Source organism: Pezoporus occidentalis, unplaced genomic scaffold (assembly GCF_034315485.1).
Source record: "Pezoporus occidentalis ecotype Australia unplaced genomic scaffold, CSIRO_AGI_Poc_V1 ctg71, whole genome shotgun sequence".
NCBI lineage: Eukaryota > Metazoa > Chordata > Aves > Psittaciformes > Psittacidae > Pezoporus > Pezoporus occidentalis.
The window spans coordinates 1,514,946-1,657,150 of NW_026916062.1; the positions used below are offsets into that span (position 1 = coordinate 1,514,946).

A 142,205-nucleotide genomic window follows, 5' to 3' on the forward strand; every position below is an offset into this window, starting at 1 on the left:
ATAAATAATAGGTATTAGACACATGCATGTCTTAACACAGTATAGGTCATTCCAGCCAACCTGTTGTGAAGGGCCATCAAGATACGGCTTGTGTGTTAGCATAATGTGACAGAGAAATTAAGTGCTTGTGCAGCCTATAATTTTCCTTATTGCTTGCTTCAGTGAGTATTTTTCCAGTTCTGCTGTTCTCTTTGCTTCATGCTGCTACATATACAAAGAAGGTTCTTGATGTAAGTATGATATAATGTATGATACAATTCATACTGCTGATATTCTTGGGGTTTATAAGTGGGTTTGAGTTGCAGCTGTCGTTTCCTTCAGCTACACTAAGGGAGTTAGAGTGAGACTGTAGTATGGAATCTCAGCACAGAGAATCTGAGAAATCTTTTCTGTTGCCCTTCCTACCCCCTCCTTCTGTTACAACTCAGTGATATGTTGACACTAATTATTTTTTTCAAATGCTGTTCTTTGAAGGGAGCAGAAGCAGTTTAACAGTTAAGTTGAAACTTAAGACATGTCTTTTCGAGCTAAAACATAGTCTGTGAAATTTAATGTTCTATTTCAGTAGTAAAATAACAAACTGCAGGGTGAGGATAGCAAGCAAAGTACTTGCCAGTTGGCCTTTCTGCTGAATGAACTGCTTTGTGCAGTTAATGTAACTCCCAGCTTCTTGTGTTCCTAGCTAGGCTATCTTGCTACCATAGGTACTTCCTCCTGGTGGGCAGAGCAAGGCTTGTGGCCTTCTCTATGCAGTTAAATCTAAAATGGGTGGGTGAGGGAATTGCAACACCTCATGTTTTTAATTGAATTATAATTATGGGGTTCCAAGTTTATGGTAGTTTTCTTTGGGATACTAATCTCAATACCTTTAAAGGATCTAGTCTTAAACTGTTGAAATGAGTTGTAAATTATAATTGTTAGTATTTTGATTTCTTTGTGCTAGAGTAGATAGATGTAACTTGTGTGTTTTCTGGCATTATTTTTTTTTGTCTTTAAAGGCACGAAGTTCAAGCAGCCTGCCCTTTCTGAGAAATATTTTGGAGAAACTGAATGCTAATCAACAGAATATTCTGAAATTCATTGCTTGCAATGAAATTTTCCTAATGCCAGCTACAGTTTTTATGCTGTTCAGGTAAGAATGACCATAAATATTTTCAGGATTAGAAACTTTCTACACGTGATTACTTTTTGAAGTTGAGTTTTCTGTGGGTCACAGATCTCCATTTGTATGGTTCTGGCTGACCGAAGCTTGAATTTAAGTTGTTTGATTCCTAGACTTTTCAAGTTGGTGAATCATGAAATCAAAAGTGTTCACTCTGATATAACTCGGCACCAAAAAAAACATTCCCTTTCATAGCCTGGGTGACATTGTTGTGTCAAATCAGAGTTTTTCAGGCCTGTAACTTGTGTTCTTCTGCATTGTTTGGTAAGTTTAATTTTAGTCAGTGTAATGGAATATTAAGATCTTCAATAAAAGTGAAGTCTTAATTTTGACTATCAGATTCTAGAAATTTAAGTGGCATGGTATTTAATTCTGCTAAAAGTGTGCAAGCAAGAGTAGGTTATGTCCTTTCCTGTGTTACTTCTGACCAGTGAACCTTGTTTCTATTTTTGATTCCATTTGGTTTTACCCGCTCTGCAGCATGTTGAATTCATTTTGGGGATCTTGAGCATATGCGTGTTGGAATCCTTCTGAAGTCATATAGGCATAATGATCTGTCTTTTAATATTTGGAAGGGGAGTATGCTTCTTGGAAGTTGATAGAATGCGTAATTTGTCTTTATCTTTTGATAAGTCTGCTGAACACTTCAATGCTTCAGCCTGGAAGTACTCAATTTCATTTAAGGTCACTTAACTGACAGATACACTTTGTATCCATATCTGAAACTTTCAAGTGCTTTAAGCTTCTCTTTAGGAGCACATTTTTTTATTCCCTCCCTCGCTCTCTGGAGAATTTAGTATGTGAAGTATTACTACTTGATAGGTCATCTATTAGATACTGAAGCTTATAAAAGATCATATACCAAATTTGAAGATCATAAAATCGTTAAATGCAGCTATTGTGAGAATTTGTTCTTTAAACTGGTTTAACATAGTAAATTGCTTGTAGATACTCTACAGGTGCAGTATTTCCTTTCTCCCCTTGTGTAGCTGGCTTCTGTTACTTTTTTTTCCCCCTGGTTAAAGATACTGCTCATACTTGAAGGAGCTCTAGTTACTTGAACTGTCATGTTCAACTTCATAGCTTTTTATACTGTATTATGTAAAGAAACTTCGGTCATTAAAATTAAACTCACGGTACTTTAGTGCTTTGCTGTGTATGATTTGTATGCTACTATTTTACAGCACTGTCACATGAAACAGCAGCTTTGTGAAATACCAAAACCTAATTTCAGTGCAGCTGAAGTAGTCGGGTATCAGCTTGCCATTAATGTCTCAGTACATCTGTAATAGTCTCCTGCCTGTTCTGAGATGTTCTGCAAAAGATACTACAAATATGGTTCAGATATTCAAAGCACTATGAATAGAGCTGACAAAAGTTGCTGTAACTGTACTGTTTATGTCCACCAGTTTCTATCCTTGACCAGCAAGCTTTTCTTAATACTTAACAGTCACCACACTTCTGTAATCCTTTGCCCACTGCTAGAAATGAAACATATAAAAAACTTCTTAAATATAAAATCCATACAAGAACAGCACTTTTTTAAACTGCTTCTTTGAGCAGTTTTATTCTATAATGTAAGTTTCTGTCTTTGTAAGTGTATGGTTATGTGCTTTTTCTTGTCGGTTACATGTAACCTGAACCAATGTGACTCAATCTAGCTAAAGCCCTGTTTTGTTTGTTGTTGCGTTTTTTTTTTTTTTGGTTTTTTTTTTTTGGGTTGGTTTTGTTTATTTGTGTTTTTTTTTTTTGTCAGTATTAAGCTCTACTTCTGTATTCTCTTTCAGTGGGCAAGGGAGTCTGCTCCAGCCATTCATTTACTACAGATTTCTTACATTACGCTACTCTTCTCGGCGAAATCCATACTGTCGGTAAGCACTAAACTGATTTTGGAAGTTCATGTTTAACTGCATAGTGTTTAGGCATTCAGAAATTTTTAATTCTAAAATGAATGCATACTTCATAATACTAAGTCTCTATAATTACAGTGTGGAATACACCTGGATGCTGGTTCAGGGTTCCATTTATTTTGTGTAACTGAACATTTTTCCCATCCTTGAATGGGAGCTTACAGAACATGCTTGTGTAATTAAAACTATGCTTTGGAGAACAAAATCTTTCAGTTGTTCTGCAGCCATTTACCAGAAAGATATCCTTATTTTTAGATGGCAGGCCTATCTAAGGGTTAGTCTATACATTGACAGGAACTTAAGAACTTGTGTTACATTGACAGGAAAAAAACCACCAAACTGTGGATGATCTTAAACAGGTTCATTACCTCCTTCAGGTAATGAACATAATTCATTAGTAACCTTAATTGTAAGGTAATTCATGAGTCAGGTTTACTGTGCTTGAAATAGAGCCTTATTGATTTTGTTTGAAAGTTGGTCAGGCCAATACTATTGCTTTGAACTCTGAAACCATATATATTTCTATGAGGATTTACTCAAGTTAGTGCTTTCTTGGAATCTTTCTTATTACAAGTGTTGCATAGCATAAAGTTTTGTGAACATACTTTCCGGTCTGATCACTATTCTATTAGAAAATGGTTTGCTACAGTAACCAATAAAGTGTTTTCTGCTGCCATGGTATGCAAAGATGGGTCTGAGAATCATGAACTTCATCACCTCCTATTCCCTGCTGTTTTGTAAGAAACTATTTGTTCCATCTTGGTTCATGTATTCTTTTTAACAACAACAAAAAAATCTATAAGGGTGCTTTATTACTTCGGTATCTAAAAATAATTTAAATTGTACAATAATAGAACTAGCTTTCAATAGAGCTAGTTTACCCAAAATTCTGCTGGCATTTATGTAGTTTTAAGGGGAACTGGTGTTGTGGGTTGTATATCTCATGTCTGACTTCTAATGCTTTTAGAGTGCAGAGTTCTTGCATTTTGGCAACAAGCAGCACAAACATACAATCACCTCCCAGCTCCTTACACTCTTTTTGATAAAGCATTACCCTATTTTTTTTTTTTTTTAATAATATGAGGGGGTGGTGTGCTTTGTGTGCTTTTTGTTGGATTTTTTTTTTTTTTTTTGGTTGGTTGGCTGGGGTTTTTTTCCTTGAAGGTGGAACTTTTCTGTTTCTTTGTAAGCAGCTGGAAGCCAATGAACTAAAATTAATTAAAATGTTAGTGTTTAAAGGACAGTAATTCTGAAGCTCTTGCAAGATACAGTAACACTTGAGTTGATCTGAAGAACTTGCTAACTAGAGTGTGTGTTGGGGTTGAGAAAAGAAGTGAATTAAAGATTTAAATGACACTTACTTCTGATAAATTCTGTAGGATTTTAAAACTCTTTAAATCTGATTTTTCAGGACTCTCTTCACCGAGCTGAGGATTGTTGTTGAACACTTAATAATGAAGCCCTCGTGCCCTGTTTTTGTAAGAAGACTATGCCTCAGCAGCATTTCCTTCATAAGCAGATTGGCACCAACTGTTGCATAGCCAAATTTCAGGCACTTGTGTCTTGTGAACATTATGAGCAGCTAGCACTTCTGCTGATGATTAAAAATTCCTGGTTTTACACTGATCTCACTCCAGGCTGTATAAAAATGTGTATATGCTTTTCTGGACATAATATGAAATTTAGCATATCAAAAGCAAGTAATGGAAACTTAAAATTACTGTGCTGTATTGCTAATTGGTGAAAAAAGTAGCTGCATCCTATCTAAAACATGCCCAGTCATACAGAATTAGTTTTTTTTAGGAATCGACAGTTGTTTGAGGCTGATTAAATCTTTAAGGTCTGTACTCAGTAGGTTTATATTAGTTGGAACTATAGCTGCTATAGGATGTCTCCAGTGGATAGCAGTTGGTATACATAACTATGCAGTACATTTTGGACAGTATTCTTCTGCTTCCTAAATTTATCTGTAGAACCATTTCATCTAAATTACTGTACTCAGTGTAAATTTATGACCCACTTTGAATTTAACAAAAAGGATTAAAATCTATGAAGCTGACATAGTTAATACCTTTTCTGAAGGAGAGGTTATTTTTATTAATACTACTTAGAAAGAACTTTTCCAAGTTTCTACGTTGTGACATAGTCTTACATTATGTTGTTGGAAGAAGTCTCAAGACTGATCACAGAAAACTCTGCAGTTGTCTTGTCATAACAAAATGTTTTACCAAGCCAAATTGCTGACCTGTAGGCTTTTCAGACAAAGATGCAATGCTTAAACTTTTAGCCATCTCTTACATGTACTAATCAATGTAAACGAAGTAACTTTTGAAGAATCATTGCAGATTTGTCCTTGTGTCTACACAAATGTGAGACTGCAGTAATTCGAGCATGTCAGCTTTTTAGAAAATTAATCTGTAGCTAGCTCTATATAAATGGTTATTCCAGTTTCTGAGACTCTCATTGTGATGGGAAATTTGCATAAAGGATTGCACCTGTTTAGGCAGCTTCTGAAACAAATGAGTGTAGGATTTCTTGGCATAAATCCATCCGATGACTGATCTGAAGCCAGTGTCATGACTACAGACGTGAATATTAACTTGAGTGCTGATTATGCATTCATCCAGCAGCTGAAAGGTAGGTAGTGGGGTTGGGGGGAATAAAATCTGACCACAACTTCTTTCCATAAATTCAGGGCAAAGCATTTGCTGACTCTTGTGTAGTTAATGTAAGTATTCTAATTGCATAAAATTAAATGGGTTTCATTGGCCTTTTGTAAACTTCTAGAGCACTGTACTTAACTACTCTTCCTTGTTCAGAGAAGTTTTATGTAAAACAGTTTTGAAAACAGGCAAAGTATTTTTCTGTAACTATTGAATTATCTTGTTTTTGCTGTGGTTATTATTCAGACTTTCCAGTTGTATTAGTTTGTTAGATCAGAGCCATGCATTTATAGACTTCTTTGGTTTTTGCTCAACCTCTTGGTACTGACAAACCAATTGGTAATTGAATGTGATATTCTTTGACTACTTGTCTTGCTCTCTGAACATGATTAGCTATTTGTAGAACACTTGCACACTGCAGAAGCAACTGCATGCAGTAATGCTCTACGGCTGCTAAAGACTTGCAATGAGATTCACTATATGTATATCCTGTAATTTGAGAATTTTATAAAAACTAAAATTTCTACTGCAATAAAAGGAGTGTTAAATGTAATTTGTCAAGCTCTTCAAGCTTATTTTCTCTCTAACAGAATATACTGATGCTTGAACCTGGAAGTTGAGCAGAATGCTGTCCTGTGTGTATGTGTGCATGTTCTTATATTCCCACTGCTGCTTCTGTATTGGGACACAATGTCTTGTGCATTTTAAAATTATTTTATAGGGAATTTTGCCTTCTAAAGTGCAAAAATTTATGACCTTTTCCTTCAAAATTTAACTGGAGAATAAGCACAGCAACAATGGTGTCTAGTCAGAGCAGAAATCTAGACCTACTTAATACTGTTTCAATTCTTCAGCACTTTCTAGACCTTCTTTGTGTTACACAGTAGATTTTTTTGAGTAGTGATGTCAGGCTGTTCAGTTTTTTTGCACCACTGTGATTTAAAAATTAATTTGATCATCTAAATTGGTCCCCTCTACTGGGAGTGGAAGGCAAATAAATACTTCTGTAATGAAAGCAAATCATGTTATTTCTGAGCAAATTTTTGTGGTCTAAGACTGCTGTTAAGGATACAGTCAACTGTTTCTTTAATTGTATGCTGTTATTAAATGAGAGGAGTCTAAATTGGATCTGATGTATTGCAACTGTAACTGAAGGATGCTAAGTCTGAGATCCAACTCTATGAATTCACAAGGAGGATTAAAAGGAATATGTGAATGAGATTTCAGTAAGTAGAGAGTTGGAAGACAGTGCCATGAAGTAAAACTTGCATGTGGATACTGAATTTCTTGCTAACTCTTTCTATTAAGTCTTAAAAATGGGTCAAGTGGAGAAAGTGAGATTTGATTTGACTACTAGTGTATTTTTGGCTTTTCATGGAGTTCCTTGACAAATAAGGCCTGGATTTTACTTGTGGCCTCGTAAAACTTAACTCTCATGTGCCAAGAAAACATGGAACAAAGGGATAAGAGTAACTTCCAAGCAAAATAAATAGGGCAACTGACCTGCACTCTTCATCAGCTTTGATTTTTACTGCAGCCTTTAGGCTGCCTAAGTGATAACACCAAGTTTTATCAGTGCTGGCAAAAACATTCTGTCCTTGTGCCTGCTTCCTTACCACAGTTTGACTGTTTCTGTACTAACAAATCAAACACCTGAAATTCTGTTTGTGTCCTGATAACTTGAGATTTTTCTGGGGAAAAGAACTGTATATATGTTCATGCTGCTGTGCTGTCAACACCTAACAGTGATGCAGAGGCTGTAAGAGAAGTCTCTGGTAGTAGAGATACTTGGCAACTGACCAGAAAATGCCTCCCAACCCCAAATGTGAAGCAGAAGAGTTTTTGTCCTACTGAAAGATTACCTACCCAATGTGGCAACTGTTTCCAGTTGGTAATTGTTTTTTGTCTAAGTTTTCTTAGGTTAAAGTGCTTTTGCAGAGATCCTGTGGGTAGACCTACCCTTTGCTGTGCACAAGCTTGCCATAGGAGTGATGCTTCAGTGTAAGACTTGTCTGTTCTCTCTTGCAGATAAATAAAGTATCAGGACCCACTGGGGTTGTTGGAGCAGCTAATGCCAGTTGGGATTGCTTACACACAAAGCAATTCGCTAATGTATCCATCCTTTGTTGCCTTTTATTTAATTTTATACTTCTGTTGTCATTTTTATGCTGTCAGTTTTATGTTTTGCTCCCTTTGATGGGTGTTCAAGGGGAGCACTGTCCACTAATGTTTTAATTTGCATGTTTTAAGGATTTTTAATATATTATAATCATGAGCCACTATGTCTTCCAACAGTTTCTGAGCTGCTAACTATATATGTGATAGTATTATCCAAACAAATAATGCAGCTGTTTATTTTGTACAATCTGCATTGAACCTTTTTGTTGTTAGGCACCTGTGTTGCAACATTTGTTGTACAGACCCCTTGTTAACTAAGGAAGTACAGTTCTTGCCCATTTTACAGGCTGGAACTGAGACATGGAAGGGAAGAGCATAGCCGGAGGTGCTGCAAGAGCTCTGGCAGAGCAGGAAATCAAAAGGAGTTGGACAAGCATCTCGGGGAACTGTGATTTGTTTTTACACCATGTAGGACTTCCTGGTTCTGTTTCCAAAAATTATACTAACTGCTCCTTAAATAGTTTCATAAAGTACCGTACCTTATAGTGCTAAGATTAATGGTAGCAAAGACCATTAAGCTAGAATAGCATGTTCTGTTAAAGCTGTGTCAAAATTTGATTTCCATGTGCAAAAGCAGGTATGGCCCCTAGTGTCGTCATCTTCCTGGTGAGGAGAAATAACACCATAAAGCAAGATCGCAAGCCCTTACGTGCTTGATGTTAGTAGGTTACGCTGATCTGTGATAATTGTCTGTAACTTTTAACTGCTGAGGTGCAAGTATTGGTGGTTAAACTATATATTCTGAAATTGGTTAGTGTATCTTTGTAGTGTAACGTCTCTTGTGCTATATTTTTCTTAAAATCACAGGGAGAGTCAGGCCTTGCTGGTTTATATTGTCTTTTAAGGATAGAAACTTAAGAAGTCCATTATTTAAAAAATTAATTATCAATATGATAATAAAATGATTCTAATATTCTAATATGATTCTATGATTTTAATTGAGTAATAGAATTGAATTTAAATGTGGATTCAAAAATAATTTTTTCATAAAATGTCAGCATTACTTATTTTCTGCAGAAGCTGGCTCTGTGATAATAGCAGATACTGTGCAGGTAAGGAAGTTTGATTGCTTGGTTCTGTGCCATCCAGATGGTACAAACTTCTAAAATAAATTGAAAAATTCATCTTTTACTTGTATTCAAGGACTGAGGCACAAAATGCTAATGTAAGGGCTCAGAGGGGAAATATAGTTCTCCTACATATTTGAGAAAATGTGAAGCCCTTTCAGGAAAATCTAATAAACATAATCCCAGGCTGCTGACACTAAGGAAAAAGCACCTCATTCGCTCTTTCTTTTATGTAGCAATTTAGTGGTCCCTACTGATTTTTAAATTGGATCACTGCAGTAAATTATCCGTACCAGTACCTGTGAAAGAAAGCTCTGGGATCCATATTTGTTTAGTGCTGTGCTTAAATCAGCAAGAATGATAAATTTGATGCCATGAAATTGGGAATATCAAGGGCTTTTCTCGGTGAATGAGCCAAGTATCTCCATTTGTAATTTACTGTGACCCTTTTTCACTGTATGTGCTTTGTATGTCAGATATTTATTTTGAAACAAATTAAATTGTTTTCTGTATTGATACAGCTATGGTTTTGTTGGTGTTCTTGAAATCGAATTGCATAGTTACCAATGTTGTGTTGCAAAACAGCACTTGTTTAAGTTCTAATCTTTGAGTTACTGACTTCCTATGCTAACTGGTCTAAATGTGTGGTGTGGCTTTTTGTTTTGGTTTGTTTTGTGTGTTTAAGAATAGTGCAGGATGCAGTAAGCTGCTGTGGCTTCTCATTTGTTTTTTCTTGAGAAATAGGAAGATTAAGCTGTATATCAAACAGAAAAAAAAAAAGCTGTCTTTACTGGAGCTGTTCTGCTTGGTAACACAAAGTCCTTTGAAAAAAGTTACCTACCTGCTCAGTTTACTGGCATATTTTCAGTGCAGGTGTTAATGGAGGAAAGTTGACTGTACACCTGTGTTTTGGCAGGAGTCCTGTCCCTTTAATTTTAAAATAGGTTACTTTGTGACTATGATTACATCCTACTACCTAAGTACCACTGCTGAACTGAAAATGAGTCATAGTGCTTGGTCATTTGGAATTTCTATCAGTATAATAATGATTTGTTTTGCAAATAGTAAGCAAAATTGTGAAGCAGTGTTAGCAATGTGACCCTGTGTTACCCTCTTCTTGTGGGTTAAGCTTGGCTCATTTGTGACGGCATGTTAAATGGCTGACTTCTATTCAACCCCAGTGCTAACCAGATGGGCTTTATTCTACACAGCTGGCTACCACCATACAGCTGTGGCTTTGTAGAAGCAGTAGTATGGATTGTATTCTGAGGAACTATGACAGACTTTGCTCTTGAGTTGAGTTCATCTCTCTTTATCCTTGTTTCCATGTGCCTGACTGTGGTACCTTGCTTATGAGGGAAATGTCGTGTTGCAGCAGTCCAGACTACTGCCTGGGGTGAGGAAACCGGTTTCCTGAGATCAAGTGCAGATCATAGTATTCTCATTTGCTGTGTGTGTTCCTACAAATGTTCACTCGTGCGCCTCTGCCAATGTGAAGAGCAAGAATTTCTTGGATAAAGATGGTGCATCAGCTAATTAAGGCATTTCACAGAAAAATTAACCTGAAAATCAAACTGTAAAGGTGCAGGTCTAGATTTTCTGCAAGGGTTATAGCAATGTCAACTGCAGTTTTGACAAAGGTAGAAATGTAATAGAAGGAGAAGGAAGAAGAATGAGGGGAAAAACAGAATGCAGAATGCTCAGATAAAAAGAGGTCTGAAAATCCTATGGGGTACTGTGTTGCTTTCACAAACTCCTATTTCCCATTCATGGTTTTATACCATCGGCACCCTCTGGATAGTACTTCAGTTTTCTGGCTGTAAATTATTTCTAATTTAGCCTCTATTAAAATACTATTGGGATAGTGTGTTCAGATGCTGCCTCATTGTACAAGAGCGGACAGACTGATTTTGGTTTACTTAAAATGGAAAACTGCTGCAGTGGAATTATGTGTTCTTATCCATTATGTTTGAAGCTCCTGTAGTGGAAAAGTAGAAAAATAAACACTTACTATGGTCTATATTGCTAATAGGCTTCTTGGCTGCTTTTCATTACTATTTTTTAAGCATTTCTCTGTCCATATTGCTTTACTATAGTTTTATATTGGAAATCTAAGGGAAGATGCAGTATGTGCTGCTATGTGGTGTTTTGTCCTGATGTATGTTTGCTTCTGTGGGCAAAGACACGCAGAATGTGATCATTTTAGCATTTTTTTGATTTAATTTTTTTTTAATCTAGAAAATCTGGCCAAACTGTTTTGAGATGACACATATTTGCCTATTACAATTCCTTTCAACATACTTCCTGCTATAGTAACTTCAGTTAGGTTCTGACTAAAGCACAACAAAAAAATTGTGAATCCTTTCAGTTATATAAAGCCCTTTATTATCAAGTCTTTTTGTAATGGCAGATGGAAATCTGAAGTTGACTTTCTGAATTCGCATCAGCATGTGTTTATTGAGCATCCAGTGGTTCTATTCACATTTTTAATTCTCTCAATTTTTTTATCACTCTGGGGCAGAGGTAAGCAAGACATTTGGTAAGCAAGACATATGCATGAGTGCATATGTGCTGTGGATCAGTGGTGTGTATGTATACTTACAGCAGCAGATAAATGACTAAGAACAGATTATATTTTGAGGAGTTTTTGCCAGTTGGATATGTTAATACACTTTTTTCTTTATGATTAAAAAAGCCTCTTCCTGCACTCTGCCAGCCTTTTTTCTTTGCAGAGTTTTACATATTTGGAAGGGAAATAGTTTTTAAAAAAGATTCTTGTACTGCAGAGGTGCTTCTAATATCCTGCCTTTATACACTTCCAAAGTACAAGGCAAGCTTATTTCACATTCTTAAAAATCAAGCTGCTTTTAAGCTGGTCCTTGCTTTGTTTGTGTAAAAGATTGGTGGAGTAGCTGGAGACTGGATGATGTGGGAAGCTTCCTGCAGTCCTGTGTGCTGATGCATGCCTCCATATTACTCAAGAGTGTAAGAGCAGTTGTTTCAATATATCATGTATTATGTACCTAGTATTGTTTTTAAGTATTTTAAGCTAGATTTCTGCTACAGGAGGAAGAAAACTGCTGCTAACCTTAAGAATTCTTTCTCCTTACTCAAAAGCTAGAAATTATATTTGACAACATGATTTGGTCATTTGAAATGGAATTTTTGTTACATATGCTAATTTTATTCCAAACCACTGACCTCTAGTGGCTGGTTTGCAGCTATGAAGCAAAACATCTTAGTAATTCAGTCTGCTCCTCCTGTGTCTATTGGCTACAGGAGAGTAGGAGAATAATGTGGTTCCATGGTTTATTGTACTTTGGCTTCACAAGTACCTATGTGCCTTATGCATTAGAAAGGAGATAAAAGAAAACCAGATTTATAGTTAAGGTTTCTTCAAAGAAGTAACTACTCACAAGCCCAAATGTTTGTTGTGATTGTTGGGAAGATAAAAAATCCTATGATCTGCGAGAGCATCCCAGTAATAAAGGTCTTAAAACATACATTGTAAAATCCTTGTAGTATTAGCAGAATCCTGATTCTTTTTTGCTCAGGATGTTGCTGCTTTACAATTGTAGTCTTTCTTACATGGGTGGGTGTGGGATTATTGGTCCAGGAACTAATATTTTCATCTTTTGCCTGCATAACCGTGAAGTGCATATTTCTGGATATACGTTGTATAAATCTTTCCCTTTTCCCCAGTTTGACTGTAGCTGCATATGTCCCAGTATAACTCCCATTGATTTTTATTATGATGCTTTCTGTCCTCACAGCCTTTCCCTTCTTTACCTGTCCTATCTCATTCTGTTGTCTGCTCTTGTGAAACCCTTTCTCTCTTCTGGAATTACCTCTTCCCACTTCAACTGATTCTGCAGTAGTGATCTCAGCTCTGCCTCCCAGATCTAGTGTGAGTCACCAGGTTCCCAGGGAAAAGGATGTGGTTGCCAGTCTGTGCTGTGAGGACTGTGAGCTGCTGCAGCAGCAGGTCATTAGCTGCTGGGGTCAAAAGGGCTGGCCAAGCACTGCTGCACACAGTTCCAGAAACTGAAGATGACTTTGCTGGTGTTGGGGTGAATGAACTGCGTGTTAATAATTGAAAACACATATCCACATGTTGGAAATGAAAGGTATTTGCTTCTAGTTTATCTCTGACCCAGTGACCAGGATAGAACTTAACAGACCTATGTGACTCAGTGGTGTTACATGGACTTCTGAAGATACAACATTTTGTGTTTCGGAAGAGTCATACCCCTCATGTACCTGCTAGTTTTTCTGTTTAAATATTTTACCTGGAAAGCTTAAAGGCTGTTTGGGATCACTGAATACTTTATATGTATTCATACTTTTATTTTTTTAACTATCAGTATGAATTTTCTTGCTGTCAACAATATACCTGTAGAATCATAAAAGGTAGAAAATCAGAATGGTCTTTCCCTTTTAAAAACCTTGCTGTGCTGTATGAAAGACATAAGGCTGGATATTATGGGATTCTCAGAGTAACTTAAACGATATTAAGTCCTTACCTCAGCTCTTGCTGCTGATCTGGGGACATTGCAAGTCTCTGCTGTATGAATTTGAAATCTTTAATGAATTTCAGATTATAAAATATTTAAATTAGCTTTACATCACATAATTTTTTGTACAAGGAACACTAAAATCCTTCACCATATATTAGCCTTTATGTATCACAGATTTCTTGCAAGGCAGTAACATTAAAGAATTCCATCATGATGTACTGTTGTAGCTCAAGTAATCCAGTCAGTTACTTGTTTCTTTTAAAAAAACAGGAACGAGGAATAAAGTCTCCAAAGATCTATGTTTCAATCCAGCTGCCTGTCTTTCTTGATCTGTAAATAGTTTTAAGCAAACTTTCCAAGTGTCTCTGTAAAACAGGTTCTAAATCTTAAAAGGCTGCACCTACACAGTCCCTGTTTTTCCTGGAGACCTGGTAAAGCAACTGAATCTTCTAAGTTTTTACTGGCTAATATGCTTTTGTCTTGGTTTAAGGTTCTTGAGCTTTTGCAAAAGGCTGTCTGAGGAAATGACCCTGATATGGTAGACAGCCTCCCTCTTCTTGTGAGCAATATATGCAGATTTTCACATGATAGGTATACAAGCAACCTCCGTCCCCCAGCCAGAGGTACAAATAGCACAGAAGTCACTGTACAAGCATGGTGTATATAAATATTTTTTTTATTTGGCTAAGAGCTTGGCAACTTGATTGTGAATGAGGTTTTATTGTATTATTTTCTTTAAACTGTCTTGATTTTGTGCAATATGGCCTTAAAATAGCTGTTAAGTAACAGTTATTCACAATTAAACCTTAGGGTGCAACTCCCAACTATATTAAATGAAAATGTTGTCATTCAATGAGCACCACAATCTCCCCTATTCACTATGGCTATATAATACAGCAGTCTTTGCCATAGGCAAAAAGTTGTTTAATATAGTTTGGATATGCTGAAATACGTAAACAGGTCCCTACCATTTAGTGCATTTTCCATTCACTGCTAGTGATTGATAACTAATGGTTGTGATGCTTCATAAATAAGGTTTTGAGAATTTTGTCTTAAAATGCTACAGCTACATGCCATGAGGCATGGTAATTCACTATCAATTGCTTCACGTGCCTAGCTTTCCCACACTGAATAGGTTGTTACTGATGCTCTTTTGCTTGTTTCTTTGTCTTCAGAGTTTATCATTAAAAAGGTTTATGCAGAGCCCTTGGTCATGTAGATTCTGGTTGATCACCACAATGGTAGTATCTATTAAATCTGTTTATGTTATTCCAGCTTTATTATTTTACTTCCTGTTTCAGATTTACAGCAACAAAACCAGACAAGGCAAATTCAGTTACTCAGCTGGATAAAAGAATATGAAATAGTTTAGTAAATCCATTTGGTTTGGGTAGGAAATTATAAACCTAAGTATTTTTACAAGTACTGCAACCGTTAGCATCTCTTCTAGCATATAGCAGAGGTTCTTCAGGAATTACAAATGTTTCAAGAATTTATACATTCTTTCAAACCTCTTTATTTAGGGAAAAGAAAGGAAACTCCACTAACTTCATGTTTCTTTTTACTGTTAGGCTCTTGCCAGAATAACAAGCAGCCTACAAACCATGCATCAGCTGCATGCTAGACCCCAACTAAAACTGGTGAATTGACTTCACATTTGCCACTTTACAGCTTGCAGTGAATTTAGCGTTTAACTCCCTTGCTGTACATCTGGTACTAATGACACAGCATCTGCTGCAATACTCCCAATTCACTTGATATGGCTGCAATTGCACTGCTGGGAAGACGGGTGTTAATTATTTTATGCAAGTATTTTACTTCAATCTGCCTCCACCAGGCTTCTAGGAAAACTCCTATTGTCAATGCTAATCACTAGCTGGCTGGTAAAGAAGTTATGTGCCAGCAAGCCTTGCTCAAGATCTAATTGGGTACATTAAAAACAGTTACTGTACTAATTCTCCTTGCTGATCAAATGCTTTGTGGATCATCAGGTGCATTAATTATCCACATTCCCTGCCAAGCTAACTTCTGGTGAGCTCCCATGTTCCTCCCAGTACGCAGATGAAGACAAGGAAGCCAAAGACATTTTGTCGGTCATGTAAACTAGTATCAAAGCTATTCTGGAAAAGCTTTTTTTATAACAAAGGTCTGTAATCTGCTCCCAGTGGGGCTAATTACATGCACGGTCCTGAGCCAGACTGTGGGTGAGAAAGGCCAGGGTGAGTACAAGAAAAGATCACAACCCTCTGACTGCAGGATCAAGCGCAGGGCACTCGCTCGCTGGAGAAAGAAGTCTTCCCGTGTTGGATCTTCTGTCATGGTTTAAGCCCAGCCGGTAACTCAGAACCACGCCACCGCTCACTCACTTTCCCCTTTACTCCCTCACCTGCCTCCCGGAGGGATGGGGAGGAGAATCGAAAGAATGTCACTCCCACGGGTTGAGATAAGAACAGTCCAGTAACTAAGGTATAACACAAATCACTGCTGCTACCACCACTAATAATGGTAAGGGAAATAACAAGGGGAGAGAAACCCAGACATCCGGTTTTATCAGCACTGACCCGGGAAGCACGTTTTAGCGTATGGGAGCGCACGCATAAAAATCTTGCAAACAGATTTGGCATATGAGTCTTATTACTGCCCGTGCTAGCAAATCTAGCACACACACGCACACACGTTACCTGCTCTTTACGAGCAGCAACTGAGTGGTTCCCGACCAGGAGGCGCTCTCGATGCGCATTTCAGATGCAGACCCGCTGCAGGCGAGGCGGGGGCGCTCAGGACCGAGCCGATCTTAACCGCCAGCCCGATACCGTCTAGTCCGGGACGGGACTCAGGCTCAGACGAGCACCGCCCAGCACCACCGCGAGCACGACCCTGAGGTAAGGCCGACTGAAGCGAAGCGAGTGCTCCGCACATGCGCAGCGCGAAGAGCGGGTGAGTCAGCGGCGGCCCGGTGGCCGTCGCGTCAGCCCGGCGGCCCGAGGGCCCTTCGCACATCCGGGTGCCCTAGCACCGCCCACCGCTGGCCTCCCAGCTACCATCGCCGCTCGGGGTCTCCTGGAGCTCCGCTGCAGCCGCGCCGGGCTTCTCCGATGCGAATCGCCGCCCGCTCGCCGCCCGCTGGCATACGGCGGCGGCGGGCGGTCGGGCTCCGCGCGCGATCTCCACCATGATGCCGGCCCTGGCCGCTCAGCGGCGGGGCTGCCGCGGCCTCTACCGCCTGTACCTGCGCTGCCGGACGGTGCCGCTCCCGCGCGCTTGCCACGGTGAGTCCCTCAGGGCCCGGCCCGCTGCTCTGCGCCGGCTGGCTGCCGGGACGCTCCCCGGGGAGAGCAGGGCCGGCGGACCCTCGCCTTCCTCGGTGAAGTCTCGTAAAAAAGCTGTAATCAAGCTGGGTGCTTGTGCGGGGAACAACGAGTGCCCGGGCTTGTGGGCGGCTGGTGGCAGCCGGCTTCGGGCGCCGGCAGGGCCGCAAGGGATTCCTACGGGCATCTCCAAGCAGTCGGGAGCGCAGCCCGCGTGGTGGGTATCGGTGTTTAAAAGGGCGATGTTCAGATCGTAACTGCCTCGGTAGGCGAGGCGTGCCCTGACGAGGGTAACACCTCATCGCGGGTGTTTTTACGGCCGCTGTAGGCCGCTTGCCCTATCGGCTGCCGTCTGGAGTAAAACCCATACGTCAAGTCCGAGTTGGGGCTGAAGTTTGCTGTAATTGTATAAAATAAAGCGCAGCGTTACAGGGTTTGTGTTGGTCTGAGGAATGAGGCCAGGCTTTTTCTTTAGGCCGCAGGTCCTATGGAGTTTAAATTCCGACCTGTTTTGGCCCTCTCCGTATAATCACCTATGCTTAAATTACAACAGTACCCGTTTTCTTTAATGGTTCCTTGTGTGTCTGTGGGTTAGTAGGAAGAACGTCCTCTAAACATGCCGATTTAAGTTTCCCTTTTTCAATTGGCCTAGTATCACCAAAGCTTTGGAAACAACACTGCTCATCTCATGCCATGTATTTATTGTAGCGTTGTGTAAAGCGACAGTAAGTTCACTGGGCTGTATTGATTCTTCTGGGCTTTTGTCACATCAGCAGCATCTAATAATTGGAGTTTATCTGTCTTTTTTTTTAGTGAAATTGTTTTTCTATAAGGTTCAAATTAGTCTATGCACACGTGCAGATGCTTCAGTACCATAGAGGATTAAAATGAAATGAAAACTGTTGAGACTTTTTGATGGAATAAAGTTTTATAAAATATTTATAAAATATTGCCATTTTGTGGGAGGTGCATTGTTCATATATGATTAGTCATACTTTGCATGACTCGAGTTACTAGCACTGCTTACTTTTTTTTTTTACTCTATTCTTTTAATGAGTGCTTTCCAGAGCAGCCAGTTTGCCTGTTGCATTTCTTGTTGGAGGAGTCATTTGCTCTCTCAGTAGAAGTATTTGTGCTGCCTAAAAGAAACTCATTGCTAATACAGGTTGGCCTGTACTACATACAGTTCTCCTTCTGGCTAGTCTTTTGAAATCAAAGATTGCCTTCCCAGGGTGATTTCTCAGTAGGGATCTTGCATGTTTATCTTGTAATATGTCTGTTGCAACTGTTGGAGAACTTTAAATTCTTCTACGTAAATGTTTTCTGCAGTGCTGTGTGCTTTTCTACGTAATTTCTGTACCAAGTTGCTTTTAATGTGTAATGCACACAGTTCAATTTTTCTTAATTGTTAAGGTGTGGTTTATACACAGTGTACACAGGGTGAAATGAAATGGCAACACTAGCTGGTAGTTCTGAAGTGCTCTGTATTTGCTTTTGTATCAATATTTGTTTTTTAAAAAACTTGAGGCAGTAGGACTAGAACAGGGCTTAATTTATCAACCAGTCTTACCAAATAGCTTTGTATCTTTTAAAAAGCCTCTAATGCTAGAATGAAGTTTGAAAGTAGGTGCTTGAAGGGAGGCAGTGAAAACATGCTGTCTGCTGCTGTTTGATATTCCTAACCGTGGGTAAAAGAAGCGCAAATTTTAAAAGTTAAATTCCTGTAACTTAGGCAGGTATAGCTGTACCACCTTCCCTTCTTTTCCCTTACAGAATGGTTGCCTGAAATACCTTTTTTTCCCTCCTCCTGTTAGGATGGCAAGCTCCAGTGAAAAGTGGGAGTCTGTCTTGTTTTCTGCCATGCCATCGTCTGCCTGTGCAGTTGATGAGTCAAGTGAGAGTTTATACCTCCAATGGTCAAAAAAAAGATCTTGGATCAGAAGATACAAAAGGGTCAATCCCTGAAGAAACCCTGCATAAAGCTGGAACAGGTAGTACTAAGCTAAAATAAAGAGTATTTCTATAAATGTAAAAAACTGTAGGTATTTAATGATTAATTTTTTTTTCCCCAATTGTGTGATGTTAGGGTTGCAGAATTCTTAGTATTTTTTGCTTATGGGCATCTGTATATAAATTTCAAATGCATAAGCAGGGAGGAATGCTGAAATTTATGTCTTTGTCAGTCTGGTATTTAAAGGATTTAAGTTTAGAGTAATCAGATTTAAAAGTGGTGATGATAAAGCGTGGATGTCAGAAGGGATTAAGTAATCTAAGAGATAAGAAATGGGATGTATTGGTTACTTTTCACGATTTTGCTTGCTTACTTTAATTCTTTTTGTAGTATTTCAGGTTGTGTGAAATTTACTAGTGATAAAGATTGAATGAGTAAGAATACCAGCCACTATGACTTCTCCACATCAGGCCATAGGTGACTTGTAAAGAAGGTTGAGCTGTTTCATCTGCTGCAGCTTTCTAATCTGATGGTTGTCAGAACTGCAGCATTCATGTTTAAAGTGATAACATGAACATAACTTGACCCTCCTTCCCGTTCAGTTTGATTCTCAATCTTGTGCTAGTTAGGTGCTTGTAAAATTCAGATCTGTCCTGTCCTTGCTCCATCATAGCGTCCTCTATTTTTGCCTCTTGTTAAGTGGGAGACTGCTGTTTCCCAAAGAGATACAAATGCTTTTTAAAAAGAAAGCTCTCTTTGTGCTTTTATCTAAAACTAGGTGGTCTACTAAGGAAAATTTCCTTTCTTTATTGTCAGGTTACTAGGTATTCATTCTTTCTTTAGTAACTTGTAAATTCCTGAGGCTTGCAGCAGTCTTTAAAAATTAGTAGCTTGAGGCAGCTAAAGTATTAATTTTCTGATGCTTGGATAATGTAAGTGGCTCTTATATATTGTTCTAAGTGTAACAATTTGGTACTATTTCTTAAGTCTGTGATTGGATTTTAGAAGAGGATAATATTTAAGACCGTTTATGTTTCTTGGAAAGTCTTGAGTTGAAGGTGGTTGCTAGAGGGTGAGATCCTTGCAGAAGAATGCCTGAATACAATGAAAGATTGTAGAGCCAGTTATAGTTGTTGGTATTTTCTGGGTTCCTAATGTGAGGTTACCGGTGTTAAAAATCAGATGTGAAAATAGCCTAGCACTATTGCTTTCATATTGTTGACTATCATCAGAAGGGATGTTCCCACCATCTTCCACCGCTGTCTGATTAGTCCCTCTTTTGTGCTGGCATTAATTGACGTTTAGGCCTGTTTTGTGAAAAATTGCTTTCTTGTTTTGCAGAGCTAGGGTACAGGTAGGATCAGTAACCTGATCCTGTTCATTGTCTCTAAAACGGCTGTGGAGGTGCAGCCCTTTAGTGGCAGCACAGCCCTGAGCCGTGGAAGCGTCTAGTGTAACTGTGTCGCATGGGCACCGTGAGGCTTGCTTTTTGTTGAGAATGGGGGCTGACGTGTGCAAGTGTATATGAAACTGCAGTCTAGAGATATTGTGCACAGTCACTCTGGAGTTTATTCTGGAATGCATCTTGCTATCTGCATGCTTCATATAAGGGGTGTTTTCTGGGGTCTAGGGGATAGAACGTTTTAACGTTTTTTAATGGCATCACAGACATATTAGTACTGTTTATTTTAAAAATGCATGATATTTTGATAAAATTCTGAAAGGTAATATACTATTTGTAAAGATTGCTACACTTTTCCAGTAATTTATGTGTTTAGCAAATAATGGATCTCTTTTGCACCTCCATTCCTTTATCAGTAAACTTGGGAAATGCTTTTTCTGTTAATGTGATATTTAGAATATTAATGTAGTCATCTTGAAAGTTCTATGAACCTCTGCTTGTCTGAAAAATAGTAATTGCAAATTGAAGCAAAATCTTATAACCCAATCTTCTGTTAAGTAGTGGCAGTGATATTTCTTTTAGTGACATAAATGGTTGCACGCAATTTTAGAAAAGAAGCTACTACTCAGTTTTTGTTAAGCAATCTTAGCTGAAGTGTTTTATCATGAATACTGATAGATCAGCTGCCTGGTTTTTGAAATGAGGTAAGAAAAAAAAGCAACAGCAAAGGGTTTTTTGCTTTTGTTTTCAGGTTAAACAATAACTGATGGGGTGATTGTATTAGGAATGCTAGCTATATATGGTCCAGCCTTTTTTGTTGTGTAGTAAAATCAGTTTCATGAATTTACATTATTATTTTTCAAAGAAAGTGTACTATCATTAGCCTTAGTCCTCAGTTGCTGTTAGGGCAATAAGTAATTGCCTCATGGAAAGGTAGTTACGTAGTCCAAGCTTCAAGAAAATCTGACCTTTCAGTAATTTGAGTAGCATGTTAAGCTAGGATCATCTCATTAATTAACACAAACGTGCTTGAGAATTCTCTTTTTCTTTTTTTTTTTTTTTTTTTGGGTCTATCACTTTCAATAATGTAAGTTTTAATTTTGTTAATGACTGTGGATGTGTAGCAAACCTAGCAAACCTGCAGTGTTAGGGCACAAAAGAGTGGTTTGACGTGTTAGAATCATAAGGTTTTTGTTCTGAAAGTTATGTCAAGATGTATCAGACAAGGATGCAGTATTTGTATTGTCAAGTAGAACTTCTGATTTCTAAGTAGAAATCTCACTGATATTAATGGAATTTATTATTTTCCAAATATTAAGTTTCACTTTACTGTAAATTATATTTCACTGGCTTTTTATTGAGTCATATCCTCAAATTTCAAAGCCAGTAGAATACTTTGTCCAGTTTATGACCCAGGAGTTGGGGGTTTTAATTTAAAAGTTGTGTATTTTAAGGAGCGAGCTTTTTTTTAAGGGAAAAAGCTTCAGTTGCTTAAAACTGAATTGCAGCTTGGAAGCTTTGTGAGACTCCAGTAATCCGCTGCCATAAACTGTATCGAATTAATTATATCTACTGGTCTAAAACTCTGCATGAAACTTGTCCCAGTCTAAACGTATACTGTTAAAATGCTTTTCAGAATTTCAGGATGCTTTCTGAAGTATTGTTGCAACTTGGTGCTCTTCTGCAAGCTGCTGGGAGTTTATTGATCAATGTCTTATTTTGTTATTTATTTTTTCTACTGTTGCTGTGTTTTTATGTTGAGAGTTTTCAATCTTAGAAATCTAGCAAAAATGTTTTTTAGTTGTCAGGGTGGAAAGCAATATTAAGAGACATTCCTGTTTTATGTCAACTAAACTCTTTACTAAAAGGTAGGCACTTCCATGCTTACAGTGAGCTTTGTCTTTATTTCACAGGACAAGATAAGACCAATGCAGGCCAAAAGCAGTCTGTCCTTAAAGAGCCAATCCAAGTAAAAGGTAAAGAAGTACTTGTATTAAAACTTTGCTGCAGTCTGTGAGTAGTTAAGAAGAGTGTAAGGAAACCATGGTTCCTCTTCAATTGTGTAACAAGTTTATGTGAATAACATTTTAAAACACACTTGTATGTCAGCTTTGTTTGGTACCCAGTTGTTTGAAATTGACTCCTGGAAAACCAAATACAGCGGTATGCCTTCTAACTACTCACTGTTCTGTGCAGTTTTTAATGGTTTTATTTGAGCTGATGAGTTTGTCAGGAAAAGACTTAGTTGTTTTCTTACCTGTTATCACAGTCTCTCCTCCTTTCATGTTTTTAGGCATGTCCATTCACCATTGCAGACCTAATGTGGCTAAGCTGAATGCTTGATCTTCCTCTGTTCCTTCTTATTGCTAAGCTAATCTAATCAGTGTTGCTTCTAAATATATTTTGACCACATGAACTACCTAATCTGAGTCATGTAATGTTCCCAGTTGTGTCTGTAGTAATGTAGTGAGTTGACCTGGCTGGATACCTGGTGCCCACTGATTCTTCTCTATCACTCCCCTTCCTCATCTAAACACAGGAGAGAAAATCTAATGAAAGGCTTGTGGGTCAAGATCAGGACAGCAATTATTGTCACAGTCAAAACAGACTCGACTTGGGGAAAATTAGTTTTATTTATTACCAATCAAATCAGAATAGGGTAATGAGAAACAAAAAAATAAATCTTAAAACACCTTCCCTTCTTCCTGGATTTAAATTTGCACCCAGTTTTCTCAACCTCTTCCCCTTGCTGGAGAGCAGTAGTTGTGGTCAGTTCTCTTGTGCTCCTTCCTCCTCGGGGGACAACTTCTCACACTCTTCTGCTCCAGTGTTGGGAACAGGTGAAGGCGTGTCTCTCATGGCAGATAGTCCTTCATGAACTTCTCCAACATGGGCCCTTCCCATAGGATGCCATTTTTCACAAAGTTCTCCAGTGCGAGTCCCTTCCATGGAGTGCAGTCCTTCAGGAGCAGACTGCTTCAGCGTGGGTCCCCTGGGGGGTTGCAAGTCCTATAGCAAACCTGCTCCAGCATGGGCTTCTCTCTGTACAAGGCCACAGATCCTGCCAGGAGCCTGTTGCAGTGCAGGATTCCCGTGGGGTCACAGTCTCCTTTGGGCATCTCCTTGCTCTGGCATGGGGTCCTCCATGGGCTGCAGGTGTATTTCTGCTCCACTGTGGACATTCATGGGCTGCAGGGGCACCATGACTCACCATGGTCTGTACCACAAGGTTCAGGGGAATCTGTTCCAGTGCCTGGAACACATCCTCGCTTCCCTCTGCACTGACCTTGGTGACTGTAGAGCTGTTCCTCTCACACATTCTCACTCCTTTCTTTGGCTGAGGTTGCTCCTGAGCAGTAACCTTTTCCCCATCTTAAATACATTATCCCAGAGGTGCTACCACTGTGGCTGATGGGCTCAGCCTTGGCCGGTGGTGGGTCTGTCTTAGAGCTGGCTGACATTGGCTCTGTTTGACATGAGGAAAGCTTCTAGCAGCATCTCACAGAAGCCACCACTGTAGCCCCTCTGCTACCAAAACCTTGCCATGTAAACTCCATACAAGTAAATACATGCTTTTGTCGTTAGTTACATTATTTAAAAACGGAAGTAGATAAAATAAGTGCTTAACTTTCTCTTATGATTTCATGTTCTTAATTTATCATAAGCTGTTTTCACTCCATCTTCACTCTGATAGTTTCTGTGATGCTATTGTGAGAATTATGCTATTAAAAACTCCTGTGCTTTTGATCACTTCTGGCCTTCTCTGTATGGAAAGAACTTTATCAAAATAGAAATCGCCATTTCTCTTTAAACTCTCTAAAAAAAAAATATCTCTGGAGTGAAAGTGACTCAGCAGGCCATAAACTCTATGAAAATGTCTTCGTGTCTTTTCCCAAATTTAAAGAAACATGAAATTGTAATACTTGTTGGTAACAAGGTGAGATCAGGATCTCTGGATGTATGCTTTCTGCAAGCTTTTGTCTACATCTTTTATGTCAGTTTCTTCGGGTCTGTTGTCACTTAGTGTATGCCTGCATGGGGAGCATGCAAGGTAGATAGGAGAAATAAGAGAGACTGAGAAATAATTGTAAAAAGAGATGTATCTCTCAGTGGAAAGAGTTTTGCTTCTAGATTATAGGCAAGCAAGACCGTTAAAGATTTTGATAGTGTTTAGAAAGTGGAATTCTAGCCTTCAGATGCTACTGCAACTTAGAAACTTACTGATACAAGTGTTACTAAGACAATAACATTTTAAAAGGATCACTGATCTTAACAATTTTTGCAATTTAAAGTGTTTTATTTACATCATCTATTATTTGGCTTTGTCTTGGAAATATCGAATTGGTTTTTTCCCCCCTCTGTATTTATCGCCTATTTTATACAGTTAATTGAACTAGGGGTAGGCTCATTGAGATATTCTGCGGTGTACAATTGGTTATAGTATTTTCTTTTAGTGAAATTTATCTGTGCTTCTGGAAGATGGATTAGTAAGTATTTGATAAATCCATGACTCAGTTTTTACTAAGATTAATATGCCTTGAATATATATGTGGAGAAAAGATGGGAAGCATTCTTCTTGTTTAAAAATATTTGCCCTGTTCTAACCTTAGTAAAATGGTGGACTGTTTTTTGGAGTTTTTTTTTTTTTTTTTAAATTTGTCACCTTTGCTCAGGAGCACTGTGGGATGAATGTGAGTGCTCAAGTACTTAAAAAATTGTGTAAGATCAAACTGGATGACAGAAATCTGATTATGATGATAAATATTGTTACCTGTATTGTTAGTGCATTGCTGAGTGTCAAGCAGTGTATTTGCCTTCAGGATTTCAAAACTCAGAAATAAGACAGTGTAGAACTTTGGGAAGTAGTAGCTTTCTGCAAGTATCCTATGACTTAAGGAGTAGTTCTGGACTAACTTCAGTAATCTTATAATCAATCTTGTGACGCACAGGAAATTTATGTGTGCTCGTAAGTCTTCTCACCTGCAGAATTTGAGCTTTTTGTTTTCAGTTGTGTTCTTTAATGTTATATCCTTCAGCAATTGTTGACATTTCTTCCAGTAAATATAATGTTTGTAATGGAAATGAACATACAGTGACTTCCATTTGAAAGTAAGTTGAAGTTATGTATGTATATAGAAGCAGGAAATAATGGTATAAATTTAAAATTCCATTTATCCTTTTTCTGAATATTTTTCCTTGTGCATGAAAATCTGATGTGGTAAGAGTACATCTTCTAGACAGAAAGCATTATAAAATTATGTTTTTAATTGCTATTAATGCCTAATATTAAGTATGCTAATTTTGAAAATAATAGTTGAGAAAAATGACATACACAGTCTTAGTTCTCTGCAAGCTCCGCAGAAGCTCTTGTACTCTGTAAGCTCTTACCTGCAGAAGGTGGAATTGCTTGAATACTGGAAAAAATCAACTGGATCTCTGTGTGGCTGTTTCATTTGCTAAAGCAAGTGTTTCTGAATTGCCATATTTGAATGCTATCCTAGTAGTCAAATACCATCTCTGACATGAAAGTTGGAGAGGTAGCTGGCAGTGGCAGTTCAGTGGATGTTTGAGAGCCCTGAACTACAATTTAGCATGTAGGTAAATTGTAATTTTTGGAGGTAAATTATTCTACTGTATTCCACAATGAAGAATGTTCCTTTCTCTTCACTATAAGTTTTTGATCTTGCTGATAAAGCATTGTTTTCAGGTCTGTACTTAGAGGTATTGTGATATGACACTAGATTGAACTCTGAATTTTGAAATATCTGCTGTAGTCTCCATGAGTGACTTAACTTGCTTATCTGTTTCTGTTTTGAAGTGAAAGCAGTCCTTAAAAAAAGAGAGTATGGACCAAAATACACAAAGAATAACTTCATCACTGGAGTAAGAGCAATAAATGAATTTTGTCTTAAATCCAGGTATGATGGGGCTGAGTTGAGATTTAAATTGTAAATATTTGTTTGTTCATATGTGCTTCAAATATAATTACATTTTTAGGGTGATTTTTGTATAGCAACTTTCTAAATGCTGTTGTGGTTTATGTAATTATAAGTGTCTGAGGTTAGTTCTTGTTTACATAGTGTAGGAACTTGCACTTAGTTTGTATGTTTACGTAGCTGCTGCTTAAAGGAATTTATTTGTACTGATATGACCCTAAATCTACTTGGGGGGTGTTTTGGAGTGAGCAGCTAGTTATAAGGGGGAATGGCAAATAATTCTTCCGCGTTTTGGGTCATGATGGTTTGATGTTAACATCTGTGAAAGATGAGTGAAAACTTCATAATGTGAGTTCTATTATTTGGAATAAAATATAATCTGGTTAATTGCAATTTTAACTATTGTTACTTGATTCATATTTACTGCCTTTTACTGTGTGCTGTGCCAGCAGGTCTTACTAAGTATTGCTGTAGTTGAGGTGTCTGTTGGATTTTATGCATTATGTGTGTGCCCCATATTAAATCTAAAGGCTTAACAGCTTTGTTTATAACTTTTTATGCTGTCACTGTTGCTCCCTAGTTTTTTTCATATAGTATATGTCACCAGAATATAGAGAATCCAGTGGCAAATTATTTTTAGTCCTCAGCTTTACTTTTGTCATAACTACCTTGTTGTGCAGAGAAATACCTAGCTCAAGTTTTGCTGGATTGACCAAAAGGGGTAGCAGGGGAAATGAAAATAGGACTAGATAACTGATTGGACTAAAAATGAAATGTTCTGTTGTATTAAAAAAAAAATAAAAAAAAAAATAAATCCCTCATGCGTCTCAATGTAGATGCTCCAATATGTAGCTCAGCACAGTACATTTATCTGTTTCCCCAAGTAACTTTGTTATCTCCAACCTTTTGCAGCTTGTGCTGGGTGTGTAGGTTTTGAGGTTACATTTCTTAACTTTTCATGTCATTTCACTTACGATTTCCGTTTCAAGATGTTAAACCATGAACCCCCTTGTTTGACACTGGTACACATTATCAGTTACATGCAGATTCATTGGATGTCATAGTATCCAATGTTTTATTACTTTCTTTCATGTATAGTATTTCATAGTTTGAGGACATGATTTGAACTTTTGAGTGTGGAGGAAAACACAGTTGTTTTCAGTAGTATCCTAGAGATCGGTTGCTTCATGTTTTGTATCTGTTCTGTTTGGTGCAAGTAAACAGCTTCAGGTTTTTGGTCTGCAAAATAATAATATCAAAGTTGAGGAAGATCACCCAAGCATAAAAGTAAAAGTAGAATAATATGAACTTTTTCTTGTACTGAACTGTTTGTCCACTTTCCTTAGTGATTTAGACCAGCTGAGGAAAATTAAACGACGAAGCCCCCATGATGATACTGAGACTTTCACTGTGTATCTGAGATCGGATGTAGAGGCAAAGTAAGAACATTTGTATGAAAAAAATGTTTGCATCATTTAAAATGTATTATATGAGAGAGGACCCCTCCCCACCTTTTTTTAGAAGTCAGGTTTACAATGTGAAAGGGCAATAATATTTTCCATTTTCTATCGGAACACATTTTATACCCTTATTATTGCAATAATTACATGGGTATATACAGTTGGAGTGTCTGTTTCATGTGTCTAAAGATGAAGTGCTTGTCCTCAGCCCCTTCTTGTCCCTTACTGAGTAGTCTGCATGGCTTCCTATGAGAAAGAATGATATGATGATCTGCTTTTAGGAAAGGCATTTGTAATGTAGCCAAACAGAAAAGAAGTTGCATAATAGAACCATTGCTAAGTTACTTTCACTCTGTGCAGGTCTCTTGAAGTTTGGGGTAGTCCAGAGGCTCTTGCAAGAGAAAGAAAACGGCGTAAAGAGGCAGAGATCAAATACAGAGAAAGTGAGTACAGAGTGTTCAAATAACTTAAAATGAAAACAACAAAGTACGATTTTTTTTTAATTTTTTTTTTTTTTTTTAGAAATCATCTCACTGAGAACATACACATGTGGAATGAGCAATTGCTGATGCGATTTTATAGCATAATGTAGAGTAACACATTAGTATCTAAGCAGAAGTAGTCTGTTACTATCTTGCAATTTGCTTGTCATACACCAAGGAATGCATTCAGTTGATACCTATAGCTATGCTTCATCTTTTTGGGAGGGTCTTTCAATTTTTAGCTAGTATTACCAGACACTTTGACACACTTTGTCACGGATCTGAAATCACTGTGTCACAGATCTGAAATCAGTGAATGGAGTCATCACACCAAAGTGTTTGGAGCCACACGTACTTTATGTGGACATATGAACCCCTTATTAAAGGGGGATCCCCAGGAGTTGAGTGAACAATTATGGTAGTTTGCGACTAGTGACTACTGTGATTTTTCTTTTTTTTTAGATTAGAATATTCAAAGATTTTGTGTTTTTTTTTTGTGTTTTTTTTTTTTTTTAATTTTTAAAAGACTTAAACCCAGTCCAAATCTTTATACCGTACCGTTACTCATATATGTTTCTTCTGAAATGAATTCAGCTTACCTTTGTGCTTCAGAAGGTGGGGAAAACACCCCCGCATCATTGTTTAAAATAATCGTCATCCTTGCTGGTATTGTCAGTAACAGGTACAGTCAGATAAGTAGTTTGTAATGGATTTTGATTTATCTAGCCACTTAAAGTCACAGAAGAGGCAATATTGCTTCAAGGTACTTAATTATGCACCTTAAAGTTAGTGGTCTTGTAAATTACGATTATTAGTTTTTTTAAACGGTTTTGCCATTGGAACACCCTAGTAGTAAAAAGGCTAGAGCTGCAGGCACTTGTTAAGGCACCTGTAAGCGTTTGTACGGAGCGTGCAGCTTGTACTCTACTGGCTGTTTTAGGCTATTTAAGTTATTCTGTATAATGTACTTTGGATAACTCTTTAGGGAAGAATCTAGCACTACAGCTTCTAGACACTGTAGTATACTAATGTTTATTTTCAAGTTACATCATTAGTGGATGCAAAAATACTGATGTTAAAAGACTTAGCTTGTAACATCTTTTTCCTTCTCTTCCGTGGTTAAAGGGTGAGAAGGGGGTGCTAGAAGGTCTGGATGTGGTGCAGTGCATTTGGAGTTTTCTGCCTCTGTGTATCGTCCTTTGTTGGTAGAAATGGCAACAGTGTATAGGATAATAGGTTGTATTTGGCATTTTGCATGTGTATATAACAATAGGTTTCTGATTAGCAATACCAGGAGAGGAGTTTATCACAAGGAAAGATAGATCATGTAGCCCTTTCTAGGAGGAGATACCTGCAGCATAAAAAAATTCCAGAAAATACTGGTTCCTATTATGTATTTGTGGTGGTAATTTTGTATTGCAGAACTATTTCGAAACCAAAGGCTGTTGTGGGAATACAAGGAGTTCTTTGGCAATACTAAGGTAAGAGATGTTTTAAAGATTTTTTTTTTTTTTTTGGTCTGGAAAAGTGCTATGAGCTGTACTATGACACCTTTAGAAGAGAACAGTTGTTAAATGGTTGCATAAGCTTAACTAGCTGAATGTTATTGGAACATTTATTTGCACCATAATGTATAAGATGTGTCTCTGGTTGTAGTGCGGTGGTAAATATTATGATGCCGGTTTAAATGAGTTCCTACTGTGGCAGTGTAATCCACTTAATTAAACTTAAGTGTAATGTTATTGTGGCCGGTAAGGTGTTCTGTTTAGTCAGTTGTCTTCTTATTCACAAATACAGTTGCAATTTTATTTCATGTATAGAAGCAAAGTATGCTTCTTAATGAAAAAAACCCAAAACATTAACACTTTGCTCTATACCCTACTGACCCTTCCTCTCTGTTTAAGCAGACCCATTCCCTAGATCCAGGTGCTCTTCTATGGTAGAATGATGTCTTAATCTTTCTGCTGTGCAGCTGGCTCCTGTCCTTATGTTTGCAGTGTCTCCTGCTGGAGGCTTTGTTGGTGGTTCATCGTTTTTATAGCCATCCGTTTGTAGAAATACGTAAGGCTCAAATGCAGTTTGGGTGAGCATTAAGGCTTCAAGGCCTGTAGCTTCACTCTCGCAAAGCAGGGCAATGCAAAGTTTTTATTAAATAATCTGTATGGTAGGACCTTCATGACGTAAAGATTTGGTGATTTTATTTTAATAATCTCTTATTTCTTTATTTAGCCACGCTCCAGTGCAGCAGCTATGTTTTTCAAGGGACCAGGGAAGGTGGTAATGGTAGCTATTTGCATGTAAGTTAAAGAAGTTTTGTTTAAGCAAGAGAAAATTATTTATTTTTATTATCCTGGAAATGAGAACAGTCTGTATTCAAGTTAAAGATACCTGTGTCTCTGTAACTGATGTTAATAATTTGTTTATTTGTTGGTGGTGGTGGGACAGAGTTTCGGTAAATACATTCACCAATATATAGTGATCAGGGTTAAAATATATCTGTGATCAGAGAAGAGCAAATTTTTTGATCAGACTAAACGATTTATTAAAGCAAAACCTAAAATTTTGAAGGACATGGAGAGGCAGGCATTTAAAGTTGTCCTTTTTTCTTGCTTCCCCTTCATGAGAGGAGCTTCATATATTTTAAATAATCTTCCAACAGAAAAGAATTAACTTCTTTCTGCTGTTATTCAGGGATATTTTAGGTGGTTTTTGCCTTTCACATATAAGTTTGAATGAAACAAAACTAACTATACCAATTTAAAGCAAACAAATACAGATATTATCTGGCATGAAATACACAGAAGTATGTTACATTTCTGTTGGGAGAAAGCAACATTTTGAGCAGGAAATAGCTCTGAGTTTACTTACAAAACTATATGCTTTTTGCTGGGGAAAGGGGGAGAGCGTCAAAGCATGTTTGACTGAAAACCTCCCTCTTTAATGTTCTACTAGTAATTATTCAGGGCTTTCTAAATAAAAATGTGTAAGAACTGCTAGTATGGGTGTTCATAATGGAAAAAAAAAATAATGGGGAGGGGCCCAAATGATCACTTTTACCCGCTTCACTTTCTTGCAGTCTAGAGAAAACAGACCTTTCCTCCTCCTTTGTAAACAGGGCATTGCTATAAACATTGCACTCTGCACTTCATAAGTACCTTTTGAATGATTAGGTAATTTTATAGATGAATGCGTGGCAGCTAGGCCAGCAGAAGCTTGTAGAGCCTATTGTATTGCTCATTCATCTCGATGTGGAACTTTTTAGAAGTGGCACTCAAATACCTGATGGCTTTTCAGAGATATTAGTCAAGACTGCTATCAGTGCTTCCTTGTTTGTGGCCCTGATCTTCTTGACACCAGCATGATTTTTAGTGGCTTCTGGTTTGGGGTCAAGAAAGACCAATCTGTCTTAACTTCTCAGTTTTGATAATTTGATAGGCTTCTCACAAACTTCAGGCTTCCATAGTGAGGATAAAATGTGGTTCAGTCAAAGGCAGAGTTCTGACTAGCTTCAAAGGGAGACTAGCTGCATTGGCACCCTCTGTGTAGTTAATAGAATTGCTATGTGCAAGGAAAAGCTTTGAAGCTGTGGTAAGAAAACACAGGAAGGTAATGCTTTTAACAAAAAAGGAACAATATCTTTTTAGCAAAACATCCTTCAGAGTCTGGCATTGTTGCAGTGATTTCATTGTCATGCTAATGCTTTACCTTTTAAACAATACAAAGTTTGCATGGCATATAAGATTTATTAAAAACTACAAGTGGTCCAGGGTGTTAGTAATGTTACTGTTTCTCTAGAAATAGATGTGATGAAATGTGGTTAGTTCTCAAATGATACCTCAAGCCTAAATAGACTATTTTTCCCCATTGATTCATAATGGATCTAAATATTTAATATTTCCAGTTTGATTATTTTGACTTTTTAAAGTAAATAAGACCAGGTCCTTCTAGACCATTGCTTATGTGGTAAGGTAGAGTATGAAAAATGGGCCGTCCCATCGCAGTGCAATTTCCTGTATGTATTTTTCAGTTCCTCATAGTTTCTGTTCCCCGTATACATCTTGGGGTTTTGTTGTGGTTATCCTTGAAAACAAATTTGGAATGATAAATTTGTAAGAAGTGCCCTTTAATTTTTTTCAAGTTCAGTCAGCATAGATTTGAGTTTGTTTTAACTGTAATTTAAGTTAGGAAAACCTTGTTTTGAGTAATTGATGTTGATCTACTTTTGCGCTTGTGGTAGTGTTTTTTTTCTTTTGTCCAGAGAAAGGCTGATTCTCTTCATTAATCAGTACATTTTAAAGTTACCAATTAAGTTTAGACTTTACATTAAAATTGACAGGGTTTCTGACAGCAAGGAGGATGTGTATCTGTTTCAACACTTCTTCCTTCTTTCCCCCAGTTTTCTTGGTGAATGATTTGCCTCCTCCGTGGACTTTGGAATACCATTACAAACAGTTGTGTTGAATGAAATTGCTCGTTTTCTATGTGCAGAAGAGAGGCTTATTAGAAAATTCTGTATAGTAGTAGTTTTAGTAAGAACAGTAATAGAATTGTACCTAGTGAAACATGGTGGGCATTATTTCTTGGCATGATGTCCGAAACGTTACAATAAATCTTTTTCAGACTTTGCCTATCTTTGGTTTAAGTTCTGTTAAGATTTCCTACTGTTTCAGGTCCATGTGGATAAAAGTGAGATAGCTAAATCAGTTAGTCTGGTTCATTTCTGTAAAATAGAGAATACACTTTCTGATTTGGTGGTCACTTATGTAACAGATAATTTTGTTTCAAACTGATTGAGGTACTGAGTATCTGTTTTCTCAGAATCTGCTGTTTTTTTCTGCTGTTAGAAGTTGTATCTTCAATAGAATTTAGGCTTTCATAGGGATTAGTATTTTCAAATGTAGTGGTGAATTTGTTTTTTAAAGCAGAACATATTTTACTTGCAGTAAAAGCCTGACTTTGTTTTTTCTTTTCCTCCAAAATGACTTTTATCTTATTATCTTACATTGATGCAAACATCTAGTCAGAAAGGAAATGCTAAATAGCCTTGATGGCTCTATAGACGACTCATGGCTTTTGTAATCATAGAATAGTTAGGGTTGGAAAGGACCTCAAGATCATCTAGTTCCAACCCCCCTGCCATGGGCAGGGACACCTCACACTAAGCCATGTTATCCAAGGCTCTGTCCAGCCTGGCCTTGAACACTGCCAGGGATGGAGCCTTCACAACTTCCTTGGGCAACCCATTCCAGTGCTTCACCACCCTTACAGTAAAGAACTTCTTCCTTATATCCAATCTAAACTTCCCCTGTTTAAGTTTTAACCCATTACCCCTTGTCCTATCACTACTAATAATTTCCTGCATAGCACTCTTTCTATCCTGTGTCTCCAACTTCTTGGACATCATTAATAGATTAATAGATTGGGCCTCACATTTGGAAATCTTAGTATGGCTTCTTTTCAGATTTCTAGGATGCCAAGTTTCCCCACAAATTCATAATTGGTAGGGGTGAAATAGTATCATCGAAGTGCCTACTGTGTCATCTGAACAGGTGGGGGCCCCACAACTGAAATGTACGTTCAGATAAGCTGTCAACTCCATTAACACAACACAGAGAAAAATAAAAGAGACTGTGCGCATGAATCTCACTGTAATTTATTTCATTTCCTTTCTGTGCTGAAGATGCACTATGCTGTGAATTGGAGGAACTTACAGTTAACACAGGGAGTTTAAGTTATGGTTTAATGATACAACAGCCTTCTGTTCTTCTTGGGATATCCACTAACGTGTGCATTTTCTACTTTCCACCTATAAATTATGGTGATGATTCACCATATCATGAGGCAATGAGAATAACTTAAAAATTGTGAAGCACATTCAGGCCCTTGTATTGAAGCAGTTATAGAAAACACTGCTAAAGAAAAATGTATTTTCGCAGAAATTCTTTGAGGATGACCTTGGAAATGAATCTGATTTAATCAATTACATAATTTGGTGTATGGCAAGGGGCTGGACTTTGTGCTTCCTGTAACTTAAATATATTTTTTTTGGCATCTGGTTGTTCAAGAATGCCACTGTAATATGTCGTTAATATTTACTTATAACAATTTAATTGGAATACTTAAAAAAATTGCTAACAAGATAAACTGAAATATATGTAAAAAAGAGGAAAATGTTAGTAGCCCTCTAGTCTAATTTTCTTTGCAATATGATTGTAACAATTACTCTACTGATTCTGATAATGAATGTTTGAAGTGAGAATATAAACTTGGATTTTAGTGTTGACAGCTACCTTTCTCTGAACAGCATAACACGATGCTTACTCCAGGGAGCCTGTAACCTAAGAAGGCTTGACAGGTCACACTGGGCATCTTAATAGAAAAGTTCCATAGATAATTTTTACAGTGTAATCTGATGAGAGCCTTGCCTTCCTGTTTGCTGTCTTATGTTTCTATCTTACTTGGAATTGCCCATGCTGAGATTAAAGTTGGGAACCTTGGACTCCACTGTTAGGAGGGGGTAGCAAAGGACTGAAAAGCAAATATTAAAAACGACTGAAAAAAAAGGAAAGAAGGAGCTGAAAGAGAAAAGGAAATCATTAAGACTTATTTTCCCACTGGTAGGCCATTAATTGTTCTAAGTAGCGAATGTGATAGTAGTTTTCATGAAGTGTAACTGCTTAGAAGTTACTGATTTTTGAAAAATAAAAAAATCTTTGCATATGAAGTTAGCTGAAAGGGTATTTTAACAGTAACCATACAGAAAATCTGTATGCCTTACCTGCCTGTATAGGTCTGTAATGATTAAACTGATACGTGGTTTCGCCACTTGCTGGCAGGTAATGCATCGTTATAGGGCACTTGTGGTTTTGTTGAAAATATTAAAGACCAGATATTCTGTTGTTCTTTAGCTTATTTCTTCTCTTTGTTTTCAGAAATGGGTTGAATTTTTTCTTTAAGCTACTTGCTTGGGTTTACACGGGTTCTGCAAGTATGTTTTCAGAAGCCATACATTCTTTAGCAGACACATGTAACCAGGTGAGTATTTTTCCTATTCTGCTTAAGTTAGCACTTATAATAATTTTTCAGGAATAAAGGTAGATACTTACAGTAGTTGTATTATACTTGAAAGCAATAATTTAATCTACTAGTGCTCCTTAGTTGCCTATGCTGTCTAAACAGGAAGCATCAGAGAAATTGAAGCAGTATTTTATTTAGGAGGACTAGAATGCATAGCAGAATACCTTTTTCTTTATAAAGTTTGCTCATAGATAACACTGGCATTGTAGATAAGCCTAGAATTTCCAAGTGTGTTAGTCAGAACTTTAAAAATGACTCTCAGGTTTTGCTGTGGTGTGTCTTTACAGTGCTCTTGCTGTTCAATATCCATGATAATGTACTGTTTTGTATGATTTACATGCTCTCTAGAATTATTAGTAATATATTCTAGGAGGTAAAAAAGCTAATACTTAATCTAATGACCATTTAAATAATCTGGAGGCAAAACAGTCTTAAATATGTTTTTGAGTAAGCAGTTTCTTCTGGGAGAGGGTATTTTTGTGTTTTATTATTAAGTAATTTCTGGCTTCAGTCATGGTGATTACAAAGCCTGCCCAGAGTCTGACAAGCTCTCTATGCATGCAGTGGGAAGAAGATGCAGTTTTTTCTGTATGCCTGTAGTATACACATACTTCTTTTAGCTTCCCAGAGACACAAACCTATGTTATTGCTATATACAGTTTTTATCAAACTGTAGGCAGATGAAGGCATATTTTGTCAGAAATTCACATTACTTCAGAAAAGTTGCTAAGCTCAAAGCTCTTTCTTTTGTTTCCCGATCTGAGTGCAAAGCTGTTGTTACTCAGTTGCAGATTTACTTGCCAAAACTGGTAGTTTCAGAAGGTTTATTTAGCTACATTTTATTCCTCTTTTTAATTTGATGCCAGTGATCTCCTGGAAGGTTTATAAGCTAACAGTAAAATAACTGACCTAGTCTAGAAGCCTTAAATGCAGAAGGAAACTAGAAAGAGTTGCTGGTAATGATCAAGTTTGGACTAGTATTTCTGTTAATATAATACTGTTTATAATACATCTACATTATTTCAAACCACCTGCCCCAATTACTTCTGTTCTTTAGTAAAATACTGGTTTTGCATTGTTCTGTACTTCAGTTGCTATTTATTTTCCCTGTAAGTATCAAGATTTGAAAGTGCACCAGAAAAGGGTAAATGGGTTATAGTATTAGAAATATATATAAACATTAGCAGATAAGTCCCAGGATAGGCTTAATTTTGTTACAATGGTATGTGTAATGTGACCAGTCTTATCTTTAGGACATGGTGTTAGAACAAAATCTTGGTAATTTGGGTTGCATGCTTCTTCTACTCTGCCTTGTTCCTCCTGGACAACAGTGATGTATCTGTCAGTTATCTTGAAGTACTATTGAGTGCCTGTCCGGATGATAATAAAAGAAAAAAAAAAGGGTGTGTTTTAATTTGTATTAATGTAAAAATGAGACATGTCAATGTAGCTTCTGAAGTTTTTTCAGAAATCAGTTGAAATTTGAGGGGAGTTGTAGTAAGCAGAACTATACTGAGCTACTTTATGGATTGTAAGTAGGACTAGAAAGTAAGAGGAAGTACATAGTATGCTTCTTTCTTGTTCTGGTTAAATGTTAACTTGAAATACTTTTCCTGTCACTGTAATAGAATGACAGGCTTTGTTGCTTAGTCATCTTGTGGTAGAATAATGATGAGAATTTGTGCATCTCTCTTTCTATTTGTAGGCTGCCTTAGCAGCCTCTCACAGCCCAAGTAGCCATGTACTTGGCACATTTACATTGATAGTTGATGTGGCAAACTCGGAGCTGGGCACATAATATAGTATGCAGAGACAAAATTAATGTTGTGTCTCACTATTTTCTTTAGTATGCTTGAGGCATTCATTATGAGATGCTGAAATTTTCCCTTCTTCCACTGTTGAAGGAATTCTTCTTGCTGTTTTTGATACCAGTAAGGCTTTGGAAACAAAATAAGTACCTCAAGATGAGTGGTTGACACCCTCCTGCAGCTCAAGCAAGAGAAATCCTTGGATAGCTTTTGACACATACAAAATGCAACAGTGCTCCTCCACATTTGAGGAATGTATGAAATCTTGGAGCAGACTTAATATCCTAAAATGCATTTTAACAAAATTTTGGCTACCTTTTTGCTTTGGTTGAACCTAGTATGTTTCTGTGTCCAGAAAGACTGAGTTGAAGACTTGCATTTTGCTTGCTATTTTTCAATAAACGTTTTCACACAACCTTTCAGCTGTTCCAGCTCTGAAGTGAAGACAGGGGCACTACTAACCTAGCTCATAATACTTAAAAGGAAATTATGGGGAGGCAACCTTCAGGTGTGTGATTTTCAGTTGGCCAACTGTGTCAGTTTATAGGTGAACCAAGTTTGATAGTGGTATTATCTACCACTTTATATGTAGAAAAGCTGTTCTGTTAACTGTGAAAGTTAATACTTCATAGTGGTTTTGGGAAAAACACAGGAGAAAACTTGCTGCCTCAAAGCAGTTTGCTGCTGTGAATACTGAAGTGTCTAAATTTTAATACTGGTTATTATGCTTCAGTAATTCAGAGTTGTAAAACAAAGCACGTGCTTTGCAAAATCGAGATCTAGATTTATAACTTACTGTATCAAGTTTAACACATGCCTAAATAAATATATCCCAAGTGGGCCATTTAGATATCAAGAGGTTTTTATTTCTTCCTTCAAAATATTTTTCTTCAGTTTGGAATATTTCTGTAATGATGGAAGCTGCAGTATAAAATTATTGCTTTAAATGTAGTGTGCCATCACCACACTCTCTGTATAATTTCTCTTCAAGAGGGATTTATTTAAATAGCTTTGTTCCCTGAACAACTTCATTCCTTCACATTGAAGTAGAGCAACAACACTTGTGATTGTACATAATGTTCACTTTCAGTTGCAATTATAGAATTATAATTAATATTAATTATATATATACACACTATGTATATAGTTCTATATATTATATATATATGGGAGTAATTTTGGGGGGGGCAGTAGGTGTAGATGACAGATTTTGAAGATTGTATATCAGTTCTTGTACAATATCAGTAACAAAGTATGTGTGCAGATTGGCAAATTGCATCTGCCTTTATCATTCAAGTTCTGTTGATACAGAATGTTTCTAAATGTTTTCATATTTTAATAAAGTTTTGCTTCCTTTCATCCTGAATAGGCATTGCTAGCTTTGGGCATCAGTCAGTCTGCAAGGACGCCGGACCCTAGTCATCCGTAAGCTTTTTGAGTAAATAATGATTTTGTAATTTTATATAAGAGTGAGATCAGTTCTTGTTTTTGCAGCAACTTGTTCTTAATCTCTTGTTTCATATAATTTCTGAAATGCATTGTTTATGATTTTGAAAGAGAGAAAACTGCAGATTTTTTCAAACTGCAGAAGTTACAGCTTCAGTGGTTTGATACAAGCTATACTTTTTTTGTGGTATGCTTTTTGATATGTATTATTTTAATTGACATTACTTCTTTATGTTATTTTGGGCTCTTCTGCCTCTTCGAATGGATAGCTTTACTTTGTTTTTTAGTGATGTTCACATGAATAAGTTTTTTTTAAAAGTAAAAAATACTTATTTAAAACAAAGCTCTTTTCTGCAGGGCAGCTACTTGTATCATAGAGATGTGTTTGACTCAAACTGCTGTTTGTTTTTGTCTGAGTAATAGGGATGTTATTGGTTAGCTCTTACAGCTTCATGAAAGTCAGAGGCTATATGCTCTGTGATATTTTCTTGGTGTTGACCTGCTTTACACTTCACATTATTGGTCAGATCATTCATATTGTAAGCACTAGTTGAAAGTACATCTCATTTAAAGAATTGTTTCTTTCTTTCTTAAAATTCATTAAGAGCATCAGGTAATTTGAAAACTATTTCAATCTTAAATTTGTCTAAATATTTGTTTTATCTTCTTCCCCCATTTCACTTTTTCCTTTCTTTCTAAATATAGTCTTTGTACTATTGTTTTTTAGATGTTGCTAAAGAAATGTACCGTTTGTAGTAGCAGTCAATAGTAAAAAAACAAAGGTACACTTTCAATATTGGTTTAGTTGCTCTTAAAAGCTGAAAATGTTGAATGTCTGCAGTTAGTTGAACTACGAAAAGATGTCACAAATTTTATTTCCTTTAAATTAGCATTATAAAATAGGTAGACTGGCTGCCTATAAGGCTGAAGTTTTCATTTAGAAGTAGCATTTCTGTAAAATGTTAAAGTATGTTTTTTTTTTCTGTTAGTAAAATCCTCAGTATCTGCATAAAAATCAATATAGCTGCATAAATAACTTATTTAAAAAAGAATTAGAAAAATATCTATGCTTAATGTCATTGTGTGTACTAGCTATGTTTTTCCAGATGTCATCTTTTTCCTTGGATTAGGTTGAATTTAACAGCTTTATCTTAAATGGATGCCTAGTCATATGATGATGATTTAAGACATGTAAAACTTAATGGAAAAAACATGTAGATGTGCTTGCAGATATATAGAATCTTATTCTCCTAAATCACTTACTTTTTTTTCATGTAGGTATGGTTTCACAAACATGCGCTATATTGCCTCCCTGATTAGCGGAGTGGGCATTTTCATGATGGGTGCAGGACTGTCTTGGTATCATGGGATCATAGGTTTACTCAACCCTCACCCTATAGAATCTCTTCTCTGGGTAAGCTAATGTTGTTTGATATTGCATCTAATGTTGGTGACTTAATAGAAAGTAATGGCACGGTCTGAAATTCACTTCCTGAGTGTTTGAATCCCAACACAATTAGCTCAAACCATCCTGAATGAGAATGTGTTTTAAGAAAAAAATCATGTTAAACTAGCTGATCTTACAGCAAAATGAGCTATTCTTTAAACTTTGTGTTTTCCCTTCACACATCCCAAGAGGTCCTCCTTTTCTATTTTGCAATATATTGCATGATTCAAATATTGGCTACCTTGGGTTTAGGGAGAGCTACATAGCACAGTGGGTAATGAGGTTCTGAAATGCTGTGTTTGGATAGTTAGTGGTGAAAGGATCTGTACAAATACACATATAATAACACTTTTTTTTTTCATACAGGCATACTGCATTTTAGCAGGGTCATTGGTATCTGAAGGAGGTAATTTCAAGAATTATTTCTATTTAATTATTCATAATCTCTAAGAATACAATGTAATTGCAGTAATAATTGGTCTTTGCTTTCATAGTAAAGTTTTGAGCTCTGCTGCAAATATTTGTGTTATAAGCAAACAAAAAAATGTAAAACTTTTATTATCTCTCTACATAATAAGAAGCTGAATAACATAATTTGAGAAGTGTACATGGAATGTCTTTGAGGTATTAAACTATCAGTGAATGTAACAGTTCCAATTTCTATGGGAGACATGCATGTAGAGAAGAAGGTAATTCAGGTTTTTTTAGTGATTCAGTGTATCACTAATCAGAGCTTTTTTGATCTCTTGCTATTTATAAAGAAAAGTTCACTCTTTTCAAAACGCAAGCAAGTCTTTGCCTCTAACCATTTTAAGCAACTGCTTTGGTGTTGTTTCAGCTACCCTTCTTGTTGCTATAAATGAAATTCGCAGGAGTGCTCGAGCCAAGGGTCTGTCATTTTATCAATATGGTATGTGTCATTATAGCAGTAAGGTATGCCGTTATTTAAAACAGAATCTATTTACCACAATTTGCATAATGATAGAAACAATTTTCACTGTATTCCTTTTCCCTTGCTTTATTGATCTCTTTTCTATTCTAGTAACAAATACATTTTACAAATTGGGTGAAAACCTGTTGGTTAACACTACTTAAATACTTTTACTAAACTACTTGTGTTTTTCAGGATAAATACCCCTTTAAGTTTTTCAGACATTATGGAGAAGCTTCAGTAATTGGCACAGGGCTTTTTCTGTGCATTTATGAATGCTTTCAGGAGTGTATGCCTATGCAAAAATTCAGTTTACACCTATATACTTAAGGAAATTTTTCTTTTAAGTTGCTGATGTTAGCATAGTTCAAGTGCTATGCATAATGTAGTAAAGGTAAGCATTTCAAAGCAATGTGTGGTTTGTTGTTTTTTTTTTTGTTGTTGTATACGCAGTTGTACAGAGTCATGATCCTAGTACAAATGTGGTGTTACTGGAGGATGCTGCAGCAGTTCTAAGTGTGGCCATAGCTGCTACGTGTATGGGTCTGACTTCTTTAACAGGTAAAATTGTGCCTCAGGCTGAGGCAATCAGGATGTGAATTTACCCCTGTGCATGGTATGAATGCAGAGCATTTAGTTTATATTGGTTGACTTAAATGCATCTCTACTCTCTTTTTGATGCTTGTACTGTGAAAGGTTCTGGAGGTTTAGACTCTTCTCTGGTCAGAGTTCTAGTAGTCTGAGTTGGAAAATATTTAAGATTAAATTAAAGTTCAGCTTTTTTTTTTTAATATGTCAAAAGGGTTAAGCTTGAAAGAGTACATGTAGATGGGTCTAACTTCCTTCTGAGCTACTTTGCATACAAATGAAGTTATTTTTTACTAAAGGTATGTTTATTGTAATCAGTTATGTATATCACTGTGATGTGGTGGGATTACGTATCTTGATTTTCCTTATTCAGTGATGTGCATGGGTTTGTGGGGAGGACTTAAGGAAGCAGTTCCTTCCTCTGGTTTGTTACGTAGTGGTATTGGTGTTATCTTCAGATTACAATAGCTACTCCTAAACAATGTAGCAAACCTAAGTCATGCAGGTGGGATGATCTGTGTGGCAACTGATTCAAAGTATCTCTTTGCCTGCACAGTTAAGATTTATGAAGAGGGAAGTTTGTTTATTTGTTTATTTGTCCTGTTTTAAGTATTGGCTTTTCAATTTTTTTAAAAAATAAATATTTTCTTTGTGGCTGCTAATGAATTAATTGCAAGTTTCACTTTTTTATATAGAAGCCAGTTTTTTTTTATTCCATTTCTAGTTTCTTTGATTAAAAAAACCCATTATACATTACTGTTTCTATAAGTATGAATATGAAAACTTATAAAAGTACAGTATTCCAGCAATTGTTAATACGTGCAAGTTTTTGAGTTCCTGGTAAACGAACACAAACTTTTATGCTACTACCTGAGTTTAGGTGTATATAATTTTATATTAATATAAGGTAAATCTATACACAGAAGCCTAAGTAGCTTACAATAGTTTACTCTGTTTATTAGTCCTTCAGGAGACAGGAGTGGCTAAGGGACAGGAGGGACTCGAGACTTTATCTTAAAATAATTTTTTTTTTTTTTTTTTCCAGCTTCGCTTTGTTCCTTAGTAGGAAGGAATTGCCAGTGCACTAAAAACAAACAAGGGAACAAAAGCACACTACAAAATCTAAAACAAATCCCACCAAAAAGCAAAACCAACCAATCAAAAAAAACCCCTCAAACTATGTAGTCTCTTTCATGTGATATTTGAATTATCTGCTATGTTTTAGAAATGCTCTGTGAAATTAATTTGACATTATATTGTTTAGGAAACCCATATTATGACAGTGTGGGGTCTCTAGGTGTTGGAACCTTGTTAGGAAGTGTGTCAGCATTTCTGATCTACACTAACACTGAAGCCCTGCTAGGACGATCCATTCAACCTGAACGACTGCAGCGACTCACTGAGTTACTGGAAAGTGATGCTGTAGTAAGGTAAGAGTCTTTACAGCTGCATCAATACTAAGAACAACAAAAAGCAAGAAAATTACATTGGAAAAAGTAGTTCAAGCACTTTAAATGAATCTGGTGAGATTGATTATTTTAGGGTGGATTCTTCTGTACTGAGATTTTAGAATCTTAATTATTACTAGCTTCTGTTTCTGTGAAATTTCTTTCTAAAAATTTCACTAAGTAAATACTCATGCCCCTCAGATATTCCACAGCTAAAATAAAATTGCAGAAAATGTCCTAAGTTACATAAGTACAGGAGCTGACAGTGACTTAATGAGAAAGCCATCACAAACTTTAAACTGTTTTCAAATGCTGAAATGCAAGCAGATAAGTTATACTGTACTGTTGCTTTTATAGTTTATGAGAACTTAAATCTTTGAATTCTGTTAATGTTAATATTCAGTATCTGGAATTCCATAACACTTGGCAGTGGAGTACTGCAGTAGTATTACACTGTAATAGATGCTTTATGTTATATACTTGCAGAATTAACTCAATGTTAATTTTTCTTCTTTGGAAATCCAGAGTTTGTAGTGCAATAAACTTACAGCTCACTGTAATTCTGAAATCTTGTTTAAATGCTTTCTAGGGAGCTATTTTAGCTTTAATCCTCTTAACCTTGGTTTAGAAGCAAAACCCTTTTTGTTTTCTTCTTGATCATTATTCAGGAATGTATTTCTGTGTAAATCAGATGGAATATTTTAGGTTTTTTATTTTTATTCATAGTCATTACTGAGCTCTGGAGACAAAAATCCAAGCCCATTAGTTAACACAAGAATACTTGAAAGAAACTTAAGTGCTGCATCATCTCAGTTGCAAGCAACAGGTCTGAATGACATGTCTTTCGTTCCAGAAGCTAAACAAGATTCTTATTTTGGAATAGAATTGTGTTAGAATTTTCACATGTCAGTAACTAAACTCTGTGGTGGCCCTGGATTAGTCTGAATGGTGGAGCATGTGTCAACAGTGCTGTGTTAGAGTAGGTGAGTTAACATGTTTTTTTGTACGCGACTTCTGTAGTTCTTTTTTTCCCCAAAGTGCGCAGGTGGCTTTTGCTTGTCTCCAGCTGGAATCGTGAAATTGCTTCTATCCAAGCACCAGTTTATATTATATTCCATTTTGTTGATGGCTATAACTTCTCAAGAGAGCAATCGTAGTTTATCTCCTTCTTGCTGTAGACTTCTTTTAAACAAGAAGTAACAATTTTTAAAAGGAACACAGAATAAAAGAAATAAAGACTTGGTAAGAAACTGTGTTTCTCTGGAGGTTAGAAGCTGAAATGTGTAGGTACTCCTTACAATGCTGTTTGCAGGACCTTCTCTATGCACTTTGTCTTGACTGATCTCTTTCTTAGTTCCATTACATTATCTGCTTTGATTTCTTTTAGCACACACTTTGTCTTTGACCACAATCTTCTTGTAACAAACCTAATATTTTGAGCTTGGTTAACTTACACCTACTAAGAAGACACCTGGTCTTGATATCTCTGAGATGTTAAAGTGTATTACCCTTGCTTGTAATGAGGAATAATATGGGGAAAAATTTTCCTTTTTTTTTCTTTCCTTATTCCAGTCTTGGTTAGATAGCTTTTTTTGGTTTGTTTTCAGCTTTTTCTTGTGAAACTAAGGAGTCTTTTACCATTAAGTATGTCTTCAAACCGCTACTTGTAGTTTTTCATCCAACATAGCTTTGGGCTTGTAAGAGTTTCAGCATTTTCTTGAACATTCAAACTTTACTTAAATGGAGGTGTGTACTGGTCTGTCCTACTCTTAGATTTTTTCCTACCAATACCAAGTGTAAAAGTTCCCGAGTACTGGCCTGCTTCTAAAGCTGTGACTAATATTTGCTCTTTTTATTTCAGTGTTTCAGGGTTTTCAGCTGTCTCACTGTTTATGCAATCTTACTGCAATCCTTTTTTGCAGTTGCTGCTTCCCAAAACAGGTCTTCCTTGTTCATTCATGGAGAGTTTGCAGTCTTCACTTTTAGGTGTGTTTTCCAAACATGAAGGGAATATATTAGGGAATCATTCAGTATTCATCAGAAGATACTTAGTTCCAAATTGGCCAAAGGATACAGAGGCTCTGATTTCCGCCCTCTCCTGTCCCCATCAGCAACACCACCACTTAACTTGTTCAGGCAAGCCACTGTTGGGATACTGTCATGTTCCACTGCTAATTACAAAGTATTTAATAGGCTGTTGGTTTATGTAGTTGTTTGAAAATATCTGCATTTGCTAAAACCTTAGTGACTGGAATTAATGCTCATAATGTATAGTTTTTCCCCCACCCTTTTCACTGTTTTCCCTTGGGTTATGAGATGAAGTTGTCTTTAATTACATGGGTTGCCTCATTTATGGTTCTTAAATTTTGGCACAGTGTTTTTAATCTACACTTTCTTAAAAAAACTATCATTATTGCAGGATGAAAAGTTATTTGCCTTCACAGTTATTCTTGGTTCTTTTTACTCTTGAATAGGAGTTATGGAGCCTGCTGAATTATTAGCATTTTTTTCCTTTCAAATATGCAGTATGCTTCTGGGCCACTAATAGGGAAATGCTTTGCTGTACTAATACTTTGTTTTTCCTTTTTGGTCAAGGAAACAATGGTTATTGCATGTTTCTGTCTATTCAGTAATAGCTACCATTTCCATCTAGTAGCAGGCTTGTTTCCAGGTTAACCTTTAGTTTTGCTATACTTACAAACCAACTTTTTTTTTTATTTTTAATCACACACAATTCCTTTCTTTTATGCTTCTATAATTTTGCTGGATTTCTTCTTTAGGCTTTTGGCTTGGTAATTTCTACTTTTAGGCCTTATTTAATTTGTCATCCAGAATGGGCTTTTAGTTAGAGTTGTTCTCAGCTGGAAAATTTCTTGATTTTGGTTTTTGTTACACAAACATTCCATTCTTAACTCTCATTGAAACCTTTGTTACCTAAATCTTTCCTGTGTTCAGCTTAACTGAAGTGTAGGAGATGAGGCTTTCAGGACTGTGAAATAAAATACATGATGTGGTACAGACTGACCTCATTCTGTTCTTATGCAATGTAATGGTGGATCTCTAGGCGTAAACTGTTCTTAGTTTCATCTTTAACTTTTACTTCATTGTAACAGCTATTGGGTAATTGTGCTACTGTTGTGCTGGAAAATCTGTCATTCTGGTTTGGAGGAGTAAAAAAAAAAATAAAAAATAGTTACAACTGATGGCTCAAACCCAGTAACTTGGTGTCCTCTGACAAATTTTTCTTTCATTTGAAACTTTCTCTTTTCCCTAGTTTGAATTGATGGTGTCTGGTAGCCATCCAGAAGCTTCCAGAAGCAAGCTTTGTAGCACATGCATTTGTGTTCTTGAATTATTTGTGATTTTTTTTTTTTTTTTTTTCTCCTCCTGACTCACTGTCTTGTCTTTCCTGGATGGATTATATGCAGTAAGGTAGACTTTTTTCTTCACATTTACAGAACATGCGTCATTCCACTGAATTCTGTCAGGTTGCTGCTTAATGAGACTCTTGGATATCTTGTTGCTTAGCTCTGATAGGCCCTTGATATATCTTCAACATTTTTTGAATCACATGAATTCACATTCTCTTCATATAGCCCTCATTGAAGCACATCTGCTATCTTAAATACCCTCTTGTGTGAGGAGGTAGTTTGATTCCAGTTAGGTTATTCCAGTTAATACTGTTTTGATTTGGTAACTTCCCACAGGAATAGCTGTGTAAATTTGATTGGAGGTGGAAATTCTTTATTGCTATCAGTAAGCTGTAGCAGTTCTTTTAATCTGCTTAAATATTTGCCAAGATATATTTTTTTGTGTGTGTCTCTATATTTAGGTCATGTTCTATTTTTTTTCTAATGTGCTTACCCCTCCTCCAGCTTTAGTATTGCCAGAAATATTCCATAAATGTTTCCTCTGACTATTCATCTGAAATATCTGCCTCCTGTTCTTTGTCAGCAATTCATTCTAGCAGGCTACTTCCAAAATCTGTGCATTCCGCTTTCTTCCTGCACTGCCTGTGAACTTAGTTCTGATTTATAAACATTCAGATGAGTCGGTAAGAATAAGTTTGCTTAAGACAAAGGGCATACTAAATTTAAAAGGATGCTGTGGAATTGCGCAACTTAGTGAAATGAATGGGGGTGGGGTGGGGAGGGGAATCTTAGTACTTTCCATTAAGTGAGCTTTATTGCTGATTCTAAATTTTTTGTTAAAATTTTTAAAATTGCAATGATTGCATTTTTCTGGTAATAAACCCAAAGTCTTTGGGATATTTTATAGTTGACCCCACATACTTATTTTGCCATGGAAATGGCAGAAGGAAGAATTAAAAAAAATAGAAACTTCTTTGTGATTTATATTCCATGGTTTGGTGTCCACTTTTTTTCTGGCCTTGATGGAAAAAGGAAACTTATTCTGCAGTGGCAATTTTAAATTCTACTTGGCTTTAAAGATAAACTTAAGTTTGTGTTAATCTAATTAGAAAAAAAAAAGATGGTATTTTATGATTTTTATTTTATTTTTATTCCAGTGTTAAAGTTCATCATAATAATCTGTGTCCTGAGTTTGCTTCATGTCTTACTGAAAATTAGAGCATGCTTTGTTTATTACCTATATTCATACCTCATAGAGTTTATCTAACAAACTGGAACAAAACTGTGCTGTAGGGAAACAGAAGTTTTCAAAGGACCAAAATATAAACATGCTGCAACATCCATGTTCTAGTTATCTATTAGGAACCTTTAAATATACATTTTCAGCCTCTACTAACAGTTGTCTTGTGATTAGTCATGATCAGTAATTAAGTATGAACAAAAGTGATTTCCAATCACAATAACCATACCTTATATCAAATACAACTTTGCATAGAAAATTCTCCAAAAGGCCATGCCTTCACAAATTGTAGTTGTCCAAAAAAATGTACTTCCATAATTGCAGTGTGTGCTTTCAGTAGCTGACAGTATTGTCCCTTACCTCAAAAGTGAGGGTACTTGAGGATTGTTAAATATGTGTATGCACAAAAACTACTGTGCAGTAGTGAGTAAGTTGAGTAGGAAGGGTATCACTTTCTGTTGTGGGATATTTTTATAACACCATTAGTCTAGTTCTGAATCTGTGATGCATTTTTGTAGTATGTCTTTTATTGCAGCGAGCCATTTATACATGTGTTGGTATAGCAGACATCTGTGAAAGTTGTATAAGCAATTAAATATAAGTCAGTATTTAATATAAATGTGTGGTGGCAAAATGAGGATGTGTTAGTCACAGGCAGTGGCCTTTCAAAATTACAGAATCGTGCTGTGACAATGTTGTTAACATCAGAAGTCAAACTACTTAGCTGTTTGTTTTATGTTCTTCTACATTTTCTTCAAAATTTATGTGTTTCAGAGCAATTCATGATGTTAAAGCCACAGACCTGGGAATGAGCAAAGTGAGATTCAAGGCAGAAGTAGACTTTGATGGACGGGTTGTTACTCGTTCTTACTTGGAAAAACAAGACATTGAACAGCTGCTACAAGTATGTTTTAAATAATCTTTTTGTAACTTCTAGTATTTGATATTTATTTTATAATTTCAAATATGTCTAAACCCTAGATTTTCAAGTAGGTGAGAGATATTCCACTAATTCTTTTTGACGGATTGCAGGTGATTTTACTTGGTGTTAGCGTGCTAGATATCTCTGTGTGGAATTGTATTATGTGCTGCTGAAATAGAGCCATTTGTGGGCTGAGTAGGGCCTGGGTTGGAAGAGGACAGATATTTTTGTCCACCATAAGAATGTATTTATTCCAATAAATTTTTGTTGAATTACAAGATCTTTAGTTAAAACTGGAAGCATGACACCTGAGAATAAGCATCTGTTTTGGCAGAGCCATTTGTCTTGGGTGCTGAAGATGTAGTCTTAAGGTTTACAGATCCTGCCAGTCAGACTAGACTTGAATATGGATTACTTGCATCACATCGCTTAGCATTTTGACAGTGTTTAATAAGTAACCTGTCTTCAGCGTCTGTCTCTGATTTCAGTGTTGTTCAGAGTAGCTTTTCTTAATTCTTCTCTTCAATATAGAAATGAAAAACTATTCTCAGCTGGATTCTGCATGGCAAAGCGATGAAATATGAAGTAAAGAATAATTTATCTAAATTACAAGATTTTTAAGTGAGCAAAATGTTTTGCTTGCTTACCCATTTTCACCAGTAACATGCTTGCATACATTTGCTTGCATACCTACAAAATTTCTTTCTTTGCTACCCTTTCAAAATGAAAAGCAGGTATCTGCATTTTATGTCTGTCCATTAGATACAACTTAGAAGTTATCTGAGTTTACATTTAAATTAACAGTTTTTTTAAACCATTAGTCAGTGTCTGAGTTCTTAAAATGTACTACTCTTTAATGTCAAAATAAGAATGTATATATATTATATATACAGTGCAGGAAGTGATCTGTTCGTGTGTTGGATTTCAGTTTAATACATTTTGAGAGGAAGAGTGCTGTCAGCTTTGTACAGCTGAGGCACTGCAGGTTTGCTTGGTTTTATATTGCCAAACCTCAGATTCTTTGCTGTTGCAGCTGGTTAGTGCACTACTTTTCAAAGACTTTGTTAGCTCTTGTTCTTTACCTGCTGTTCCCTTTGGTGCTTGCATACAATGGTCGCTCGTTCTTCCAACTAGTATTGTTGGGAAAGTTCTTCCTGATTGTTTCTAGGTTGACAACTGTTTCTTACACAGGTCATCGTAGTTTCAAGTAGTAACCTTGTGTCAGCTATAAAATCATTGTTGAAGGTAGCTGTTTTCAGCAGGATTTTGCCCCTACCTGAAGGGTAGACATAATGCTTGCCTTTTGATCTGTAGTTTTTCAAATAACTAGCTCATTCAACTGGCATTGCTACCAACATTACTCTTTCTGAAGTTGTGAAATCATTGAAATGCTAGCATTCAAATTGCTCTCATTTCTTTTTCTTGTTAGAGTTGCTGTGATTTTAGTCACAGGGTATTGGAGATGGGGTATCTTTTAAGCTCACTCAGTTACATTATTCCTCTTCAGTTTCAGAGTAATAGGGAAGGTGAAAGACACTGATGTTGTGTTGTAGTTACAGACACATAAAAAAAAGAATTAGTTATTTAATAATTACTTTGCCCATTAGCAATAACCTATTTGTCCTAAACATACTGCAGTTGTATTGCCTAAACTGTGTCTGAGATACAAGTCAAATGGCTTCTGGCCAGCATCATGTGAGACCTCTAAGGAAAGCTCATGGCAGTGCTGTAATACCTGCTTTGGTGCTTATGATGTCTGTGGTTTTTTGGAGGGAAGAGCATAGCATCCTGTCTTCCTTAACCTTGTTCTTTCAGTCACATACAATATGGGCCTCCTGAGGAGGAATTTCGTAGGTATTTGCATGGATTTTCAGATGAGTTGGTAATGTGATAGCCAGAGTAAGTAGTGTAATAAAATAGCAAGAATGTATGAAAACGAGGAAAGAATGCACAGGGGTACCCTGCTCTGCCTTGCTGTGAATAAGGGATACCTCAAACTCCTAGAAAAATAATAAAATTCTCAAACTTATTTGGAAAATAAAGGAGGGAATCTGTTAAACATAGAAGGTTCTATATCAAGTACAGGTGTAATAGTAAGCCAGCTATTTTCATTGAATAGATACTACTCTTCTGTGTCTTTGAGACATAAGAACAGATGATGCTTTAAAAGGAAATGGGAAAAGCTGAAGTGTTTGGGGTTCTCTTTGTGTGTGTCATCCTCCTCCTCCCAAAATATGTCACAACGCTCTGTAGTGTTATTCCTTTTTTTTCCCTCATCTCAACCTTATAAATCGGATTTCTTCCTAGGAAATCCAACAAGTGAAAAACCTTGAAGAATTGGAAACCTTCATGCTTAAGCACGGTGAAAATATCATTGACACACTGGGAGCTGAAGTAGACAGACTTGAGAAGGACCTGAAGGTGAAACTTAGCTGCTTATTAGGGAGTGATTGTTCTGTGACTGTATTTTAGACAATATCATTGCATTGACTTTGGGGATTTTGTTTGTAAATATATGAGGGAAGAGGTTGATAATCCTAATGTAGGTTCTCTCGCTATAGTATCATTAACTAAGTTTGGACCAGCAGTAATCCCTTACTTTGCCGTTGATCCATTTGTTACATATTTTGTTCAGTTTTGTACCACTGTAGAATAGTATTTTTGTGATATAAGACCTGGTTGTTTCTTTGTTACTGTATTTGCAGAATACCAGGTTATTTACAGGCTGTTAAATTTTGCTTTGGTTGTAAAGAAGCAAATTTCAGTTTTATTTTTAAATTTTTTTTATCTGTTACTTAGCATTCTGTCAAGTGTATCAGTGTGTAATGAGGGCTTTATTGAACAGTTTTTGCTCCTTTTGAAGCAGTTTAAAACTTTCTTAAAGTGAGACTATATATATCTTTATTTGGATGGTGTTATATAAAATCTAACCGCCTTTTTTAAAATCAGGAGAGCCACTTCATACTTTATAAAGTGTGAGAACTAATTTATCTGTGATGTTGAACGGTATTTGTCACATGAAAAGCTGTCTTAACCTTCAAAAAGTTGCTTTATAGTATGGGCAGTTGCTTTATAGTATTTGTTGAAGCTGTTCTTCATTTTAAGATAGTCCCCATGTTGCCAGAAAAGGGAATTCGTTAACCAGTTGCCAGTGTCATACCAAGAGTACATTATTTGTATCCATGTGCAAAAATGTGTTTTAATATTCTCTATTTACTTCTTTTTTTAAAAATAATTTTCTTTCAGCAACGAAATCCTGATGTTCGTCATGTGGATTTGGAGATACTATAGGCATGGCAGAAGAAATCTTCATGTTGCTACCATTTTGGAAAGAAGTCGTGTAAAGGGCTGAAAAGCTTCCGAAACTGCAGTGACCTCAGCGCCATACCTCGCTTACTTTTGCTGTAGGCTTCCTGGACTGTTAGAACTGCTTCTGTTTCTGGAAGAGCACTAGACCCGCAGACAAAAATTTCCATGGCAAAATCAATTTAAAAAAAGCTATTTGACTTAAATTCCACGGGAGAGTCTGTCAGAGTATATTTACTGCAACTCAGAACTTAACAACTTGAGGTTTAGTTAGGCAAATATAGCTGCCTGAAGATACACAACACACTTAGTTTTTCCATTTGCGTCCCTTTGCAGTCAGTTTGCACTTCTTTAGTTTCTTTCAAGATACCACTAAAGGTTCTTGGGAGATATTAAGATTAGCTAGGAAGAGTTTGTTCCAGTGGAACCTGCCAACCTTAAACTAATTGTAATATTTCAACTGTGTGATTGTTTCACAGTTTTTCTTTTCTATGAGATCAATTCTTTCAAACAGGCACTGGCTTTTTCTCAAGTACCATGACCTGTAAACCTGCTTTTTTCCACTCTTGTGAGTACTAACTGCACTTCACAAAAATAAGATTTTTCTTCTCAGTGGAGTCAGCTGTATGTGGTTATCCAGAGTATGTTAAGTTACTGTGAAGAAATTAGAGATTTTGGTGAACTTGCTCTGTTTAAATTTTGTTATTTTCTCCCCCTGCTTTGACACTTGTTCTCTTATTTGTAAGTATCTTCAGATGTGATCTGGGAGATATATACATGGTAGTGCTTATTAAATGTTACCTGGCATTTTTTGCTTTCCTTATAGGCAGCATTGCCAGATATGGTCTTTGATAGAATGTGTGAGAGATGTAATTGGAAGTTACAGTAGTAAAAAATGTATTAGAATTATTTATAATTAAACAAATGAATACATTGTATTTTTAATTTATTTACCTCTAGACTTAATCTGAATTCTAAATTGATTGTGGGGTTTTGTTTTTGTTTTTTTTGTTTTTTTTTTTTGTTAAGAATTGGCCTTGCTTTTTTGGGAAAGTAAAGTAAATCTATCAGTAGTTCTCAACAATCCTGAGATAAATGCTTAGAGTTTATAACTTTGAAATGTGCAATTTTAGCATTGTATATATGAGCCCCAAGGCTTTCTGCAGTAGGCACCCAAGTTGTACCAGATGCTTTGATTTGAGACCCAGTCTTTATTAATAAGGGCATGAGTACTTATCATGCAAATTGAAATATAAGTGAAGTTACTGCATATAAATAACTCTGAAGAAAATCCTTTATGCACTTTAACATATTTCAGTAAAATGAAAATTGCTCATGGGTAAGAGGTGTTAATAAGAACCTCCTAGTGACTCATTTGCTAAGTAATGACTGACTTGCTGAAAGGAGAAATGTTGGTATGAAACACAAGTCTCAAAAATCAGTTAAGATTAAATTATAAACATTGCAGCAGATAATAATTGTGAAGACCAGTACATCTAGATTTGGCTAAAAGCTTTTGAAAATATTTTTTAGGTTTGTTTTTTTTTCATACTAAGTCTCACCAATGAACTGAGAATTTAAAATAGCGTACCTTTCGACAACTGCAAAACATTCCGGAGTTTAGTTACAGATGGGACTTCACATACAGTAATTGTGGGTCTCTTTAGTACCCTCATCCATAATCCCTGTTCACCAGTGGCTTTTGTATAGCTTATTAGCTATATTATTATGGGTAATCCAGAAGAATCATAGAATAGTTAGGGTTGGAAAGGACCTTAAGATCATCTAGTTCCAAACCCCCTGCCATGGGCAGGGACACCTCACTTTATCTGGTTTTCTCCTATTGTAAAACTACTTAGTATATTTCAGACTGATGATTGGAAATGCAGTTTAAAGGAAATTTGGAAGTGTGCTATGCCAAGTAAATAAGACATCCTTAGCACATTATAAATCGTCTACCTTTCTCCTCAACTTTCCACATAAACTTCATCTCATTATGCATTCTGCTGATGTTAGTCTTATTCATGAAGACCACTGGAATCTGATAACGCATAATCTCTTTCCTTGTTCCTAGAATATTTATATGGATTTTGAATTTGAATAAACAGTTTAAGATTTCTGGAATAATGGGTTTATTAAAAACTGGGAAAATGCTCTTACTGGGGCGTTAGTGGAGACAGCCAATGTGATCCAGGTGGTTTGTATGCTGGAGTTACTGATGAATGAGCAGTGTTAGTGTGCACTAACAGAAATTTCACTGAAAGGTTAGTAAATGTTACCCCACTACTGAAGCGTTCCCGTATCTCATTTAAGAGAGGGCATGAGTTTATATTCTTACACAACACCTGCTCCAGAAGCCCATAAAAATGTTTTCTTGTTCATCAGAGATGTAATTTATATGAATTCTGATTTTAATTTCCTTATTTGAGTCAGAAGTACACCCATCCACATACCACTTGTTTGTATTCCAAGATAACATTCAGATCCTTGTCTCCCAGTTACGTTCCTGATTATAGCATAACAATATGTTAAATTTAAGAAGCCAGAGCTTGAATGTTTTTGGGTACATAACAGTTGCATAGTTTGAGGACCCAGTTCCATATTTTAAAAATGACCTGGATGGTGATGTACCACAAAAATCTAGGCAGTCTGGTTTTGGCAGTACCTCTTAAGTTTACATGTCATGCAGTTGGGTGAAAATATTGAACCTGTCAGTTTGGAAAGGAAAAGGAATTCTAAGCTGTTAAATTTTTAATGCATAGATTGTTTTTAACAGTTTTGACATTTTTACTGCCTTTTTTTCTTCTTTTTTTTTTCTTTTTTTTTTTAATATATTTATCTCTCTTTATGGTCTAACACTTGAAGTGATATGGGTCCAGTACTTAGTTTACTTTTGTTTTAGTGTTTTTGGGAAAACTGTTTAGCTACTACACTTCCGTGATAGAACCCTCAGAATTAAAGAAAACTTGCAAAGTGTGGAGGAGTGTGGAGAGATTTTTTTCTTTGTCACAAATGCAATTACGTAATATTCCTTTTTTGTTTTAAGAAAGTGAGGAATTAGCTAACAAAGTTACATTCTAGGTTTTTTTCAATTAAGTTGTGGCCTTTTAAAATAATCTGTCTGGTAGACTCTCCTTGCATGTTCTGTTTTTTCAGATTATGTTCAAAGTACAGCTGCCCTCTGCTTTGTGAAAGGTTGCGTACGTATTGTAGAATGTTTAAGTCTGTAAAACTTGCAGTGTTTGAAAAAATTGTCTTAATGTTCCAATATACTGAGCGATCTTAATGCATTTTAAGTCAGAGTTGGCCAGACACTAACAATATGCATTTTCCTATAGAATTTGTTTTTCTATAAACGATAAAATTGTGAAGTGATTTTCTTCCCCAAGAATCAATTTCAAGTCTAAATTGTCTCCTTTATACACTGTGGAAGTAAGTTTTTGAGTGGCACCCCTCTACTTCTCCACTTTCTAAAGCATTTATTAAGCATACTGTAGTAGTAAATATTTTGGTGTATTACAAAGACTTTTTGCTGTGTGTTCTGGTTGAGAAGTAGAAGGGACTCGGGGAACAGGAGAACATATTTTTTAAGGTCAAGTTGCATTCTTTATACTCTGTGACTCATGCTCAAGCTGAAGAGTTTATAGCCTCTGCTTTTCTCCTTCACTGAATTCCAACACAGGTTTTATTATTTTTTTATTTACCAACCCATGGAGGTAGAAGCCGTTATGAGCATCTCGCGTTTTTAAGGCTAGATGCTACTTTGGTCTCTGTACTTTATCAATGAACAAGTACAGCTGACAATAATGATTGCTGTTCTGTTTTGAAAGCTACAAACCATGTAAGCCAAAACTACCAAAGCTTTCTGATTCTGGTGGGTGCAGTTTTTTCAGCTGTATCTGGAGACTCAGTTTTTGTTGAGAGATTTTTCACTGGCCCCTCTGATACGGGGGAGTATGGAGAAGAGTTTTGGGTATATTTTGTCTAGGTAATACACTGAAATTCTGTGTTCTCCTTATCATTTCAGCTGATTTATTTTTTTCTGTAACAAAGGAAAAGTTACGCATTATGGAAGTACATCTGCCAATGAGTGCATCAAATACAGGCTTCCTGCAAAGAGTTTTTAGGCATGGCTATTTTTGAAAGTTCTTAATTAAGTAATCCTTTTTCTAAAGTTGATGTAGACGTGTTTCCTACAAAAGAATTCACGGAAGCATATTGTTTAACATCTAAAAGGAGAGTATTTCAGTTTGTGTTCTTACGTTCTTAAGGCATTTTGGCTTGGTGCAGTAGAATAATTGTCTAACTCCTGTACAAAACCTGAACTTCTGTGCATGCCTAACGGCTTACATTGCAGAAATGAGTATAAAATGACAATGTTTTTTTTTATTCCAGTTTAAGCATTGTGCTGCTTCTATTCTTATTGTTAACTCTGAATAGAGAGTACAACTGACGTCTCTTGCAGTTTACCTCCTTAATGTAAATGAGAAGTCAAGGTGTACCATAAAGATTTTACGTTTTGTAGAGGGGTTACATAGCTTAAATAAGTAATTTTTCTGTTTCTGCTTAGTGAGACACAAATAATTAAGATCAAAGTAGACTATATATTACATATAAAAAGAAATAGGAAACCAGGCTTTAAAGCACAATAGTCAGATTTTGAAATGCAAGTCCTTTGAGGAAAATAAAATGTGCCAGAAGCTGTAAGTGGTTGTACGGACTATAGGAACTGCAGTCAATCAGGCTTTGCTGAGGCAAAAGAAAAGAAACTATCACAAAGTGTATGGTAAAAAGAATACATACAAGGACGGAACAAAACTATGGTGTTGAGCACGTGGGAACAGAAAGAGATGAATACAATATAAAAAATGTGGCCATCAATGAGAAATGATGATTGAAGAACAGTAAAAAAAAAAAAGTAAGAAATTATATTTGATTAGTATGCATAAAACTGTGTAGTACAACACTCTCTTTTAGCGATACTCAGTTGGGTGATTCCTCCCTCCCAATCCCAGCAAAACTTTTTTTTTTTCTCTTTCTTCCCTGTAATGAAAATCAGTGTCTCTGTTTAACTGTTTTCTCATACAGTATTTGGTCTTGCAGGTATAAGACCATTTGCCCTCTTAAAACCTACGTATTGCTCAAGGTGATAGTGTAATCTGAGTCTGAAGCTTTGGTGGGGTGTGTATTTGGTGAGTGGAGTGTGAGTAATTTCAGTTATGGAAACAGGAGGAAGAGTGAATTCAAGAGAAAATTAATTGATTTTTTTTTTTTTTTTTTTGTTTTTCAGCCCCAAAACAATTGGAGCACCATACTGTGTCACAGGGTAAAAAAAAATAAAAAAAATGTGCAGTGTTTTAAAGTCTGTGGAATTTTTGCATTGGTGAATATGTTAGTCCATATTTTTCAAGTTGCTTAAATATATGTGGATAAGCAAGATTTCTAGTTAAAGCATCACATTCTGAAAGGGAGTTAAAGATAACATTCAGAATGTAATGTGAATTACATTTTTACACACTTTAAATACCACAGACAGATACAATAACAGATTATAGTAGGTAGGCAGAAAATTGTTCTCGCCTATATTACATGAGGCTTTTGAAGACAATTTCCTTTTTCTGTATAAGTCAAAGCCACCAATTAGAATAAAAGGTCTTGGTTTTTTGTTTGGGGTTTTTTTTTTTTGTTTTCTTAGGTACAACACCAACAGAAAGCTTGGTCAAATTTTTGTGTTGCCAGCATTCATGGTGCTGTTTACAGGGAGAAAGTATCTGTTAAAATGATGGAATATAGCTCCACAATCAAGGATACATTTGATTTTTGTAATCTAAATTTGGAGTGTATTTAAAATTCTCCAGGTTCTGATCGATCAGCTGCTTCGAATCTGAAGACAGAAGAAAAAAAATGCTATGTTGTGTAAATGTTGTAATATAAAGGGGGTTTTTGTAGGTTTCTCTTAAAGGTGCTGAAGAACTACGTGAGAAGAAGAGTTTGAAAAATGCCTAAAACATTTGGAAAGTGTTTTGGCAATTGCCGTAATCGTATAAAATCTGAAAGTCACAGTGAGGATTGTCACTGGTGGTAGAATTTTCAAAGGGCAATCTCAAAGTTGAAACATGTTTTTCTACACAGCCTTTTAATCAAATGCCACTCACCCACCCCACAGTCCCCCATGCATTTTGGTGTCTTGGCTTCTTCATTCTGTGTCTTGGTTACTTCGTATTAGTATGAGGAAGTCATTTTGATTTGCGAGGTGTAGACATTTAAATATTTCCCTGCATATGTTCTTTATTTTGTAATTATGCTTGAATTCAGTACATCCTGTAAAATGTCTGGAAGTTGTAATTACTCAGTAAAATGCTACACAGCTGTTGAAGGTTGTGTTCTGTTAATTTAAGCAATTTTATATATATATATATATATATAGTAAAGGTAAGCAATAACGCTGGCTTTAGGCAGGTGATTTGCTGTTTCTGAATTCACAATGCATATAACGGTATTTTATAGATGCAAAACAAAGGTTATATCCATCTATTTGTAGCAGTTACTCAATTTGCCTTTGGAATTTTGATCATTACTGTTAAATAGTGTACACTAGGTATATACAGCCAAGCTGTATGTATTAATACTCTGAACTTCACTGGCAGCTGTGCCTTGTCTTGGTCACCTCACCCCACCCCACAGAGTACAATTCATTCCCCGGTACAGTGTAAGCTCTTTTTGTCTAGCTCAGAGGCCCTACTGGTGCTGTCACCAGTTTGTACTGCCGGGCCTGATCCAGGGTTAAGGGTGATGTGAAGAAAGGTAGTAAGACAGGTGCATTTCATGTCTGTGCATAGTCTAGGGTGTGGAGAGTTTCTTGAAGAGATTGGGTTTATGTATTAGGCTCACGTAGTAGCTGTAGTTGACAATCCCAGTGATGCTGTCCAAGCCTCTTAAGGAAAAGCTAGGTATCATTCACTTGAAATTAGTCAGCTTAGAAAGGATTTCACATACTGCCTGGCTTATTAAAGTCCTTTTTATCATTAATGCTGATGAAAACTGGTGAATTATCTAGTTACAAAAAGAACTAATTGGACTAAAAAAGTAAGTCTGTATGTGGTTGGAAAGAAGAGGCAAAAATGCAAAAGAAGCCTGGGCAATAAAGTGGAGAAACTTGAAAAAAATTTTTTTTTTTTTTTGTGTCTGTGTAGAAACAGATTATCAGAAATAAGGTGGTCAAGCTACATATTTCAGGAAAGATTTTGGATATGTGGCATATGTCTTGATGGCTAAACGTTTCATTTCGCAGTTAGAAGTCTCCCTTTCTCGGGATTTTCTTGCAGGGACACTGAACAGTAATGTGTGGTGCTCAGACTGCAAAAGGCTGCTAGTCACGAACTCGTCTTCTGTGTTCAGCAACATTGTTCTGGGTGGTGGTATCATTGCCAACAGCTAGTTAGTTATTTAAAACAAACCAAATGACACAAAATCTGCCTGAGCAGGGAGGTGACAGACCTCGGGGCCTTGCCTGTTTGAGGTCAAGTCCAGCTATTGGGCTGACTTTGGGACTGTCTGAATAACCAAGCAGATGGTCTCAGTCACTTTCAAAGAGGGCGAGAGCTCTGTTTTTTGCATAATGTAACCTGGAGTCTTAAAATCCTTCCTTTACTTGCTGTTTATGGCATTTGTTGAAGGGCAATTCTTAAATATAATTGTTTTAAATGGTTGAAGTGGGACCTTGCAATCAGGTGGGTGGAGGTGATCTTGACAGTTCTGTTCCAGACTTAATTTTGTCTCATTCCTAATGTTATAGGAGACTTCATTGAAAATCATGGAAATTAAACCTTCCTTTACCCTTTGAATTAAACTTCTTGAAAACCTTAGTAAAGGGACATAATTTCCACTGTCACAGAAGCTGTGCCAACTCAGCCTCTTGTAAATTAGCTGTATTGTTTTACCCAAGTTCTGTAATGATACTCTCTTTTTTTCCCCCTGATTTAGACTTCCTCCTGGTCTGTCAGCGCCAGTTCTGGTGCTGAATTGGCGCTTTGTAGGATCTCTGCTAGGCCCTCATTCCTACAAACGAGGTGGCTTAAATGTTACTCGGTGTAAACTGATGTTCAGTGTGTTAGAGATTTCGTTAAAAATTTAACGTCTTTCCCCGACCACCTTGCCCCCTGAAATATTGAATAGCAGTTTACCATTGATAAACCAGGCCTCTCTGGATACACAGAACATTAAGTTTGGGGTTGAAATGTGTTTTTTCCAGAGCAAACTGCAGTCATAAAGAAAATCCATCTTGCATTTGATGTCCATACAAATACATTCATTTGTGAACTTGTGTCTTTGCGTATTACAATGGTATGAAGGTATCTTTGGTTGTAGATTGGTAGCTCACTGATTGTGTTTCTCATGAAAGAGAACAGATACGCTAGCAAAAATAGAAAAATACTGTGGATGAAGGTTGTAGTGAATTTGGACAATTTGGAAACCTTGATGGAAGGAAGATATTTAAGTGAGGCTGTGGCTTTGAAAAGACCAAACTTGTGGTGGTCTGTGTTTTGCCCTGTTTTCATTTGGCTGACATCAGGGACAGCATGGAGAGATTTGACAGACCCATGATTGTGCCCTGTGTGGCTGCTCTCATGTCTTTAGCCACTCAGACTGCCTGACAGTAGAGGAAGAAGGTAGGGAAAATGGAGCAATGAAACAGCTGATTTCACAAGTATATTAAACAAGGCACCTTACAAGGGGATGCCTGAGCTACATCATCCTGTGTTACAGTGCAAGCTAAAGAAGTTAACAGAAATGGAAGGGATATTTGCTCTTTACAACACGGAGCAGCTCCAAGTTTTATGACAAAGTTTATTGCTTTGATATCCTCAGTCTTTGAAGTACATAAACAATTTTCAATTGACTTGAATAGAAATATATAATTACACCCACTCCGCTCCCCCTCCTCCCTGGTATTTTCTGCCTTTGCTTGCTAGGGATGCATAATTTTGACCTTCTGTTGTGCTAAATTAAAGGTATGTCACTGCTAACACTTTCCAAAGGCTGGTAAGGATCCTTTCTAAGCAAGAAGGGCTGAACGCGGATTAATTCCTCAGTGGGAGAATACTTTTGGCAACTCTCAGTTTCTCCTGACAGTCCATTTTTTACCCCTGCTCTACCTGGAGAAGGGGTGAAAATCGTGTATTCCCAGCAGAATTAAAGTGAGCAGAGAACAATGAAAATAGTATACCTCCCTCTTACATGGTCTTCTTTCAGCCCTAGTATTAGACTTAGATTGAGGAACTGGCAAGACAGGCTCGCAGGCCCTTGTTCTCATGGGTGACTTCAACCACCCTGACATCTGTTGGAAGGACGGTACGGCCCGGCACAAGGAATACCAGGAGGTTCCTCGATTGTGTAGAAGACAACTTCCTTCTGCAAGTAATGGAGGAGCCGACAAGGAGAGGTGCCATGCTTGACCTCGTGCTCACCAACAGGGAAGGGCTCGTTGGAAATGTGACACTCCAGGGCAGCCTTGGATGCAGCGATCATGAGATGGTCGAACTTGGGATCCTCAGGACAGTGAGAAGAGCGTGCAGCAAGCTCACTGCCCTGGACTTCAAAAGAGCAGACTTTGGCCTCTTCAGGAACCTGCTCAGTAAGGTTCCATGGGATACAGCCCTAGAGGGCAGAGGGGCCCAAGACTCTTGGTTAATATTCAAGGATCACCTGCTGCAAGCTCAGGAGTGTTGCACCCAACTAGAAGGAAGTGCAGCAGGAGGGCCAGGAGACCTCCTTGGATGGATATGGAGCTCCTGAGGAAAATTCAAAGGAAAAAAGAGGCTTATAAAAGGTGGAAGCAAGGACAGGCAGCCTGGGAAGAGTACAGGGATGTTGTCCGGGAAGCTAGGGACCAGGTTAGGAAAGCTAAGGCCCGGTTAGAATTAAACTTGGCTAGGGATGTTAAGGATAACAGGAAGGGATTCTATAGGTATGTAGCGAATAAAAAAAACAGACTAGGGAGAACATAGCTCCCCTCAGGAAGCTCTCGGGAGAACTGGCTACACAGGATTTGGAGAAGGCTGAGGTTCTGAATGACTGCTTTGCCTCAGTCTTCACTGGCAAAGGCTCTGACCACACCACCCATATCTTGGAAGGCAGATGCAGGGACTGTGAGAATGAAGACCTTGGGCCCACTGTAGGAGAGGATCTGGTTTGAGACCATCTTAAAAATCTGAATGTGCACAAGTCCATGGGACCTGATGAGATCCATCCGCGGGTCCTGAAGGAGCTGGTGAATGAAGTTGCTAAGCCACTGGCCATCATATTTGAGAAATCATGGCAGTCAGGTGAAGTTCCCAATGACCGGAAAAAGGGAAATATAACCCCCATTTTCAAGAATGGGAAAATGGATGACCTGGGGAATTACAGACCAGTCAGTCTCACCTCTGTGCCTGGCAAAACCTTGGAGCAGATTCTCCTGGAAGGCATGCTAAGGCACATGAAAATCAAGAAGGTGCTTGGTGACAGCCAGCATGGCTTCACTAAGGGGAAATCCTGCCTGACCAATTCGGTGGCCTTCTATGAGGGGGCTATGGAACTGATGGACAGGGGTAGAGCAGTTGATGTCATCTACCTGGACTGTGCAAAGTGTTCGACACTGTCCCACATGACATCCGCAGTGGATAAAGAACTGGCTGGATGGCCGCACGCAAAGAGTTGTTGTCAATGGCTCAGTGTCCAACTGGAGACCAGTAATGAGTGGTGTCCCTCAGGGATTGGTGTTGGGACCGGTCTTGTTTAGCATCTTTATCTCTGACATGGACAGTGGGATTGAGTGCACCCTCAGCAAGTTTGCCGATGACACCAAGCTGTGTGGTTCAGTTGATATGCTGGAGGGAAGGAATGCCATCCAGAGGGACCTTGACACCCTTGTGAGGTGGGCTGATGCCAGCCTCATGAGGTTTAACCATAACAAGTGCAAGGTCCTACACCTGGGTCGGAGCAATCCCAGGCACAGCTACAGGTTGGGCAGAGAAGAGATTCAGAGCATCCCTGCGGAGAAGGACTTCGGGGTGTTGGTCGATGAGAAAATGAACATGAGCCGGCTTCAGTGTGCGCTTGCAGCACAGAAAGCCAACCGTATCCTGGGCTGCATCAAAAGGAAAGTGACCAGCAGGTCGAAGGAGGTGATCCTGCCCCTCTACTCTGCTCTTGTGAGACCTCACCTGGAGTATTGTGTGCAGTTCTGGTGTCCTCAACATCAAAAGGACATGGAACTGTTGGAACAAGTCCAGAGAAGGGCCACGAGGATGATCAGGGGACTGGAGCACCTCCCATATGAAGACAGGCTGAGGAAGTTGGTGCTGTTCAGCCTGGAGAAGAGAAGGCTGTGTGGAGACCTCATAACAGCCTTCCAGTACCTGAAGGGGGCCTATAGGGATGCTGGGGAGGGACTCTTCATTAGGGACTGTAGTAACAGGACAAGGGGTAATGGGTTAAAACTTAAACAGGGGAAGTTTAGATTGGATATAAGGAGGAAATTCTTTCCTGTTAGGGTGGTGAGGCACTGGAATAGGTTGCCCAGGGAAGTTGTGAATGCTCCATCCCTGGCAGTGTTCAAGGTCAGGTTGGCCGAGGCCTTGGGTGAGATAGTTTAGTGTAAGGTGTCCCTGCCCATGGAGGGGGGGGGTTGGAACTTGATCTTAAGGTCCTTTCCAACCCTAACTGGTCTATGATTCTATGTCAGAACTTTTGATACAGGTAATTAATCCGCTGGTGTGCTTTTTCATTTTTACTCAATGCCATACATCTGTGCTAGAAGCTGCTTTTATATGTCAGATGTCAAAGAGCCTTTGGAGGAGGGGTTTTATATTCACAGGGCAAGGCCAAATACAGAGAGCTGCCAGATATTCAAAGGGACTCCATGCTGCAGTAGGAAGGATTTATCCCCGAAGAGCTGTTCATGTATGAACTTGCTAGGAAATAAACAAGGCAAAGCCTTTGATTTAACTAGTCTCCACTAAAATCACATCAGTGGTATTGGTTTGCTGTGTGAGTAACTAAGATTAATATGACTGTCACCTGGAGGTATATTCATGCGTTCCTCCTGCTGAAGCACCTGGGCACCATTTGTAGTCACCCATAGTGCAAATAACCATGAGTGTCAGGTAAGGAAATATGGGTTCTCTTTTCCTTTTTTTTTTTTAGATATTATCTGTGTGCACGTTTACAAACCAAAGCTAAACTTTGCAATTCAGTACTCATGTTTTTGGCCATGCTCATACCTGCCACTTTTCCCTTGCTGGTTTCCTGCATATACTGCCTCATCACCCTGTCCATTTCCCCATAACCCATCCCTGTCCATTTCTGCCTCTGGATTTCCCCTCTGACATTTCAAGTCACTGCCCAAGAGTCTGGGAATTCCGAGCTTTCCAAAGAGAAGTTATTTACATTTATTTTCAGAGGGATTAACATGGGATTTTTTACCCACATTTCTCAAAATAGCCTGAAATTATTTTGGTGAGGTTTTTACTAAAAAGGACGTTCATAAATAAAGGTTTTTATAAAATAAAGGTTTTCACTAATGAGGTGTCCTGGGTTCAGCAGTAGCAGTCGTTTTTCTCCTTCTTCGTAGCTGGTGCAGTGCTGTGTTTTGACTTTGGGCCTGGGAACAGAGCTGATAACAATGATGTTTTGGTTTGGCCAAGGACTTTGTGAGCCTCATGCTCTGCCAGGGAGGAGGGGGAGCCAGGAGGAAGCAGAGACAGGACACCTGACCCAAACTGACCAAAGAGGTATTCCGTACCACAGCACGTCATGCCCAGGATGTAACTGGGAGTTAGCCGGAAGGGCTGGGACTGCGTGGTTGGACAAGGGATCAGTTGGTGCTTGGTCAGGCTGGGGGGGGCACGTTATTGGTCAGCTGGTGGTGAGGTGTTGTATTCTCTTCCCTTGTTATTTCCTTTATCATTGTTATTATTGGTGGTAGCAGCAGTGATTTGTGTTATACCTTAGTTACTAAACTGTTCTTATATCAACCCGTGGGAGTTGCATTCTTTTCGATTCTCCTCTCCGTCCCTCTGGGAGTAGGGGGAGGACAAGAAGGGGGGAAGTGAGCGAATGAGTTGTCTGGCTGTGTTTAAACCACGACATGAGGATTTTGACAAAAAATACAGTAGGCTAAGGCCCTGGATCTAGAAAATACCAGCCCAACCCCAGCTAGTTTTGCAACATGCATGACAGGCATCTGAAAGCATTATTATATAATGGGAATATTTGGCAACTGTTCCTCATGAGTGACACCAGCCTGTGCTCAGGTTCGTCTTGCTTCACAGCCCAGCAGAAGGGGTTTGTGTGGTGAATGTTTGTCACCATAATTCCTCTAGGAATTATTTGGAGTTGGGATTTTCTAAAGCGTTTAAGAGAACATGAGCCATTCAGCTATCACTGAATTTTGAATTAAAATGGGATGTAAACTTCACCGCTTGAAAATCCAGGTCTTAAGATTGCAGATGGGTACTTCCTCTGAGCAGTTTTTCTGTCTAACCAGCACACAAATACATATGGTTATATTTTGAGGTGAAAATTATTTCTATTATATTCATACTTGAATCCTTCATAATCTTTCACTGTGCTTGCTGGTGCTTCATACCAAACACTTAATGCAAAAGACAACCCTTTAGCCTTTTTACATAAACCTAAAACTTTTAATACGTATTTATAATGAGAACCAGTTGTGACAGCTGTCATGCTGACACAATAATGCCTACAGAGAGGGAGAGACTGGTTGACCAGAGACTAACTTTTATTGTGCATTTTTATACAACAGAACAAATGGAACTGGAGGTATGTAGTAATAAAACCAATACTCAAATTAGAATTAACACCTGAAATAGTAAACTTTAAGTAACAAATGTCTTTATAATTAAAAAATATTGACTGTTTAAAAAATCTCTAAGATTTTATATTCTTTAAAAGAAATGTGTATTGCCACATAGAAAACAATTCACACATCCTATAGAAATCGTCACAAAAACCTTACTAATCTATATTACACTATGCACTTTTTTTTTTGTACAATATCTGGTAAAGGTCTATCCCTAACCTGTACTTACTCTACACAGTACAATCATCATAGAAAGTATTCATAGAATTAACTACACCATAACAATAAAAATATCAGGATTAATGGTTTTTTAATCACAGTTTCTCCACAAATATTTGTCATAGAAAATATAGCGAAGGCATGTTGGCACAGATGGGCGTGCAGTACTGCTACATAAAGTTAGAGAGAAGGCAGATACGTAAATGACAGTAAGATTAAAGAGTATGGAAGAATAAGACAAGAATCACAATTCTCCTGGGACTTTCTGGAGTGACATGATAGATAGCAGTTTCCTTCTGTCACAAGCCTGCTGCCTATATCCAGAGCTGGGAAAGCATGTGCTGACTTTCAAAGCACGCTGCTTAAATATGGGCATCTTGCTGTGCAAGGGCTTATCTGCTATCTATTATTTCAGGTCCCATACTATTGTACCTAACCTCTTGTGGATATTTAGACACTTCAATGTCTATGAATTTATAATGCCTCATGAACAAGTGAATTGGAGTAAGCTGTTGTGAAAGGTTTGGGTTTTATTTTTGTTTAAATGAAATGGATGGGTCAAGAGTCAAGTGGCCATGATGGCAATTAAAACCAGACAGACAGCTAAGGAAAGTTGTTGTACTCTGTTATTTTAAACTCAAATGTGAACAAAAAAAGATGAGCTAGTGCCTGTTAATGCCTGTCTGTGACTACGATTCGTGTCACTGGCCAGTGCACACAAGCAACTGAGGGCAAAATTTTGTCTGTAAAGAAAGGTCTAAATCTGCAAAGCCATCCCTAGTGCCAAAGTGGCTTTCAAGATGAAACTATACATTTGGTTATTTTGTACAGTATGAAAGTAGAGGATTGTGAGAGGTTCCAGGATGCTGGCTACACGTTTTATGCTAAAAATAAAGGTAGACTTACTAGTTATGTCAGCATATCTTTAGGTTATTAAGTGAGAGGTCTGTCCAGCCCAGTAATTCTGTGACTGTTAAAAATGAAGCATCTGTATTTTTAATCCCATATGATTAAACATTTGAAAGGAAACCATCACAATGTTTACAAAAATACAGCATGATACATATCGCTGTGGACAAATTTACAGTAGAATGTTGATTCACACGTTCCCACATGTTTTACTGAGTAGTTCTGGCAAGTCACCACATTAAACATAGACCAGCAACTTACACCATCAGAGCAATGTAACATCTTCTATTATAGTTCTTTTTAAAAAAGTGTAAGTTCAACACTGAAAAGCTACTATAGGGTATCTGTACTGTGACATTTCTATACACTGAGTTTCTCCTCCAGGGGCCACCATGTACTGTTGACTGCTCAAAGAAAGTCACCTCCTGCCTGTAGTGAGGGCTGCTGTCTCAGACCCCTTGGCCTGGTGAAGTCCAGTATGACTAAACTGTTCATTCACTTACAGAAAATAAATGAGTTATTCTGGTGCAGGCACATGCCTTTTAACCCCCTCATCAAAAATCGCCAAAAAATAAAATGAATTGAGAGGTATTGGACATTTAAGGGCCTAAAGCATATCCTGATTGAGAGAGGTCTTATTTACGGTGGAGCCTGTGTCCCAAGATGCCCTGAGGGCTGTCTATGAGAGATCAGTCACAACCGCAGGCAAAGAGGAGAGAGGGGTCAGGAAGAAACTACTATGTGGGTGAGCTGACCTTTAAGAGACTGCCTCTGTCCTCCACTCATGGTCAGGCTGGAACTAGAGGAGTGCTGCACCCCAAAAGGCCCTTCCTGGTATTTGAGGAAGGGGCTGGCACCCCTGTGCTGCCCAGCACATCGGGAGAAAAGCAGGAGGGAGGGGATAAGGGTAAAAGGAGCAATCAGTAGCTTCTCTCGTGGCTTGCACAAGGCAGTTAGGAAAGCTGGGGAGCATGAGATATGTGTTCAGGAGAGTCGCTGCTGATGAGGTAGCACTAAGGACAGTCAAAAGCAAAGTGAACTTTCTTTCCAAAAACAAGTTCCCTGTACCTGCCACTGGGGAAATGTTGCCTTACGGAGGGCTGGTTCAGGCCAGGAAGCATGCCAGTGATGGCCTGAGATACCGGACAAGGGTAAGGAGATGGAAAACATGAAAAGGAAAGGGGTTTATTTCTTTGGCATTACATATTTCTGGAGTGCATCAATTTAGAGGGACAGAGGACCCCTAAGCCTTTAAAATTTAAGTTTTTCAATGGACTGATTTCTGTTTTGTTTTAAAGTCAGTATCTGCTTCCAACATTGTGCACCACTGTGAATTCTGCTTTAGCATGGCTCTTTTTGTAACAGCTTGCTTAATCTGGACCCTGTGTTCACTTACAACAGGAGTTTAAGCTAGGCTGCTCTTATCCAACCCTTCCCTGAATGCACTGTTGAGCATCCGACCAGCACATTGCCTCATCTATTTCAAGGAAAGGGTATAAAACACAAAAGAAAGCAAAACTAAGAAAAGGCAATTTAAAGCCTCTGAAGCTACATGTCTGCAGAACAGGAACAGACAAAGCAAAACCTGTCTTCTGAAATGGCAATTTGGTTTTAGCAATCTTATTTTAATGAAAACTGTCATGATCAACCCTAGTCCCCTGGAAATCTAGATATACATAGTGTCTATCTGATATACAAAGCAATTTTTATCTATTAGAAGTGCCTGTTATTATTGTTCTGGGTCTTTGAAGGATTCTGCTGTTGACAAACACTGCTGTTTTACATGGGAAGCTTAATTTCCTGGCAGAGTTGGCTAAAGGAAGTCCCTGAATTTTCCATCTTGTGTAGTATTTTAAGGTAGCATTTATAATTACGTTATTTTCTGTTAGGAAATGGGAGACCGTTTCTTTTTTTTTTTTTACAAGAGTGCAGACTTGTTCTTACATCCCCTACTCAGGGAAAGCAACCTGTACCCAGCTGTTCTGGCTTCAGACCTGGGCTTGTTATCAATAGGCAGATGAGACAGTAACTGCTGTTTCTTTTTGACATCTTTATAGTTTTTAAATGACCTAACTGCTGTTTCTTTTTGACATCTTTATAGTTTTTAAATGACCTTTCCCCTAGGACTAGATGAAAGGAACTGCAATTTCCTTTTGAGGGTGCTACAAAGGATTTGGAAATAACAGGCACTGAGAAGTCCCATACAGCTGGTCTTGAAACTGATTTCTTTCTGTTAACTGGGACACGTTAGGATGGAGAAGCTGAAATGTATGTGGTATGTGTTCAAACATGCTTTGGACTCTTAAATGACAGCAGGGTAAGTATGTTTAACAAATAGTCTCTCCTAAATTAAGTGGCTGCTGCTGTTGTAGGAGGTTCTTCTCACTGCCATCAATCACCAGATCCATCTTGCATACCTCTATTGAAGACTTCGTCCTGTGATCCTGGATGGTCAGTCCCTTCATAATATGAGTTTCCATTGTGAAGGAAAGTCCCCACCGCACGCCCTTGACGAGCATGTCCCACTGCGTCACTGAATACCTTGTTTATTTGCTCTTCGGATGGCATCCACCAGTCTGGGTTGGAAGTACAGTGCATCCTAATGAACTCTGCAGGAAAACATGCAAGGATAAAAAACCAACTTGTCTTTGCAGCACCCGTTATTGGCCAGGTGTTGAAAGCTCATGGGAGATAAGAAAGGGGACATTACTGCTCTACTTAAGTAGAAGGAAAGCCTTATGGGGGATGCCATGATAATGCCACTTGGACCTATGTTATTTGTGTACAAGTGTGTTTCTCCACATGCAGTATGTGCTGTTATACCTGAGCTAATTATGCGACCCACGGGACCTGGAGATTAAATCCCTTCTTGCAGGAATAAAAACACCTAATTTGAAGTGACAGCTATGATTCAGTGTGTGCAATACATGTGAACGCTAATATGAACTGGGATCTGTTTCATTTGAAACCTGTTGTGTATTTGTACCTGAAGGTGATTGCTCTGGTGGATCTGTATGAGCTCCCTCTGCTGGCTGCTTCAACATCTGCAGGCTGCAGTAGCCCCCAGTCTGCTTGAAAATGTCACTACTGTTACTTCATTTGGTATTTCTGTTTGGAATGTCTTTCATTTCAAGTCCTCCTCTTTCCATCTTCCTGAATCTGACACCTATTTTTCAGAGAATAAACTGGCCTTAGAAATAGCTAAATGAGATGAAAGGGCTAATTTGGGGAGCCTTGCAATAGTTTTCAATGCAGGAGAAAACGAATTGTACTGCATGTAATTTGGCTGTTTAAGTTGCTGCTGCTTCCACATACAGCTATTTGTATGTGATGATTACATTTTTCATAATGTATTTTTCAGATTCTTTGACATGCGATATGCTAAACTTGCAGAAGGCGCCTTACCAATTCTGGAGCCGTAACTGCTGGGCTTAGCTCAAAGAGGTGTATTTGGACTCTGAAATATCCAAATACAATTTGAAATATGAGGGTGCCTTATTAGATGTATTAGATACACTGTACCTCATATGGAAACTGAGCTTCTTATTTATTCTGTAATACAGTTATTCCCTCATGTGGTGTTGTGTGTCCCAGGATATTTTTAAATTCTATTTTCTTCTGTGGACAAGCCAACAGCATAGTAAGTGGCATAAGGTAACTTCATTACTGTCACCACATCTTGAGACCAGGGAATACTGTGCTTTCACATGAGTTCCTGTGCCTGCAAGGTATCTCATCTGTTGGACAATTAGGATATGATTTTTCGCATAGCTCCTCCAGCAGTGTGTCTGCAAGTGATAGCTATCTCAGTTTTAAATTTATTTCCCTGGAAATCCACACAGGCAATAGTAATTCCTACCTAGTTACGTTCACGTGGGGCTCCACAGACTGGTGTTTTTCTCAGGGAAATGAATACCACATAAACAAGTAATGCTATAATTTAAGCATGCCAGGCTGTTGTAAAGCTGATTCCAGACATCAGTCAGTTGTGGGAATATATTAAAAATGTTTATAGATGTTTAAACTACCCTGAGTGCAGAGAGAGAAGCAGTTTGTACTACGTACGGCATAATTGGACATGCTGAGAATTACAAGTCAGACACTTGTTACCTTGGCTTGCAAATGGGTAGGAGCCACTAGCCAACTCTTGGCAGCAGAGAAAGTTGCTGTTTTCCCACCAATGCATGAAAGCCCAAAGGGAGAGAGCTGTCTACTCTGCTTTCTCAACTCATCCTCAGATACTGAAAGTTTTGGCTTTCTCTTCAAGTGTCCTCAAAGTAAGGGAACTGACGTGTAAATAATGCACATTCTGTACGTCTAGGACCCCAGAAAGGAGTGGCCATAAGCAAAAGTCCATCTACACGTGGATTTACTGTTAGTCTTGGTGGGAGGCAGGGGGAAGAAAGAGCTAAAAAAGGATATTAACTCTGGTTCTGTATAAATTCTTAGGTGGAATTTACAGTCATTTAGTAAATGGTCAATGCACTTGCATTTAGTCTTCATTTTCTAAGAGAACCTCTGGGACCCTGAATCTTGTTTCCACACCTCTGTGCATTATGGTGTGCAATGGACTTGCCCTTGTATTAAGCTCTGATAAAATATAAGGTCTGTCAGAGTATCATGTGACAGGTTAACAGGTTCCTTTGTCGTAAAAAAAAAAAAAAGAGCCTCTGACTAATTTGGCTGTATGTAAAATCTGAGTTCATTACCTGGTTACATCAACGTACCCCAACTACAAGTCTTATCAACTTTGCCTTGTTGGAGTCTTCTACCCTAAACAGGAAGAGGCTCTGTCTGATGTATATAACCACTCCAGCTGGATGACTAAAGATATTTTTATCATCGGCTGATCGAAATAGAGCTTTTTACACTGCAATGATTAGTAAAGCATTCTTGAAGTCAGTTCAATCAAAATTTCATGTATGTGCTCATAAAATATTAAGCATACGCATTTATAAAATGCAGATACTGATACTACAATGTTTTAAATTGTTCTTTAAAAAGGCCTGTTTTGTATGTTTCATTATAAAGCCCAGTACTAGGCCTTTTGAACAATTTTAGAAACCACAGTGTGAACTGCCACAACAGGTAATTCTTCTCATTCTGAGCCCTTTCTCTGTATTGTCCAGCATTCTCACTCTTGGACATTGTGAAATGCTTGTGAAGCTCCTCCTCCTTTTCAGGCTATACATGTGACAAAGTTGTTCCCTAACTTTTCCAGTCAACTTTGCATCAGTACTCCAAAAAAGAAGTTAAATCCTTGACAATGCATATGTTTACACTCTATGTAATTAACCTGTAGACATTCTCGGCTCTACAGAAACTCGGTTAGCTTTCAACTCCAATGATGCACTGTGGCCTATGCTTACAGTGAATTAGCCTATCAATATTCCTTTGGTTCATTTGGTGTGTATCTCTGCTAAAGAATGCCCTGTTGGTTTACTATAAAAGAGTGTAATCAGTATTGTATGATTTTTCTTCTTTGCTGTTTTAAGTGTATCAGTATCATGTGCCCTTGTATTTGTTCCCTCTCAAATAAGCAGCCCCATTTTCTTCCATTAAAAAATAGCCCAACACATATATAATACATACATACGTATATGTATGTATGTATAAAAAAAGAAGTGGAGGGTTTCTGGCTGCTTGTCACCTGTCTGTGAAACCCCTTCTAGTTCTGCAGCTGTCAGCCCAATGCTTCTACTCAGCCAGAGCCCATGTGGTGAAATGAGATCACATATGGTGGACACTGAGCGAAAAGATGCAGTACCTCTGAGACATGTTACTTTTACTGGATCCAGAGGACGTCTTTCAGGACCTGTCTCTCCTGACTGCACTGACCTTTTCCTTTTTCCAAGGCCGCATGAGTACTTAAGCTCATCGGTTGTGAAAACAAATCTGATGAGATAGCGAAGGAGCCGTCGTCCGTCTTTCTTGGAAGAATTTACAGCCTCATCCCACTGTTTACTAGTGATGTAGACAGGGTAGTTGTTCAGCAGCTGCTTGCTCCCCTGAAAAAGTGAAATATTTCCATTGCTTATTTTACAAGGCAAATAAGATGTCGGTTGCAATAAAAAATATGCTGCGATACTGACAGTAAAACACATCCTGAAGTGAACACATAATTGCTGTTACTGAGATGAGTACTCTTAAAATTACATTTCCATTTTCTAGAACTCAAATTTGGTGAGACACAAGGAATACACTTTGCGAGGTAGCTATTGGTAATTTCCACTTTAACAAGCAGGTTAAAAAGAGTTAAGAATCAGTGACTGGATATCTATTTAAGTATAAACTTTCTTCTTAATCTGTTAAAATGCGTAAAAAGGGTCTTTGAAGAGAGTGATCAAATGGATCACTTCATTGCAGCTGACAGTTTACTTCAGAGGTGACTCTTTTAGTCTATTTTTATAATAAATTTATTACTTCTGTAGAACACACCTGAAACTTGACAGCAGTTATGTTACTGTGAAAAATGTAAAGAAAATAAATAAAGGAACTATGAAAACTGAATGCTTCATTATTATTAATGAATGCTGTATTAACTCAAATTACAGCTTTACAGAAATGCCACCGTGTCAGCTGGAAAGGAATTTTGCTTTTAACCTTCATAATTTGTGTGCTTCAATATTCCAAAATCAAATGAATGCTGTAGGACTAATTATGGGGATTCCTGTAATCCTCACACATTTATAAGCTCTCTTTAGTCAATTGTACTTAAATTGTATTTAATTCTTCTTGCCCATAAATGCTATTTTAGCATTACCCAATTAACATATAATGGTATTGTTAATATACTTGAAATAACTGAAGTAGACAAAAAAAACCCAACCCCATCCTCTTGGAGACTCGTTCACTTTTACAGCTCCAGCTCTTTATTAAAACATATAAATCTGGAAGCCCAATTAGTAAAATCTTCTTACAGCCCCTACCTTAGACAGGAGCCCACAGTGAACTAGAGAAACATGGATCTGATCCTCAACAGAGGCAATCAGCCGCATGCTGTACTTGTGGGCAACTGCTGCAAAGTTCTCCTCCTTGCTACTAGATCTTTGATATCTGAAAATTATTTTAAGGACTACCCTTGCCTCCTTTCATATATTTATTATAGCATCCTGGGAGACAGCTTCAGAGCATCTTTGAAGTTTTTCCTCAGGTATTTGCTTTTAACTTTTTTTGCTAAATGTAAGTTTACTAAGTATATGGAATAAATATATGGAAGGCTGAATTTAGTGAAGACCGTGATGTCATCAGAGAATCTGTAAGATTTAGGGTACCATGACCTGCTGGGGCTTAGTGTCACTGGGAGCTGAGCCTATGTGACCGTCTGTTACTTGTTCAGCTCAGTGCAAACTGCTGGCAGAGATGCCTACAATCAAATCCAAAACTCTGCAAAGGAAGCCAAAATATAAAGGAAGAGATGGACTTTGTGTCAGAGGTGCCCTTCCCCACCCCCAAAACATCTCAACTCTCGATTCTCCCTGTAATTTGGATTTGTCATCCCTAAGAGAAAGACCCTAATCCAAGTTTGTCATCCCTAAGAGAAAGACCCTTCAATTATAGTCTGTTATCATTTGAGACTTTCTCTTTTCACTTCACTTGACGCTTCTCACCACTGCAAAAGGGCCAGGGTCAATTCCTTCCCTCCATTCATGATACAAGAAGCTGCTTTAATTTCTGCCAGGTACACACACCCCTGGGAAGCCAGTAATGTCTGAGGAGCTCTGCCATGGAAAGAACATCACCCTCCATTCAGCCCAGCTCCTCATCCTCTCCCAACATGGTGAAAGGGCTGGGGAAGGAAGATGAGCAGGGGGACAGCGTGGAAAGCTCTTCGGGGGCATTATATGCTTACACTGAAGAAACTGTGACCACACTATCTCAGAGAGAGCCGACACTAAGTATTTCCTTGGCTTGTTCCACCGCAGAACCATCTGCTTCCCAGGTTGCTACTTATTTTTTCAGCAACTAGCTCTGCAACTCTTTTATATAAAGCAAATTATTTTCCTATCTTAGATTTCTGAAACCTATTTTTTTTTTAAAAACACTGTAATGAAGCAAGGAACTTTTTTATTGATACCAGCACAAGCTACAGCTAGCTCAGTAGGTACTGCCTTGCTTTTAGGCCCTGGCAGGCAGAAGCAATGCAATGCAAGCCCGTAATGGCATAGTGTAAGGTTCCACACTTGCTCATGTGTGTTAGGGTTGTATGCTCGTATGTGGCTTTGCTAAGTACCAAGCTATCCTAGAAGCTGCCTCTGCGTTTAAATGTATTGCAGAAGGAAACAGGATGCAGAAAGGCCCAACATCTAAATTTCATGAGAGCTCACATTACTATTAACCGAGGAGAAGGTAATAAATTCTGCGTAATCTCCTCAGCCCCAATTTTATTATACTTCTCTCTTATTCCCCCTGAAACTTAGGATATTTTTCCTCATTCTTCTCCAAAGGCATGATATAGTGTTATGCTATTCTGTTAAATGATTACTGGGTTCCTGCTACAGATACTCTTTCATTACTTCCTCTGAAAGTAAAGCACTTCTGGGCAAAAGATTCTTGGTAAATATATGATGCAATTTGGTGTGTCCAGCAGTCATTAAACTAAAACAAACAGAAAACCTTCCAGAAATGAAATAAGCAGACCCTGAAGGAAGAACCAAAGTACAAATGCGTTCATGCTTGTATTTGTACACGATTAAGCTTATGAATAAAAGATTTGCATCTATGTGTTTAATTGAATAAAAAATTCTGTCACATCACAAGAAACTATTCCATGTGGGATGTTAGAGAACAGCCTCGGTTTTTGCAGTGATTGAAAATTTTAGTTAAGCAAAAGAGCATTAAATAAAGGAAAATGAATCCTTGAAATACATTTGAGTGAAAACAGCTAATTATATACATGTATATGTACAGGTATAGGTATATGTATGTATCAATTTGCACAGGATAAAACCGAATGGAGGAGCAAAGTGAAGCACATCCTGAACTGCTGCAAAGCATCTTCAGTGAACTACGGTAAGTTGGACTATCTGAGGCTTGCATACATATCATTTATGTACATAGGGAGGTCAAACTAGACCCAAGTGTTCCCTCTTCTGATATTGTCTGCGTGAATAATGGGTAGTGACATGTATACCCTACACATATGAACCCATGCATAGCACGAGCCTCAAATGCAGACAGTCTAAACTAGAAAAGTCTCAACAAAACCTCTTAATTTGAGGCATTTTCACAAGTCTGGATAGAAACAGAGCGGTGCAAAATTAATGTGACCTGCACAAGAGCTGACAGATACATCTACCTTCTACAGAAGAGGGGGACTTAAATTTCCTGCTTTTTGACTGCAGCCCTTTTAAACAGATCATAATTACAAAAATCCCCAAACTCCATATCAAGTATAAAATCGGCAACACTCAACATATAGTTTGGGCTGCTTTCTGAAAAGCAAGAGCACTCTAAAGACTTGCTGAAGTCTGTATTTGGCTCTGTCTGCAAAATGAAGGAAACACATCTTAGCATTAACCATCTTAGAGCTGCCTCACAGCTATACCAATTGTATACACATGCATGTCTGTATCCATACACACGACATATTGATACCCACCATGCACGGGCTCCAGCCTTCATGCACTGGCAACTGCTGTGTGCAGCCACTGCAGTTTTCACAGCAGTTTCACTGCCACCCAGCTGCAGTTTTCACCAGGCTAGCAACCAGCCTAAATTCTACCCACAAAAGTGAGTTTCTGAAGAAAGGCGAGAGAAAAACTACCCAAAGCAAGGCAAGTGCAGCTGGTGCCAATGGAGGAAGTTATGTGCTGTCAGTGAAGTCATCCTAGATTACGCTAGTGATGAGTCTCCTCCATCTGGGGATTACTGTACCTAAGAATGACAGTTTAATAATAGATTTTACATATTTTTACTACCAAATATATTCTTTCAGCACCTCCTGGTTTATTTGCCTATGTGTTTTCAATGAATCGTCAGACATAAAGAGATGAAGCTTGTCTTCACTGTATACTACCTCAGTTGGATGGTCTGTTGGCTGTGGTACCATAAGTTGGTTGTGATGCTGAAGTACAGTCTTCAAATAATCTAAAACAGTCTGGCAGGGCACTGCATGAAAAAAAATTGCAATTATTGTATATTACCTATCTTGCACAAAATGTAACAACAATATTAAATTAAACAGTATTCTTCAGGATCTGTTTTGCGCGTCTGTGAGATTTATTTCTGATAGGAAATACTGTTCATTTGGATTTGTTGCATTTCATTCATAAATATATGACGGATGTTGTATTTCCTATGCTGAAATCTCCAACATTGCTTTTATTCTCTGCCCACTAGTTGTCAAAGGTTTTTTTTTCCTATTTTGGAATTATAACTATTACAAATACAAATTAGGTCAGCAGTAATGATAATAAGAAAAAAAATCTGTAAGTACTGTAAACAGCCCAACCATACAAAGGAGAAACCATTTCTTGGACCTAAATCATACACTGATTAACATGTAAATACACTCAAGAGTTTTTGAAACTACAGTCTCATTAACTACACTGAACAGATTTAATGATTCATATACTTTAATTTCTCTTCCCTCCCTCCTCCCAAATAAAAGTAGGTGTTAGGCAAATTGCTTTATTTCTCTTTCCCTCATCCTCCCCCCTTTCTATTCCCATCACTCTCATCCATTCCAGTAGTGGTACCAACATCCTATTCCCTTCTGCTGAGGTGATAGGTTAATTACGGATGATTCAATTACGGGTCTCTCTTAAGCAGATGCTGCCACATCCCTGATTAACTCTGGAGTATTTTTGAGACACAGTGCTTCTCCTCTGAGCCTGAACCACCACAGGAGAATTAAACAGATATTAACCCAACATTAAAACTGACTTGTTCAAGACTAAATTAAGCATCATTTTTAAGGTACCTTATCAGTCGCACATTTCATATAGGTTGTTTTTGTAAAATATTCAGAGATAATCATAGCTTCAGCTAAAAATCCAGAAAAAATATTTCAGTGTTCTGTTTTTTTTTAAATATTATTTCTTGGCACTCAGCCTTTATACCTGGAAAAATGCAGTGTTTTGGGCTTTGTCATAAGCTGGCAATCTGAAAACAAGCACTGAAATCACTGAGAATGTCTCAAGGTAGGATTTATCAGTATTTTGCAATCCTTCCTGGGCATTCACACTGTGCAGCAACTATCCCCTCTCCAAGCAGACAGGGTGCAAAACACCTTTACTCTGTGCAAAACAAACACTTTAAGCTAAGTGGTGTTACATCCAGCAGTCTGCATACAGAAGTCATGCAACGTGCCTGATGTGAATAATGAATTCCTGTGCCCTTTCACTCATCGCTGACTTCTCCGTGAAGACATCAGTGTATTTGGTCCTGTTTCACTTGATACATCACACTTTACCATAGGAGGTTATGTGTTAGGCGAAAGTTAGCATTTCAAGTGACTTGTACCTGTTTTATTTCTCCAGTGACTTCACTTCTTATTGCTAGACCAGAGCTGCTACACAGTGACACTGACATAGGAGGAGAAGAGCATTTTTTTTTTTGGTAGGAAAAAAAGCACTTTTAAGTGTCATTGGATGGTTTCAGAAAATGTTTCAATTCTGAAAAAGTCAGAAGAGCATTAATAGCCCCACCAACATGTTCCGTGGCCTTCCTATAATGAGAGCTGTGTATTTAGCATGCAGCAGCAAACAAAAACATTCAATACATGTTCTTATGTGGAATAAAGGAGAAAAATAACCACAGGTAACATTTTAGTGCACTGGATATTTTTAAGAAGGTCTGGCAAAAAAAAAAAGATTTGGCTTTTTCTCTAGAGAGTTAACAAGATCATAACCGTGACAGCTGAAAATCTGCATGCTTATGCACATATCCACTATCACCAGCATCACCAACAGGGATCTGTGCCTATAGTAACCAACAGGAAAGATGCTAATATCAAAATAACACTTGCTTATCATAATTTAGTAGAAAAGCCTGCAGGGAAGCAGTAATTCTTCTGCCCACTAGAAGGAGCCTTAGGGGGGGGGATGCTGGTCTTGCTACAATGTTAAGCAGGACAGATGTTAAGATGTGGCAGGTCTTTGTTGTTCACTGATCCAAGTTTTAAGATTTGATACTCTAAGCATCCGTATGTTGTAAGAAGTGCTTCTTTGGCATAGCTTGCACAGCTCTCTCTGTGGAGTATCCTAGTTTCTAACAAATAGTTGAACAGCGCAGTGGCCAAAGACTGTGCTACTGACAATAGCCAGGCTAGGGTCTCTCAGTCTGACCTGCCACATAGCACAGTGACTCCCCGGGCTAAATTCTCTTCGCATCAGACATCACCAGTGGGTAAACCCACTCTGTCTTACAACCTGGGCTGGAATCAGCATCTGTTTATCATTTCTCAAACAGGCCCGCAATTCTGGCACTATCAAGCCACTCAGTTGTTCCGACCCTGGAAGGCAGTTGAGGCAGAGAGCTGAGGTTGCAGTCCCACCTGAAGCCACTGTTGAATGTGGCTAAAACCTGGAGTTACAGTGGAAAATACTTCTAGGTGCTTACCATCATCATCATATTGGTCTGACTGCATCATTTTACTCTTCACAAGAACAGAAACACTCAATGAGCAGTTCCAAATTTTTGTCAAATCCTATTATTTCCATCTGATAATGGTCCAATACTGTTACTAGGACACCATATTTTTCTGTTTGTCTGCAAGGGAAAGAATACCTCCTCGACAGAGTGCTCCAGGTTTGATTTTAATTTTCCAATGATCCTAACCTCTGCTTTTTTACTTCAACAACTTCCCTTCTATTCCATTTGTTATGTTTCTAACCATTGCTTTGCTTTCTCTCCAAGTTGGTTGATTTTGTAACCACTATAGAACTTTTCCTCCTAGATAGTCTTTGGGGGCCTTCAACAACATGCTTTTGATATTTCCCAATTATATCCACTCTTTCATTTCCTGTTTTTTAAAATCTTTGGCTCCAATAGTTGCCTCCAACTTTTTATGAAGCATCAAGAACACCTCTATTACTGGTTTGGACTGTGGTTTTGCTCATTATAGATGCTATTGGGCCACAATCACTTGTATTGGTATCTGTCAAAGTAATGGTTTTCATTTATCCTCCCTAAAATGTGGTCTCCAGTGTAACACACCCCAGGCTGTTTATATTGCCAAAGCACAGCACTATGAAGAGACACCTGGGCTTGCTGTAAGTAAGGTCTATCTGCAATTCAAATAAGGTATATCTCCAACCTCTCCCATGGTATTAGGCAGCCCTAGTGAGAAGGGGCGGCTTACCCCCAGCTCTGCTGTCTCCCATCAGTGGCCTCAGCCCCATAAGCAGACAGTAAGAAATCCAGTTATTCAGTTCATTAATAAGCTTTTGTGCTCTGTAGCCAACACTGGCTAGTATTCCTGCTGGTGCTTTGCACAGCAGAACATGAATCCCTTAGCACTCAAGACCATTTACTTCTGAATAGCCAGCAAGGAGAATTGGGAAGGGTGTACATCTACATCCAACCTGCTCAGACTGGCAGCTGTTAGTTAAGACTGGCTCAGCACTGTAGTATCTCCTCCTTGCCTTGACCTTGAGCAATGCTTCACTCTGGGTTCATTGCAGGGCATTTCTAAATTGGTGCTCGACTGTCAAAAAGATGTAACAAATGATAGGGAACCTGCTGATGACTACATGGCAGTGTGAATTTCTTATAGCATTAATGGAGATGCCTTCTCTGCCTGAGATTTGGACAAGCGTGCAGTATAACATGGCTTGGATTATTTTAGCTCATACGCTCATTTATTTCAATAGTCAGCTGAAAGCCAGTGGAAGCTGCATTGATGGGCTGTGAAGACAAGTTGCTGGGGTGCAGTGAGCTAGAAAAAAGAGTGAGAGGTAAAGAGAGATGTGGATTGGTAAAGAGAGATGTGGATTAGTAAAGATTTGTAGGGTACTCAATACCCTGCAAATTTGGATGTTTGTAACTGGATGATAACAAAACTAGCACTCTTTTGTAGTGAAAGCAGCCAGCAGAAATCAGAAGAATCAGTGTTACCCGCGGAAGGGTGTGTTAAATATTGGCTAAGCTGACCTACGCGCCTGCCAAAAACAAGAGAGAAAAAATGATAGCAAATACCCTGATACTTTTGAAATCCCTCTGTTGTGTTTTTCAGGTGAAGTGGAAAACCACCGAACTTCTGTTAATCTGCATCTGAAAAGCCACTGTATTTAATTTTCTTTCGCAAAAATATTTATTCCAGAAAGAGGAAAGAATGTGCCCCTTCCGTACACCCCTGGGGTGTACACCTCTGCCTAAACAACAGAAGAGATAAAACACAGTAGATCTGAATCTCTCATTTAAATGACGCTCCCACATTCTTCTGTGGCTCTTATTTTTGTCTGTACTCTCCCATTTTCCTTCTGCTTAAAAGAAGGTACCTCTACTTGTCCTCCCTTTCAGTTGTGAAGTCTTCAGGACAGGGACCTCTCCTGTGAACCTCTCTAGTCAGTAGAAACTGCTGATAACTAACAGGGAAACCAAGGAGCCCCTGGTGAGCTGGAACAGGACTTTGTGTCACTAAAAAGACAAATGCTTACCTGAAAAACACAAACCGAAGTTGACACCAAGGAGCTCAGCTTCACCAGGCTGAACCACAGTGCCCCATGAAACCCCCACCAGCTCTTGCTCCTCAGAGTAGGCTAGGAAACTTGACCCCAAAAATTCTCATGGGTTTTTACCCAGAAGTGTAGAGAAAACAGATTAATAAAGTGCTGGTCTGCTGCAGTTACATGTTTCAGTGAGCTTTTGTACTCAGGCTGGTTTAGCAAACCAAGCTGGCACCCCTAAGCTGCAAGTAAAGCAATGCTGCAAATTCAAAAGGGCTCTCGTGCCAAACACTGGGTGACTGCGCCTGAGGCTTTCTCTTCCCAAAGTAATTTCAAGCTTTGAAGCTGAATAGCAGAATAAGGCCAGAGATCAGACCACAACATCTAGAACATCAAGGGAAACCAAGGAAGTGGTTAAATGTGAATATCAAGGGGAAAAAAAAGGACATGAAAAAGTGTTCATCATAACCCTTGATGGATGCTTTATCTACGCTGTGGCTGTGGTAGGCTCTTTGGAAATGCGATGCTCTAAAAGTATAAAGGAGACAGGATTTGTATGGAAAAGTAATATCTTTTATTAGATCAACCGTCAGGAAAGAGAGTCAAGCCTTGGGCACACAAAACCTCCTGGAAAACTTGTCTGACTTTTTCAATTACACTGATATTAACTTGACCTGCAAATCCTGCTTTGCTTTGGCTACCTCCAGCCACCACCATGAATGCCGTCTATCAGTGACCACTTCTCTACATTTGAGGGTTTTCCACCCCCATCCTTCTGCTGTTTGCTGGAGTATTTCTTGCTGCCAGGCTAGCAAGGTCAGAATAATTACTGTATTTATCACACTCCATTTCACCTTATTTATAACTTTTCATACTTTCAGGGTGGTTTGTCCAAAACCATGCAGCGAAGCTAGGAGCACCAAGAGGCAAATCCTCACTCATGACTCTGGCCTTTGCTTTAACCACCTGGAAATATTTTCTCCCTTTTTGGCCAGAAAACTGTGAGAAAATCATGTTCACAATAGCAAAGGAGAGCTGCTTAATTTCCTTATATATTAGATGGTCTAAATCCAGGTATTACATGCAGTTTCACAAATAGGTCTTTAATTTTACTACTGGGAAAGTATCACAGCCCCAGTAATTTTATACACACGAAAGAGACACTTTTCTCCTAGTATAGATGGATTGCTTTGCTCTGTTCCTGATAGTCTCAAAACCTTGAAGAGCCACTGATAAGTTTGCCAAAGTCCTGCCAGGAATTATCTAATCTTTAATTATTTTATCAAAATGTTTCTCTTCAGCTGAACTGAAATCTAAAAATGTTTGCTTAAGTTTTCCCTAAAAAAATAAACAAAAAAATAGGGGAAACTGCACAAATTGCAAGAAATTCCATTGCTCCAAAGCCAAAGCACTGAAATATGAATGTTTCTTCATGTATTCCATAGCTAAAACAATTAAGATTTCACACAAATTTAAGTGTTTTTTCAGACAAATCGACTGGGTATTTTTTGAGAAAAAAACAACCAAACAACCAAAACATGCAGTATCTCATCCATGTAATAGTTTTTCTCCAGTGATCTGCCAAAAAGTGATACTATGCTATGGGCAAAAAGATCCTAATGACTGGAGGGCTTCTACAGTAATAGGGCAGAGTTCTGAAAACTGAAAAATCTTATTTTCTGTGTCCAAAAGCTAGAGGATCATATGTCTTCAGTAATATTAGTGAAAAAAAAGTCATTGCCTTTACATCTGCTGAGAAAACACTCTTCTTCCTTGTAGTCTCTTTGTGAGCCATGCAAATGGTGCTTTGCAGAGCTAGAGGCAGAGATGTACAGTGGCAACTATTTTTAGATCGCCAACTCTCACGGATTTTAAAAGGGCTTTTGCATATGGAAAGTAAAAAAAAAGAAATGCAAAGTATTTCAAGAAGAGGATAAATGATTCATAGGCGGTTACAGAGCTGAAGAGAGGGGTTGGGGCTTTTATCTTCCGTTGACAGGGCTGCTGGCAAGAACCTCAGTGCCTGCAGGGAGGGCAGGCTGCACGCCTTCTTGCCAGCCTCACTGAGCAGCTCCAGCCCAGCTCCCTCAAGGAGGAGAAGGAAAACCACTATGTCAAAAAAATGCGCTCTTTCAGCAGCTTGATGGGACAGTATGGCAGCCTCCAGGCTCATCTAGCTGCCTCCACAGTTGGCTCTTCATTGCACCACTCACTGAAACCCTCTGCAGAGGTTTCAGGACATCAGACATGCAATGTCCCGATGGGCAAAACCAAAATGCTCAAGAGAGTGAGCAATGTGCCTACTTGCAAACCAAGTTGGGTGTTTCAAGTCACAGGAAAATTTCTGGGTGGCTTTTTGGGTAGCAGAAGCTCACTGAGCAAAATCACCACCGGAGACAAAAATAATTAGATATCACCTTTAGCTGATTTTTGATTAACCTTGCTCAGAGTAGCTGTGGGACTGCCTGTCAAACTCAGACCTCTGTCCTACCATGTGGCAAAATCTGAGGGTCCCTTCTGTGGCTCTTTACACTTCCCCAGACACACGGGTCACTTTAGACCTACCTGTGTATGTCACCCAGACAGCAGCAGATGCGTCTGATGACGATTTTATGTTGACTGATGAAGTCATATGTCCTTGCACATTTATTTTATGTTGTCTGCTTCCTTTGATGCACTGTTAACAGGGTGTTTCATTACTCCTGGGAGGTTCATCTCTCTTTTAAAGGGAAGATGAAGGGTAACTGTGATGACCCTGGTAAATACTAGCTGCTTAACTCAGCATTAATCCTAGCAAAATACAGGTAATCGCAAGGGGATTCAACTGACTTCAAACTAAAGAATATGAATAAAATTAATGCCAGTCAAAACGACCCTATGGAAAGTGGATCTTGTCAGACTAACCTAATTGTCATTCTTTGATGAGATTATAGGTTCGCTTGAAAAAGTTGGGCTGAACAGATTTAATATATCTAGACTCCTGAAGGGCATTTAACTTGCTACCATGAGTTATCTGATTGCAAAAGCAGCAACATGTATCATCAGTAGACTATAGCATACATGGATTAAGAACCTGCTACTGACATCTCAAATTATTTGTCATTGGGGCAACCATCATGACTGGATGTGTTTCTAGCAAGGCTCGACAGGGACTGGCAGCAGCCTCAATACTGTTCTGCATTTCTAACCAAGATCATGATCTTGATTTAAAACCTATAAAAAGAATCTGGATGATACAGAAATTGGTGCACCAGCAAACACTGGGCAAACAGGGCAGCCAAAGCAATCTGGATCACTTCATACATGAACACAGCCAAATACAATGTATGACTAGGAAGAAATATGCACAGAAGGAGAAGCTCAGCTGCACAACCAACGGCCAAATGACCAGGGCAACCATGGGGGAGAACAAAGAAACTATTCACCTTTGCTCAGGCAGATAGGCACATACTGCATGTATTCCAGGGTAGAGTTTTTAAAGAAATGAGCACCAGGGGAGAAAAGAACTGTGAAGAAGGACTGAATTCACCTGAGGAGTTTTAAACAGCTGTTTGCTTAGTTCATCTAAGATGGACATTAAGTCAGCTTCCAATCTCTAAATACCTTCAACCAGAAAAGGTACCAAGTCCTATACAGCACTTTATTGAGTTGAGCAAAGCATGAAAGTCAATGGCTAGAAGCTGATTTCACATGGTCAGGCAGAAAATAAGGCACACGATTTCACCAGTGAAATTAACCAGTGGAGTCAATAACTGCCAGGGAACAGAGTTGGAGACTCTGCCCATCAGAGTCTCCAACTCAGGACTGGAGGCCTTCTGAGATACTACTTAAATAAATTTTAAGTTATGCTTTAGCCAAAGCCAAAAAGATTTCTGGGTTCAATACAGGTGATTAAATGAAAGCTGTAGGTCTGATTATAGAGCCTAATGATAATTTTTGGTCTTAACACACCTGAAGCTAGGACTCAACAGGAGTTAAATCCACATGATTTCCTTTGTCACAGTGTTTCCACATGATGTAAGAACCACTACCAAATCCAGTGAGAGAGCATAAGTTATGGTGACTGCAGATTTAGGGAAGGGTGGAGAAAGTATTCTAGATTTTGGTTTTCTCTGAACAGTGCTGCTTGTGGGATTTGCGGGTACCCTTAAGGACCAATACCCAAAAGAAACCCACAGTGTAATACAAGTAATGCATAATACATCACTGACAGCTGGGGAGAAGAATTATGAAGACTGCTGCCTTCTTTTTGCTCAGATTTTGCAACTGCACCTACATATTGGAGAAGTAGTTACTGGCTTCTTCCTTTCTGCATAAATAGCAGCTTTCAAGTATTTTCTCTCTTGCAGCCCATACTATATTATCTGTCCTTTTCTGCAACTTAGGGATTAGTGCCATTAACTTTATATGGATCTACCCTAAATGCCTCAAACTTCAGCTATCAACAGTGCAGCTTCCTAGTGGCTATACATGTCAGAAGTGTATTATATACTTACCTTCCTTACTAAATTTAAACGTCCTTTTGGTATTATTTGCGGTGTATTTTTGTCTGTACTTAGAGGTTATGGGACCAAGATACTTTATTTATCTCCAATATCACTCTTTCAAGTATCTCAGCCCACCTTAACAGTGAGAAGTTTAAAGGAGCAAGAGAAGTCTGACGGGGTTTCTATCAGACAGGGGTTTTCTGCCTGCTTTCTCTCTCCCAGCAGTTGCTAGGTATTGCTGAACTGGAGAAGTTGTTGCAAAAACTTTTTTAAGGTTTATTCAAAGATGAATGGGAGGAGATGAACTTATGCTTCCCGCTGAGCTAACAGCAATTTAAAAGATGCTGTTCAAGGTAAAAGCCAAATCTACTTAAGTTAAAGTATGGATGTAACTTTGAACAGTTTCTTTAAGCAAACAAATAAGAAGCCCCAAAGGGGAATTAGGATTATAAAATGGAATGTCACTGAAAGAACAAGACAGATAATTAGGTACAAACGTATATGTTTGAAATTACTATGACCTGATGTTTGGGATCTGAGATTACAAGTACATCCCATCCACAAAACAGCTCACTAGTCTAGGACTAAAGATTCATATGGATGAGTACCAGCAGATCATTTTCCAGTGGACACAGCTGTAGGAATTTTGGCTGGAGACAAATTCCAGTGTTGGATTACTATGACTGCATCCTTAAAAAATAACCAGAACTTAAAAAAAACCCCACCTACAAACCCCCCTATAACCCAAAGTAATTTTATCTGGTTGACAATATTATATGGCAGGGGATTATTTACCTGGAATGCTCTCCAATTTTCTACGAAGTTCCTCATTTTCTTGTTGCAATGAAATTACCTCCTGCTCTAGCTCTTGACACCGAGGGCAGTACCCTTCTTCCTCTTCCTCCTCTTCCTCCTCTGGAAGCGTAGATGATGATGGGTGACCATGAGATTCAGATGTTGCTGGAGATGTCCATCCACCTAAAGTGTGTACTGGAGAGGTTGAAAGTGGATCCATATCTGCCAAATGGCTAAAATCATTTACTGATGAGGTGTTCTGAGAAGGGAAGCTCCCAGAAAGCAAGTAGTTCTGAAGGGAATCAGTAAAAACTCTCAGAAAGGCTGAGGTTTGTTGTTTCTTTTGCATATACTGCATCTCTATGTCTAAAATGTCTGACGTCTGACTATGGACCATTTTCCCAAGCTGACATTGCTCTTGTCTGTCACTATAATTTGGGTTTTCCTGCTTTATACAAGAAATCATGGACTGAGAGTGATTGTTGTCCAGTAGTTTTCCACCACAATTTAAGAGACTTAAAACCCGGCTGCATTGTTGGGCAAAGGCATCCAGAATCATTCGACTCTCTGCAACAAAAGAAAAAATGAATCACAGAAACCTAACGCAAAAGGTTATGCCAGGCAGTAGCAGCTAGATGAATGTACACAACTGTTTACAGTAGCATGCATTTTATTTATGAACACATTAAAATTATGGCTTCTGCTTTAATACTTCTGCAACACTGTGATTTAAAACAATCCTGACTTTGCTTCTATTTTGAGAGTGCCCTTGTGCCCTTGCTGTTAATCAGAAATGCATTGTGGTAATAGTCACTGCTTACTGCCATCTTCTTTCAGAGGGATTAAGACAGGAAAATGGGGAAGAAAACACAATTTCCATGCAATCTTCTACAATTAAAAGTTCATGTAAGTACTTGAAGCCTATCTCAAGCTCCTGGCAGGCACTTGCCTGCACATTTGCAGGACTTCACACTACACCTTCCTCCTATCCCCTGCTCCCCTTCAACAAGGCTTCCAAGCTTTGTTTTTATTCCGTCTCATCTTTGCTGCACTTGCTTGACATTGGGACACTTCACATGACTTGCCCCCAATTCTATAGAGTTTCCTTCTGTTTCTTCTGCTTTGGTTTCCAGATATGTCCAAGAACAGCTCAAGCAATAAGCAAACCTTCTTCCCTCTTCTTCCTCTGAGGAAAGACATCAAATGTACAATATGAAGCTCCTCTGGACAGGATAGGAATCTTTTCTGCTCTGCTGACCTCCTGCGAGTTTGTGGGCAGGCCAGTATCACATACTGGAAAGCAGTGCAGAGCTCTTCAAGCTGCTCTGGACACAATCAGGAAACCCTATACAGGGCTGTGCAGCAGTTTCCAAAGGCGGGAGCACAGCTGTGCAAGCAGGATAAGAATGCCATGCTGCACCTTGTCAGCACTGCCACTAATGACAGAAGGTGTCATGTCTCAGGGAGCAATAGCAGCTACAACCTAAATCCACGCAGTTCACTTCTGCACTATGTATATAGCTCAAGCTGCTGTAACAGTTCTTGGACACAGATGGTAAATTACCAAGACATTTATGATATGACCTGTTAGGTTCCCCAATAAAAATAATACTTAAAAAATTTTTTTTAGCTTATTCACAGCAGAGCTCCTTTAGGTGTCTGCAAAGATGCAACTAACATTTTGCATGAGATTTAAAAGAAAAAAATCAAAAGCCTGGTAGGTTTAAGCACTGCCAATTTTGGAGAGCTCTTCTGAGGCAGGCTTGACTTTTAGAAAGTGACAAACGCATTTATTTTTCAAAAGGCAACCTGTGACAGATGCATGAGACTAAGCACCCCAGACCTTGATTTATCATAACGTCATCACCAGAAGTGAAAACATAGCTTCATCACATTGATAATACGTAAAGAACAGAAATGTTCAGAAACCACGCCTTTCAGAGGTGGCACTTCTCACGGCCCTTCTCCATGATCCAGAAGATACACCTTCTGGTGGAAAATCTACTTCACACTGAGGTTAGTACATCTGGCCTGAAGAATATTTAAAACAACACTACTTTGCATTTTTAGCATCCTCCAGATCTCTGCAGAGAAGGCTGAAGCAGCATACAAATGCTTTTAGTCTTGAACACAGCCCAAGAAGACCCCCCCAGTACAAAACCCGAGACTGTGATTTCCCAAGGACTTAACCATAAGAATAATGATGGTGAGATGGACAGAGTAAGCACAGGCATAGTGCTGGGCTACGAGGCTGCCCAGGGCAAAGCAAAGAGAGCCCACCTGCATGTGAAAGATTGGGGTGCCCCTAAGACCACCTAAAGCATCCTCACTATCTGCCTCCTGTGCTGACAAGTCCTACCACACTCCTGTAGATCGGCTCAGATGAACCAGGGCAGATTTCTCCAACACATCTTTGATTCAAAACATTAACCAATGCCCTATTTCCACACTACAACTCAAAAGGGCAGAAATGCGCAGGTACTACTTCCCCCTTTGCAAGGGGGTGCTGGTGAGGTGTCAGCTGCTCTGTACCCTCCATACCTGCTGTCCCTCCTTCCCTTTTACTGCATTAACCTAAGGCCAGCTTAGGTAGAGGTCTTTAACTCTTATGATACAAGGACAAAACAAAGCAGCACAATGGAGATAATATAAATAAAAAGAATGGTTAACATTGCAGCTTTCTAGCTGGAACCTACTGATAAACCAAATGAAAATCAAGGAACTCAAGCATCACTAACAACCTCAAGTTGGGCTTTCTATGCCTTATTTCTTTACCTCCACATTTTCCCTTTAAAATTGTTATACATTGATATTGATTGGAACTTTGCAGTCCTACTACAGAGCAGGTTTTTCATTCATTTTAATCCTATAATCTGATTCCAGACCTGAAGTCGTATTTATTGTTTGTATTTTAATCATTATGGTCCCTGTTGACAAACCAGTTACTGATTCCTTACATACCCTTGTTGCAAGAGGACAAAATATGAATGAAACAACTGAAAAGGGATTAGACTGGTGTAAGAGATGTTATTCTAACATTACAGCTTCTCCTAAAATTCTGCAAAATGACATTGCAAATACCAGTTTTGAAGAACACTATAATACACACTAACATCAGCGAAGATAAAATTAATTATTAGTTTTGTTGTAAAACTGAATGCATTAGGCAGCGAGTGAATGCATATTCACTGAGATAATGGCTTAAAATGTAACTGAAATTTTATATAGAAATGACAGTATTGATTTAATCCTTAGCTCAGTATCAGATCTACTACAAAGGCATAACAACAGCAATTACTGTTTTTCTCTTCACTTTAACCCATATTCAAAGACATAAAAATGAAAGTCATGACAAGGCAGGGCTATTTTGAAATGCCACCATAAAGATTCACAAATGCTTTTTTGTAGGTACCACTGGGCAGCAATAGTAAGGGATGCTCTCAGCACACATTTTGCAAACATATGGCTCTGTGCTGAAGCAGGAACCACTTTGACAGCAGTAACAGTACCTGTACCCAGAGTCCAAACAACCCCAAATTAGAATAATAACTACAGTTACTTCTTGTGATGGATCAACAATAGAAACAAATGCTGCCAGTTTAGCATATATCATACAAATTGGAACTGCTGCTTTTACAGACTGTCTGTAATTAGAAATGCAAGCACTGTACAATGCCTAATCGCTAAGAAATGACAAAAAGTTGGCTTTATGTGATTACTACTGAATAATCACTGATACATGATTCTTAATTGATTTAATGTAATGTGTGTATATTGTAGGAAAGGACGATTCCATTGAAATGACTGCATGTTGTGGTTTAAGCCCAGCTGGTAACTCAGAACCACGCAGCCACTCGCTCATGCCCCCTTTTCCCTCTCTCCCTCTCCCAGAGGGATGGAAGGAGAATCAAAAGAATGTAACTCCCACAGGTTGAGGCAAGAACAGTCTAGTAACTAAGGTATAACACAAATCACTAATGATACCACCAATAATAATAAGGGAAATAACAAGGGAAGAGAATATAAAAGAGGAAAAGGAAATGAAAACAATAAACACAAGTGATGCACAATGCAACTGTTCACCACCTGCTGACGGATACCCAGACTATTCTGAGTAACTCCCCTCAGTTTCTATACTGGCCATGACGTGCTGTGGTATGGAATACCCTTTTGGCTAGTTTGGGCCGGCTGTCCTGTCTCTGCTTCTTCCTGGCTTCCCATGCCCCTCCTCACTGGCAGAGTATGAGACTGAAAGGTCCTTGATTGGAGTAAACATTACTCAGTAACAACTAAAGACACGCATGTTATCAGTGTTGTTCTTGGGCTAAAGTTGAAAATGCAGCACTGCACCAGCTACTAAAAAGGAGAAAAATAGCTGCTATAGCTGAACGCAGGACACTGCACCAGACTTGAACAGTGTAAACAGTATACTGAAGTCTTATTGTGATATCCTTTTTCCTTATTACAATGCTCACCATGCATATAATTCTAATGTCTTAGACTCTACGGCCTTTAGTCTTACAGAACTTCTACTAACTTTGACCAGACTTTTGCCTGAAAGTGGACTTTCCCGATCAGGCCTATCAAGGGCTAACAGAGCAGGATTAAATTCCTAAAAGTGCAAGTATTTCTACCCAGATTATTTAAGAATTCAAGCAACCTGAAGGTATTATCATATGGCAAATCAGGCACCAACTCTCAGATATAGCATTTGTCTTTACATCTTTTTCTCATTGATGCTGAACTGTGGGGCTTCTTAGCTATCCAACGGCCAGATTAAACCCAGGTTTTCACTAAGAGCAAACTTCTGAAACTCAACATGACACCTACACTGACGCATCAGAAAAGATGTCTGGGAAGACTGGCAGGTGTAACATCAGCTCTTCCTACACCTGAGGATCTTTTCAATACTTAGACCAGACAGATTTATTAATAGCACACTGTGCTGGGCTTCAATACCTCTGGATTCAGGTCATGGCTCTTCCACAGTTCCCACTGAAATCTTGGGCAGCTGGTTTAAAAAGTCATCTTTATAACTACAGAGTGGGCCTCAATACCATACATTCTCCTCTGCAGGGAATGTATTCATTAGTATGCAACTTTCAGCAAGATTCCGAAGTCCAGGACCTTAGCAATTCCAATCACTTTACCCTCCACTTTGCAGTATTTCAGTTCTCTCACCTGATGATTGGTATTTCCTGATTTGTTCAATTATTACCATATTATTATTAATTTACATCCTGGGCAGCAGCATGGACATGGCTTTGCCCATGCACAGACTTTGTCATTACTCTTTCAGATACGAACAATGCAGTAAATGTCTATGCTTAGGTCACAAAATTGACAGCATTTAGAATCACAGAATAGGGTTGGAAAGGACCTTAAGATCAAGTTCCAACCCCCCTCCATGGGCAGGGACACCTCACACTAAACCATGCCACCCAAGGCTCTGTTCAACCCAGCCTTGAATACCACCAAGGACAGAGCATTCACAACTTCCCTGGGCAACCTATTCCAGTGCCTTACCACCCTTACAGTAAAGAACTTCTTCCTTATATCCAATCTAACTTCCCCTGTTTAAGTTTTAACCCGTTACCCCTTGTCCTGTCACTACAGTTCCTAATGAAGAGTCCCTCCCCAGCATTCATATAGGCCCCCTCCAGATACTGGAAGGCTGCTATGAGGTCTCCATGCAGCCTTCTCCAGGCTGAACAGCCCCAACTTTCTCAGCCTATCTTCATACGGGAGGTGCTCCAGCCGCCTGATCGTCCTTGTGGGCCACCTCTGGACTTGTTCCAACAGTTCCATGTCCTTCTTATGTTGAGGACACCAGAACTGCATACAGTACTGCAAGTGGGGTCTCACAAGAGCAGAGTAGAGGGGCAGGATCACCTCCTTCGACCTGCTGGTCACGCTCCTTTTGATGCAGCCCAGGATACGGTTGACTTTCTGGCCTGCGAGCGCACACTGAAGCTGGCTCATGTTCATTTTCTCATCGACCAACACCACCCACAGGGCTGCTCTGAATCTCTTCTCTGCCCAACCTGTAGCTGTGCCTGGGAGTGCTGCAGCCCAGGTGTAGGACCGTGCACTTGGCATGGTTAAACTTCATGAGGTTGGCATCAGCCCACCTCACAAGCGTGTCCAGGTCCCTCTGGATGGCATTCCTTCCCTCCAGCGTATCAACCAAATCACACAGCTTGGTGTCATCGGCGAACTTGCTGAGGGCGCACTCAATCCCACTGTCCATGTCAGAGATAAAGATGTTGAACAAGACCGGTCCCAACACCGATCCCTGAGGGATGCCACTCGTTACTGGTCTCCAGCCAGACATTGAGCCATTGACCACAACTCTTTGCATGCAGCCATCCAGCCAGTTCTTTATCCACCGAGTGGTCCGTCCATCAAATTGATGTCGCTCCAATTTAGAGACAAGGATGTCGTGTGGGACAGTGTCGAATGCTCTGCACAAGTCCAGGTAGATGACATCAACTGCTCTACCCCTGTCCATCAGTTCTGTGGCCCCATCACGGAAGGCCACCAAATTGGTCAGGCAGGATTTCCCCTTAGTGAAGCCATGCTGGCTGTCACAAAGCATCTTGCTGTTTTTCATGTGCCTTAGCATGCCTTCCAGGAGAATCTGCTCCAAGATTTTGCCTGGCACAGAGGTGAGACTGACTGGTCTGTAATTCCCCAGGTCATCCATTTTCCCATTCTTGAAAATGAGGGTTATATTTCCTTTTTTCCAGTTGTTGGGAACTTCACCTGACTGCCATGATTTCTCAAATATGATGGCCAGTGGCTTAGCAACTTCATTCGCCAGCTCCTTCAGTACCCGCAGATGGATTTCATCAGGTCCCATGGACTTGTGCACATTCAGGTTCTTAAGGTGGTCTCAAATCAGATCCTTTCCTATGGTGGGCCTAAGGTCTTCACTCTCACAGTCATCTGACACCTCCTATGACTAAGCAATGCTTTCTTGGGCATTTTGCATGAAGATCACAAAGCCCAGTGGATGAAGACAAGTGTTTAGCCATTTCAGTACTGATCTGATAGATCTACTTTCAGATGAGGATTCCCAACTTATTTGTTAAAGCCAAATTAATGATCTTCACCTTCTCTGTTCACTTAAAAAACTTTCTGGTGTCCAGGCATAACAGAGATTTATTAATTGGTTGTGTTAAAGATGCCAGGTTGTTGGCACTGGAACAACACCTCTAAGACAGCTTTGCTCTTCTTTCTACCCATTCAATGAAAGACCACTTTAAATTTTAAGGCACACTGTAAGGTCTATATTATGTTTTCCTAAGGAAGAGGAATTTCTTTGGTTAACTATAATAATGTAATGTACATGCTACCAAAGATATACATTGTTTTCATACCAGGAAAATAAACTGAATAAACTAATAAAGAAAAAACATTTTACTGAAGAAAATAAGTATCTGCTGGTGCTCTGAATGTACCTGTTTGTGTGGCTTACGCTGCTGCAGCAGCAGTGGTCATATTCACTAGAAGACAGAGAAGGCTCATGTTGCAGTACAGCTCCACATTTCTTACTGTAAGATGGCATTTCTCATGCAGAATCTTTCCCTAAAAGGTCTGATCTTGAGCTAGGTTTTTGCTCACCATGGCACAGGATCAAGAACACCTACTTTTCCTCCTTCCCTTAAACCCTCTTCCTGCAATTCTTCTGGATGCTAGAGGCCAGGGTGGCCGCTTAGAGAGGGACTGAAGAAGAAACTATCCACCCTTGGCAAGACCTCTGACCACTAAGAAAACCTTTAAAAATAAGGAAACATCCTTACTTGTGGCTGTGCTGGAGGTGTGCACCCTCAAAAGTAAACATGATGTTCTGTATCTGAGGGGGCCTGAAGATTAAGAATCAACTGCATTAAGAGTTGAAGTTGATAGCTCTTGTGGCTTAAGGCCAGCTGGTAACAGCACCACAGAGCTGCTCACTCACTCCCTGCCTTCTTCCCCTCTGCTGCCAGCGGGATGGGGAGGAGAATCAGCAATCTGGGCCTTCTGGGTAGCTCCCCTCAGTTTATATACTGGGCATGACGTGCTGTGGTATGGAAGACCCCTTTGGTTAGTTTTGAGTCAGGTGTCCTGTCTCTGCTACCTTGCAGCTTCCCATGCCCCTCCTCACTGGCAGAGCATGAGAGACTGAAAAGTCCTTGATCGGGGTAAGCATTACTGAGCAACAACTAAAACACTGGTGTGTTATCAGCATTGTTGTCAGACTACAGCCAAAACACAGCACTGCACCAGCTACTACGAAAGGGAAAATTGACTGTTACAGCTGAACCCAGGACTTTTCACTAGCCAGCAGCCAGCTTGCTCACTGTTGCCTGCACAAGAGAAGAGCTATCAACAAAAAGGGGGAATCTGTGAAAATGAAATTACAAAACAGGTGGCTCTACAAAACTGTTATGTACAGCTCTCCACCCCTTCATTTAAGTAAGCACCCGCCAAGCACTACAGGTAAGCCAAGTGGGAAAACTCTGTAAGCCATAGATGGTGACTGCTTGCCTTGTGGAGAACAACTCAGTGGACCTGCAGCTGGATACCTGTTAAGGGAAGGATCCTTCCTTCCCTACAGCACCTACTTATCAGGAGATGAACCTCTGACTAAGAGGTGTTCTGGAAAGGGCCCAGCCCACCCCTTGCAGCTGTGGGGAACCCAGAAGCCAGGTGGGCAGAGACCTTGTGCACGCTGGGCAAAGCACAGAGCAACTCTGCATGGAAAAACACACAAATGCTCCCACTCCCCAGGGTAAAACTGCAGCTCTGCTTCCCCAGCAGCAGCCAGAGCTATTAAACTGGCTCACACATTTGTTAAGAGGATGTCAAGGCTCTGGATGACTGGATGGAAGTACTTTACATACACACAGCCCTGAAGTCACAACTAGCTCACCCTCAAGAGCTTCCAGCTCAGTTTACCACTGCCAGAGCTCCTCCAACACAAGGCACTTGGTGTTTCCCCATCACCAAGCAGGAAGGATAGGTTCATAGCTCAGCAAAGCACTGCACCCCAGGGATTACAATTCCCAGGAGGTATTAACCTCACCTCTTGCTTTATCAGCCCCATGTGACAACCTGTCGAAAATCCCACTTCTGCACAGTACAGCAAATTTTTGGTTTGTTTTCTCCTAATCTGTTGTGCTTGGTACTTCAGTCTTAGCTGAGAGAAGGATTATGCTGGTACCCATAGAGGAACCTAAAGTAAAGCCTGGATGCGTACTTGATGGGACAGGGACTTCACAGAGCTTCGGTGCACAAACAGCAGTTCCTTAACTACCTTTTTGTTTTGTTTTGAGCACAGGACTGAATCAAACTTTGAAGCCTGCTCTAGGACCTGGCTGGTACAATCTACAGAAGCACCCAAACTTCTGCTCTTCAAAGCCCAGAGGGCTTCGCTGTGAATATAGCCTCGTACATCATCTACCAGACAGCTGAATGTTTTCCATGGCGTAATCTGCTTCTGTAAAGAAATGTAGGTGTCACATTTATCAGCAGCGTTTTGATTGTGGGCCACAAAAAACACTAAACTACCACCATTTTGCCATTTCAAATTAGAAGTATTTTCAAGAAAAGAAAAAAAGACTATGTTCTGCTACAGATCACGGGACTGTGCATCAGAGCTATGAATTTTCAGGCTGATCTATTCAAGTATTAAACTTTTTGGTGAAGTACTTGAATTATTTGTAACAAGACATGATAAATTCATCCAGTACAAGGCTGCTTCTAGGTGAAAACAGGCATTAAAACATAGCCATATATCCTATTAAGTAGCATATTTCCCTGTTTAGTAAGGAAATGTCATCACATTTATTACAAAGGCAAACAGCAACATACCAAAACAGGATCCAATTTTTCTAAATAAATAAATCATTGATGTGTCAAAAATTAACAGATGAGTTAATATACCCGATGTTATCAAAACCAGATGGTGCTTCATAATATTCATCCTGTTCAGTCAAACCCTGAATATATTCTGGACCATCAGTATATAAAATAGGATGCTGCTATTTGTGATGGCAAACAAAAGCAATCATGCCTGCCAAGCACATACTATAACAGGCAGCATTTCAGCTCTGCTAGACAGAAAGTAATTAGAATGCTTTTAATGTCCAAAAGAATGATGCTGATAGGCTGCCACAGATGTGTAGATTTATGAATATTTATATGGTGGTTTATAGCTGACACTTTTATCAGTTGAAGAAGATAAAATATCTGCCTGACTCAAAAGCTTGACAGTCAGGTTAATAAAATCTCATTAAAGAGAATGACCTATGCAATTATATAGGATTTATTGTAATTCATTTTTGATTGTACTCTGCTTAAAGATGCAATTTCCCATTTCCTGATGCCAAATTTAGGTTGCACATCAAAATCTACGTGGTTTTTAACTCCAAGCCATCACCAGAAGAAAGATACGCGTTCAGCATCTCGGTATCGTACACCTTTAAAGCAAAAAAAAATAATATAAAATAACCCGAACCCCTGCTCCTCGCTACATCTTACGAAAACGGTGCAGGCAAGCAGCCTATTTTCTTCCTGTTAAAATCACCACCTCTTTAACATCAGCCTTCTCCACCGCCAGCAGCTCCCTCCGGCAGCCGCCCGCGCCGCACCCCCCACCCCCGGGCCGACACCGCGGTGGAGCGGGGCGCCCGGCCCGGACTTCCCCCGCCCGTTGCCACCGGCGGCGGCGGCGCCGCTCCCGCAGGTGAGAACCGGCCCTCGGCCGCTTGCCCCGCCAAGTCGCGAGCAGCCGTCGCCTCAGCCCCGACGGCGTCCGGGGGGCAGCGATGCCTTCCCCGTCCCGGGGCCGATGCTGGCCCCTGCAGCGGCCCCGCCCGCCCCCGTGAACTTTAGCGATGCCCCACCGACGGGCGGACACAGCCGCTCTCCCCGTTCCCCCCACACCCAGCTCCGGGGCGCTGGCGTCGCCAGCCCCCATGGGGAGGACCTGAGGACCGCCGCCAGCCCCCTAGCAGAGGGGTGTGGGTGTGTGCGTGTTGTGGGGAGCTCGCAGCCCTCATCCCGCTCCAGCCTGCTGCAAAGTGCCCCGCCAAGTTGCGCGGCAGAAGAGAGGAGTTGCGGGTACCTGCGCTCAGCTCCGCGCCGCCGCTCCCCGCCGCCGCCGGGCAGGGGCCGTAGCGGCCCGAAGAGCTCGGGGCCGGCGGCGGGCGGGGATGTCCCTGGGCAGCGCCGAGGGCAGCAGCGGGGCGGGCGGGCCCGTTAGGGAAGGGGCCGTGCTGCGCGTAAGGTAGCGACTCGGCGGCGTGCGGGAAGGGCTGCCCCGCTCCGCGCCCGCGGGGCACCTCCACCATGGTGGGTCTCTCATAGCGCTTGGCCAGCACCGCCCGCTTCCCAGGGAAGGTCTTCAGGACGCTGTAGGGGCCCCGCTGCTTGTAGATTTTGGGGGTGCTGGGTCCCTCCTCCGCTGGCTGCATCTCCTCCTCCTCCATCCTCAGGCGTCTCCCCTACCCCAGCGCGACACGGCCCCGCTCCGGGGCTGCGTCTGCCGCCGCCGCGGCTCGTCTCTGTGGCACGGCGGAGCCCCGGCGCGGCGGGGCGCCGGCCTGATTGACAGGCGGCCGCGCCAATGCCTGGAGGGAGACGGGCGGCGACCGGCAAGTGTTTAGGGTAATCTCTGCTAATGGCAGCGGGGCGGGGAGGCGGGCCCTGGCGGGGCCGCTGCCGCCTCCCGCTCCCCCCGCGGGGCAGGTGAGCCAACGGGCACCGCCGGGGGAGGGGGGCGGCCGAGGAGCCTTCCCGTGCCCTTCCAGCTCCGCGGGGCCGTGCCAAGCGGTGCTGCAGAGTAGCGGCCCAGCCCTCGGAGCGCGGAGCCGCGCAGAAACTTTGTGGCCCCGCTGCGGGTGCCCCGCCGTTGTCTGTCCCCACCCCTGTCCCCGCACGCAGCCAGCCGCGCGGCCGCTTCCCCGGTTGTTAGGGGTGAAATAAATAATGCCATTTGGGAGTCCAGGACCTGTCAGAATTGATTAGGACACAGAGGACATTTTCTTTCTCATTATGCAAAAGCGTTTCATGGCGAAATAAAAGAGGTTTCGCTGTAACTCATGCATGTCAGATTTCCAGGAATCCGGGAGATTAATCACATTTAACATTATTTGCAACGCCTCCTGCCCGCACACCCCGCCCGCTTTTTGCTAACTGCTTAAATGAGGCGGACACGTGGGGCAAAGGCTCGTCCCTCTCTTCTCGTGTCCGTCCCCCCAGCCCCCGTCCTCCGTTCCCCCCACCCAGCAACCCGCTCCTCTCTGTTTCCTGCCTAGACCCTTGCAGGGACAGTTGAGAAATAATGAAACACTGGTGAAAGACAGGAGCAGAATGAGATGCCATCGAGAGACGTTTCTGAGAAATGGTGGAGATCTGGGTGAGATGGGAGACAGCTGAAACTGAATGATACGCTGAAGAAAAATAAATGATAACAAACCACTCGCTCCCTCTCCCCGTTCTTTTCTGTGAGGCAATTTTATATTTTGCATTAACATTTCCCTTTTCCTGTCCCACTTTTCTCCTGCTTCTGCTGCTATAATTTATCAGGATTACAATAAACCCTCTGGCTTGTGGAAGTAAAATTTCAGAACACCTTAGTTATATTTAAGCAGTGGTGGTGGGAAATCATTCCTCTGTCATCATGTGAAGTTTCAGCCACTTATTGTGGTCATCGCTGTCCCATTTCAGCTTTATGTATTTAGTCGGAAATGAAAAGCCGCACTTCTCTCTACTGACATAATTAATTCTTGTGGTCTTCAGCCCCTCTCCTCCAGAAAAGTTCAGCTAACTTCTGCAAACTGCGCATTTCTTTCACGCAGGACATACAAGGAGCTGTGCTGTTTCTGATTTTGATTTTTTTGACAAGTAGAATAAATCAAATACTTGTAGCAGCCAGAAGCCTCTAAGTAAAGGCTAGTGTAATAGAAATCATTATTTTATTTAAGCAAAATCAATCATAAGTCTTTGTGCTTCCTGACTCTTTGATTGCCTGTGCTTTAAAAAAATACTGTACTGTAATGCAAAAGAGAGACTGGAAATAAGTGTGAGAGAAACTCTGCTCCCACTCAGAAACAAAATGTGTCCTCCACCTTGTCTCGTCTCACTGGCCTCTACCACAGCTGTGACAAGCAGCTACTGGAGATCGGTACAGTATTAAAATTGTATGAAGTTAATATTAGGCTTCTAGTAGTTAGATTCAAATAAATGGTCAAAAATTACCTGCTCAGGTGTCAACTACATTCCTAGGAGCTCACTACTCGCTCACTACCCTTCTGTTCCTGTTGGAGGAAACAACCCTTGGACAAAAGGAGAAAACTGCAGTTGACAGGTCATGTCCTCCAAGCTGCCTCCTTTACGTGGGCTCTCTGCCACTCATCAGGTAGATGTTGGATCTCTATGGACATGAGGAGAGAAGTGCGTTTGAGGTTAACAGGGTCCAAAACCACTGAAATGTGGCAGGGACCTCAGCCATGTGGCAAATGGAATTCATACTTTATGCACTTAATTTATGTCTGCTGAGTGTTCACCACTGGACCACCAAAATGACCCTTCAGTTGTTTTTAGAAAGGCTTGGTTTTAACTCTGCTCTGCTCTTAGTGGTTCTTCTGGGTATGTAGATCTAACAAATGTCCTGATCCTCCCCCTGCCCCGTCCTTCTATGACTTTTCCCTTGAGTTTCAGATGAGGAAATCTGCCATGGCCAAAGGCTGTGTTGTGCCTAACCTGAGGGGGTCCTGCTGATCAGTCCTGTGGAGCAAAAGTGGTCCCACACCTTCCTTTGGTTTTGTGGGATGCCCCTTTTTAGAGGAGCACCGATTTACTCCTGAACTCTGTGCAGGCATGCAGTCGCTCTTGCAGAAGGACTAACATGGCTTTGCAGTTGGGGAGCATGTCCCTAGACTGGCAAAGAGACAGGCTGGGTGAAGTGATAGCGTCAGAGTATCGGAGAGATGATGTTGTACCTGCTGCGAGTACTTGCGGGCTGTTTGCTTCCATGGCTGTCCCCTTTGGCACATCCTAGTGCACCTGAGTGGCCTTGTGAGTAACAGCATGTAGTTATGAAATTGTTATTAACCAAACATCTCTATCTCTCCCAAATAGGAATTACAGTCCTATTTTGGTTGTACACTGGATTAAAACAGTTAATAGATAGCACGTAGCTCTTGCCTTGATCAAGTGGGAAAAAATAAAAAGCCGTGGCTGATACCAGCAGCTCATTTCAAGAAAGCCAGACACCTTCATTTTCCATAGACCGTGCCGCCACTTGGGATTTGACCCTGAAGCGAAGCCTGTGTCTTTCCCTACCCGTTTACTGATGCAAGTTTCCACAGTTTTACTGATGCTAAGGGCTGGAGATCTGTAACAGGATTATTTCAGAGCACTCAGAGTGGAAAAAGGATGGGAAGCAACTAACCCTTGGAAAAAAAAAAACTAATCAAAACAAAGATAAAGGGCACAATGAAAAATAAGAAACCCAACATTGCTGCAGTGTATAGTCCTCTGCTCCTAGAAATCATCGCAAAGAGAATATTTGTCAGTATATAGAAAAATACCCAATCTATACACAGGCTATCAATCACTGAACATGCCTTTGTTGAAGGTACCATGAGGTACTCAAAGAATAAAAGTGTGATTCATCTCTATCTTCTGAGCAGGGGCTAAATCTTGCTCCACTTATTCATGGGAACAGTGCTCCTGTGATAACTAAAGCATGCAGGACTTGGCCATGAACTGCCAATATTGCTCTGCACATTTGGAGTGCATGATGAGAGCTAAGATTGGCAACTCTCCTCTGTAATCTAAACCACTCTGCAAGCAGGCTAGCCATAATTTGCTGCCCTAAACATTTAACCCCAGCTAGTTAATTTAAGCTTAGCTCAGTTGCTCATGTTTATGGATAAAGAAACAAAAGGGAAAGCATCAAAAGGAAAAGATGACTGTGGAATTCAATATTTCAGCAGCTGTTGATAGGTAAATGTTATTGAAGTGTGGCATTCAAATCCAAAGGCCTGCATTTATGATAATGAGCCTAACAAGGAAATGAGATTGACACAGCAATTCTCTGTTTTTGTTGTCCCCTGAGGTTAGAGATTATGCAGTGCATGGCGCTGTTTTTAGCCTCTTTGGTGATTCCAACTGTGAGAGACAATGCTGTGCATATTTGTCAAGGTTGCACTTTAATCAGGTGACTCAGGAGCTTTTTGAGGGAGAATACGAACTGCTGGTCTCACTTAAACCCTAATCTACATCCTATGTCAGAGATCCATCAGCCAAGGGGCTTTTAGCCCCTGCTTTTTCCTTATGCTTACTCAGTGCTCTGTGAAAATGCTTTGAAATAATTGAAATGTATCTATCATGGTTACATTGTATTTTGAGAATTACTGGAATGTTTCTCAGTGACATTAATTGGTTTTAAAATATTTTTGTCTTTCTAATTAGTGCGAGATTGATGAGCTGTGGAAAGGGCATTTATACACAGGCAGACACATATTTCCATGCTACATTTGTGTCTTAATAAAATGGTAGCTAACTGGATTTTTGTGCTGAGTAAACACTGGCAAATAAAAAGCAAAACATCCTATAACTTTAGGAGGAAATATCCTGTGTTTTAAATGTGATAACATTGTGTAAAAAACCCCACAACAGAACCAGTCTCCCTGAGGGCTGGAAAATGGGTAAATGAATTATTTAAATATAGTTAAAGGACACACAGGAAAAAAGTAATGGCTTTGATACCCAATGTAGGGAAAATTATTAATATTTTAAGGAATCAATTGTGGACACATTGGAAAGCTCATTTTAATTAAAAATAGCTTACATAAAGCAGTTTGAAGAAGGGAGAAATAGTTTTAGGTACTTGTTGCTGAGAATTCTTTAGAAATACATCATGGATAAACATGACATAACATAATCCCAACTTTCACCAGCCCTAAAAAAGCCTCACTGTCTGTGTTGGAGTGATACGGCACGGCTTCACCTTCCTGGAGCATTAGCCCTTGCCCTAGCCCTTGCCCAAGCTTGGAGCTCCCATCTTGGCCAGCACCAAGTAGCACAGAACTGCTCTATAATGTGTAGCTCGAACCATCTAGTTCTTGTCTTGCAGCACTTGGCTTTTTGAGAGCAGCACGTCAAAGGTCTGCTGGTGATGTGCTGAAAGGGAGAGCTGCTCCTCCACAGGTTGGGATCCAGGTACTCTGCCAAACCTATGTGACTCTCACCAGTCCTGCTAGCTCCTGCCCTTCAGATACTCTAACCTCTGTTATCCAGGCTTGCAAAAAGGTGGTCCTCACAGGGCAAAAGTCACACTGACCTGGAACTCAATTAGAATAGAAAATGTTGGTTTCCCCAAGTAGAGCTGTTACTGATATTTTGCACTGAAGTGTAACATTCAGGCCCTACACCTGCACAGCTTGCTGGCTATTTGGAAATACTGTCAAATTTTGTCAAGGAAGCTGTGCACATCGGTTTTAGTGAAAACACAGATGGGATGGTGTCCTGGGTTCAGCAGGACTGCTACTGACTGGACAGGGGAAATCAGCTGGAAGCAGAATCTTCCTTAAACTCATCTAGATGGGGAACCTGACTGCGGTTCAAACACAACAAGATAAACATGATCAGCCATGCAGTGTTTACCAAGCAGAGTCTCAACTAGGCTTAATTTGATGAGAAACACAAGCCTGACAGATGCTTGGAGGTACCACCAGTGCTGTAAGCATGGGAATGACACCTATTCTTTGTTGAAGGTAGGCTTCACCCCAGATTAGATGCCTTTCCCATCTTTAAAGAGGTCCTTTTATGACTTGAATGGTGTAAAATCTTCCCTGTATTTGCCTTCACTGTTCCATTCTCAGGCAGCCCCTAAGCCTTACATGAAATCATGACAATTTAACAACTCACATTTAAATGCAGAGTTCAACCACTTCACAGAGAGAAAATGAAGGACTTCTTCTCTATTAAATAGTCTTGTAGAAGTAACACTGTCAATCCTGTAGGAAACCCTCAAAAGCTGTCCTCGGGTAAAATCATTACTGACAGTGGAGAAAAAGGACAGCACTGGGCAAACCCTGGAGTCCCTTGAGACCTTGATTGCACACTGGCTGGTGCAACACAAAATGGCGCAGTCAGGAAAGGTTCTAAAATCTTTGGAACACAAGCTAAACTGAATACCACATTAAAAGAAATGGAGGGGAGGAAGACAACAGTATGTATAGGCAAAATTGTGTGAAAGCACGGCCAGGAGACTCCTTTGAGAAATTCTGTCACCCTGCAATTCTTTTGTGCCTGGGAACATGTCCATCACAAGCTGTATCTGCTTAGAAAAGGAAATAAATATGTGAAACCTTGTTTGCTCAATGGTAAATGCACAGGCAGTGTGTTTGCAGAAGCTAAAATTCACCTGATTTCCTCAATTTATAATTGTATTGTCTACAATCCTTGGAAATACCTACTGGTTTTGGTGCTGATTCTGCCACCCTTAAAATATAGGAGACCAGAATGTAGGTAATTTACATTATTTTCATCTGGACTAACATTTAAAAATGTATGAAAATCTTCTTCCCAGCTGGTAGCAAAGTGACTCTTCAAGGAAGATAGTATTTCTTGATCTCCCTCCACAAGTTTCACTTATGTGGGATTTTTGCCTCTGTAATTATCTAACCCCTATCTATCTTTTTTGCTTAGATAAAAATTCTTTCTGATCAGCTCTTTTAATGATGGAGAAAACCATGCTTTCTAAAGAAAGGGCATTAGCTTCCCTAATCGTTGTTTTCAGACCATATATATATGTGAAAGCAAGAGACTGTGGCTCCTGGAAAACCCAAGTACCAAGTATAGGTGTTTAGGTTTGAAAGAAAATACATTGCCCACGTACATCTGGCCAAAGCATGGGCACAGATATAGCCTTTCTTTGTTTACATTGTCTTGCAGGCACACACACAATCAGAAAACTGGAAAACTAAATATTAAAATCTGACACTAGCACAGTTACGATTTTACATGTTCACTTACATAGGCATCTGATTAAAAATGCAAATGAAGCTGACTTCGCTGAGCTACTGACCTGAGATCAAGCTTTCTGAAGACAGGCTATTTCACTTTCCTCAGAATAAAAGAAAAAATGAGTCTGGAGTTTTTATTCACCTGGATGAAACAAAAATTGTATAAGAACCATTTATAAATATGTATGAATAAATATTGAATTATATATACACTGAATGGTTTAACTGTTGTTCAGCAAATACATAATTTGTTAATTTTGCCTGCTTCCACTGAATAATTTATTCATCAGATCAGCTTTTTTAATATTCACTAGATGATCGGCTGATCAAATCCTGTTAGCTGAATATGTTATTTGATTTTTTTTTTGCCCTTTTCAAAAATCACTTTGTCTATTGGAAGAACATTGCTGTGATTTATTAGTGGTACGTTCCATTCAGTCCATGGTGACATTCTTCAGGAGTAAGCTCTGAAGACAGCAGATTTCTTGCTCCTGTCATACAATATTAACCTTTTATAATCCTGGCACATATTAGCTGTCTTTGACCCGATGGGAAAAAATACCCCATGTCCAACAGCACCCTTTTGTGTCACACATTCATGACAACGTGTGTATGATGAATTTTATTTGATTTGGTGACTGAATATTGAATTATTTAGATCAGCTGCATCAATCAATCCTATATTCTGGTTCATCCAAGTGTCTTCCCTGCAGTTTGTTCAGTAATATGTCTCTGCAAAGGATTTCTTATAACCCCTAAATTGGCCATGTGGCTTCAGAGATACCCTCACATGACAGTGTGAAACAAGATGGAGAAAGGGCAGTGTCTAATCCCTTACAAGTCAGGCTTGAAGCTGATCATCATATAGCCCTTTGTAGCTAGAAAGGGACTTCTTACACTTACCACTTGAAAGGGAGATTCTTAGCTTTCGATTGTACTGTCTTCATACCCAGGGATGTCTGCAGAGATCAGGAAGTAAAACAATAGTATCATTATGTTTGGAAAATTATTTTATATTTTTATAGCATTCTTATACATTTTCATAATTTTTAAAGCTTCTGAAGACAAACTTTACCTGTTAAGTTACTGAAGCCTAACTAATTGACTAAGGCTAGGCTTGTAGGAAGGGTGTTATAAAAACAGCACCAATGCAATTAAAAGAAAATAAAATTCTCAAGCTAATTGTCTGTAACACTGCCCTGTAAGACCTTTAGTATATAGAGAATAAACAACAGGACAGTGACAATAAAAAAACATTGAGAGCACCACTCTGAAGTGACCCGTGTAACTTTGTGGCAGTGCCAGTCAAGACTAGTGCCGACATCTAGTACTCAGTTGTGTGTGCCACAATCTGTGTGCTACAGCCTAATGTATTCCATATTTCAATATGAATGCATATGTAATAGGCTATATAATATTCCATACAAAAATTGCATTAAGGAAATGTTAAAGTTGCCTAGTTCGGCATTTAAAAGTCGGGAAATAAAATTAAGGTTGTACATGCAACATTAACTCTGTTCCCTAGTGCATTTGCCTATGATACAGTCTAATTACATGATCAAATATTATTTTTCAGCTTATACAGTATAATAACTACTTTTTTTTTTTTTTTAATCTTACGAAATGTGAGGTGAATTAGGCAGGACCCAGCTAGATTTCTATAAACTGTCATAAGAAAAAAGAGTCCAAATAAATGTGGACTTGTCATTTCAGAGAGGGGATTATAACCCCTTTGGAAGGGGGTTATAACAAGGGGTGTGGATGGGAAAATCATGAGCGGTGTGGAAAAGGTGTATGAAGAATGGTGATTTAATATTCCTTCCACTGTAAAAGCTGGGAGACATTAACTCAAGTAGCAAGTTTAAAACAAGTTTATTTTACATGCCACACACATGAAGTCACCATTGTAGACTGCTGAGGAAGTCCAAAATATAATGAATCCAAAACACATCAGTAAAATGTATAGAGGATAGAGCCATTGTTGACTATTACATGTGAATTTCAGGTGTATGCCAAGAAGCTACTAAATTACTGGTGGCTAGGAGTTGGAAGTAGCTACCTGGGAAAGGCTCATTTAATTTTGTTTCTGTTCTTTCTCCAAACAAGCACTGCTATGGTTTCAAAAGAATAGCAATTACTAGTGTTTCCCTACAAAGTAATGCTGCTGCTGCTGGCAGTAATACCCTGTATTTGGGATCCCTGCCACAGGAAAAGGAGAGGTGAGTGTGACCCTTGGTCTAGTGAAGATGTGGCCCCTGTTTGCCAGCTGAGAAGCCCATCCTCTGCACTACTCCTTACTGGAGATGTTTCTGTGCACATAAATAACCCAGTGATGTCAACCAAAAAACTTTGCAGGACTGTCCATGTAAGACTCCATTCCTGCTCACTGCTTCACTCTCCAGCAGGATCTTACCTTAGATCTGTAGACCGGGGACTTTTAAACACTGAGTGGAGCACAACTTCACATTTCCCTGCAGTTTGAGACATGTGTACTCATGCCTCAGCAGCTTCTCTCCGTGACTCAGGTGTTGGCTATGAGATTGTTGCAGTCCACTGATGGTTGGCATGGGGTGCCCTAAGCGGGCCAGGCAGCGATGGTGAGCATCCCTGAGAGCTCTGGACCAAAGGTGCCCAAAAGGGCATGGGAATTGACACACTCTTCAGGTAGAGGCTTTGTTCCCACATGGAGTTGGAAATGTAAGTGGGGCTGTTTTCCTACGACACGGGAGTGTATCTCAGAAAAAAAGCAGGTGGAGATGATAGCCATGTGATAGACCATATTCACAATAAATTCCATTTACCTTGCATATATTAGCTGCCTGCTTCACCTGCACCGTGACTGCTAATTCATTCCTACCAAGAATTCCTCTTTTTCTAATGAGGTTCTTTAAGCGATTGTTGCTAAAGCTTCAGTGAGTTGCTAGAGAAATGGTCCTTTCTTTTCTTAAAATGCAGAACAGTCCTTCCTGCACTCCCTGGCAGGCCTGAAATGACAGTGTTGTTTCACTGGCACTTTTAAGGTCTGTTATTTCACCCTTTGTTGGGTCTAGAAGTCAGTATTTTATATGGTTAAAGATCAAGAAATATTAGTTCAGGGAGTTAGATTTTGAAGATGTCTTGACAGATAACAAGATATTATGTATTATTAACACTAAATAATCTACAATTAGAAGATTATGCATATACAAAGGTTATTTTGAGGGATTTAATGATATTTTAGAAAGTATATGAGTGATGGTTTTTACTTCTTCTGAAGTCTGAGGTTCTTCATGCCTTTGAAGAAAAAGCAATATAAAACCAGCATCAATTTCAATTTTAAAAGACCTGAATTCTTAATTTTGTGAAATGTTTGTAGCCATCTGTAATGCTGATCTGTCTGTAATATCTCAAGATTACATCTGGGTGAGGTGCCAAATAAAAAAGCCAGTTTATCTTTATTGAGGAAGAAGTTAATTGTCTGTATGTGGGGAAAACCAAGCTTGATGTAAGCTACAGTGGCTGATCAATGGGATTTTCAAGCAGGAAGTAAATGTGAGAGGAATTAGTCTTGTGGTTAATACACAGATTTAAAGTGCTGACTGCATGCAGCTGTCCCATTACTTACCTGTATGGTAAAAAAGAGGTTGTTAATAGTCGTGGGGGCTTCATTCCCTTTTGTTCTACCATTTAGGTGGGGTATAAACACAAACGTTGGAGAAACATTTTGCACTGGAGGAGATCACTGCACAGCACCCGCAGTACTGAGGAATGTAATTCTGCATCCCACTGCACACCTTTCATGTGGAGGTCATTAACAACCCCCTTTTGTGTCTCTGTTTTATTTTCAACAATTTTTCTTTCTGTTCTGTTTGAGACTAACCGTTCCAGTAATGGGTAGACAAGAGGCCACCAATCTTTTTATCTCTATGACAGACACAGCTACCAGAAGCTACTGTCCTTGGAGAGCTTGGCAGCCTTGGTCTGCTCAGTCCTGCCATGGGCACCTGTACGAGTTCTCTGTGGAGTCTTCCCATCTTGTGCAATAGAATTTCCTTCCAAAATTAAGGACCCTGGAGATGTTCAATACTCAGCTCTACTGTCTGATATACCCTCCTACTACCCTGGAGGATGGACACGGTTGGAAGCAGCTCTGTCTCTCAAGATGTGTATGCAGTGCCTATCTCCAGTTGCGCCTGACCATGTGCAGGATTTGGCATCTTCCTTGCAGCCTTCTTTTTGTTGAACTTGCAGCTTTTTTGGGATGGCAAAGCCACTTTTAGATCAGCTACACATAAGAAAATGAAAAATCTCACATCCAACATGCACATGTTTCGCCCATGGCTGTCTGTGTTCAGGGTAGCCGGTGCTCTTTGCAGGTGTAATTGTGTTTTGCATTGGCCATGCATGAGCACTGTTTGTGTGCTTTCATGTGTGATTAGTTGCTGTGCTAGCAATTTAGTCCTAACTTGGTACAAACTAAATATCCTTTTTAGACCAAACCAATCCTCATTCCAGAATGTCAAGCAACAAGTTGAACCTACACATATTTACTTTCCTCTTCTTCCATCTCTTCCTTTTCTTCTTACATTTACTTACTCTCCTGTTTGTTTTGTGACACTTCATTTTACTGGCTTACCCCTCCAAGCAAACAGTCTGGGGTAGCAAAATTCATGGGGGAAGGCAGCATCAAACTTTGACTCCTGTCCTTTAACAAATGGCATTGGCCATTTTAGGATTCATCTAAGCTCTTTGTCTGGTCTGCCACCAGACTTTTTTGTGTTTGTAGCCTATCACAGGCAGAATAAGGAAAGAACATAGTCCCTTGATGTAGCTGTGCTGTTCCAGTCTGAGCCTGCAAGTTGGTCTGTCCACAAAAATCCTGGAAAAGAAGCAATTTTAAAATACCTGACCTCGCAGTCTCGCACCTGCAAGAGAAAGCAACCAGAGACTACTTCTTCTGAATATCAGGGGGAAAAAAAAAATGTACTTAAAGAGGCAGGGACTTATGGATTCATTTTTTTCAGACTGATAGAAGCCATTAAATGTTTGCAAAGCAGTTTTTCTCTGTAACATTACACATTTAATGGGAACAAATTAGCTGAAAGATATGATTGCAAGGATGGTAACAGCAGGATTCTGTATGAGCTTCAGGATTACAATGTTTTCTCTGCTCCTCCATAAAGGAAAGAGCTCTTAATGTACATCTTCTGTGGCATTGTAAACGAATGAAAGATGATATAATTATTTTCCCTTAAAATTGACTTAAGTTAGATGATGCACAGGCACAGATGAGATAGATATAACTCTGAACTATTGCATTTTTCAGGGCTGGCACATTTCCTATAGCGTAGACTCTTTTATCCAACAGGATGAACCTGGATATAATAAATTAACAAAAGTTACATGGCCCAAATTCTCTGTTAAATGGGTCAAATGTTAGTACTGCCTGTGAGAAAATAAAAAGAAGGTATGGAGAGAGCAGTCATTAATAAGACAGTCATACAAAGAACCAGGTGAAGCTGTTTGCAGACTCTGATGGCAACAGTAGGGTTGTGGGACAGTTGTCCAGACTGATACTCAGTAAAGCATTAAGACTTCATGTGAGAAGACTAACATCTCAAACCCCAAGTGTTAAAGCTATCCCCACCAAAACATGCACTGACATCCAGCCACACACTAATGCAAAAAAAATGGCTCTGATGCTTTGTCCTTCAATGCTGCATTTCTAAATTTTCTGTATTAAATAGATTCCTGCTATTCCTAGCATCAGACCTCAACCCTATTACAACAAAGAAACTGTAAAGTATCATTTCGAAACCACTATGTCATCTTGTGTAGTCAGCGTATGTTGTGGTCTTATATAGTACTCAGCTTTTCCAAAAACTAAGGTTTAGACGTTTGCCCAAGGCCTCATAACAGAGCTGGCAGCATGGAATATGATGTAGGATCAGTCACCTACCACATGACCCTTACTTCTTCATCCTGTGCTGATTCTTGATCATGTTAGTCACAGCTCCAGCAACAGAAATAGGAGGAGTTGTTTATCCTCAGCGTAGTAATGATACCTCAGGCCACAGTGTCAAGTAATTGAAACAACAGGGGTCTTAAAGATGCTTAAAAGCAGAGATCTTAAAATATACAGAAACCGATGTAGACAAATGGAATGTGTAACTAGTAAATTGCCAGCTGTCTGCAGTATAGTATTACAGGCCAAATTCAGCCATTCCAGAGATTTCCACAGCACCCTTGCCCCTCAAGCATCAAGCTGAGGCTAAAATAACAATAGTAGTAGTAGTAATAATAATGTTACTAACACATACATTTCCTGATATATAAATATATATTTCCTGATAATAATAATAATAGTAATAATAATGTTACTAACACATACATTTCCTGATAGGGATTTCCACTTGTAAATGCCAGTGGGGTGGAGAGTAAATTTAACACCAAGGTGCGACAACAATCACATCTGGTTAAGGACCAAGTGCTATGTGGTACTGAATATCTATGGCCTAAAGCTGATGCGGAGTTACTCAAGTAAATAGTAATCTTTATAAATATTGTTGACTTACTGCATCTTGTTATGCTGTCCTGAAAATATGTTATGTCATACTGACTACAGACTTAGAAATTAAAAACAAAACACAATGATTTCTCCACAGCTGTATTTGCCCTAAACAGATGCCATGGAGCCCTTTATTATAAGCTCTGAGGAAGGAAGGATACCGTTTTCAAAGTAAGTCTTATGCCATCAGACCTAGTGATGTGTATTTCTCTGTGTTCTTTATTAAATGAGATTGCATTTGATATTTTTCATTTGCCTTTATGATCTATTAATAACTTTACCTACCCATCACTCTGTATTTTCTGCATCATTTTATCCAGTGCTTTTGCTTTTAAGATGGTTCTATAATTTATAGTACAATTCAATGTACTGTACGCATTTTTGGCATATATTTTATGTAGCTGAGATATATCATGCTTAAGAGAAAGTTTTGCAAAACCATAGTCTCACATTGTAATGAGATACAGAGAGATTAAGGCTATTTTAGTACTTTGGCTACTGAATGGCAGATGAAGGGCAATATGATTAAATGCAAGATAAAACTGTGAGCTGAGTGATAAAACTAGACAAGTATATGAAAGATTCTTCTGTCAGAGGTTTTCCTTATTTGTCATGTAAATATTGCTTGAATGTGCTATTACTGGAACCAAAGTTTGTAATTTTGCAGCTAGAGATACTGTTTCGTTTATCGTGATGGGATTGTCTTTGGAAGGCTAGGAAATAAAACAAAGTAAACCAACAGTAACCTCCCTTAACCCATCCTAACCTGGCTGTGCTGTTTATTTCTAGTAACATGCACGATTTGCTGGGGCTGAGATCTAGCAAGGTACCACAACTGCTGCCAGTATGGCTCTGCAATGCATAAATTGGTAGCTGGCTCCAACAAAGTGGTCAAAACAAACAAACAAACAAACAAACAAATTCGATTGCTGGGCTCTCTGCATCTTCAGTGGGGAGTGATAGGTTCATCTGGTATGTGGTTAATATGCAGAAGCACCAAGAATTAGCCAGCAGGGTATGCTGAACAGCAGGATCTACTCAAACATCATTGTGTATTGTTTCTGCCATTAAAATATGGAAGAGTGGAGATTAAATGGTTGTGGCACTCGAGCAACCTCAGCTGACCTTTTTCAGGACCCAAGGTAATATCTGCTTTGGAAAGGTCCCAGATTGCTCAGCCCTGGCTTGAGGATCCTGGTGCTGCACTGAGGAGTGTGGTGCGCTTTGGTTCTCCCAGGTTCAGTCCACTGCCCCTGAGTTGCTGAGGAAATTACCCTGAGCTTGAGGCTGGCAGTATGTAAAGAGCGGGGATGTTAACAGCTGGAGTTACCTCTGTTATAACAACATTTGCACAATGAAAAATAGGAAACCTTTTGCCAACAATATTCCAGCTCCATTTTTATACCATGCTGCAGAGACCCAGTCTGATTGAAGTTCTGGGGACATGGGAGTAGCACCCCAGCCTCACACCACCAGTACACACTAGTTCTAGAAAGGAATGAGGTTTGCAGAGGTTGCAGAGGTTGCTGGTGTCTCTTGCTGAAAGGCTGTAGGGACTACCTGCCCACTGATGCAGCTGTGAAGGAAGACACTGCTTACCATAAGCTACTTGAGCAGATTGTAGGCTCTGTGTAAGTTGCAAAAAGTACTGGACAGAGATTTTGAACAATGAATACAGTTTGTTCTCAAGCTATTTATGAACAGGAAAAAAACCCAAAAAACAGTGATGGGTTACACTTTGCTTGGCATTAATGGATATCTGAAGGAGCTGGGATGCATGATTCATTCAATCAAGCTGAGAGATAATCAAAGGTGGTGAGAAATACTTCCAAATTTTGCGTTCTTCAAATATCCCAGACTCCCAGTGAATTCCATACAGAAGAATTAAGATGAGTTTTCCAACCTTGCAGGTCTCCTGTCTCCCTGGTACTTTCTGTATGGCAGAACTGAGACTAAATCGTTTCACAGAGCTCATATGGGAGCTGCACAATTGCCCCTTTCTGTATGACATTTGCTACATGCATTTCTAGTCCCTGGGCTGGATCTAAGATGTCTGCATATAACCTGCTGCCTGTTCCCTGCCACTGTCTTTCCACAAGGCTGTCCCTGTCACCCAGGGATGGAGACCTGCTGTGCAGCCCTGGATGTCTTGGTAATGAGCTGTCTGGCAGCTCTTGCTGAAGTTCTAGGGTCCCTCATGGATATGTGACACCCAGGAGTAAAATGGAATTATCACTATAAAAAAGTCTGATCTTTTCATGTCTATAATTTGTTCCTGTGTTTGTGTGTTATTGCATTGCATTAAGCTCCCTCTAAAAATAAAAAACTCCAATTCATAATCAGAGAGAGAGAGAGAGAATAATGCTGGGAATCCCAGATTACTGAAAAGGAGAGGGAAACAAACCAACACAAAATTGCTGCCTGAGATGATTAAAGTCACTTCAAAATTTTATAGGGAACAGCCTGCAAAATTGCTACAGAAAATGGTGGGAGGAAAGGCAGACAAGAAGTTGGTTATCAGAGACAGGAAGAAGTTTGGGACCTTCTTCAGAAAAAAAAAAAGTAAGTGTATGATGTATCCTCTCTGGTCTCCAAAAAAAAAAAAGTGCCAAGAGCACATACAACCAAGGAACATATAGCTGATCAGTGTCCCATGCTTCACTCAATCAGGCAATCAAGATAATTAGAAAGTATGGGAAAGATTGATTAACGGCCAAGGCAGACATTGAGTTGACCTTTTATTTTATTACTACAGCAGTACATTTAAATGTACTTAGTAGGGTTTAAAATAGAAAAACGAGCTGTTATAGATACAGTAAATGTGTAACTAAGAATGCATGATCGAACACCCCTATTCTGTAGCTTGCTTCCCACCTTTAATCTCCACACCATCTTATTTGAATATGAATTGGTTTAATTTCTTGAACCCATACTCCAGCAGCAGTACTAGTTACTATGTTAGAGGCATGAATTTATTTAACTATGGTAAAACAGATATAGTTTTAAATGGTTTTAGAATGAAAATAGGAAGACGTAGGGGTCAGCATTACTTTGTGAATTGACATCAATAGTGTTATTAGGACCAGGGCAGTTGAAACAGACTCCTCACACTGGGAGCCCCAGGTTCACTGTTAAATGAAGAACTTGTCCAGGGCTTTCTTGGTGGTACCTTCTGCTAGGAGAGCATGGCATGTCCACAGCTGGGTAACCCAGGCTGCTGCTGCTTCATGTCAGAGCTTTTGGCTTTGTGACCCACAGCTTTGGCCAATGGAGCTGCCACAGCACAGCTGTGACCGTGGCAGAGCAGAGAGCAGACAGAAATCTCAAGGGGCAAGAAACTTTACTAAGGCATCTTTAGCAGTATTAAACAGTCTGCTGGCTGTGAAGGAAGAGGTACCAAGCAGGCTAGAGGGCAGGAACCATCTGCGGTAGGGGTTGCATGAGTGCATGGCAGGAAGGGACACCGTGTGGGAGAGACTTGGAAAGATTTGCAGTTCCCCTAACAAGAGATCCAGAGCCAAAACGTGGCTGGGAATGCTCAGCTGAGAGGGGCTGACCGTATAACACGAACCACAAGTCATAGGGGCTGGCTGACTTGTGCTGCTGAGCTGATGGTGCATAGCTGGCCACCTAAGCAGCAGACTTCAGGTCACAGCAGCACTGCCCTGGTTGTACAGGGAAGCCAGGGCTCAAGGTGTGTCCTGAGTATATCCCGTTTGGAGAAGGGTTTAATTTAACATTTTATACAAACCATCCCTCACTCCACTGAGAAATGCAGCTATCTGGGCTCTCTAAGGTGACCCTGATAGCAAATGTAAATGAGAAGCAGACAGAGAGTGGGAATGAATGATACTGGATTTTGCCTGGAGGCAACCGGGGGCAGCAGTGTTGCCTGATTTTGCACAAAGGCAGTGCACTGTGTATCCTGCTGTCAAGAAAGGCTGGAGCAAGCAGCTTGGGTTTGAGCACCACTGAGTCCGCTGTGGAAGGCTATTTCCCACTGAGGCTCAGTGATACTTGTTAAAGAGTCACGGGGTTTTCTCAGCTGCTGAAATGAAGAATGGGGTGTAGTGCTCCAGGCTGTTTGCTGAGCAGTGCTCTTCCTCACAGGCAGGTCTGCAGAGAAAAGGGAAGGAAGTTAATTAGTAAAACTGGAAGGCATTTAGGAAAAAAGTATGTATTTGGAAAAAAGTCCACACCAGCCTCCGTGGCGTAATGCAGGGGAAATCAGTGGATTTCTAAGACAGTGTTTTGCAGAAGTTTACAAAATCTGCAGGTAAATTATGACATTAAGCAATGTTTACAACTACAGAATGGTGTTTGATGCAAAAAAGTTGTGTTGTACATTTGCAGTAGTCAATCCCCCCGCAATCTGCAACTTGAGTGTTAGCCTTTAAATTTTGTAGTTGAAAGCAATTGGCAGAGTGTATGAAAAGTTTTCTTGTGTGAGTTATCTCTATTAAGCAGAAATAATCTTGATCACCAACATTGGTTCAGACATTCAGCTCATGTAAATCAGCAGAACTCCTCTGGTGTCAATAGAACAACCGTGATTTACATTAGCAGGAGATCTGAGTGGCATATTGCTTTGAAAAATTGAGGTGTACATTCATTCATTGTTTCAAAGGTAGAGGCTTGATCTGCTCCACTGAGATACAGCCTTGCTCTGTCAGGCAGCTCCACTGAGGTCCCTGCAGGAGGACCAGGGCTTGCTTACAGCATGTACTTTGCAGGATCAGCTCCTCACTGAACAGAAGGAAGTCCAGCAGTTCCTGAGGAATGCCTCCTTACCCTAGCCCATAAAAAAATGCACTTGCAATGGCAATTAATTGGTTCTGGGATGCCCTCCAATGCAAATGGCCAGATCCAAAGCCCTCTATTTTGTTGGCTTCAAAAGGCACCAGCTCAGTCTCAAGGGTGTCAGTTTTGAGACTGGTGCTGGTGCTTTATATGCATCTAGGTCACATTTCATCTGTGACCAAACACGTGAGCTGTGATCCTGTGTTGATCTCGAAATGGGTGTAGAGCCACGTGGAGCCTTTTTTAACCCCACTGCTCCACTTTCAGAAAGTGGAGTGGGGCTACTCTGGTGCATGGAGGTGCTGATGCCTGTTTGCATTTGCTGGGCTGGACCCAGGCATTATAGTCCTGTTCCTATAGAACTGGTAGGTAGGTAAGACTGAGCTGGTCTTACTGAGAGTGTTGCTGTAATTCAAATAAATGTGTGGAAAAACAAAAGGAAATACTAATGAGGAAACATGTACATCATAATACAAAAATGTAGCTGCATTTTAAATAAGAGGGCAGCAAACAGCTGTTGTGGAGACTGCAGAAGGTGCCATGGGGTAAGAGAAGGGTTTGTTTATGCTGCATTAAGCACCACTGAACTGGTGGTTCAATGTGGTGAGATGCGCAGTACTTCTGCCTAATGCTGAGCATTTTTCACTCAGATTGACTTAACTGGAGGAAACTGAGGGAGCTCCATACCTTAGAAGGTGACTGTGAGCTCTGACATTTGAATCATATTAATAAAATCGTTTCCCTTGTTGGGGTATGCATTTCCCTTCCCCCTAAGTTTCAAATAATGCTACTACTTAAAGTAGGAACAAACATTTTACTTATGGCTAGAATGCATTTATTGGTAATTTTCACATAAATCAACTTATATGAAAATGTATTCATAATCCAAGCCTTCTCTATAGTGATAAAATGTTTCTGCTTCTGTGGTAGAAAATAGCTTATTATGCAAACAGCATTGCTAGTATTACATTATGCATGGGAGTCACCTGGAGAACATCACAAAAGCTTCAACCAAAAGGAAAAAAAAGAGGGTAGAAAATCAGGTGTTCCATTTACCGCACCACTTGCCTATTATAATTAGCTGTAAATGAGCTGATAACTGTACTTTGAAATGTATTTCTTATGTGCCTTGGTAACACTATACAAATAAGAAAAGCAGAACAGAATGGGAGAATATGAAACTCACCAAGGAATGGCCTTGCAAAATGTCACCCCAAATAAAAAGAGAAAGCCAGTTGCCGTTTTAAAACTGGTTAGTTGTATTTGCTTTGAGAATACCTTGGTTATATTTATTTACTACTTGATTTAATTCAGAATTCTGCATGTTCCTGCTGGACTGTCACTATTATGAAAGATATTGTTGAGAAGTTTGATTAAAGGTCTGCTCAGGCTTAAAAACATATTGCCTCAGATTGTTTTGAAATAATGAAACCTGAATTAGTCCCAGTACAATCATCTGAGGCCCAATGTTGCCTGTGATCTTTCTTATTGAGGGATAAAATGGTGGTTTGAAAGAAAAGTGGGAGGATGACTGCAAGAAGGGTAAGTCCTCCGGACACAGTGGATTCTCACAGTTGTTCTTGTGGCACATCCTTTGGGAAGTTCTGGAGAGATATCACATATCAGAGCAGCTCTTAGCCAGAGTGGGTTTACACTTGGAGTTGTTTAAGATGGGGTCTCTGTGATTTTGGAGTCTGAGGACTGATATTTAGGTAGTTCTGAGTCTTTCACAAAACAGTTTTGGGAATTTATATGACTCCCCACACTAGCACTCTGTGCCACTGTCTTTATGCCTACAATATTGTTACATCTCTTAAACCTTCATGGAAGGAATTCTTTAAGCTGCAGTCTTGCAAAAGCCAGATGTTCCCATTGCCTTTTGTCTATCAGCTTGTAAACAGTGAGTTCTTGACTTCTCTGATGTTCTTGGCTGTGTGTATAATCTAACTGAATAAGTAGTATTTCCCAGGATCACTTGGTTCTGTAAACATCTGGCTAAGCTGAAGCAATCTCTTTTATGATATATTAATTCAATCAGCATTTGTGGCAAATGCAGGACAAATATAATCAGGGCTTTACTGCCCTTCCCCACCGTTTAATCTTGCCAGTCAGCCAAGAGACAAAGTTAGCCCAGAGAAAAACAAGATGATTTTGAAGTGAGAAAGGGAGATGCTATGAACCAAAATTGGTGCTTGGTGTCACTGGTCTAGCGCCAGCTGTCAGATCCCATGCATAACCCGGCAAGGGTATGGGGCTGTCTGCAGCAGGTCTGTATCTATCAGATCGCCCAGTCTGAGGCTGCCTGAAACCTTGTGCAAGCCTCTTGATGAATCAACAGTTTGCAATAGTGGTATTCCCCAGTCAGACCATGGGGCTTGGACTGGATCTGGCCAGGACAGACTATAACCTCAAATTCCTACTTTTTCTAGCCCAGCCCATATTTGCTGTGCCTTTTCATGTCTCTGGCAAAAAGTTATACAATGCATTGTATCGTGTTCTCCACAAATCCTGAGCACTGAAGGGGCCCATCTGAGCTCACTGATCACTAGGCATTTGCTGGCCCAGGAACGTATGCTCTGACCTTGGAAGCGGGTGGCTGGAATTGCCTCACTGTGCCTGGCTCTGCTGGGCTCCAGGGTTTAAAAAGTCCTGCCTCATGAGTTCTCACATCAGCATCAGCTGCTTTGCTTAAGCAAGAAGCTCTGTGGGTCTCAAGCTGCAGGGAACTTTCAGCACACACCAGCTCAGACCAGCTGTTACGCAGCAGCGATATCTGCTGCTGATAGGTAAACTCAGGTACTGAATGAAATGGGTGTCTTAGGTTTTTTAGCTACTGAATGACACAAGGCAGGAGAAGAAGAAGCAGCTGAGGAAAGTGTCCTAAGAAAGAGGCTGGAAGTTGAGAATGACACATTGAAACTCCCTGAAAATGTGCCAGACAACTGAGGGTGGTTTAAATCTCACTTCACCATCCACAAGATATGGATGCTGGCAAACAAAAAGATAATCAGAAGGCAATTTTGTTTCTGGCAACACTTTGATCTGAGGCAGCTTATGTGCTTAATGGTTTTCATTTAGCTCTCTTTTGGAGACATCACTGAGAAGTGATGAAAAACATCACAGGAGAAAAACATTGCGTACATATACTCTATATGAAAAATACCTACTATATATATGTACATATATACATGCAAGCGTATGTGTATGTATCTAAATCTATATCTATGTATCTATATCTATATTTATATCTATGTCTATCTAGAAATACAAGACTCAAGAAAGAGAAACATAGTCTGTGACTCATATAAGGCCAACAAGAAAATCTTAGAGTCCAAAATCTTTAGTAAGACACAAGCTCAGAAGAAGGATCTGGGGCAAAATACTCCCAGGAGTGACTGTTTCAGAAGCCAGAATTAATCTGTGACAAAGAAAATAACATTTATGAAAGGTGGTAACTGAAGGTGCATTTTTTCTACATGAGGCAACACTGTGGCTGGTAAGGGCAATCCAGAATATTAGATGAAAAAAGATATTTCTGCTAACAAAAACAGCATATAAAGATGCCCCTAAAAACAGTGTAAGCAAAGATAATGACTGATATTCGGGAAGATATGCAGAATTAAAATAGATCATGTTACTTTGAAAGAGCGCATATGCTAGCAGAGTGTGCGTAACATGGGCAAGAAGATGACAACAGCATCAATAGCTCAGAGCAATTCCTTCTTTGAACAATGGACACTGCTGCAGAAGTGGAATATTAGCTTGAAATCAAATGGAACATTCATGAATTTTAAGTTGGACACAGGTAGACAAGCTGGTGTGGGGCCAGAAACACAGATATAATCATGGAGATAACAGCCACAGGCAGTAGGAAATGAGTTGGAGATGCTGGTGCTTTCAGTGAGAAGCTTATCTCTACCAAGAGCATGTGTGAACTAAGTACATAAGCAAATAACAAATTAAGAAAAAAGGATTTCCAGATGTGTCAAAGGTGGGGGTATCTATTTTTAGCTTAAAAATACGTGATTAAAAAAAAGTAGTTATTAAAGTGAAAAAAAAACCCTAAATTTATTTATTTTATAAGAATTTGAGGGGATCTTCCAGAAGTCAGGCAAGAAAGCTAGACTACCTCAGATTAAATCTGAATAAACCTATTTATCTCCCATTGTATGCCTCCAAGACAGGTTATTTCTCATCTTAAAATAGAAGGCAAAAGCACAGCTAGTGAAGTCATTCCTATTGAATCACAGAGTAAGTGAAGCATCCCTTCAGAGTGGATACAATTTCTGTACATTGCACGAGAAAAGGGAACCTGTGGTTACTTATTGATATACTACCGAAAGATGTGAAAACTAAAGTTTGCTTGACAGAGGATGACACGTTTGGAAACATGGACACTGCCAAAGATACTTTCTGTGTGATGTGCTACTGCTGGCCAGGAAACTCCCTTAGTGAAAAAGTGTTTGCTCACTGCACATCAGGTCTTCTCGAGGAATACCTGACTGCACTAGAGCATTATATGTGCCCACAGGACCAAATTATGTTCCTGTGGAAATTTCAGCAACACCCCCAGTGTCCTGCACCTAGTTTTTCCCTTCTCTTGGTTAAAAAATTTGTCTCCACTTTCACAGTTGTTTTGTCCTGTCTTGTTTATGACTCTACCTATGTTACGGTACTGATGAGTTGGTTTTTCTTTTTTTCTCTTTCTGGCTATTACTTAATGAATAACCTAAAGAAAAGATATATGATGGCATCCATTGAAGCTCTGCTACTCTTTAAGCCTTGGGAAACAGTGAATGCTCCTGGTTCATTCTGGGGTCTGTGTTACAGACCTCTCTCAACTCCATGGTGCCCTTTTCTTATTTGTCCCAGGACAGAACGTGGCTCTCCAAAGGTTATAGAGGAGTCTTAACTCAGCAGGTGATTCCTTTTATTCTTTCACGAGTTCACCCCTGCTGATGGCTGGTGGGCTGGACTAGCTCACAGTGATAAATCTGCAGAAAAGTGATTGAGGAATATTAACTGAAAACTCACTCTGTCCCCAGATCAGCATCACAAGTGCCCTGTCTGGCTTTACAAATGAAACCACAGACCTATGTGAAAGTAGGAGCAAGTCTTAGGCAGCACATGTGCAAGTTGCAACAATGAAGACAGTTACAGAATGCTGAAGATCCTGCTGCTCTCTGAGTCCAGCATAAGGAATATGAGCCTTTTTTGGTACACAAATAGGATAACTATCCTGATGTCCCTCATTGTAGGGGAATTGGACTAGATGACCTTTAAAGGCCCCTTCCAACCCACACTATTCTATTTCCACATGGAAATGTGTCATGTCTTCATATTACACCAACACTGCAAACTTTGTCTTCACTTTCTCAGAAAGTTTTATCTCGTACCCTAATAAAATGAAAAGTCCATTAACATTCAATATACTCAACTGAGTTAAATTAGAAATGAGCAAAAGTAGGTTCAAGGCATACCAGGGGGGCAGAGACAGTTTAGTGGAATGACCTTTCTTCTTGCTAAAGTTGTGGCATCATCAGTAATTGCTTGTTCCTTGAGAGAGGCAATAGCTGGGATGGAAAAGGTAAAGTCACTGCATCCCTGCACCTTTCAATGAGATGAAGAGAAAATAGCTGGAAAATTTGATTGCTTGGTCTCTTTTCCCAAGTAGCAAGTGATAGGAGAAGATGTAAAGGCCTCAGGCTGTGTCACAGGAGGTTTAGGTTGGATATTAGGAGAAATTTCTTCACAGAAAAAGGGATCAGACATTGGAACAGGCTGCCCAGGGAAGCAGTGGAAGCACCATCCCTGGAAGTGTTCAAAGACCATGTAGGTGAGGCCCTCAGTTAGGTTTACTGGTGGACTTGGCAGTCCTGGATTAATGGTTGGACTTGATGATCTTAAAGGTCTTTTCCAACCTAGGTAATTCTATAATTCTAGGAAAAAGGATGGTAAAAAAGAAAGGGTCTGGTACTAATGTGACATCTGGTGATGTAAAAGATAGCCAGGCAGCAAGAGGTGGCTTCCAGTATTGGAGGCCTCCAACAGGAGCCTCCCAAGGAGCTATTTGAGATTTTAGGGTGATGCTGGCAGTCAGAGTGTAGGCTTAAATTGTAGGTTAAAACTAACAATAGTGTGTGTGGCTTTAAACTAACATAGTAAAATACAGCAAACTGTTCTAACTTGCTAACACAGAGAGAGAAAGGAATGTTCAGCTGACGGGGGAAAGAACATCACAGGACTGATAACAACTAAGGAGACAGTAAATAAAACCAAGGATGCTAGCCTTCAAGATAACAGTGGCACTCACCATGGAGAGAGACTGGAATAGAACAGAAGCAAGGACATACCAACTGTTAACTCAGCACTAGGACCTTGCGAGCATGTACAAGCACTGCGAACATTCAGTAAACACAGTGAGGAAGACTATCAACAACCACCAGAGACCCCCACTCAGCAAGAAAGCACATGTGTAATTCGAATGCAAATATTATAATTAGTTCCTGGTAAATCTCATGAATATGTAAATAATTTCCTGGAAAACCTGTAAATATATATGAGTATGGTAAATATATATATATATGTAGCTGCTGTTGGCAAGTAATGGGTGTGCTCACCTTTATGAAACTATTTGTGTGCTCTCCCAGTGCTGCAATAAAGAATGTCTGCTTTCTATAACTCCAAATTGAGTCTTAGAGAGTTTCTCCAACCAACTTTTGTGGTAACAAAAGGTGGAGGAGGGTGGAAAGAAGCCTGTGGGACCATGAGATGAGGTGTCCTTTCAGGTGTCTAGATAAGAAGGGAAGTGTTGCTTCAGACACAAGGCTGGGCTGATAGGGTAATAGCTTGCTATAGTCGAACAGCAGAGTGGGATTATTATGGCTTTGGATAAGAGCTATTAACTATTGTTAAGGTGATTGATCACTTTTATCATTTTGTTATGGAAGGAGTTTCACAATCAGAGCTAATCATGGGGCATTACATGCCCCTGTCTGCTTAAATGCTGAAATCCAGAGATAGATTGTGAGATGATTACAAAAATTGCAAGACTGTCATTTCCATATTGAACATGGACTGGGCAAAAATCATAACAACACATGTATTGCTGAGACACCCCATGGAGGGGAAAACACTAGTGAAGTTTGCTTTCAGCCTCTGGAGAGGGAAACAAACAAGTTTGCTAACTGTTCTGTTTAGCTTTTCCAGCATACAAAGTTTCTACAGTTTTAAGACTGCTCTGCTGTGCAACTCTTACGTTATATGTCTGTCTGGGTTCTCCGCTATTGTCTTCTGCTACTGCCTGCAAGATTTGCTGAGGTTTCATCACAGACAGCTCCCTGACAGGTATCCCTGTAAATGTGTTTAAAAATGCACCTCACACAAAGAAGAATGGAGAGTCAGATTAAGAAACAGTTTTGAACTCAACGTTGTATGGCCAAAAAGATGTGTTTAGGTGCCTCCAGAGCAGCAAGATGCTTTCCAAGAACATAAACTTCTATCTTACTCTCTCACATAGTGTTTAATGAAGCTTTCATTTGAGAAGAAGAAGACTCTGCTTGATGGGAAAAGAAAAATCTGTATTATTCAAAATTGTTCAGATTCTGAGAAAACCAGTAGGATCAAGGCAAATAAGTTGTAGGTGAATCCAGGTCTGATCAGAAGAAGAGGAACTAGACCACTCTCCAGTTAGTTACACATGGCTGATCCTACATTAAGATTTGAGATGCCCAGAATATAACAAAGTAATTCACATCTATACCTTTGTGTTCTCACTAGTGGTGAATGAATTACCCACACACTCAGCATCATGCATGAAGGAAGCAGCTCTTTCTGTACTTTTTCAAGGCTCATCGTCTCTTCTTGGGCACACCTACAGAAATATTGAATATCTACCATAAACAATGTAATGTTCAGCTCCTACTGGAAGATGTATGTTCAGCGTGACCTTGCAGAAATTGTGCATATAATAGTAAACACAATAGAAATAAAAGGCAAGAGACTGCATCAGGACTGGACAGAATGGGAAAATATCAATGGCACTGGCCTGGCAAGTGGAGCTTTGCTGTAACTGCACAAATAATAATGGTGCAATAAGAATTCTGCAACTAAGTAGCATATTATTATTCACAATATTAATAACATGCCAAAACAGCAGTGCATGTGTGCACTGTGTTAACCAGTGCAATCTCTTGAAATGCTGTTTCTCTGCAATGAATGACTACTGCAAGTAAAAAGAGATATCTCCTACTGCAACTAGCCTGTGTCAGATATTTCGTGCAAAGAAGCCCTTCCCTGTCACTGCCTTGCTTGTTTGGAGTTTGTTTCCGCTGGCATGTCCTGTTTCACATCTTTCCTGGTAATTTTGCATTTTTTACTAGGAATAGGAGCTCTTCTGGCCCTAAAGCTCAATATTTAAAGAATCTCATTTTGTGCATAACAGACTCAGTTCTTTGAAAATACCACCTTCATAATCTATCAACCAGAACATTAGTAGAGATGTGAGGTTTGTGGGGTCTTTCTGGACTGGTGAGTTTCAGCAAGTCCATGTACGTGAAGTGCCCAAAAGACATTTATGTAGGTGTTCTTTGTTATCCTTCGACACGTGTGACTGCTGACCAGAATTTAACCCATCAATTCGTTGGTCATAACCCATTCATCTATCACTGATGCAAAAGAAGTCCTGTTCATAGACATTATAACAGTTGGTAGAATTATATGTAAGATGAATTTGTAGATGTTTTATATGACTAAACATACATGACTTGGGAGGAGATGATTTTACAGGGAATGGAGAGTCAGTGTCAGCTGTTGTGCCTGGATTTCAGACTGCTTCCTGAACAGAGGAGAAAGCCAACTCGTAAGTCTTCGAATGTGCATGCTAGCTAGATTAGATTTGTACTGATAGCTTTTGTTTTCGTTCCTATCTCTCTTGCCTAGTTTAATATGCATGGCTATATATGGAGAAAATGTGTCTCTGTGCTAGCATAGCAAAGATAACCTTGAAGAGTATAAATGAATGTACGTATTGATGGAGCAATTTGTGTTTTTATTGATTTCTTGCTGTGTCTTGCTGAATTCCTAGTATGTAGAATAGGCTGTAACTGTTTTTTTTTATGAAGAATGCTACAGAATATATTTTCCCACACCAATTCTTAAGAGACATGTACAATTTATACATGAGAATATGAAAGAAAGCATACGGTATATATTGATTATTATTATTTATTGCTATAAGTAGGATTTAGGGCTCCAGGTAGAGATGCAAGACTTGAGATCAAAAAAGGGCGGCGTATTTTCTGTGTAGGAAGGCAGAGCTGCCAAGATGAAACACCAAGGTTTTAAGCCTAAAATACATAGCCTTTGCTAATGTGGAGAAAGTTGAAGGTGAAACGGTGACACAGTGATGTGCTCCCGAGAAGAAAGGACGTTGTTGCAGAGCAGTGATTAACACTGTCAAAATGCAACTAGGTGGCTAAAAAGGAACGGCTGGGCTGGCTCTTCTCTGTACCAGGGAACTGGCTTGTGCTGTAGATGTTTTTCCAAGCAGGTAGTGGGGGAAGGTGTCACTGGCATGTATGAGCTAATGATGCTGGTCAGGTCCAGACGCAGGTACTACCCCAGCCCCTGACCCTGCATGTGTTTCTGGACTTGACATCCTTTGGTTTCTTTGACACCAGTTATCTTCTACATGCACACAGGGGCCTGTATAGTAGGGATCTAGTTTGAATTGGTGATCCAGTGATTAGATCTAGTTTGAATTGGTGATCCAGTGATTAGTTGCATTAAACTGAAGACTGTGGATATTTGTTTGGGTAGCTTAGTTGGATTTTCTTCTGCTCCTCTGAGTTTTGCAATGCTTCTTCCTATTGCACATTATGTCTGTTCTGAGCAGAGAAATAGAGCAGAGAAATGTGTTGTGTGCTGGCGCTTGTGCAGCCTTTGAGAGGTCTTTGAGAGCAGGTACTGCAGAGACCCTCCAAGTGCTATTTAAGGTAGCTCCACCCTAAATTTGAACCACACCTGCCTTCCGCTCAAGGAGTGGACACTGCACTTTTCTTGTCTGGTTGCTGATGAACAAGGAGAGGAGCGATGTGTCCCTTCTGCTGTATGGAAATTAGAGACTGATACCAGGGACGCCATGCTGGATAGATGGCACCTTCATTTGGGTCTGTTAGTTGCTTTCTGACCATGCTCAGGAGTTGATGCCGAAGAAAGCGCATTAAAAGCAGTGCACATGTAACATGAGACTTCTCTTCAGATACTGAGGGAGTTTCTAAGCCAGAGATTGCCTCTGAACTTGTGTTTAACAGGCGCCAATGGTACCATCCTCTGTGAATGTGTCTAGTCTCTTCTGAGTTCATTTATGCTTTTGGCATTTGTAACATCCTCTGGTACTAAACACTACAATTTAATTATACTTTGTGTGAAAAAGTAATTCATTTGATTCCTGTGTAGATCTGGGCCTCTTAGTTGTAAATGAACATATATGGCAATTAATAAGGCTTTTAAAATGGAGAATGAACATTATGAAGCTGATCACATAGATCCAGTGTGTGAGGTAGAACACTGAAATTGGGGAGTGGGCAATACCAAAGGCCTGAACAGCTAAAGGCTGGGACTGACAAAATGGAAGAGTAGTACTTTACTAGACCTTGCAAGATTTACCAACTTTCAAGAAATAGAGAGAAAAATTATGTAAAAACATGAGAATGTCAGAACGACTACTTGCATAATGTACATTATCAGTGAAGTTGTGGCTCATCATGCTGGTAACCGTATATGAAGAACACCTGCGAATGAAGATTGTTTTAACATATTTAATTTCTATTTATCTTCTTACCAAGGCTTGAACTGCCCAGTCTTCAAAAACTGTGCGTAGCATGGATTTGTACCATTGTACAGTGGTAGAATATGTTCCTCTTCATTTTCAGCCCTTTGTTATTGTTTCTTTCTAAATACTACATTCTCAAGAGAAATACAGAACCTTATTTTTGGAGACTTACAATCTAAATATAAGCCAGCTTTTAATTCATGAGTAAGTAGAGAAATATGCAGATTTAACAACAACTTGAAACTGTTTAGTTTCTATGCATAAGCAAATTGCAGGGCTCCAGATATATCAAGGCAAGCTCACCCCTGAAGGCTGTGGACCAGCAAGCTGGTGAGCAAAGTGTGTTGGCACACCCTCACAGGAGGGCAGTGATGCTGCAAGGGCCACGGGAAGTCCTGCTGAGACCCCTTACTTCTCTTGCCAGCTTGCTTGATCTTTAACACTGTTTTGTTGGAAAAGCAACCTGTTAGTGTCTAAGACTGCTGATTTCCCTGACCCCCTTCCTCCTGGCTTTCTGGCTTGCAGGTGTGACATCAGACTCACAGGGTGAGGGTTTCCACTTGGTGATGTGGTCTGGGGAAGATCCCTGGCCTGGCTACCTTCACTCTGCCTCTGCGCTGGGCCTGGCTGGGCTGATGAGCTCAGCTGAGCTGGTGTTCAAAGACATCTTCTTTAAGTTTTCTCTGTGCGGAGAGTAGGAGCCAACCCATCTTGGAGCCAACCCTGCCCTGAATCTCTGACATCTTTTGACAAAATGGTGCCTTAAGTTCAAAATTATTAACCTTCAAGGTACCATATCTTCATTAATACTGCTTCTGAAGGGAGATGACAGGTGACGCTAAGGAACTAGAGACAGCAAATTCCCACAGAGCTGACTATAGGGCATTTGACTTTAGTGAGAGCTGTGCACAAGTTCCTGTTTCTATGGGAAATTCCAGTGGAATTTCTGTTTTGTAGAGGATATAAAATAAAAAAGATTACTTTGGAGAAAGATAGCCAAATGTTCTGTTCAGCATGACTTACATTTGCAATTTTGTTTTTAATTTAAAATTTCTGAACTAAATAACTTTAAGATAAAATCAAATTGTTCTCAACCAAATATGTTGCAACAGATGTTATAAGTTCTTGAAAATGTTTTAAAAACTGAAACAAAATGTTATTGAAAATCTTCCTGTGAGACAATGAGTTATGGAATTCTTCTAATTGAAATATTTTCTGACAAAAATTTAAGCACATTCTGTATTTGTTTCACATGTCCTTTTAAGTATTTGAAATGAATGCTCATAATTTCAAAACAAATGAAAAGAGTATAATAAAGGCAAAAGAAACTCTTTCTGGGATTGAGAATATTTAGCAATAATGGGCAGTGCAAAACCAGAAAGTATTTTTCAAATGGCTGGCACATTCCTAGAGTTTCACATTGAAAAGTAGTTGCTTTTGTAAGCTACCAGCCCTATTTTATACAATGCTCAGATGTTACAGTGCTTTCATTAACTTGTGGTGGCAATATTGTAAAAATACTCTCCAGAAGCATACAGGAGAGGGAAACTTACTGAGGAAGTGTCACATCTCATGGACCATTTGTATCATTTGCTTTTAACCATAGAAGAGATTTTCCTGGTTTTGTATATCTCTCTTTTGAAGGAGGAGAGTGATTTGGTGACAAAGGAGCACTCAAAATATATCAATGCTGCCAAGGCAGAAATATAAAGCAGTAATTTGAGTATCTTCAGGGCACTGTGCAGACTATTAAACTAATGGAACAGCTGTTGCTGACAGAGGGGCAAGGTTTTCAGGGCTTTGGGAAACTCTTTAATTACTTGCTAGGTTTGGTAGTATTGTTGTTGATGTTGGAAATTCAGACACTAACTGTTCAGCAACTAAAGGTAGTGAATATTTTAACGAAAAAATCCTGAAGATTGGTGGTAGATGTGTTATCCAACAGGATGATGCCATCAACCATTTAATGGTCAATCAGAAAATTATGCCATCTCCTTCCAGACCATCACGTCCTCCATTCAGGGCTCATACTTCCATCTCAGAGTCTTTCCTTCTGCTAAGAACATGCACCAGTTCTTCAAAAAGGTGGAGCAGAGATCATTGTTTCTAGAGCATGAGATATAGTCAGAGGATCTGCTTGCTGTTAAGCAATGCTCCGTAGTTGGAGTGGCAACATGAGAAGTAGGAGATGTGGGACAAGAGCCCCAGTCAGCTTGACACCACAGCTCCAGCTGTGCAAGATTGACTTGTGACACTGTTGGGTACAAAATTGTCTGTGTCAGACCACGGTATAAAAATGCCACCATGTCCTGGGTTCAGCAGTAGCAGTCATTTTTTTCTCCTTCTTGGTAGCTGGTGCAGTGCTGTGTTTTTGACTTTCGGCCTGGGAACGGTGCTGATAACACCGATGTTTTTAGTTACTGCTCAAATGTTTGGTCTGGCCAAGGACTTTGTGAGCCTCATGCTCTGCCAGGGAGGAGGGGAAGCCGGGAGGAAGCAGAGACAGGACACCTGACCCAAACTGACCAAAGAGGTATTCCATACCACAGCACGTCATGCCCAGGATGTAACTGGGAGTTACCTGGAAGGGCTGGGAGACTGCGGGGTTGGACTAGCTATCGGTCGGTGCTTGGTCGGGCTGGGGAGGCGAGTTATCGGTTGGCGGGTGGTGAAGTGTTGTATTCTCTTCCCTTGTTATTTCCTTTATCATTATTATTAATGGTGGTAGCAGTAGTGGTTTTGTTATACCTTAGTTACTAGACTGTTCTTATCTTAACCCATGAGAGTTGCATTCTTTTGATTCTCCTTCCCATCCCTCCAGGAGCATGGGGAGGGCAAAAAGGAGGGGAGTGAGAGGGCAACTGTGTGATTTATGGCTGACTGGGTTTAAACCACAACACACCATCAACTGCTCTGGGATTTGCATTCTTATGGTGTGGTTTAGGTAGGCTCAGAGCCTAGTGGGCAGGAGATTCTTGGTGTGTATGGAAAAAATGACTAGTTCCTGGTTGCAGAGGAGGTCAATGCGTGCTGTATGCTGTACTGGAGGACTCATCAGAGCTTCTGCAAGAGCTGCATTTCACTAGGCTAGCTGGATGCTGAGTATGTTTGTTTGGACTTTAGCAGACTTGTGCTATTTAAGACCATGTTTTGTCATAATCACAGATTTGGAGTGGCTTGGGAAAACCACCACTTCAAAGAATTCTCTTGATCATCACTGTTTCAAGGCAAGTATAAAATTTGATAGTGCAAAGCATTTGTGACTTTAGAGTTTTTAATAGCTTCCATAATGTGTCCCTGAGAGAGGTCAGTCCATCTTTTCTGTATCCTGAACATTAACTAGATCTTGTGCTTCTACCTGACAGTGACAACGCAGTAGCTACTGCTGGGGCTTGTTTTAAAGGTTTTGTGATTTATGAACAGACACCCATGACAACAGAATTGCATAAAATTCTCACTTATTTCTACATAGGTATTTAAATAAACTTTCTTCTGTTACAAAATACTCATTTTTCAGTACCTCCTGGATGACTGCTGGGTTAGAATCCCACCAAACTGGATCTTGCATGAATCCACAGAATAAACACTAGTTTGTGATTTCCAGACAGAGAATAAAGCTCCTGAAGCAAAGTCTGTTTTTTACTGTAAATACCTAGTACCTCCCCTACTGAGTTTACCATAAATTTCTGTAATCATAGGATTGGACTTGGTTTATTTTTTTCCATTTTTTTTTAAATGATAACAGAGAATATTTAACAAAAGCACATATATCCAAAGCCAGTGCGCAAATGTGTGTAGATAACACAGATAATTAAGGACTAAATGGCAATATTTATATTGATTCTGGGTTACTTTCTAATAATTTTATGGTAACAAGATGCTAAACTAATAGTGCCAAATACAAAAGAAAGAGAAAAAATATCAATACTTATTATATTTAGACTCAGAATGGTCAGATAGCCATGACCACTTTTTGACACATTTGCCAATATTTCCTTCCCCCATCCTGTTAGCAGCTGTCTGGTGAAACCTGATGAGTTGAAACAAAGGGACACATCCATCCAGAGTATAACTTCAGAGAAATGACTCCAGGGATGTGTTCAGTCCATTACGGTGAGCAGGGAATGCAAGCTCATTCGCATCTCTCCAATGTAACAAGACTGTATTTAAAGATGGAGAAATTGCATCTAGAACATATTGTTCCCCCCCCCCCCCCCCCAATGTATGCACAGCAGCAGACATTGTGTTTTCCAGAAACTGATTGTCTTTGAAAGATAAGCTTGTTGGATATACTTTTTATTTTTACTAATTTATGGGTTTGTAAGTTGAGGGGGGTTCCTCTTGAGAGGGGAATTTTTGTTTGGGACTGTTCTAAGAAGTAGTCTTATTTACAGTGAGAAGATGAAGTCTATAGATGTTCAATAAACCTAAAGTAATATGTGGTGTCATTACAGAAATTGGGAAGATCACTTCAGGCTGCACCTTGCCTTGAGAAACAATTTAGAAATGCCAGTAGATCTGTTGGTGACCCTGCTAAGATCAAAACTCTTAGAAACCCTCTTACTTGGAATCAAATATGCTTGTTTACAGGTGAATACTGAAGGTTTCTGAACTTCAGTACTTTTAGAATTGTCCCTGTAAGGTCAGTGAGTGAGAGCAGGAGCCACGCTGTTGCTCTGTGCTTGCATAGAGGCTTGCCCAGAGGGGTCCAGGTTATGACCTTGTGCACTTGACCAAGTGCAAGTTGCTGAAGTGGTACAAAGATGAAAAGCATTGCCCTATTTCTTGCTGAAACCTGTGATTTGCTCTCCTTTTTAAAAATTATTTCCTCTAAATAACAGTTATGGGCTGAAAGGGACTGACATACTGAAGCTTGCCAAACATAAGATAGAATTGCTAAGGTGGGAAAGGCTGCTGTGAGAGGATATATCTTCATGCCTTTTAAAAGCAAACTCTTGAGTGAACTGAAGCTAGGATGTGAAGCCAGACAGTTGCTCTGCTGAGGTGTGGTGGTGCTTTGAGACCCTCCTTTACACAGAATCCTGTCATGTGTCCTACACTTCAGAATGACAGAGAAACGGGAAGGTCACAAATGACCACAGTACCACAGCCTTCCTTTTCATGCAGTTTTTCTGAAGAGGTATGTGGTAGATAACGCTACTGATAATGTAACCAGCTGTCAAAAATCCATTTGTACCAAGGCAATCTGTGTTGTATTATGTCTCCGAGAACTGAGAATGTCATAGGAAAATGTCTTTGGCAAGCAAAGTACAGGTTTCTTTTAAAATTTATTTCTAAGTTAAATGGTGATGGATTACATCTGGATTATGTTAGCACTCACCTTTGGGGATGATGTTTGAATTCTAAGTCTTTGCTTAGCAGATCCATACTAGACAGGTTACTGTTATTGTCTTCTTTGTGGTCATGATTTAAATGTGGACATGTTGCGGCAAGAAGAGTTACAAACATTAACCTCCTTCTGCTCACAGCATTACCTGGAGGTCATGCATTGCTACCTGGAAATATTTCACACTATTCTTAAAGGCTTTAGGGCCTTTCCTGGGTGGCTTTATGACCCTTGGAGTGGCTCTAGGTCATTCTTCTCCATGTACCTGTGCCCAGCCAGTGGGTCTTGTCAGGTCTTACCAGTGTAATGAGCAATCCCGTTATGCGATGTGTAGGTCTTGACTATGGAATAGGCTGCTCAGGCTCTGGATGAATGAATAAATGAGCATCTGCAGGGGAATGCTCGTCCAGGGGATGTGGTGGAACACTCCCAAAGCGTAATGAGGAGCTGGATTAGATCAGATTTACACTATTAGATTTCCCGCGCTGTCACCACGCCGGAGTGGTCCCTATCAAGGGGGTGTGTATGGAAAGGGCAGCGTGTTTGACAGGACCCCTAGAGGGCACTCTCAGATTCCTTTTGGACCGCGACAAGCATCCCTTGCAGCCGCACACGCCAGCTTCTGGTGCGCCTGTTACAAAGCACTAACAGATCTTGTGTGTGCGCCTTATCTGAACACAGCCCATACTTGCTAATGAAAGCTACTGATACAAGCATCAGACTTTCCAGAAAAAGGCAGTAATGTGCACAGAAAAGTGTCGGAGTATATTTTTCTGTTTCTTTCTCTTTTCTTTTTTTGTTTTCTTTTCTTTTTTTTTTTTTTTTTTTTTGTCTTTAAAGGAAGAAGAAAATGTGGTCAGGGTCTCATGTGGGATGTCTGTGGTGGGACTCAAGATGGATTTAACATGCTTCCTCCTGCTCTCCTTTGTGCTTTAACTACAACTAGTTAAAAAGACAAGACATTCCTGTGCTTTGAATATTTTCAAGCATTGCTGAAAATGCAGATGCTGTCTGTGTGCCCTCACCTTTACTTCCAATCAAAGGAGCTGTGGGAGGGTGAAATAAAGCCTCAAAGAAGGTTCAGTATTTCATCAAACCTTATGAAAAGCAAATTTTTTGAATTAATATGTCAAATGAGATTACTTAGATTTCAGACAGGATTTTCCATTCCCCCCCCCGTTTCTCTATACCTAGTAATTTTGCATGATGGAGATATGAGTAGGATATGCTGTATTTCCAGTACTTCTTAATTGCATCAGTACCTTGGGGTGGATCTCACTGAAAAGTTATCCTGTCTTTCAGCTAAAACTGTATAGAGTTTGCCTCAAATAAATATGGATGCTTCTGTCCTAATGGTGAATACAGTCTGCCAAAGTACTAGTCTGAATATAAAAGAATATAAAGCAAGTCAGTGGCTTTAATTTATTCAGACTACAAACAATATGGTAAGCTCCTGTAAATGTTTGGGATGCGTCAGTGTTTTCCTGAATCTGCCTGTTATGGTTTTTCAGGGCATAACTCATACTTGTTTGCAGCTACTGGCAGGACAGACAGTGTGCTCTGATGAGCTGCAGGCACAGGCTGCTTCAGCAGATTCCAGGGATTTGCTGTCACAGTTTATTCAAAAAATAAGCACATCTCCTAATAAATGTTGTATGCAAATATGGCTCAGCCATCCCTACATGAGATTCTAATTCATTCATTTAAAGATGTTAATTTTATAGTGTATGCAAATTTGCATATGTAATTCAGCACAGGCAGGAGTAATCTTTTATTCGCATCACTTCTGACATTTTAATCAATGATTTATGTCATATTCTTACATTTATTATCCCTCCCTCAGAATGCTAAGGCAGATTGTTATGCATTGATATTTCTATATATACATAAAGCTCATTAACACTCTGACAGAAGAATGGTCAAAGTGCAGGAACAGGGGGCAGGCGTTTGGGGGCTTATGCTTTACTGTCTCTACAGGCTGGTTGTGCTCTTGATAAACAACTTCCCTGTGTCACGGTTGTTCCATCTGCACAATAGAGATAGCACTGCCTGAACTCAAAGGTGCAACTAATTGGAGTTTTTAAAGCTTCTTGAGCTCCCTGGCTGGAAGCTGCTGCATAAATATTCTTCTGGTCACAAAGAAAAATAATGATGCACAGTCCTATGTAACGGAGATATCATCTGTTGTTTCTATTTTTTTTCTGCTTTTAAAGGTGGTTGCAAAAATGGTATTCTTTTCCTGGAGACTTCCCCTTGTAGGTATTCACAGTCACACACTCACTGACTTTTTGACAAAATACGTCTTTTACTGCTATTTCCTTCTTCTGACTGTTGGCTTTCGAGATCTGAGGGACTCAACTGGATTTTATTGCCTCCTAGGCACCATTAACAGAATAATTCATCTTGTCTCAATGCAGTCACTCACTCCCCTGTGAATCCTTAGAGGGCAGTTGAGTTACAAAGATGATTGGAAAAGGCCGAATTGTAAGACACAGAATTACAGAAGAGTAATTTCAAAGGCCTGATTTCACCAACAGGCCTTTACAACTGGAGTGAATGTACGAAGAGAAAGAAATCAGCTCGGATCTCAGATCCCATTTTGAGTTTGAACCAGATGTTTGTATTTAGAAGAATTATTTGTGATAGAAAACAACAAGGGATTTTTCAAATGCATAATTTCAACTTAAATGGTGGAAATGCCACCCTGCAAGTCACTCAGGGTTAGAGATTTGCCTATGTGATTTTTAGAAATACATGTGTGTTCTTATCATGCAATAAAGGCAACCCTGTGCCCTGCAGGAATCCAATTCTCTTAAATCGGAAAACAGCAAAAGGAAAGAGATTTGGACTATGAAAAGTGCAAAGTGATTTCTGCTTCTGTATGAAACACCAGCAAAACAGACGCCTGTTCAGTTAGGTAGATATGTTTTGAGTTTTTAATTGCATGCTATATGGCATCACTGAAAAGTCAGCCTGGAGGTTTGTGCAAGTTCTGTGCTGCTGCTCCCTTGGCATGCACTTGGTCACCCAGTGCACTAACCTCTCCAGGCATTTGACCATTTCATAAAAAGCTGCACTTCTGCAGATACTTTTTGCCAGTATCCACACAGGCTCTAGAGATTTATTTTCTGGTAGTAAGTACTACTCATTCATTGCACTTCATAGTTTTCCTGTGTGGTTTTAAAAGTAATTTGGCCAGAGGTAAGAGCTGCAGATCCCATGGGCTGCAGCCAGCCTTTGTTGCACATAAATCATAGCTTGCTTTAGGTTATATTTTCCTTGGAACGGAAAGCTAATTTGTTTAGCTATGTTGGTCTAGGGGCATCAAATTGGACCATATTGTCACTGGTAACAAAAACAAGCTCACAGACTGCTCAGGACATCAGTAAAGGTAATTGGTCAAATTACTTCATCCAGTTATAACTCTAAACATCCAATAAGTTAGTCAAAGCTTCACCTTTTCATGAGCTATCAGTTCATACATCACTCCTGACATGAAAAGGGCTTTATTCCTACAGCTTTAGCACCAGAAGGTTTTTTTTTTAAGTCTTAAAAATATCATCTGTGCACAAGACAGTCTTGGAAATTTTATACCAGTAACAAATATCTCACTGAATCAGACTGTCAGGATAGTTCTCCCAGGTTATTTGAGTTTATTTTGTAATTGTACTAAGTCACTGAAGTTACACCTTTCAAATCAAACCTTAATATTAAATTTAAGCAAGAGAAGCAATCATGCTTACAGCTTCTAGAAGTAAGCTGAAATAAGTTTAATTATTTAGTAAAATGATTTATGAACAAATAACTTCTTGCTATCCTCTGTCATCATTACGTTTCTGTCTAACATCCAATTTTTGAAATGAAAATATTGTTTTCTAATTTGTTCATTATATGGCCTCTCTCTTTAAAATTTTAATGCTGCACTTCACAGCACTGTAAAATAATTACAAGGAATGAGAGAGTAGTCTCTTTCCTGAATGACATGAGAATGATCCCTCTGTTCCTAGAGCAGGTGTTATGAGACCCCACTGGTGGGCTCCCAGGCCTGGAGTCCCAAAGCTTCCCTCCTTTGCTTTAACCCTGTCAAAAAGAGCTACCTCTGACAGATAATAATGGATATGGGTCCAGATATTGTGTTCCTCTCCTTACACTGACTTTGCTAAAGAATTACAATTTAGGAAGAGTGAAGACACCTCTGCCCCCAGACTGTAGTTTTCTTCACAAATGAAAAGGTTTTGCCACAACGTTACAACGCATTTAGCTCCCAATTCAGTAACTGTTTCTTTTTTTTTTGGTATTGTTAAACTTCAATAGGTCTGGCTGCATTGATTTTGTTGGAATTAATGACCCTAAAGGATCAAAGGTACTAATGTGACCCTGGCTTTGTACAACATTAAATTATAAAAGAATGTACAAAATTTCAGATGCAGGAACTTCGGCCTCCTTACTCTGATGATCTTTTAATGCTGTAAGGAAAGAACCATCAAGAAAAGCATTTGAGATGTGACTCATTGAACTCTATAGTCTAAGCCCATTTCTCACAAATTCTACAGTTGAGAAGAAATAAGTAAATTCTACAGTTTCACACTTTCTTTTCATCCCATCTTTGACAGGAAGGAGGACAGGATAGAGAGGATAATAAAAAGGAGAGGACGATAGAGAGGACAGGAGTGAAGAGACAGAAATAAACCCTGATCATTAAGAAGCTGTTTTGTCTGCTGCTGCTGGGATCTCTTATTTTTCTCCTGGGGCCAAACAAGTAACATACACATTGGGAAGGAGAAACAGTGGGAGAAAGTGCAACTAGTCCCGGCTCCAATGTGCAAGCCTAGGGAAAAGCAGGTGCAGTAACCACTTGTGGCAGCTACTCTGACTCCATATGCCTATATCGCATTTACCAGCAGTGACACTCATGCCAGCTGTCAGCCTGGTTTAGAGACCTAGTGGCCAGGGAACCTTGTGTCCATGTGGCCCAGAGGTGCCACAGGCACTGCCCTGGTGCCCAGCCTGAGCTGTTGCTCCATTGGGAGGGACATGTTTCTGAATGAACCCAGCAGTGTGCCCAAGCATGTGGCTCTAGGCTGCCCCAGCACAAAGGAAAATCATGGTATATAGACATAGCTTGAGTGCAATCACCCCCTCTGAGGCTTGGAGAGCTTGTACTAGAGAGGGTTGTTTATAGTATTGCTTGTAGTTATGCTTCCTCTCACATCAGGTGGCAGCTTTATCTTTTTTATCAGTGGGTATTTTTTTCTCTGCAAGATTGTCTAATGGTTGTTTGGTTTGTGTTTTTTGCACATGTATACTTTTAGCATTTGAAATGTCCCATCCCAAAGCTTGATTAGCACCTTGCTCATTTTGTAGCTACCACCTGCTATTACTGGAAGATACAAAGAACAACTGTTCTACTTTTGCTATGCTATTCACAATTTGACTGTATCCTTCCTGTGCTGTTTCTGTTCCATGCTGAAGAGCCTTAATCTGTTCTTAATCCTTGTAATGGAGATTGTTTACCCACTCTTGGCACCATGCTCTTTCCTTTTCCAGCTGTCCTGCTGTCTTTCTGAGTGCCTCATCACCACTTCTAGTGTGCAATGTTTTCTAGTTATTTATATATGTGTACTCCATAGTTTACAATCAAATTAATTTAATTTAATCATTAAGTTGAAATTCTGTCCCCCTATACATATTCTAGCATGTAAAGGATGCTATCTTGTCAGTATCTTACTAATACCCAAATGTCCTGATGACAATCAGAAATGGACAAATCAGTAACCACACCCCAAATAGATCTCAGCATGTAAGCCTTGATTATATAGAGTTTAATATATATGGGTACATGGGAAATACAGCTGTTTCTTCTTCAAAGTCTACAGTGTAAAGTTTAATGGTACACTACACAAGAGTATGTGCAGGCAGGTAACATAAGGTTTTGTTGCCCTCTTCATTCCAAATTGGGTACAAGCTACTGAAAACATGAAAAAAAAATTATGCTTTTAGCCCTTCCCATTAATGGCTTGTCTCACTTTTCTACCTGTTTTCAGATTATAACAACTCATTCCAAAACATGATCAGAAAAAGTAAATGGAGGCATCATGGTATCGGGGAATTGCTCATCTCAGTTTAATAGCTCTATTTTTATAATTATTGATTGAAAATTACTCTCTCTGAGAGCTGTTGAAATATGTTTTCATGATACATTTTGCACCAGAAATGCCAATAGTTACTGCTCAATAATCCTGCCTTTAGTTTGCCTAGTCCTTCATCTGCTAATAAGAGACTCCTTTGTGTAACGCATCTTTGGGCACTGCACAAATATACCTCAGTGTAGCAATCATTTGTAGTAGGGCTGTCTCACAGTGCTGCTGAGGCAGATTAGAGGAAATGCTAACTTCAAGTGAATGACAAATGATCCAAGGGGATGCATGATTACCAACCACTTGATAATCGCCACATGATAAGATCACTGTGGCTTGACTGTATGTCAAGGCTGTATGATGCTCCTTGTGCCATGGCACATCCTGAAAGGCATCAAGAAGAATCTGATATGGAGATCTGTGAGAAAAATATTTGTTGAATTGATGGTGTCATGGTTTAAACCCAGTCAGGTAACTCGTTCACTCACTCCCCCCCTTCTTTCCCTCCCCCTAATCTCGGAGGGACGGAGAGGAGAATCGAAAGAAGGCAACTCCCACAGGTTGAGATAAGAACAGTTTAGTAACTAAGGTATAACACAAATCACTACTGCTACCACCAATAATAATAATGATAAAGGAAATAACAAGGGAAGAGAATACAACACCTCAGCACTAGCCGACCGATAACTTGCCCCCCCCCCCAGCCTGACCAAGCACTGACCGATACCTCCTCCAACCCCGCAGTCCCAGCCCTTCCGGGTAACTCCCAGTTACATCCTGGGCATGACGTGCTGTGGTATGGAATACCTCTTTGGTCAGTTTGGGTCAGGTGTCCTGTCTCTGCTTCCTCCCGGCTTCCCCTCCTCCCTGGCAGAGCATGAGGCTCACAAAGTCCTTGGCCAGACCAAAACATCATTGTTATCAGCTCTGTTCCCAGGCCAAAAGTCAAAACACAGCGCTGCACCAGCTACCAAGGAGGAGAAAAATGACTGCTACTGCTGAACCCATGACAGATGGATAGCTTCTGTCTCTTGGATTATCTGAGCTGTAGTGTTATGTACAAAATGCACTGGTAATCCTTTGCTTGTGCCTGGTGAGCTGAGAATTAGCATCTCCTCATCATATGTGTTTCTTGGAAGCCAGGTTCTGCCTAGCTTTAACGCAAGAATGGGTGACAAAGGGTCCCTTTGGCAGCCAAGGCCATTGAACCATTCACCATTACCTTCCTCTGTATCTATCTGCAGCCTCCAACCTGGGGAATAGAACTATAAACACTCCAGCTGAATTAATAAGCAGAACTAGAGATCCAAAAGAGAGAGGGACTGTCATGCTGATGCAGGTGTGATGGCAGGAGAGCAAACAGCAGGGAACCATGGGGAAGCACCCAGGGTAAGGCTGCAGCCTGGCTGGCAAAAGAGCAACAGCTTTTGTCAGGGATGGGAGGGAGGGAACACCACCATTCAACCGCTACCATGCTAAAATTGCTCCATCGAGGTGTTGTTTCCTGGGATTGCTCTTTGTAATTTTATGCTTCATAGAATATTTGTATGTGTCTTTCCTGTTAGTACAGTGTGCACCAGTAGAGCTTAAGCCTGTCATGCTTTCAGAGCTGAATTCTATGGAGCTCCAAAACCGGTAAGTCCTGAAAGGCATGCTGCTGTTTAAGATTGTCAGGCATTTCTTAATTGTGCAGTCAGCACAAGTTTCAGTACATAGCTGTGGGTTTTTTTAATTGTATGTGCCCTGAAAAGTCCTGCTCCCAAAGGATGTTCATTAAAAATTTTAATAGGGGTTTTAACAGCCAAGCTACATGAAAATGCTCAGCCTTTAAGTACTGTCCCCAGCATTAATAAAATTAGAGGAAATTCATTCTGCATTTGTGCAACAATTATCCCCCAGTTTATATTTTGTTCCTCTAGATCATCTTACTTGCTTCAAGTATCCTGTCTCCATGATTTATTGCTAGATTGGCTTTGTCACCATCTGGTCTGTTGTTGCTCAAGAAAGAACAAATCCCCAGAAAACATCACTGTCCAGTGTAAGCACCATATAAGCATCCCCTGCACATTCAGCCAAACATTGACTAATAGCAAGCTAAGCTATAATCACAAATTCCCTCCTTTCCTGTTCACTACAGTTCAAATTCATATCAAAAACTTGGTGGAATTCAGCTGTCCTCCTTGGGGATATAGGTTACCATCTGTCTGGCTTTCAGTGGTACATTTAAAAAACATTTGTCCCATTTTCATAAAACATCCTGCTGCACAGCAACCGCTTTAATATCTAATTACACAGCGTTATGTATCACATATGTCACAACCAGAATAGTTTGACCTAAGCTTATCTTATCTAGTCTAGTCTGTTTTTCTATCTTAAATTAAGCTCTCCAAACACCTACAAATCCAAAACTATGACTCTAGCTAACGTAATTAAAAAAAAATAAGTAAATATTGAACCGCCTGAGGAGTATTTTGGATTTAATTTGGTAGTTTATATAAGATTTTCATTTTTAAAGCAAACTAGATTTTAAACTAAAGGTTAATGTACTTACCATCCCATAAAAAGTAGACTCCATGTTAGTAAAAGCAGGCAAGAGAATAGTAGCACATATCAGTTGTTATGCTGCCTACATAAACACATACAAATGCCAAAATGTAATAAAATAAACTAGTCTTCCCCACTTTTCAGATCTTCTTGGCTGTTGTTGGAGGCCCATGCAGAGGACAGACAGACATTCTGTGGTCTGTCAGGGAGAGCATATTTCCAAACCACATCTACTCAGGATGGTTGATGCAAAGCCTACTCATGTCTGTGGGAAGCTTCCCATGGACACCACCAAGCTGTTGGGGATCCCTGGAGAAGGGCTGAGGAGAGGCAGCCAGAATACACCACAGCCATGTCCATCCTCCCTGGCCAAGCCACATGTTATCACTAATGACACCTCTGAGCATGTTTACAATGAAGTTAAAGATGATCAGGGCATGGATGGTCTGGGAGCCCTGTGGTTTCAAGTGCACCTGAAACTGCTTGATACCAACATCCCTTGAGGCAGTGGCATTCACTATCCTCGACCAGTTGCTTGCTTTGCACCATTTTGCCCAGTGATGCTGTATTTCTGCCCTGCTTATGCAGGGATGATGTTCCAGGGGTAATGCCTAGAGCATCCTGTTTCCCCTTCACCTGGCCAGCATCTTTCTTCTCCCCTCCCCCCCCCCCCCCCTCCCGAAAAGTGCTGAAGGAGACCAGAGTTGCCATGAATATGAACTTAGGAGGGGTGATGATCTGTAGGTCCTAAGGGGCTTGTTAAGGGTGAGGGATACGGAAAGTCTTGGAGACTCCACTCCATTCCTCTGGGAGAGCTCCCAGCTGAAGAGTGTGATGAGAGTGTCTCAGGAGCTGGGGCTCAATGAGAGGAAAAGGAGAGTGAGATGTAGGGAAGAAAAAAGGAAAAAGTACTTCCTTCTTCTACCTAGAAACTCAAGCAGAGCCTTTGGCCAAAAGTGTTAGTATCCAACACAACATGAAGTTGTGTCATGTTTTTTTCCGCTATCAGGTCCTGGAAGTTTGAAATAGTATTTCCTATGGCTACCCCAAGGAGAACAGTTGCAGCAGTTGTACTGAGACGACAAACAGATGATGGATAGTAGCAATTTTTTTTTTTGAGCACAATATTTTTTCCATCTGTATCTAGGCAGAAAGCAGCTATCTCATTCACAGCTATTTGTCTAAGAGAAGTGATAAATTTAACTAAAGAGCATGGGGAATATACACTCTTGAAGGTGGTAGGATACTCCCCTGTAATGACACCAGTTCTGCCTGCATTGAATCTAAGGCAAGTTACTCAGAAGTCTCCCTCAATTTCTCCAAGTCTTCTCCAGATAGATATGACATAGTCCATAGAACAATGTTAATGATGGACTCTGTAGTGTAGGATTCTTCCCCAAAACTCAGAATCACCTTAGAAGAACATGCACTATAGCGAAGCTCATGAAAGCAGTCAAGCTTGAT

At 39.6% G+C, this 142,205-nt stretch overlaps 3 protein-coding genes and 1 long non-coding RNA gene across 12 annotated transcripts in view; 3 read left to right on the top strand and 1 right to left on the bottom strand.

Moving 5' to 3' along the window:
- TMEM33 (transmembrane protein 33) overlaps positions 1 to 5,722 on the top strand; it is a 221,824-nt gene extending 216,102 nt beyond the window's left edge. For all 4 annotated transcript variants that reach the window (XM_062642478.1, XM_062642477.1, XM_062642475.1 and 1 more), the window contains exons 5-8: positions 163 to 230; positions 999 to 1,132; positions 2,950 to 3,033; positions 4,484 to 5,722. In XM_062642478.1, the coding sequence (XP_062498462.1) occupies positions 163 to 230; positions 999 to 1,132; positions 2,950 to 3,033; positions 4,484 to 4,613 (416 nt within the window). In that variant the 3' untranslated portion in view covers positions 4,614 to 5,722. The remainder of the gene's footprint in view (positions 1 to 162; positions 231 to 998; positions 1,133 to 2,949; positions 3,034 to 4,483) is intronic.
- A 10,729-nt stretch (positions 5,723 to 16,451) lies between these two features.
- SLC30A9 (solute carrier family 30 member 9) lies at positions 16,452 to 57,996 on the top strand. 5 transcript variants are annotated; one of them, XM_062642470.1, is made up of 18 exons: positions 16,456 to 16,766; positions 18,620 to 18,796; positions 22,072 to 22,134; positions 25,977 to 26,076; positions 27,441 to 27,533; positions 27,915 to 27,997; positions 29,459 to 29,517; positions 30,266 to 30,333; positions 34,969 to 35,071; positions 38,291 to 38,346; positions 39,646 to 39,781; positions 40,181 to 40,220; positions 40,653 to 40,724; positions 41,199 to 41,306; positions 42,598 to 42,763; positions 48,167 to 48,296; positions 50,622 to 50,735; positions 51,561 to 57,996. In XM_062642470.1, exons 1-18 carry the CDS (start codon positions 16,670 to 16,672, stop codon positions 51,603 to 51,605), a joined length of 1,710 nt encoding a protein of 569 aa, XP_062498454.1. In that variant the 5' UTR covers positions 16,456 to 16,669; the 3' UTR covers positions 51,606 to 57,996. The 5 variants fall into 5 exon arrangements, 4 of the variants coding, with proteins under 4 accessions (XP_062498456.1, XP_062498458.1, XP_062498454.1 ...); XM_062642473.1 differs by lacking the exon at positions 16,456 to 16,766 and adding an exon at positions 17,368 to 17,970; XR_009969218.1 differs by lacking the exons at positions 50,622 to 50,735; positions 51,561 to 57,996 and adding an exon at positions 43,635 to 43,764 and having other exon boundaries at positions 16,452 to 16,766; positions 48,167 to 48,297.
- Positions 57,997 to 63,344: 5,348 nt separating this feature from the next.
- Positions 63,345 to 68,529, top strand: LOC134175949 (uncharacterized). The gene is made up of 2 exons (XR_009969208.1): positions 63,345 to 64,187; positions 64,755 to 68,529. It is a non-coding gene; the product is annotated as an uncharacterized LOC134175949 (long non-coding RNA).
- A 10-nt stretch (positions 68,530 to 68,539) lies between these two features.
- BEND4 (BEN domain containing 4) lies at positions 68,540 to 98,122 on the bottom strand. 2 transcript variants are annotated; one of them, XM_062642413.1, is made up of 6 exons: positions 97,620 to 98,122; positions 86,507 to 87,073; positions 76,631 to 76,722; positions 72,380 to 72,620; positions 68,687 to 69,221; positions 68,540 to 68,641 (listed from the first exon to the last, which is right to left on the bottom strand). In XM_062642413.1, the coding sequence occupies exons 1-5, from the start codon at positions 97,981 to 97,983 to the stop codon at positions 69,004 to 69,006; spliced, it is 1,482 nt and encodes a 493-aa protein (XP_062498397.1). In that variant the 5' UTR covers positions 97,984 to 98,122; the 3' UTR covers positions 68,540 to 68,641; positions 68,687 to 69,003. The 2 variants fall into 2 exon arrangements, with proteins under 2 accessions (XP_062498397.1, XP_062498398.1); XM_062642414.1 differs by lacking the exon at positions 68,540 to 68,641 and having other exon boundaries at positions 69,085 to 69,221; positions 72,451 to 72,620.
- Between the last annotated feature and the right edge of the window lie 44,083 nt (positions 98,123 to 142,205).

Bases quoted from the DNA above. Each gene is read 5' to 3' on its own strand.
- SLC30A9 (XM_062642470.1), top strand. From the start codon at position 16,670: ATGATGCCGGCCCTGGCCGCTCAGCGGCGGGGCTGCCGCGGCCTCTAC. The intron at 40,725-41,198 runs GTATGTGTCATT...TTGTATACGCAG, and splicing joins TCTGTCATTTTATCAATATG to TTGTACAGAGTCATGATCCT. The intron at 41,307-42,597 runs GTAAAATTGTGC...TATATTGTTTAG, and splicing joins GGGTCTGACTTCTTTAACAG to GAAACCCATATTATGACAGT.
- BEND4 (XM_062642413.1), bottom strand. From the start codon at position 97,983: ATGGAGGAGGAGGAGATGCAGCCAGCGGAGGAGGGACCCAGCACCCCC. The intron at 72,621-76,630 runs GTAGTATACAGT...TCACTTTTTCAG, and splicing joins CAACAGACCATCCAACTGAG to GGGAGCAAGCAGCTGCTGAA. The intron at 69,222-72,379 runs GTACTGCATCTT...GTTTTCCTGCAG, and splicing joins AAAAGTAACATGTCTCAGAG to AGTTCATTAGGATGCACTGT.